At 40.1% G+C, this 141466-nt stretch overlaps 12 protein-coding genes across 42 annotated transcripts in view; 7 read left to right on the plus strand and 5 right to left on the minus strand.

The window, feature by feature from the left end:
* The window catches only part of ppp6r2b (protein phosphatase 6, regulatory subunit 2b), a 16577-nt gene extending 16376 nt beyond the window's left edge, over positions 1 to 201 (plus strand). For all 4 annotated transcript variants that reach the window (XM_035941972.2, XM_023296059.3, XM_023296076.3 and 1 more), the window contains one exon: positions 1 to 201. This exon is cut by the window's left edge and continues 3870 nt beyond it. The gene's annotated coding sequence lies outside the window, so the exon portion shown is untranslated.
* A 151-nt stretch (positions 202 to 352) lies between these two features.
* LOC111586395 (MOB kinase activator 2) lies at positions 353 to 5591 on the plus strand. Its single transcript, XM_023296094.3, has 5 exons — positions 353 to 1298; positions 2838 to 2977; positions 3107 to 3203; positions 4608 to 4732; positions 4815 to 5591. Exons 1-5 carry the CDS (start codon positions 1216 to 1218, stop codon positions 5051 to 5053), a joined length of 684 nt encoding a protein of 227 aa, XP_023151862.2. The 5' UTR covers positions 353 to 1215; the 3' UTR covers positions 5054 to 5591.
* A 14790-nt stretch (positions 5592 to 20381) lies between these two features.
* Positions 20382 to 29981, plus strand: adm2b (adrenomedullin 2b). Its single transcript, XM_023296105.3, has 2 exons — positions 20382 to 20848; positions 26953 to 29981. The coding sequence occupies exons 1-2, from the start codon at positions 20748 to 20750 to the stop codon at positions 27359 to 27361; spliced, it is 510 nt and encodes a 169-aa protein (XP_023151873.1). The 5' UTR covers positions 20382 to 20747; the 3' UTR covers positions 27362 to 29981.
* Positions 29982 to 32731: 2750 nt separating this feature from the next.
* On the plus strand, positions 32732 to 37358 carry miox (myo-inositol oxygenase). Its single transcript, XM_023275391.3, has 10 exons — positions 32732 to 32884; positions 32979 to 33059; positions 34166 to 34246; positions 34983 to 35145; positions 35236 to 35303; positions 35599 to 35708; positions 36145 to 36212; positions 36332 to 36381; positions 36589 to 36701; positions 36776 to 37358. Exons 1-10 carry the CDS (start codon positions 32867 to 32869, stop codon positions 36882 to 36884), a joined length of 861 nt encoding a protein of 286 aa, XP_023131159.1. The 5' UTR covers positions 32732 to 32866; the 3' UTR covers positions 36885 to 37358.
* On the minus strand, positions 37304 to 44792 carry lmf2a (lipase maturation factor 2a). The gene is made up of 14 exons (XM_023275390.3): positions 44595 to 44792; positions 43393 to 43646; positions 43288 to 43316; positions 42801 to 42994; positions 41956 to 42134; positions 41654 to 41798; positions 41225 to 41353; positions 41039 to 41144; positions 40851 to 40947; positions 40585 to 40767; positions 39557 to 39725; positions 39112 to 39223; positions 38418 to 38526; positions 37304 to 38289 (listed from the first exon to the last, which is right to left on the minus strand). The coding sequence occupies exons 1-14, from the start codon at positions 44686 to 44688 to the stop codon at positions 37873 to 37875; spliced, it is 2217 nt and encodes a 738-aa protein (XP_023131158.2). The 5' UTR covers positions 44689 to 44792; the 3' UTR covers positions 37304 to 37872.
* Positions 44793 to 45887: 1095 nt separating this feature from the next.
* c2cd5 (C2 calcium dependent domain containing 5) lies at positions 45888 to 69501 on the minus strand. 25 transcript variants are annotated; one of them, XM_035950545.2, is made up of 33 exons: positions 69168 to 69501; positions 68620 to 68727; positions 67989 to 68075; positions 67656 to 67827; positions 67477 to 67572; positions 67069 to 67224; positions 66734 to 66971; positions 63790 to 63950; positions 62308 to 62538; positions 61772 to 61860; positions 61438 to 61473; positions 59783 to 59891; positions 57914 to 57967; positions 56006 to 56120; positions 55743 to 55841; positions 55494 to 55605; positions 55307 to 55386; positions 54431 to 54617; positions 54194 to 54358; positions 52565 to 52609; positions 51931 to 52071; positions 51787 to 51850; positions 51600 to 51661; positions 51412 to 51510; positions 51222 to 51311; positions 51039 to 51117; positions 50481 to 50573; positions 50318 to 50386; positions 49975 to 50007; positions 49573 to 49644; positions 48166 to 48359; positions 47911 to 48057; positions 45888 to 47780 (listed from the first exon to the last, which is right to left on the minus strand). In XM_035950545.2, exons 2-33 carry the CDS (start codon positions 68707 to 68709, stop codon positions 47655 to 47657), a joined length of 3591 nt encoding a protein of 1196 aa, XP_035806438.2. In that variant the 5' UTR covers positions 68710 to 68727; positions 69168 to 69501; the 3' UTR covers positions 45888 to 47654. The 25 variants fall into 25 exon arrangements, with proteins under 25 accessions (XP_035806438.2, XP_035806435.2, XP_035806434.2 ...); XM_035950542.2 differs by having other exon boundaries at positions 49543 to 49644; XM_035950541.2 differs by having other exon boundaries at positions 49573 to 49674.
* Positions 69502 to 75181: 5680 nt separating this feature from the next.
* On the plus strand, positions 75182 to 77487 carry tnni1c (troponin I, skeletal, slow c). Its single transcript, XM_055007587.1, has 7 exons — positions 75182 to 75328; positions 75561 to 75599; positions 76277 to 76318; positions 76460 to 76591; positions 76670 to 76759; positions 76853 to 77038; positions 77137 to 77487. Exons 2-7 carry the CDS (start codon positions 75576 to 75578, stop codon positions 77221 to 77223), a joined length of 561 nt encoding a protein of 186 aa, XP_054863562.1. The 5' UTR covers positions 75182 to 75328; positions 75561 to 75575; the 3' UTR covers positions 77224 to 77487.
* Positions 77488 to 79278: 1791 nt separating this feature from the next.
* On the minus strand, positions 79279 to 103442 carry b4galnt3b (beta-1,4-N-acetyl-galactosaminyl transferase 3b). Its single transcript, XM_023275392.3, has 20 exons — positions 102925 to 103442; positions 97154 to 97209; positions 96974 to 97057; positions 94392 to 94487; positions 92792 to 92882; positions 92558 to 92658; positions 92395 to 92462; positions 89927 to 90005; positions 89709 to 89775; positions 89412 to 89543; positions 89177 to 89286; positions 88498 to 88598; positions 88169 to 88230; positions 86940 to 88071; positions 85995 to 86245; positions 84062 to 84215; positions 83901 to 83973; positions 83654 to 83807; positions 82019 to 82145; positions 79279 to 80584 (listed from the first exon to the last, which is right to left on the minus strand). Exons 1-20 carry the CDS (start codon positions 103058 to 103060, stop codon positions 80473 to 80475), a joined length of 3186 nt encoding a protein of 1061 aa, XP_023131160.2. The 5' UTR covers positions 103061 to 103442; the 3' UTR covers positions 79279 to 80472.
* Positions 103443 to 106156: 2714 nt separating this feature from the next.
* fkbp4 (FKBP prolyl isomerase 4) lies at positions 106157 to 112118 on the minus strand. The gene is made up of 11 exons (XM_023275383.3): positions 111676 to 112118; positions 111064 to 111208; positions 110829 to 110971; positions 110569 to 110689; positions 109431 to 109587; positions 108847 to 108937; positions 108656 to 108739; positions 108384 to 108569; positions 108044 to 108187; positions 107507 to 107602; positions 106157 to 107391 (listed from the first exon to the last, which is right to left on the minus strand). The coding sequence occupies exons 1-11, from the start codon at positions 111772 to 111774 to the stop codon at positions 107290 to 107292; spliced, it is 1368 nt and encodes a 455-aa protein (XP_023131151.2). The 5' UTR covers positions 111775 to 112118; the 3' UTR covers positions 106157 to 107289.
* Positions 112119 to 112438: 320 nt separating this feature from the next.
* On the plus strand, positions 112439 to 125017 carry ddx11 (DEAD/H (Asp-Glu-Ala-Asp/His) box helicase 11). 2 transcript variants are annotated; one of them, XM_023275378.3, is made up of 28 exons: positions 112439 to 112533; positions 112893 to 113035; positions 113135 to 113350; positions 113460 to 113546; positions 113669 to 113805; positions 113896 to 113953; positions 114071 to 114178; positions 115903 to 115990; positions 116129 to 116331; positions 116469 to 116543; positions 116828 to 116905; positions 116984 to 117030; positions 117403 to 117482; positions 117617 to 117658; positions 117743 to 117810; positions 117900 to 117938; positions 118043 to 118181; positions 118723 to 118857; positions 118941 to 119053; positions 119136 to 119208; positions 122031 to 122134; positions 122244 to 122393; positions 123262 to 123330; positions 123439 to 123539; positions 123633 to 123717; positions 123823 to 123898; positions 123996 to 124150; positions 124256 to 125017. In XM_023275378.3, the coding sequence occupies exons 2-28, from the start codon at positions 112907 to 112909 to the stop codon at positions 124286 to 124288; spliced, it is 2688 nt and encodes an 895-aa protein (XP_023131146.2). In that variant the 5' UTR covers positions 112439 to 112533; positions 112893 to 112906; the 3' UTR covers positions 124289 to 125017. The 2 variants fall into 2 exon arrangements, with proteins under 2 accessions (XP_023131146.2, XP_023131145.2); XM_023275377.3 differs by having other exon boundaries at positions 123996 to 125017.
* wash1 (WAS protein family homolog 1) lies at positions 123939 to 132617 on the minus strand. 2 transcript variants are annotated; one of them, XM_023275379.3, is made up of 11 exons: positions 132466 to 132617; positions 131797 to 131937; positions 130703 to 130814; positions 130445 to 130591; positions 128070 to 128206; positions 127835 to 127970; positions 127542 to 127737; positions 126334 to 126504; positions 126036 to 126194; positions 125472 to 125540; positions 123939 to 125385 (listed from the first exon to the last, which is right to left on the minus strand). In XM_023275379.3, the coding sequence occupies exons 1-11, from the start codon at positions 132471 to 132473 to the stop codon at positions 125243 to 125245; spliced, it is 1419 nt and encodes a 472-aa protein (XP_023131147.2). In that variant the 5' UTR covers positions 132474 to 132617; the 3' UTR covers positions 123939 to 125242. The 2 variants fall into 2 exon arrangements, with proteins under 2 accessions (XP_023131147.2, XP_054864423.1); XM_055008448.1 differs by having other exon boundaries at positions 125472 to 125543.
* A 1205-nt stretch (positions 132618 to 133822) lies between these two features.
* The window catches only part of iqsec3b (IQ motif and Sec7 domain ArfGEF 3b), a 37302-nt gene continuing 29658 nt past the window's right edge, over positions 133823 to 141466 (plus strand). For both annotated transcript variants that reach the window (XM_023275369.3, XM_023275370.3), the window contains exons 1-2: positions 133823 to 134597; positions 141413 to 141466. The exon at positions 141413 to 141466 is cut by the window's right edge and continues 21 nt beyond it. In XM_023275369.3, coding sequence (XP_023131137.2) covers positions 134074 to 134597; positions 141413 to 141466 — 578 coding nt within the window. In that variant the 5' untranslated portion in view covers positions 133823 to 134073. The remainder of the gene's footprint in view (positions 134598 to 141412) is intronic.

A 141466-nucleotide genomic window follows, 5' to 3' on the forward strand; every position in this document is an offset into this window, starting at 1 on the left:
ATTTGGGTACGTGTGTGCGGGAGTGCTGGGAAAGACAGCCGTTGTTGTTAAATGCCTTTTTTCTTTCGTGAAGCAGACTGATGCTGGTGGGTTTTTTTTGTTTGTTTGTTTTTTTCATTTAGAGAGTAATGTGTCTGTTACCTGTTGTCAATTTAGCTTGTACATTCAGATATGAACCTAATAAATATGTCAAAGAACAAGCGTGAGCCTGTGTTTGTCTCGCACTTACAGCCTGCTGTAAAACACACACACAATACAAACACAGGCCGAGAGGGAACAGGACTCGGTCTTTGGAGTGTGTTTACCTTAGGGGCAGGTGAACAAGTGGATTATGTTGCTTCCTGGTCCATAATGGATGTCTCCTACACATTGTGAGCCGTACGATCAATGCTACATCCTCACAATATCTCCCCCCTCTGCAATCATAAACCTGCCTGCACATAGATCTTACTTTGCTGCAGGCAGAGGTGAAATGAGTTCACGCAACAGTGGAGGAGAGGACCTGGAGACTTTTCTTTTGTGCTCATACACTTCTCATATTCTATATCATTGCTCTTTCATTTGTGGGCGTGCGGTTTCATTCCTCGGCTTCTATGGGTGTCATCGCATTCCTCTATAGTTCGAGCACAGATACTGAACACACCTGCTGTTGCTCCAGCCTCTTTGCTGCTCATCTATCTCCCTCTTTAGTATCTTTAGTAATTCTGTTTAAACTTCTATCCCGCAAAAACCGCCTTTAGTTTGTCACCAGCACCTGACTGCTCACTCTGCAGAGGGTTCATACATGTGAAGAGAGTGCGTATGCAGAAAGGGGAAGAAGGCGTGTTTTGTACTTTAATGGGTTGTGGAGAAACCTGCCTGTCTGCTTGGAGCTGAGAGAGGAGGAGCCTGTGGGGTGTGGGGACTCCAGACAAAGGAGACATAAACACACTGACACTGGATCACCAGAGCAAAAGCAGAGGGAGACGGCCGGAAAGCTTCACTTTTTAGTGCGGAGGAGACAATCTTTAACTCCTGGACTACTTTTGCTGTGTTTTGCCAAACTTTTTTGTGTGTTTGTTGGCCGTATGGATCTGAATGTGAGCTGAGAGATGTTTGCGTTGGGGTAGTTGTTGCCATATGTTGTTCTTAGTGTGTAGTAGAGTGTGGGTTAGTGTGTTTGGGATGGAAAAGTGGAGCTGGCAAGACCAACAGCTCTGCTCTTAGCTTTACGCCATGGGGGGTTGCCATAGTTACCCCTCGGCTACGGAGGCAGATGGGAAGACTCTTCAGCGTTCTGACATCAGCAGTGACAAACTGTAAGTTGTTTTCCTTCTTTCTTTTCTATCTGGAAGTACATTCATGCAGTCACCCTGTGTTTTCAAAGAACAAATGTTAAGAAAAACTACGTAATGGGGTGGAAGAAACATGACTACAAATCTGGCTGCACATGGTTTACCGAGGAATGTTCTCTAGATAAGAGTGTGTGTTACATATTTGTCTGATGGCATCAGTGAAGGTGGATTCCTCTAACAGCGGGAACACATGTTGAGAAGTAATTTGAACCAACACAAGGAATGGCACTGAGAAAATGTGTTTTAGCTCAGTTACTATGCAAATGTTTGCACTGGGATGAATCTTTTACAACCAGCTGGCTGCGCTGAGGAGGGCTGTTCATTTCATGCTCACGCCAGAGGTAAAGGTGAACAGATGGCCAAGAGCAGAGGAGCGGGTTCACAGAGGAGCGTGTTTACACACAAACACAACATCACAAGTAGCTCCGGGTTCATTGTGTTTGTGTGCTGACAACTGGTAGCCAAGAGGCAGTAATTGACTTAATACCATGGAGCTGCAGCAGAGCAGGATGTTAACAACACAAGTTCCTGTGAACGTTAGAAAGGTTTGGCATGGGATCGCTTTACTGTACCCCTGCGATGTTTACATTCTTTTCTGTCACTGTCCCACCCTCCCTGTCCACTTTGACCTTTACTTTGGACAAAGGCCTCCTGTTTAAACCACTAAACAAATTCTCCCTGCCCAGCCCTCACACACATTCACACCAGGGGGAGTGAAACCCCACAGAGAGCGCAGTGTGTTTTCCTTATCGCTGAAGCCAAGGTCACACTGAGTAAACCCTCAGCTGCTGTGCGTGTGAAGACATCTAAAAACTCAGCGTGGCAGCTGCATGATCCACCACGCTTAAATATTCCCTTTAATCCAAAGCACTGTCTTTTTGTCTGTCTTTCTGTCAAACAGAGTGGAGCACTCCTCCTCCTCCTCACAGCAGACTACCTCACCTCCGTGCTTTGAATAAAGTCAAATCATGCTGCTAAGTTTGACTTTCCAGTACACATCATTCATTCCCTGCACTCACTCTATAAAGTCGTCACAAGTTCCCATTTTACTGATTAGTAGGCTCTACCTGTGGCTTATCGGGAGGCAGCTGATGTAGGAAAGACAGGTTTTTCCTAAAGCCAGCAGGCCTCAGCACTCAGCTCGACATTATCTTCCACAACATTACTCCTGTCGGTTATTTGCTGTGTAGCACTGACCACTGCAGCAGTCAGCTTCATTAACACTAATCACTCTGGCTCTGAATTGACTGCCTTCATTACATTAACCGCTGCTGTATGGGTTGTTCAGGTCTGCAGTTACAGCAGTGCTTGTATGTTGGGATGCGTGTGTGTGCCAACAACAGAGGGCAACACAGATGAGTGAGTGTGAAACGTGTTATCGACTGACTGCAGCAGGGATAATTAATCCACTGACCTATCGGTTGTTTTAGACAGCGATATTTTCTGTCTCCCAGGCTTTCTCTTTCTCTGCCTGCTTCATTAACTCTGCCCTGTCCTCCCAAGGGGAATTAATAACAATAATCAGGAAGAGCGTCCGTATCTGCAGCAGCAGTATGTGTGCCAGCGGATCACACACACTGACATGTTTGCCCTCACAGCGCTGCCGCCTGGCGTCGACAAGGCAGAGTGGCTGGCCAGCAACAGTAAGTCTTAACAGATTTTGGTTTGCACCCCCCTTTTTTTTCCTGCTCCTCATCCTCTCCCACACACTGCAAAAACAATGAGCAGCAAAAGGTGCAAGATGCAACATCTGTTTTATTGATTTCTTTCAGCTGTGGCGTTTTTCAAGCACATAAACCTGTTCTCCAGCGCTCTGTCAGAGTTCTGCACACCCAGCACCTGCCCAACCGCCTGTGGACCAGGCAACACGTAAGTTACCCAGCATTATACTACAAATGATAAATGATTTTCCCCAAGTTACGGTGCTGCATGACTCAAAATGTTTTATCTGCCAGTGTCCATTTGGAGAGCATGCAGTATTTAAAACTGTATTTTAAAATGTTGCTCATGCAAATTATTGACAGAGCTGACTCATTGTTCCTGAATCCTCCTCATGACTGCACAAATAAAGTTCTGTTCACCTCCATCGTGGTGCTTCAACATTTAGTTTTTTCATGGTAATAATTTGCATGCCTTCTGCAGTAATGATGCTACATAACAACTGGAGCTGTAACAGTGAAAAACAGTGATGCTGAAGGGAAAAATTCTGAATTCTGTCTAAATTATCTCCTGGTCTGCCAGTTGGTGAACAGAAGTGAATAACTGTTGAATGGGTCTGGACTAAATGAAAACTAAAGCTGAGTTGATTCATAGTAGACTTTCGAAAACTGTGGTTTCACACAATCAAATTTCTCAGTTATTAGCTTTGAAACAATTCCTGTTAATTTCAAGTTGGATGTATTTCCCGTTAATGTGACTCTGTGTCAATTTGCACTCTTTCTGTCTCTCTTGTGGAGATTCAGGGAAATGAGGAATCTCTCAAAACAGCTCCCTGCAGTGTTTCAAAAATTGTGATGTTTACATTTTTTATGAGTCAGACCTCAAGTGCACACAGAAATCAGTCACCTGAATTGTTGCTAACTGCATTTGGATCAGCTCACCTGCTGACCCAATCGTACGGCTTATTTATCCAGCACAGTGGTTTGTTTACGTGTGAGGCTGACTCTCTGGAAATACAACAGGTTTAATGTAATGGCGGCGAAATTATCCCTTAAGCTGAGCTTTCAACTGCATCTGAATATGAATTCCAGTTGTCAGATGTCTCAAAAGTGATCATTATGTCATCTAAGTCCCTATAAGCAAATCTTGAGCAGTTACTTAACTAATGAGACCAGGCCCCAAGATTTATGAAAGAGAAGAGAGCCATAAATGCAATTTTTTTCCATATTTACTGGAACACAAAATGTAAATAAGCCATAAATCTAATAAAAACTGTTTAGTCAAAAAGCATTTTCCCTACTGGCTGAACTGCTGCTGTGCAGGTGCATAGTTTCATTACACACACCTGGGGTCAGTGCAACAACCCGATTGGCTGGATGTTTTCCAATTTTGCTGTGAAAGAGCAGATGATTGACTTTTTAGGGGGAGTGGTTTGGCATCAATCATCATATCTGAGGTTGTGGAATTCTTCCATAGATTTCAATCCAGGATTCTTTAAGTGGCGAGCTTCCCTTATAATATTCATCTTTTAAAACACATCTAACATACACTACGGTGTTTTTTCTATAACGCTGAATATCCACCGTTATGTATCTCGATCATTTCTGTTTTCAGGGTTTATTTCTGGACTGACGACCACGGCAGGAAGCTGAAATGCTCTGCTCCACTTTACTTTGACTATGCCATGTCATATATTCAGGATCTGCTGACTGATGAAGATGTGTTTCCCACGAAAGCAGGTAAAATCTACATCATACACGCTCCATTATTCCACATCACATTCCAGTTGCAATCCCTTATCACCCCCTTTTCTTTCCCCAGGTTCAGTATTTCCGACAGGTTTCGTCTTTCTGGTCCAGAAGGTGTTTTTGCTGCTGTTCAGGACTCTGGCTCACATTTATTGGTCTCACTACAGAGAGACACTCGCTATGGGCCTGCACCCTCACCTCAACACACTCTTCACACACCTCACACTCTTCTGCCGGCAACATGCGCTGCTGGAGCCAGAAGACACCGAGCCGCTGCAGGACCTCATCGCAGCTCTGGGACAGCAAGGCTGAACCTGAAGGGCAGAGACAGATATAAACACTCACGTTCTCAACACACTCTTATTTATTTGTTACAGGTTGGTTGGCTCTGGCCGCTCTGAGCCAAACTTAAACTAATTCACAATATGAAGAAGGCCTAGTTGTTAGCAAAGAAGAAAAAAATCTGGGTATCGGCCCGTTGCTGTATATAGTTGCTGTCAGTTATTTGTTTGAACTTAATACTGCATGTTTTTTTTTTTTTTTTTTTTTTAACATAATGGTGCATTGTTGTGTTTTGACAAGGTCAAGATCTTCAAGGTCACTCGTCTTCCTCACTGAAAGACGCTGTAACATAATAAACTGTGCAGTGGTTTCTCAAAAAAATTTAAAATAAAAAAAATCCAGTCAGACAAACCCAGTTGGTGCCATCATTGTATTCTGAACATTTGCAAAAACCCACGAGTTGATGCGAATACTGTATAATCTCATTTGTAAGGAGAAGTCTCTCTGCACCTTTATGTATGATTCTGTACTCTCTAATAAACATTTGTGACATTTTGACTGTTTGAAAGATTTAAGAAGTTTGATTACTCGCTTTTTCTAGAAAATATTAACCCTGTAAGACCCAAATATTGAAAAAAAATTAGCAAAAAATAAATAAAATAATTTATATATGTAGAAACCCAAATATAGAAAATAAAATGAACAAAAAATAAAACTGAAAAAAATTCATATAAACCCAAATATAGAAAAAAATGTAACTAAAAATATTTTTTTGCCCATTTTTTAATATTTTCAATATTTTTTCTAAATTATATATAACTACAAATTAGTTTAAAAAAAATATATATATATATATATATAAAAGATAGAAAATAATGAAAAAAATAAGCTGCAACAGTGGGTTTTACAGGGTTAAACAACAATAATTAGTGAAGTGAATTTGATCGTGAAGAAACTGTCCATGTTGTTTATCAGCACATCTCCAGGTTTTTGCTTTAACACAGCAGCACCACCTGCTGCCAGAACAAGAATCCAGCACGCATCACATTTTTACTTTCATCACATTTTTACCTGCACTGTCAATCTCTTTATCTGAAAATAACAGGACCACAGCATGTATTAGGAGGCTACAACATTATTCAGTATAGAAGTGAACACACTCCAGGACTCTTAAAGCAGGAAAGAAACTTACTGTAAACCAATGTTCCCTGTAATTTTTCCTGAGTGTGAGCAAACACACAAACTCCCTGAGCGTCCCTTGGACCACTGTGAGCAACATCAGACGTGTGCACTGTGGTCACACCAGCATCACATCCATTCAAGTTACATGGTTCATTAAAAGAATCAAATTACAGCATTTACATTTCTGTTAAAACACTTTGTCAACAGGAGCCAGTTGAAGGCTGCAGTGATTTTAGTGACACTACAATGTATAAGAGTGAAGTTATTGAATATTTGTCTCTCTTTACTGTTGCAGTGGTTTTGCAAATTGCAGACGGACCCTGTTCACTCCATAGACACCAATGTTATTCCTGTAGCTTGAAAGACGGCTACTTTTGATAAAACTGGGCTTGTAGCACATTGTCTGCCTTGCAACAATGGGAAAGAGGCACCGTTTATGTTTTGACAACCTATATCTAACGAGTTATTGATGCTGGAAGTCTGAATCTGTGAATATCTTTCCAACTTTACTGAACTTGGGGCCACTACCACCTAAGGAGTGATATATTTAATTTTGAAAAAAGCATTTAGCCATACTTAAAGCTTTAAGTGCTTTATTAACACGGAACTAAAAATTTTGTATTGTTTTATTATCACAGGTTCTGTCTGAAAAGAGGTGGCATCAGTTTAAACAGTGAAATCAAACTAATAAAATGTAATGACCAACCAGTGTGCAATACTGGATTCTGCAAAAACATAAACAACTTTTTTTAAATCTAAATCTTATCTTAACACAGTTAATGTATTAACTTATTTTTGTGTGTATGCATGTATTTATTGATTTATTTAGTACTGTTAACATATCAGAGTTCTGAGTGAATTTTTCTTAAGATAGGCAAAGGTCATTTATTGATTACATATAGGCTATTAAATGTTTATTAAAAACTAAAAAGCATTTTTAAAAAAACAACTTAGGCATTTATTGAGTCACTAAAATACTGTAGAGTACAGACCACATCAGCATGATTATAAGCATCCTCTGGTAAATGAACAACCAGATACTGATGTCTCTCACCATATGGACTTCAGGAGATGACTGGGGGATGATAAACTGTGACCTACTGGTTGGGTTCTCTCTGTTCTCATGTTTCTTACATGTTTGTCCCCTGACAGCCGGGTCATAATGTTTTTTGAGCAACACACCATACTATAACGTTTTTACAATGATGGTTCTACTATGGAACCAGTTTAACATGTTCAGGTGTTCTTTGTGTGAAAACTCAGAGATTTCAGGTATCAGAAGGTGGTTTTCAACTTTCTTTGTTAACTTTCTGCTTCAACTTTAAATTAAATTTCCTTCACTAACCCAGCCCTCTGGACTCCCAGGAAGCTGTGTTCCTATTGGCTGTCCAGGTGGCTGCTTGGTGTTATCAGGAACACCTGAGTAGCTCAGTGTCTTCCTGCTTTATTTAGCTGCAGACAAACATTTCCTCTGCTTCTCTTCACCACAGAACCGGGTTTGGTTCCTTGCTTTAGTTTGTTCTTTAGGCGTTGGCTTGCAGCTTCCAGCAGTAAAATCGTCTTTAATGTGTTTCTTGCTGTGTTTTAGGGCTTTGTACTGGATAGTTGTCTTGGTAAATGTGGTTCTTTAGCCACAGTTATCACATGGTGCTAAGGTGTGCAGTGATTAGTGGATTTGGTGCAGCTGAGTTGTGTCTTTATCTTGGCTGTAGTGAGTCTTTAGAGGTTTTTGGTCAGACACATTCTGTATTCTTGTTTGTGAACCAAGGTTGGTTGTCCAGAAGGTAAGAGTTCCTGTCCTGATTCTCTGTTCTCAGAGGTTCTCTGGTAGGCTGCAGGAGACTTTAGTGTTTGGTTTGTACTAGTTTGGTTTTTGTATGGTTTCATTTGGATGACTATCTTGAGGCTCCTCCTGTGGTTTAGTGAGGTTTTCTGGAACAGTTCTACAAAGCAACCTGCAGCAGAAGAGACTTTGAGAGTTTTTAGGAAGTTCTGGAGACCAGACTTTAGAGCAGCAGAAACATTTGTCAGCTGTTTGAGCAGGAGAAGGTGATCTTCAGAGTAGAAATGAGACGGAAACCTTCTTGACCCGTGTGGTGAGGTCCTGTACCAAGAGTTTGAGCAGGTTGTGAAGAGTCTGTAGTTCTTTGGTCTGAAAGCACAAGAAGAGTCGACTCATTAAAGGAGAAAACAGGAGATATTGTTGGTTCTTCTGTGGCTCTGCAGTTTCCTTAGACTGAATATCAAGTTTATATTTTAAATGATTTCCCATGTGAGCCCAAGAGGACTTCAATAAACTCCCTCCATCCCCTGGACAAAACATTTTTTTTTTTATTACCATGTTAAATCCTTTTTTAAAAAATGTTTTTGAGTTTTAATCATAGTTTTAGCATAGTTTTTTTTCTCTTTGCTTGTTTAGTTTTGTCATCTGTGTAAAAGGTGCTAAACAAATAAAGTTGAATTGATAAACTGAATAATTGACTAACTCATGATTGTGACAACAGAAGTATTTTCATTGTGATTTAAGGGTTTGTTTCATTTTTAAGATTGGGGTTAAAATCTTGACAGAAAAAAGATTAAAGAAATAAACTACATTAAAAAAGCAATTAAATCAAAGGAAAAAAGCATTTACTACAATAAAACTTTTCACAAGAAAATTAAACATTAAATACAATTAAATTATATTAAACAGACAAAATATTTAGATAATTAAACAGAAGATACAAAACATGTAGTTATGAAATTAAACAAAATTATTTAATAAATATTAAACATTAAAGACGAAATATTTTAGATAATTAAACATTTAAAAAATACAATTAAACAAGAATATTAAACATTTTAAAAATACAAAACATTTAATTAGATTATTAAACCTTTAAAAAGACAAAACATTTAATTAAAAAATTAAATGTTTAATAAGAAAATTAAATCTTAAAGACAATAAAACTTTCAATAGGAATTAAACAGAAAATACAATGAAGCATTTAAAAAGAAAACTAAACATTAAAAGGTGGTAAAATATTTAAAAAGAAAAACCTTAAAGGTTTAATCAAAAAATTAAACATTGGGAAAGAAAAGGAAATTTTTCAAACAAGCCGATAAAACATTTGAAAAAACAATAATTAAACATTAAAAAAGACAAAACATTTGGAAATCAAATCAGACATTAGTTTTGCTTTCTCACCTTTTATTATTTTCTAAACATTTAAGAAGAATCAAACAAGACAAAACATTTGAAAAGACACCAGTTAGATCAAATTAAACAGAAGAGACAATAAAACGATCAAAAAGAGCAAAAACAGATAAAAATCTTAAAGCGTTTTCTAGTCTGAAATGAAAACATCAAGTTGTTTCTTCAAGCATTTCCTCTTTTTATGTTCTTGGTTTGATTGTGGATAGATTTGCTAAGAACTCATTTCAGAAAACTGCTTTCCAGATAAAGTCTACTAGTAGTTGAAGGCATTGATCAAACTAATGTTACCTTCTGATCTCCACAAACTTTACTGTTCAGTGAAGAGAATCAAAGTTTGTTGAGGATTTCTAAAAAACCCACAGGTGAAGGTCTGAGAAGAACTCAGATGGATGGTCTAAATGTGAAATCAAGACTCATGGTCACAAGTTTTAAGGCTTCTGTTAACCAGAAAGTTCAAACTAACAGAGAAGTACTGAGAAATTTTTAAAATTTCAGTCCTCAGACTGTCTAAAAGTTCAAACTAACAGAGAACTACTCAAGAACTTCGAGGTTTTCAGTCCTCAGACTGTCTGAAGGTTCAAACTAACAGATAACTACTCAAGAACTTCGAGGTTTTCAGTCCTCAGACTGTCTGAAGGTCCAAACTAACAGAGAACTACTCAGGAACTTAGAAAATGTCAGCCCTCAAACTGTCTGAAAGTTCAATCTAACAGAGAACTACTGTGGGACTTAGAAAATTTCAGCCCTCAGACTGTGTGAAAGCTGAAGTCCTGAGGACTCGGGAGGTGTGGAGGCTTGGGAAGTCTTGGAACTGAGGGTTCAACCCTCCAGCACAAAGGCTGAAGTCCAGCCTCCTGAGAAAAACGGTCGAGTTGAGACTCGAGTTAAAAAAAAAAACTCAAAAATGACAAAAAATAGATGACAAATGCGCAAAAAAAAGATAAATTAGTATCTGAGCGAGTAGCTCAGGGGGATAAGAAGAGGACTACTAAGCGGAGGGTCGCAGGTTCAAGACCCGCCACTGGCCCTTTTCTTTGTTTGTCTTTGTCACGATTTTGATAAAATTTAAGAAGTGTCTGGTCTTGAACCAGCGACCTGCAGCTCCATAGGCAAATCCTTAACTCACTGAGCTACAGATCAGATGAAAAGAAATGATTTCGTCGTCCCTTTGGCATCGTAGTTCCTCAAGTGACCACATGGGCAGAGCCAAGGCGGAGTCTGGGTGGAGTCAGGGCGGGGAGGAGGCGGGGAGATGGGTGGCGGCCTCCCCCCTCTACTCCCCCACCTGCCCCCACCGCCCACCACACCTTCCCCCGCCTGACGAGTTCCTCGAGTCTCCACGAGTTCTTCGAGTCTCCTCGGGTTTTCCCGAGTTTCTGGAGTTTCCACGAGGTCAGAGGCAGAGCAAGTTGTCATGAAGAGGTGTTGAAGTCAGCGAGGATGGACTGACTTTTTACAGCGACTAGAAGGACGACGACTAGAAGAGCAGGTCTTTAACCACCATCCATAAAATCCATGGAGTCGACTCCAGAGAAATGAAGGGAGGTCAACTTTTATCAGCCTCCATCCAGATGTTCAACTTGATATCTTTACTTGGAGATTTTTAGCACCACAAACCTTTAGTATCACACTTTATTATCATTTATTAGGACTTTAATGGAATCCACCAGCAGATTTAGTTTTTGTTGACAAACTTTATTCTTGTCGTCGTGGGACTGCAGTATTTAAAACTGTTCCTTCTATTTGACCTCATGTTTATTAGTTTTAGTGGAGAAAGTTATTTTAATTGTCCATTAGTCTCCTAAAAACAAATAATAAATTGGATTAGTCAAGAGCTTTAAATTTCTTACTTTGTCATATTTTAAATATGACAAAAAAATATAAAAATAAAGTGTCTTCACACAATTTGACCTGTAATTGGCGTTATATAAATAAAATTGAATAAAAATTGTATGTATCTTGTAATGTTGGAGTAATTCAGCCATATATGCTGGAAAACCCATTTTCTTTGTCCATTAATCTGTTGTTTTCTCCAGTAATTCATTTCTTGTTTTGGTTTATACAATGTCAAACCCAAATATATTCAGTTTACTGTCATAAAAACCAAAAAGATTTACATTCATGATGCAGGAATCAGACAGTTTTTCACTTTTTATCTTAGTTTAGTCAGAAAGATAGTTGATAATGTGTGAATTGTTGCAGCTTGTGAGCCGTAGAAGGTTTTAATCTTTGGGGCCGAGTGTCAGAAAACATTAAGAAACCAACATCATCAAAACATTCAACAAAGATTTGAACATCATTAAAGGGAAATCCAACTTTTGCATGACAATGTCTAATTAAAGGACATTTATTTCCAACGTAAATGTGTGATATTCATCCTCTGGAGCTTTCTCTTCACATTGTCTTCCACCTGGACTGGTTTGGTCGGGAGCATGTGCAACAAACATTTGAAAAACTGCACTATAACATCAATGAATGACACTGAAGTTTAATCTCTACATAAATGAGACTGAGTCTGGATGTGCTGCTCTGTCATTAACTCCTAAGTTTAGGGAAAGTTCAAACAAAAGAGGACAGTTCAGATAAGACTTGACAATGAGCTTATTTGGAACAAACATCTCAGACTTTCTGAGCTTCAGCACCTCTAGCAAGATATTTTAACAACAAGCAACTCAAGAGATCCAAAAGTTGGAGAGAGTTAGCTTTAGCTGAGCCAAAGAACATGTGGGACGCTAACCTAGCAAACATTTCAGACTTTTCTCTGTGAATTCTGAGAAATAATTTCCTATTTAATGACAGCTACACATCTTAACTCAGTCTCATTAAAACAGACTCTAATTCAGTGTCATCCATCCATATTAAAGTGCAGTTACCCAAAATGTTTGTTGCATGAGCTCCAACAAAACCTGTCCAGGTAGAAGGCCACTTTGACAAACAGGAAGTGGACGATTCCAAGCAGATTTATGGAAGGGGGAACTGGACTGTACTAAGTGTGGTCGAGTATAGAGGGGTGTTTTGTGGGTTTTAAGGCTGATAATGATTATTAGTGAGACATTTGGAGTAGATATTCATTTGCAGTAAATGAAAGTATTTAAAATCTTGGAATTAAACTTAGAAGAACACAAACTCTAACAGAAAACTTTGTTGATACGTTTTTGTTTTGTTTACAGATGTTAAGTTAAAGGAGTTTTATTCGTGGCATATAACCAATCAAATCACTCCAGAAGACAGAACGACCACAGATAGATAAAGGTTCAGAGCCAAAGTAGCGCCATTTTAAAATGTATTTATTACCGTAAATCAGTAAAAAATAAAATACTGATAATCAGTAAATCAGTCAGCCCACAATTACTACAATTCTACAATGTATGTCTCTTTGCTTTGACTTGTTATTTGTACAATATACGATGTATATGATGGCGTTTTTTCATACCAAAGGCTATACTATGATGTTTTCTAAGAGACATACGATGCTACTCTGTTTGTTCTGGTCCTGGACCACTGCACTCCTCCTCTGTTGTTTTCTGGATTGTACTCAGCTGCATGCCTTCGTCCACCCGGCCTCCGTTGACTCGTCCCGCCTGCCGTCTCTGGAGCTGAAGCTGGATTGGAACAGACCAAAGTACAGTCCAATCACGATGCCAGCTGCCTCTCAAAAGGCTCCTTCATCTGGCAGGTGGCGGAACTTCTTCTGAGGGGAAGCTGAGCTGGCCCGGCAGAACTTTGGAGATGTGTTCCAGTGGTTGGTGGATGTGTAGGGAGATAGAGAGGGACCTTTGAATTGTTCAGAAAGGAAAACAGGGAACCCATTGGTAGTTTTAGTTTAGGATGCTACTGCGGTGTGTTTTTGGGTTTTAAGAGGTGAACAGGAAGAGTTTTTTTCCCGTATTGATTATCTTTTACTTTGTTCCTGGTTGGAATGCCCATCAATGTCAACATGAAGTTCACTTTTAGTTCTGTTGATTTATTTTTATTTTACTAACACCCATTTGTTTTTAACCCCCTCACATGTTGTGTTGTTGTAAACTTACTCTTTCAAATAAATACTCGTCTAACACTCTGGAAACCAGCGTTTGGACTGTTTTTGTGTTGCTCCTCACCTACTGACAGCTGTGGACTAAAGGCTATACTGTGACGTTTTTAGAGCGACATGCTATACTATAGGCTTTTTTAATTGACATATTATTGTGACTTTTTTTATTTTTTTGAGCAACATATAAAAATTCGAACAGTTTTAAAAGTTACTGTACTTTTACTTGTGCAATGAAACTATTATTCTATGGCATTTTTTAGATGACATATTATACTCTGATGTTTTCTTGAATTACATACTATTTTGACAATATACTGCACTATGACATTTTTTGAACCACATATCATACATGACAATTTTAGGCAACATCCTATCATTTTGCGCTTTTTGAACCACATAATAATCTATGTTTTGTTTTTTTTTCTTGCCAACATGCTGTACTATGAACTACAGGCCATACTATGTTATTCTTGAGTAAAGCATACTATACTTTGACATTTTCTGAACTACATCCTATACTATGGCATTATACAGAGTGCTTTGGTTACATCTTGATTTATAATCTAGATTTTTTTCTGTTTTGTTTTTTGACAGGATTACCACAGACCTGACCGTGAACACCGTCGACACCCACCTCAGGGAGACGCTGCCTAAGATCTCAAGGCTGCTTGGTCGTGGTCTTTCTGGCACGTACTCTTCCAGGATGAGCCGGGAAGTTAAACACTGATGGAATGACACCAGGTCTAAGCCGACAAACTTCCAATTCCTCCTCAACCCATAGTCTCTGGGAAACCTACATGGAGTAAGAAAAGTAGACAGAGAAGTAATTAAGTCTGTACACAACATATTAAAAAGAAATCATGCTAATATATTAAGTACAAAGAACCAAATTCGCCAATATACTGGAGACCAGAGCTATTTAATTTGATAAGTATAACCTTGTTTAGTAACATTTCAATTATTTGAGAGCAGTCCTAAAGAACTGCCTGTAATCCCAATCATAAAATGGGTTTGGAGGAAGAACATAGATGGTAATCTGGATATACATGAGTTAGGCTTTATAACTACTATTGGTAGTATTGGTGGTAGTAATAGTAATGTGACCACTACTACTAGTAGTAGTAGTACTACACTACTGCTGCTGATACTGGCACTGCTACTACAACTTGTAATACTATTACAAATGCTGATACTACTTCTATGACTCTAACAGCTGTTTATACTACTACTGCTGCTTGTACTTTTAGTATTACTACTACCGCTTGTACAACTATACTACAGCTACTATTAATCGTCTGGTATTTGCTTGTCAAGCTGCTAGCTCGCCTTAGCGTTTTGCTAGTGGCTAACTAGTTAGCTCTCATAGACTGGAAGCTCTCAACAAGATTTCATAATGAAAAAAGAGCCAAAAACTATTCTTACCTTACCATCTTCCGTTTTCACGCCTTCTACATCAACGGAATGCACTGAAACTTTGCCCCCACTAGCTTAGCCTCGCTGTAGCACGCAGCTCAAAGGGGCGTGTCCTATCTACTCATTCATATCTATGAGAACAACGGTGACTGCACATAAGGAAGCCTGACGTTGATTAGCTGCGTAAATACCATTATATACAGTCTATGGTAAATACGTATGTGAATCGCATCATTGGCTGCAGCAGCCAGTCACCGGTCACTCACTGACTCACATTGAAAAATAGCACAGAATGAATTGTTACGTGTTTATTTTATTTACAATTTAGGTTGGATTTTTTTTTTGTGCGCAGCGCGGATTTTCTGTGCGCGGAGACCGTGTCAGCAGTGCGCAATTGCGCACGCGTGCAGCTTAGAGGGAACAGTGCTGTAAACCCTTGTCATGATTCCATTTCAAATTCAGGCTTTCTTAGTGGAGACAAATGGAACGAAAACATTCCTGTCTTTAAAAAATCCTCTATATCTCCCTTTTGCTGCATCCATTAAAACTGTAATCTCTGCTGGGTTGGTGGAGGAATTAGAGAAAATGTCTCTTTTCAACCAGACGTACATGTCCTATTTGGGTAAATCTCACTTCATCGAAATGTCCTTCAGTAAAACCCACTTAATCCCTTCAGGTCACTCTGACCTCCCTCTGGATTTGTACAATTAATGAAAAAATCAGACAGAATACAGATGACCTACACTTTACAATGCTACCATTATTTCCCATCTGGAGCAAATATCCATAAATCCACTTAGAAATCATAGGAAATAACAGTCCTCATTACTGCATAAATTGCCCAAGAAACATTAGATTTCCTTCACTATCAAAGCAATCGGGTGAAAACTGGCTGTACATCCATGAATGTAATACAAACAGGAACTCCAAATGTCTAATTCAGCACAGTTTTAATGATGTTAAGTGTCAAACTTAAAGAAACTGATATTATCATTAACGTAGCCAAGAGAAAATTAAATAGAATTCTATTCAGTTTCAGAATGGACACTTCAGTCTTTGTGAATATACACAGTGTTAATGAATGAAAACATTTCCAAAGGCAGACATTTGAGAACCGCTGTAATCGAATGAAACTGAGACATAAATCAGGAGCTACGATGTTCCCAGAAGACAGTTTTGTATTCTCACACAGCTCTGTGGGCAATTTGACAAGAGATAAGCTGCTTTTGTCTGTTTTTTGCTGTCAGTCACAAAAAACAAAGATAAGTAAACTGATACTCGGACCATGATGTCATCCTCATTTGATTCTCAGTTTCACTGAGTAGATCAGGGTGCAAATACAAAAACAACTCGGTAAGCAGTAAAAGTTAAACAGGCTTTCTCTGTACACACAGCAAGTTTGACCATCCTCATTTCAGCACCAACATTGGTTCATCTAAACATTAGAGACAACAACAGATGTAGTTTGTAAGCCTTCAGTTGGCAAAGACATCTCCAAAATTACATGCAGACTTTGTTGAGCTTTTACTTGTTCATTTTGCAACTGAAATGTCCTTAAAATACAACTTCACTGTGATGAAGACAGAGATCACTGGAATAGTGTTTAGGCCATACAAGCAGCGTCTGAAATCCATATGTGCTTGAAGATTTGTCACTGGGTGCAATTAGAACTCATCACTGTAATATGTACTCTTAGGTTTGATGGTCATCTCTTGTTTACAAGGCCATTTTAACATCACAAGCACTCCACTAGTGGGTCTTTATGAGTCCTGTTTGAGGGACTGAGATATGATCGTAATTCTAAGAGCTCATTTACTGTACCAAAACAATCAGAACAAAAGGAAAAGATAGCCTAGTTTGCTGCTCCTGCTGCCTGGAATGAACCTCAAAAGGACATCAAACTGAAGGACAAAATTATTTAAAAAGACCTCAGCTACTAGAAAACTAAAATATATTGTAACTTGCCACTGCTTTGATTTACTCCACTGGTGCCTTCCATATTTGTTTAACTAAGTAAAGCCAATGTGATTGTGTTCTGCATTAACAAAATCACAAAAACACAACATGACATGAGCAGGTTCTTCTTGAAAATGAGATATGGAATTTACTATGAGAGGGACCAATCAGTGAGGGAGTGTGTTTCTGCAAAGGAGAACTTTTTAAACTCCACACCACCATATGTGGAATATGTGTTATAGTATGCCAGGACATGTTTAGACCTACTGGCTTCTCCTAGAAGTCTAAACAGAGTAAAATGGAATGCCACGATCAAAGAATTAAGGATTTCTATACTGTGTGGTAGTTTTTTCTTTCACTGTGAGCATGTAATTCCGTATTTCACCACACAGGGGCATCAAAAGCCACCAAACTGTAATGCAAAGATGTTAGAAAAAAATGATGCAGGCTATCATTATGAGCATTACCCAACCTAAAAGAGATAACAATAATACATAATTGAAACTGAAGTATCTAAATGGGAATGATTAATTCAAAATAGCATTAAGCAGTGAAACAGTATTGTTAATCATGTTTTGTTTTTAATAATTTTACAAAGATTTTTAGTAACTTTTAGGAACCAACACACTTCACAGAAACTCACTGCCTTCTTGTGTTGTTGTGATTTTATTCCCCTTTCTCTGTTTTTATTGGTTGTTGTCTGTTCTCCTGAAAATGCAAAAAACAGTTTGAATGGCTAAATATTTTACAATTTCCCTGCACATTATTTTAAAATTATTAATTAATAATCTCTTTCATCAATGCACCCAGTGAAGAAACATCCTGATTCTAATGCAATTAGTCTCTTTTATGTGCAACACAACAGGACTCATCAGATTTAATCCCATATTTTGATCTAGACAAGCTATAATTTTCCTTATTATCGTAGCACAAGAGTACAAAACCATCCCATAATGGAAAGATGGAAAGAGAGACAAAGCCAAAAAGGCAAAGCTGTGCATTGTGTGTGTGTGTATGTTGGGTTTTGTGTTGGATGTTAAGATTATACTTAGAGATCCTGAATGTGGCCAGACGTCTGATTTCCTCTCCGATTTCAGCCCGAGGTGTCCGGCAGACACAAAGACTGAAACCGAAATGTTCCAGTGAGAGCCAGAAGCATCTTTTTCTGCCTGCTGAGGGATCAGAAGAGGGGAGAGGATAAGTCTGAACAGTGTGGACATGCACACACTCTGCTTCACACACACACAGAGGTTTGTTCTTCGGACAGATAGGAGATGTGTTAATGCACATGTTGGACTGAGTTGAGGCTCACGGTGTTGGAAACTGAGCTTAGAAGGTATTACTTCAAACTGCTGAGTCACAGACAAGCACACACACACACACACACACACACACACACACACGGCACTTTAATTAAGACCTGAAGCCACCTCCACATACAGAGCATTCTTTTAATCAGTTTCAGAGTCTGAGCTTCTCATCTGTGTCCTGCAGCAGCACAGCTAAGAAAAGAAAAATTGTTCTTTTACAAGGAAGACGAGGAGAGCAGGATCACTGCGACCAATGCAGAGACTACCTCTCTGTGTCTTTTCCTTCCTTTCCTTACTTTGAACTTTTATTAACTAAGGCACACCATAACATTTGATGAACTGGATGACCTGTACTGTCATACAATTAAATGAATTTGCCTGCAAACACACATAAAATCTTTCTCCAAAAGTGTGTCACAAGATCCAGAGGTTGGATTACAGCTTGGGTTTCTGACTTCTTGGTTAGTGAAGAAAAGACCATTTACAACAGCCTGTCTGGCATGTTCCAAGCACACAGATTTTTTGCCTTCTGAGACAGGTAAAGAGACCTAAAGAGATATCTCAAAAGACAAAATCAAAGATAACTGAATTACCTTGACTTGTTAATCATGTCCCAGCTCTTCAGATTAACTCCTTGCAGATTGGAAACAAGCAGGTCGCAGTTCAATGTCGTCTCTTTGATCCACATCTTGAGAAACAGCAGCTGTACAAAAGGCAGATATACACACACCACATGAATACATAGAATACTGCTGTGTACAGGTCACTCTGGTATTATTATGTGCCCCAGTGATCCTCGATTTGTTTTTATTGAGATTGAATCACATTCAGTTGCAAAGATAAATGTCAGGTTTTGCAGTTAACTTTATAAATGTTACAAGAACCGTAAATCTGGACCGACAAAGTTTTTATTGTACGTACAGACAGATGAGAAACCCTTTACTCCGAACATTTTGCTGCCATGGTTTAGATCCATGTCTCCTTAGAAAGAAGAGTCACTGCTAATCAATACAAAGTAGGTCTGAGTGATCTCCTTTAACCTGTGATGAAGCATTTCTATCCTGATGGGAGAGTGACAGTATCTCCATCTATAGGGCACAAAGAATCACTGATGAGCATGAAAATGATGTGAATCATACAGTCTGTTATGGCCTTTTCAGTCAGTGTTTGTGGACCTCTTTGAACACCTATGGCAGATCTTTGACAATGCTCTCCACCACCATCATCAAGACATCAAATTAGGGAATATCTTTTAGAATAGTGGCATTTATCCCTCCAGTAGGGTTGCAGAGACTTGAAGAACGGATATCAAGCAGCACTGAGACAGATGAGCCATGTTTTCCTTTAGTTTTTCATCTGTCTGCCTGGTAGAACACTGGATTTGTCTGATGGGAACCGTAACTTCCATCTTTTATTAGTTTTACTATGAGCTAATTATTTATGGATGATGGTATCTGCTAGTTTCTGATCAGTTGTCCACACTTTAAGCTCTTTCTAACAACCCCAAGCTTTTGATTTAGACCTCTAGACCAAAATAGCACTATTGCAGTTCTTTTAATAGCTTTGTTAGTGGAGTCCAGCTGGAACTTTGTTTAGCGGCTTTTAAACTGCCAATATGCCACATGCATGGTGTCCATTTTAACCAGTGCAAACACAAGTCCGACTCCTCAGTTTACAACATTAAACACAAAATACATGAGAAACAACACAAATGCATATCAAATACTTACCCATAATCACTATTTTTCCAATTTCAGGTGTATTTATACACAATCAGGTCTAAATATGCAAAAAGTAGAACTATAATATGGCATTTTTTTAAAATGTATACATGCCTATGAATCTGAAATACTTTTTTAGTTTTTGGTTTTCTTTAAAGCATGTTCTACAGGCATATGTTGAATTCTGTAGAGGGGAATCCTCATGATCACTCGACATCACATTAAATTAAATCTAAGTAGGTTGTGTTAGTGTGAATAAAATATTCTCAGAGTATTGCAGAGGGTTTAACTGCTTTAATTCAGCAGGTCTTTTCTAAGTGGGTCAAGCTCACTCTAGCCACCAATAGGTTCACTGTGTAAAAGGAAACTAAATCCAATAAGAAAATCCACAAGGACACCTATGAGGTCATCACCTCCTCACGTGTTAAACAAAAAGCACCCAAGAGGACAAATATGGAATATGCACTTTACCTTTATAACCAAGATTACATTAGAAGGCTGCAGCTCTTGAGGTTTAATTAGGTTGTGGCGTTCATTGGAGGCTGGAGTGGGACAGACAATAAGCCTTCCTCCTCCCTCCTCCTCCTCCAATCAGGCTTTATAAATGACAGAGCTCCAGTTGCTCCCGATGTGTACCCCAATGAACTCCACAGTTTTCTCATCGGGTAACGGCAATGAGTAGAAGATGCGGCGAAGAACAGACATGATGCTGCTGAAGTCACTCATCCGTACGGGACAATCTACCTGCTAGAAATAACTTATAATCCTCCAACTTTACAGCAGTTCTCAACTTTTTTTTTTCACGCAGCGGTTATTCCCAGTTTTTCTACTTTCACTTCTTAGATTTTAATTCCGTGTTGATAATATTTTGACCTCTACCTCCTCCCGGACGGTGCGCCTCCGCTACGCCGCCATGTGCGTCCTCCTCCCGGCGTGGCTGTGCTTGCTGCTCGGCCTCCTGCCTCTGGAGGTCCAGTCCCGGGCTCTGGCTCTGCAGAGGACTCACAGACACAGGTACCACCCACTCACTGCACATCCACGCACTGATGCTGTTCCACTTGTCGTGTCGTTTGCAACGTGTTTAAGCCAGAATGTCAGCTTTGTTGTTCGCTGAGAATGTGAAGGGCATAAAAATAGAAGGAAAACAAACAGAGGCTTAATTGAGTCTGTGTAACAACAGTGTGAGTTCTAGTGACTTAATAAGTTAATAGTGACAGTAATAGCAAACTTAATCCCTCCCATTATAACATATTTATCATCATACAACAGGTGGTGCTATATTTTTGTCCCTGATATTTAAATCCAAAGGGATTTTGTCTTATTTCTGTTCATTTTCATTTAATATATATTAGGAAGCACTGTTAAAAGGTTAATAATAATAAATAAAGTTGCCTAAATCTGAACTATATGCCTACAAAACCTCCTTAAATTTCCATTTTCATGAAGGAAAAACTACACCATATCATAAAACCATTATTTATTTGAATAACAACATTTCACCGATCAGCTGATTCACTAAACAATAATAAACAATTCTGGTAATCAGTTAATCGTTTAAGTCCTCTATTTTGCAAGAGTGCACCGCATTTTTGGTTCCAGCTTCTGCAACTGCCAATTTTTTTCATATCTATGAATGTTTCTCACATTTTACACACTATATATTCAAAATTAGTCAGGACATAATAATTATATATATAATCATGACAGTGGTGAAAGGCAACAGCAGTTTGTCATTTATAAATGTGAGAAAAAGGTCCAGCAGCCGAATGAGGTAATTCCTCTCAGCAGCAGGAGGTGAGACAAAGGTGAGGGTGATTTAGTGGGATTTGGGACAAGGTGTGCATACCGAGGGGCCGCGCAGCAAACAAGCAGTCAGACAGGCCACAATAGCACACTCACTCATTCACAATACAGACAGCAGCCTGTAGGTTGTGAAAATGTGCAACTCGGACCTGAAAACATCTTGTGATGTGAGGAGGCACAGCAGCACGCTGTTTAAAATAACCGTCACATGCAGCCCCATGCATCACCACTTTACTTTCTGCTAGTCTCTATAATCTAGTCAGACAAAACTTGTTGCTCTGTGTTGTGTGTGAAGGAGAGAGAGAGAAAGAGAGAGAGAAAGAGAGAGAGAAGGGATCACTGAGTGAGTTATATAAGATGGATTTATCTATTATTCATAGTTTTTTTTTATAACAGTTTAATCCCACATTACTGTAAATACACTTATCCTATTGTTCAAGTGCTAAAAAGAACATGAGGTCAAGTTGGATATTAGTATAACAATAGTGGACGATAGACAAGAGCTTCTCTAATGTGCTGATTAAACCTTAAAACAGTAACATTTAACACAATATATTTCTCTGCATATATACGATTTTTGCATTATATCTTTTTTTCATGTAAATAATAAAAAAAACTCAATAAAGGTTCAGTGGTTGTCAGAGGAAAAAGAGGGAACATCTCAGTGTGATTCAACACTGATGGATGCAACGCAATACTGCCTGTGCACTTTACAAAACACTTGTAAAGAATGAAAAGAGGGTAGAAAGAAAAATTGAAGATCCTGCTGGAAATTAGAAAAGATGGAGAAAGGAAAAACAGGGAGAAACTGGTGGTGGAACAGCGGGGATCTGATCGGGACAAAAAGTTTTGTTTGTGCAAAGTACTTTGGAGGAGTTACGACAGGATGGTGTGTATGGTGTGTACGTGTGTGTGTGGCTGTGTGTATTTGTGTTCAGTTTTTCTGTGGACAACCTCATGCTGCGCTCTAACTTGGGAGGAATGTTGGAGAATCTCTTTTTGGTCTCAGACTCTCCACAGGTTCACATCCACAACTACACACACACACACACACACACACACACACCACAACACAGAGCTGGACCTCAGCTCATACTCCTACCATACAAAACTGATTACAATTATACAATCTGGGAACTTACGGGTTCTCTCTTGTGGCAGATGTAAATAAATCTTAGGATATATGGTGCCTCAGCTGCATAAAAACAGCAAGCTTCCTTGACTTGACCAGTACATGCATGTGGATGCCATGATAGAGATGCAGTGCTTCTGTCTGACTTGGAACACAGAAACCAGAGTGAACTTGTGTATGTACATAGTAACTGACAAACAGGAGACTTTGGTGTCTTGCAAGCACACAGTAAGAAACAGACCTATTGGCCAGATAAGGCTGACCTTAATGCTGATATAATTTTCAGGATATGACATTGTTTTCTCTGATAAGGTGCAAAAGAGTCAAATAACCGTTTCCTGCAATGGGCCACTTAGGTCATAATTCCAAAGCATCCACCAAACCAGTCAAATCCCCTATATTTGCGAATATATACTTGACAGTTAATGAAAAGTAATGGCAACTTTCTTTCTTTTTTTTAAGAATCCTAGATGGTTACTCACCACACACAGGTCTGTATCTAATACTAACGGCAAAATGAAGAAGGAAAAAGTGCATAAATACGTTATCACCCCTACACAACCAGCCACCATGAATCCCCGACTCTTACATCAGCTGGCAGCACCACCGGGCCTGTAGGCTCAATTCAACACCGCAAATTAAAAAGAGACATTTTCTAAATTCACCATGTCATAGCGCATTTCACAAATTCTGCACAGGCAAATATCTAGCACTAATCTAGCAACTGTACAGCCCTGCCCTACGGACCAAAAAACTACGAAAACAAAATCACACACAGAATGTTTTGTGCTATGTTGGATCAGGAGGACATTCTCACCCAGATACATTTAATGACGCCAGAAAAAATCCTCAGGCAGCGACAGTGAAAATCAATGATCTCACCACAAAGTCCATTAAATAGTTGTTCTTCAGCTCGTATCATTGTCAGTACAGCAAAGGTTCAGATTTTTAATCCTCTTTCCACTTTAAGGAAAACCTTGTGTCATCGGGCAGCTCCAATTTCTGAAGAAGCTTGTGTGATACAATCAGGCTGCTGTTTTCAAGGTGAAGAAGAGACTTAAAAGCTGCTATAATCCTTTCACCACTCAGAGTGATGAGCTCTACAAAGCGTTCCAGCATCTTACAGACGCTGGTTCTGTCACTTCACTACCTGCCTGCACCGAAGGGCACACAAAGTTGTAATCAAAGGTGGAAACATACTGGAGCATTTAGCAGGGGAAGGGATTTTTCTGTCATTAGTTAGTGGAAACAGAAGGAAAGAGAAGTGATTATCGAATATATATTCATCAAGTCAACACACAAGTCCATAGTTGTTGAAAACACTGTGAAGGAAGAACAGAAGCGGCACAAAGTTCGATTATAGATTTCTATGGTAGAACTGACACTGAGGTGAACTGTCACTGGCAGTCCAGGATGATATTTTCCACCAAACAGTCACATGACAGAGACATGACCAATCATGGAAGGACATTGGCTGATAGGACCTAAACAGGATGCAAACATGGGTGTCTGCATCATCGCTGACAAAAGTCTTAGTTTTTGCCTGTCCAGAGTTAAGTGCATTCCTGAAAACAGAAAACTAAAAAAGGGACCAGCGGCATTTCCAAGTCTTTGTCTTATAGGACTTAAAATGGCAGAACAGTGTGGACAAGAAGTAAATGTAGCAAAAAGAAAACATAGCTTTAAAAGGAGGAAACATGTCATTGTTTTGTTTACAACTTTTGTCACACAAGTGGTCAAAAAATCGAATAATAAGGCATTTATAAGTTTTGGGTTAAGACATTGACCATCAAGCATCATGTCTCACATCTGGCTGGGAACCTTTGGTGCATCACTTCCTCGTTTCCACAATCAGCATTGAATATATTCACTCAAAATGTCATAGCAATAGTTTAAAGTTAATGCATATGAAAGTCAGAATCTCATTTTAGTTTACTTAGCTACAACAGATTTTTAGGTGGTAAATTTTCAGAATATATTATCATGCAGTTTTGCAAAAGCTCTGTTGAAATGTCTTTGTCACAGACCTACACTCCAGTGCTGTGAGTTAATGCAGATGCAGCCTACCTGTATTGGTTGTGTTACAGACTGGCAAGCAGTTCAGTGGCCTACATTTCCTCTGACTTGGAGGCACCGTGGCGCCAAGTGCCTTTCCCTCCAGGGACAAATGTGTTTTAAACCTCACCGCAGGTGGCCTTTAACCATGTAGGTGTGTTAGTAAGTGTGTGGAAGTGTGTTTTTGAGTGTAGGAGAGACTTAAGGTAGACACCTGTAGGTGTGGGCATTCACGTGTGGAGCATGCTCTGAAACAACTGTACGCTGTATGTGTGCAGGTTTTTCCATTGGTAAACCCCGTTTGTCGCCTGGGCAGTCACATGTCACTTGCACGTGTGTGCCCACTAATGCTGCAACAAGCAACTTTATGCCAGTGTGTGTGTGTGTGTATGTGCCTCATTCACCATCAATTAAAACCGATTCAGAACTCACAGGCTTGAAGTCACTGGTATAACACACAATAGTGGGTGAGTGAATGAATGAATGTGTTGGCAGTGAGAGCTCAAGGTGTCCGGCCAGAAGAGTGATCAGAATACCAGTCAGGATTAGTTACAGGATAAGGATCATATGGTAATTTGGCCCACTTTTCACACCAAACAAACAAACATTATCTTGCTTCTTCCATCAATCTCCCTTTCTTCTTTGTTTCTCACCTCCTGAATAGACAACAATTGTGAATAGTGAGGTGTTTACGCACAGACAAATATGCACACACAGAAAGTGATTTTGTTTCATATTTTGCAGGGCAATGATTGTACATATGTGGTTGTTAAGGTGAATGAAAGAGGGCTTTTTTCATCGAAATACTACAGTCATTATTTAACTATCTAAAAGCAGAAATACTGAATATGTTGTACATCCAAGTGTTGCGTTTACTGTAACCTGCCTTATTCTAGTATCACTTTAGCAGAGTTAGGTTTAGTAGTGTTTAAGATTTTCTTCAATATCATAGAGAATATAGTTAAATACCTTTATAATGATTTTACCATCCAAAATACAGCAATATGAAGGGCAGCCAGCAGTGCCAGTAAGAGACTAAAACTATTCATCAAAACATTCCATTTATCTGTGCTTTCACTGCTATAGTCCTATATAAAATTGTGTTTAGTTGTTAGATACAGTGTACACGTAACTGTACCTCGAATTCCAGCGTCTTTATTCCATCACTTGTTTCTCTCATTAGCATAAAAACTCACATGCTAACTGATTACTATGTTCCCGTTGTGTGTTCTCCCCTGCTACTTTACATTATACATACTAAGTATTGCATAACTTCTGACCGGTCACATGTCCAAACAGGCCAGCTCTCTCTCTCTCTCTCTCTCTTGAATGTCTGAGAGTGTGCAGACAAATAAAAATGGAAAAAAATGGAAAAGGCATTGTGATGATGTGAGAAAAAAGTTGGCAAGACAGCAGGGAGGTGAGAAAGAAAGCTCTTAAAACACACTCAGGAGGAGTAGCAGTGCAGGAGCCTCTCACCACATCTACACTCTGTTCTGTGGTCGTCAGTCTCTTGCTCTCTCCTCTTTTTTCTTGCTCTTTTGCTCTTTGCCAACTCACATAGTGTTGTCTATTAACTCGGAATATTATTTTTTAACTGTGCTGATGATGGCAGCATTAGTTGGTCCTCCGCTCAGTTAACTTAAACCGCTTTGGTCCGGATGGGTGCAGAAAGAAGAATAATCTTTAGGGGTCAAAAGCTACAAGATATTTAGAACGTCTGTTTAAATATTCAATTATTGACTGAGATGCACCTAAAAGAAACATCTCATCACTCTGTGTTTTGCACGTGCAAGTGTTTAAAGAAGCACATAATAAATAAAGACTGTGCAGCTACATGAGTCGGCTGCAGACAGACGCCCACCTGTTCACTAGTCTTGTATCTTTCTTACTTTTTCCTTCAAGCTACTTTTTCTCAGTTTCATTTCTTGAAACAAAAAAGGCCGGACATTCCTGCTGCACAAGCCCGACTTCCCGTGAGGCATTCATCTTGTTGTAGTGATCCAGTTTCATACAGAAACTCTAGCAGGCGACACGCGCATGACTGACCAGCATCATATAGGAACAGACTGTGTGTCTGTGCTGCACTGATTCTGCATTGTGTCTAAATATGTTCCCTTTTTTTCAGGTTGAATTTACCCAGACCCTCTAAATACCCGAAGTCCTCTTACCCCGCCGTCTTGCCTACTGTGTCTGATGTCTCTGTTGCCGCTGACAACCACATCACCCAGGAAGACAGGCATATCATGTGGAGGGCCCTGCTGCACAAAGAGCCCCCGCCAAAGTCGTCTGACCCTCTGCTTGACCGAAGCCAGAATGTGCTACCGGAGGCGCCGGTCTGGCCGCGTGGGTCACGGGGTCGCCGCCATGCCAACAGCGGGGGTGGGCGTGGCCACGGCCACCTGATGAGGGTCGGCTGTGTCCTCGGCACCTGTCAGGTTCAGAACCTCAGCCACCGTCTCTACCAGCTGATCGGACAGAGCGGGAGGGAAGACTCGTCCCCCATTAACCCTCGCAGCCCTCACAGCTACGGCTGAGACGCCTCTATCGACAACCGCTGGCAGATCAAACAGGCCCTTTGCTGCATCAGTAACACAGTTAGGGCAGAAAATAAGCCTCTTGGGATGTTATTTTTGTAGTTTTGACTATAATTTTCATTGATAATAATGACATTCTACTCACCAGGTAAATTGCTGAAATCAAGATAAAACTCACAAGCTTTTAAATATTAAGATTTTAACCCCCCATGGGCTAAACTGGGGAAACCAAGCAGCAACCTGGAAGGCTGGGGTCACTTGACAGAAAAACAGTAGGTGATTTTTTAGCTCCTAAAGGGCCATTATCAGTAATGCAGCACAACAACTTTCCCTGGAAACATCTTACCCCAGCAGAGGGCTGTTAATCAACCTGTTGACTTTCTGTGTTCTCTTGCCTCTATGTAATTTGGACAAAGCAGCACCTTATCACTGATTCTCGAGAAAAAACAAATTAAACAGGAAGTAGTGATAAAGAGGAGCGCCAACGATTACATTTTCTACAGAACCCGTGAGCACACTGATGACGAAATGTTGCTTAAATGAGCAGAGAGAGACGAGGACAGAGGGAAATGAGGACATATTGTTGCCACACCATCGGATCAACCACCAGACTCTGGAACAAACAGCACGCAGCTACTGTTTAAGTTGTAACACGTCAAACTATGAACTGCAGTTGACAAAGCTGTGCATCTCACCTAGCTGCAATGTGTTGGTCACAAATGTGATTTGTTCAATGGACCTGCTCACCCAGTCAACATGGAACTATACAAATGCCCCAGTTTAGTTGTTTTACAAGCAAAATCACACTGACTTTGTCCTGAATTTTGAGTGGCTGTATCACCTGATATTTAATTTAGAACATGTAGAGATCTATTGAGTTAATGTTTTACTAAATTAATACGAAAAACTGGCTGAAGGTAAATGACTCACACTAATGGAAGTTATAAGTGGATGGTTAGTTATTACAGATAAAGATGCAGATTCAAAGAATTTTTTCAATAGATAAATCTTTCATAATTCTGTCATACCTTTCTGTGATGACAGAACATTCCCTGCAAACTGTTTAATGTGTAGATCTGCTACCGAGACTTCAAATAACACAGAAGACTGTCAGAATTTCCAGAGAAAAACCAGATAATAAAAGTGCACTACTCAACAGTGGTAAATAAGATAACAGATTTCTACTGAAACATGTTCATTATGTCTTAGATAGATGTGAGTCTGGTACAATAAACCCCACCAGTTACCTAGTATTACAGCTATGTGTCAGCTCTCATATAACCCTGATTATCTTGGCTAATACTGACCACTTATAGCCCAACCAGTCTTTAATGTTATTAACTAGAGGTAAACATGCCAGGAAAATAGCTAGATAGCTGCGAAAACAGTTCACCCAGCCCTGTAAAAACACGACACCCACTTTCCAGGCTGTTTTGGTCCCTCAATATTCTCAAGCTGTATTTACATGAACTCATTATCACCAATATTTCAGGTCTGCTCAGATTTGGTTTTACTGCCATCTAAAGATCTTGAGATAATCAGCCTAAATGTTTGGCTAGTTAGATGATGTGACTGAGAGGAAACATTGCGTTTGATCTCAACATTTATTCTGATGAGTACAGTGTTACTATAACCTATACATACACTGGTCAACGCTGTGTAAATAACTTGTACTAAATCTGAATTTCTGTATACTTTAACATTATTACCTCTAGTTTTCACAGCAGCATCATGTTACAGGTCATTACTGCCAGTTGACTGCAGTGAAACTAGAGTGCTGTGTCTTGGCATTCATACAGTAGCAATCATTTAGATACTATATTTGTGAATGGGGAACATTGTGAACCGGTGAAGCCTCTCAAACTGGCCTACCTGACTAATGTCTACTATCGTCATCAATGGTGATCCTGCTGATCTGAACTTACCTGAGCTCAGCGCTAATCCACCCCTGTCGCTCAAAAGCACATTCATTCCCTCTGCAAACAAGAAGCTTTACTTCAGTGCGGACAGAAACCAAGAATAACCTCCAATCAAACCCAATTAACCCTTCACCCAAAACCTCACAGAGCACACCAGCCAAAATAACCACTAACCCTAATCCATGATCTGTCTGCGCACTTCTTAGTAGCTACTGTAGCGTGTCCCGGGTAAGAACAGCTACAACGCAGAGAGCTTTTTACCTGCACACTGTACAATGCATCAATGTTGTATTTTTGCCACAGTCTTTTCTTTGAGCCTTAATCGGTTTAATCACTTGGATGGCCTTATAGTGTTTTGCCTTTCACAATTCAGCTTCACAGTAAATGTCAAAAGGTTTATTGAAAGCTTTCTGTTTGTCTAACTCCAGTTTCAATAGTTCTCATAGGTCAAATGTTAATAGGAATGCATGAAAGCACTTTATTGTTCTTTTACATTAAGTATGACTTGAAATTTTTAAACTGTGTTATTTAACTTTAAATTAATGAGTCCGTTTTACTGTAAATACCCACTTCACTAAATTTTCACATTGATGTCTGCGGCCCCTCAAGGTACAAGTGTCCTTTTGTAAACGATCTTTGCTGTTTTCTTTTAATCCTTTGGTTTTATAGTAGCAGCACTGTAATAAAAAATTACAATTTTATCTGTCAGCAGCACGCTGAGGTGCAAGTTTGACCTTTCTTTGTGACTTTACCACTGGTAAATGTGTCTCCCTCCATGTTATTAATAATTTTATTAACCACGGCTGCTACACAAACACACACACACACACACACACACACACACACACACACACACACACACACACACACACACACACACACACACACACACACACGAGATTAAAGGATAAACGAAGTGCACGCCAACACCACAGAATTTGTCAAGTCACCACCAGTCAGCTCATCATTACATTACATATTTGTGTTCTCCTTTGAGATTTTGTGATATTCAAAACTTCAGTACAAAACACTTTTTGCCCTTTCCTAAAAGGTAAGTACAACTTACTTATTTTTTTTTTACTGCTTGGTGGCAAATAGTAAGAAACATTTTGACCTTTTAACGATGGACACTACCCTGGAAACCAGACGATTGTGAGAACATGTCTCATTTGCTTTAACTGTTACCTTTAAAACAGATTTCTACCTAGAGTTACCTGTGTCGGGCCAATCAGAAGTTTTTCTAATAAGCTGTGGGTTTGATATAATGACCACTGACTGACTTTTGTACATCAGCACTACATCACATGTTTTTGTGCTCTGTTTGATTGTAGGCCTATCCAGTTGAGTTTCATCCATCCATCCATCCATCCATTATCTATACACCGCTTAATCCTCATTAGGGTCGCGGGGGGGGGGGGGGGGGGGGGGGGGCTGGAGCCTATCCCAGCTGACTCAGGTGAAGGCAGGGGACACCCTGGACAGGTCACCAGTCTGCCGCAGGGCTACATACAAAGACAAACAAGCACTCTCACATTCACACCTACGGGCAATTTAGAATAATCAATTAACCTCAGCATGTTTTTGGACTGTGGGAGGAAGCCGGAGTACCCGGAGAAAACCCACGCATGCACAGGGAGAACATGCAAACTCCATGCAGAAAGATCCCGGGAAAGCCGGGACGCGAACCAGGGATCTTCTCGCTGCAAGGCAAAAAGTGCTAACCACTACACCACTGTGCAGCCCCAGTTGAGTTTCATGTAAATCAAAAATAAACCGGGAGATTCCAGACTAATTTATATTTGTCTGATAATGCTAGGCTAGATGAAAGCAGGATAATTGATAAATAGTGAAGAAATTGTCTCCAGGTGAGAGACAGTCAACATTTTCTCCACTAAAAGATATGCATAGAACCCAACAAGGAGTAGAATTATTTTTAGAGTTTAAATGTTACACATGAAGGAACATTTGAAATAATCAGCAACACACATTATCAGGGTCGGGTTCTTAAAAGAGATAAATCAGAGCAGCAGCTAGTAACATATCCTGTCTTTGCTGTCCTTAGTATGGGTCAAAATCTCAAAATGCTAGATCCTACATTTTCCATTTAATTTGCTACAATGAAACAGTGACATTTCACACAGCTCCCTCTAGAGCCACAAATGTTTTTCACATTTGTATGGCAAAGATCTGCTGTCAAGTGTAGATACATTCAAGTTTCACTTTAATGCTATCAGATCTTGGGGTGGTTTCTAAGGTGACCAATCAGATTCCAGAGTTGGACCCCCCCCCCCAAAAAAAAAAACACACCCCTGCCCCAAATGAAAGTAAAACAAGTAGTGAGCCTGAGAGATTTTCAGACCCGTTGCTTGATTTATATACATCTAAAATCACGTCCAGCAGCTTTTAAAATAGCTCATGCTGCTACTTTTTTTCACATTTTTTGTTATTTATTTATTTACTATACAAAATTATTAACAGGGACAGACAAACCGACTTTAAATGCCCAGCTTGTTCAAATATTTGTGTTGTTTGTGTGTGTCCGTCTCTTGACATTGACCTCACTGAGAAGAGATGAGGGCTGTAAGTCAAAAGTTAAATCCAAAGATCACATCACATCATCTGATGAGCTCCACGTAATGGAGATAAATATGGATAATTTCTACTCATCTATTCACGCATTCAGTCCAAAGTGACTGAACGGACACCTGGTGACCTGCTGGGACCGCAGCCAATCAGGACGTCTGGTAGCCGGGAATCGACAACAAATTGTGACAGCCGCGTCAACTTTACCTCTTCTCCAACAAAACAGATTTCCTTCCAGTCTGTGTGTGCAAATTTGTACCAACTAACACAGAACCCGGACTTTTGACACAGAAAACACCAGTCAGGGCCTGTTGTATACATAATGGGTTCAATACGTGTAAATTACATCCAAAAAAAGTGGAGGCATTTTGTTTTATACGTCAAATATAGACCAGTACAGATCAGTGTAGTACAGTAGTACAGATCAGGTACAGGAATAGATAACGTGTATTCTATGGGGTGCCCAGGTAGACATAGACTGGGGCTATAGTCTCAGGTGCAGCAGACTGGGTTCGAATCCAGCTCATAGCCCTCTGCTCCAGGTCCTCCCCACTTTCTTCTCCCTACTTTCCTATCTGCCTCTCAACAAACCTACCGTATCTAATAAAGCCAAAAAAAACCCAGAGTAATAGAAATAGACTTTTAAATCGGTGTAAATGTGTGTATTTCTTCAATAATCCAAATACAATAAAAATAACTACTTAGTCATTCTACGTAAGTCAAATTCAGTAAACTGCTGATCACTGAAAAACTCTTCATGGGATGGATACACACACGCAAATAAAAACACACACACTAAAGGCCAACGTTCAACACAGAGTACTCCATTAGGCAAGGTTTGGTTAAACATTGTTGTGCACTTAATGTTGGCCTACAGTGCAGTCAGGTCAAAAGCATCACAGTTTCAACCAGGGGGGATATATATGTGCAGAGACGCAGGCAGTCAGCAGCAGAGGACCAACACACCACAACACAACAGCTGCTACGACTTCACCTGTCAGCCATGAAGATTGTCCACATAGTAAGTATCATTTCTACTCATTTGCACATTTCATTTGAAAGCAGATGTATCTTGCATGTTTGCAAAACCCCAAAATTGCTTTTTTTAAACGCAGGGTCCAGATCCATCTCTGGCATATCGGCCAAATTTGGAGATGAATGAAACCAAAGAGAAGGAGGACTCCAGAAATTTTGAGGTAATTCAAAGACTCCCTTCAGCTTTAAACATTTATGTAATCCTGCTGACTGATGTTATCTGTCCTAGGTATGGGGAATACCAAATTTATGGAGGAAAGCTCTGCCATTCTTCACAGACAGGTTTCTTTACAGACTCTTGCTCGAGTTTGCCGATGTGGTTTAGATTGTTGATATTCAAGAATGTTCTTAATATTCTGCTAAGCCTCTGCAGACAGAGAGTCATCTTTTCAGACAGTAATTTTGTGTATCCACATCTATATATGTTATCTCATCAGTATTTTTTGCGCTCATGCAGCCCCATATCATACTTCTGGCTTTACTGTCAGGATTATGCATTCACTGTGGTGGCGAGGTTTACACTAAATATGCCGGACCCCATCTGAGTTGGACAAATTTATCTTGATCTCATCTGACCAAAGAATGTGCTCCCATGTGACATCTGGTTAGTGGTAAAATGACACATTTTATACCCCTGGTGACTGCTGCAACTGTGTTTTAACTCATTTTTGTTTAGTCACAGATCTTCCTGATCTTCCTATATCCTTTTCCACAATTGTGAAGTCTCTGATTTTTCAAATACATTTTTTTCAATGTAAAGTCATGAGATAGAAATGCATACATACACAGTCCATAAGTCCAAAATTAAGAAAGTTCTGGTATTCACAGGTCATTTTATACCCGTGTTCACACAGTTAAGCTAATCGGAAATCCCAGATCCTTTAGTTTTGCTTTAACGATGACAGGTTTTCTAACATCTTTTGTCAGTTTACTTTTGTTGCGATGAATTTCCACTTTGGGGCCCATATTGTCAGTATAATCTTTGTGAAGTATTTTTGAAAGATGATACAGTTTTTAATTATTTGTCATTTAAGTGATATTGCACAGGAGTGCATTCACTTTTATTGTATACTGTTTGAAGCAAGCACTGTTCTGCATCTGTGTCTGATTCTCCTGATAAGATCAAAATCACACTAATAATAACAATCATATGTCAATATCTAAGTTGCAGTCTGTTTTCCAGAATGTCATGTCATAAAATATGTCATATGGTGTTATTCGTGGTCCTGGAACCAGTCCACCTGTGATCGTATTATGTGTTTTTCAGAATGGAAGTCTATTCGACCGTGTCTTCAACACATACACCCTGATGCACACCAACCAAACGCTGGAGTTTGTAAAGCGAAAGGTGAGCAAATCAGCAGCAAGAGCAGCAGGTGAAATTCTGCAAATTCTGACCTTGTTCATAAAGATAAGGGGACAAGATAGCATATGGATATATGCTTTCTGTCTCTGTGTCAAATATCAGCGGTGATATTTCATTTAAGGCATCTTTCTCAAAATCATACTGAATTTGCATATATTTGTTTAGCTCTGGATGACCGAGGAAACCTGTCAGACTGAGGAAACAAATGTTATCCATCCCTCTGAAATGAAAGCTGAGGGAAAAAAAGCCAATGGATGTCCTGTCTGAGCTCAACTTTGTTTGATTAACCGCATTGTCCTTCCTAAAGGAGGTTACCCAGGGACATTTTCCTATTCTATATTTGTGACCTGAAGAAGACCTGGCCATGGTCACCTCTTTGTCTCTTTTCAGGTCTTTGTGAGAGACTGGACACTGCTGTTAATATTTGAAGAGTGGGTGTCCTTTTAAAATAAAGTAACAAGTAGACCATGAGTGGTGACTGGTGAATTGCGCCACCGTTAATTTGATTACTCACACAAAACATACAGCCAATAGTCTTCAGGTGAGTGAACATTTTTGATTTCAGAAAAAAATAAAAACCTCATTGGTCTATTTTATTATGCAGAAAAAAATATTTCTACATTTTTTTAGGGGCACTTCACATACTTAGTGACTTTCCTGTCAAGCTTGAAATGTAAAACCTTCCCAGTCACACGGTGATTCTCTTACCTTTATGCAGCATGTTGAATGGACCAGCTACAACCACGCTAGGATGGGGATGATGGACGCCATCATGTCTCTAGATCAGCTGGTGGATGAGTCTGATCCTGATGTGGACTTTCCCAACTCCTTCCATGCCTTCCAGACAGCCGAAGGCATCCGCCAGGCACACCCAGACAAAGGTAGCATACAGAGGGAGGGACAGAAATACATGGAGACAGTGTAAAAGCACATACATGTATGCTGAGACTGATAACAATCTCTCTATCCAGACTGGTTCCAGCTGGTGGGTCTGATCCATGATGTTGGAAAGATCATGGCTCTTTGGGATGAACCCCAGGTAAGAGACAGGTTCAAAACAAAGCTCCATCATGAATAATCTCAGAGAGGAAAATAAGTCTGGTATCCTGTCTTGACATCCCAATTTTTTAGACTTGATTTATTGCACTTTTAAATACACTCGTTGCTATTTTTATGACTCCTCTTTGATATTTTGTACTCTCCTTTGACAATAAGAGGCATGTTTAACTACTATATATATATATATATATATATATATAAAAACACAATGTTCACAGCTAGATATAATTATATCGTACAGTAGTCTCAGGCAACTGTTCCTGTGTGTTCTGCAGTGGGCTGTAGTGGGTGACACCTTCCCTGTGGGCTGCAAATTTCAAAACTCCATTGTGTTCAGAGAGAACAGCTTCCAGGACAACCCAGATGATAAAAATCCCAGTTACAAGTTGGTATTCTCATGTTCAGTTATCACAGCTGTTTGTTAATTTGTTGACAACTTTAAACACACAACCCACTGCAGTAAGCCTTCCAGTCACCACGACTGCAGTCTTACCTTATGAATTTTACACAGAAACACAGCACGCGTTCTCAGTTTCCTTCATATCAGATAAATTACAGATAAGAAAAAACACTAATTAAAAATTGTATAGTTTTGTAGATTGTTTTCTGTGCTACAATGCAAAGAGGCATTTGAAATTTTCCATTGTCACAAATTATTAAGGTATCCCCTTAACGCTTGCAGAATTGAACAAATACAACGTTGTATGTTTGTTTGCCATTAAACGTATTCTGCTCCACTATCCTTGCTGATTCTGGCAACACTTACAGCCTTCCCACCTAATGTACAGGGAGTTTATCTTGTTTATTTTTCCTGTCTTTAGCACAGAATATGGAATCTATGAACCAAAATGTGGCCTTGACAATGTCTTCATGTCCTGGGGCCATGATGGTAACGGATATGCTTACATTCAGTCACAATAACACCTCTGCTGCATCCACTGCAACTTTTTTTAAAAATGTAAATATGTGGTGACATTACAGTGCCGTCATATGTTATACTGTTTTCAGAATATCTCTACCGAGTTATGAAGTTCAACAAGTGCTCCATCCCAGAGGAAGTAAGTCAATGAGAACATTAAATGGCTGCTAAATGTGTTTTTGTGCCATTTACTTCACCATTAGTACACAAACAGGAGGGAAAACTGTCAATTCTAAGGTCTTAATTGCTTAGAAGTAGGTAAAGTGCAGTAAAGCAGCACAGCAGCAAATATCTCTTCTCATCTGTACTTAGACACTGCCATAAATGTAGTTTTCTGTCTCTTCAGGGGCTGTACATGATTCGCTTCCATTCCTTCTACCCCTGGCATTCCCATGGAGACTACATGCACCTGTGCAATGACAAAGACCTGAAAATGCTGCCCTGGGTCAACGAGTTTAAGTGAGCATCTTTCTCTCTCATATACAGATTACCTATACTTCTATCCAAAATTTTAACCTCAACTCTTTCAACAGCAAATTTGACCTGTACACAAAAACCACCGAGATGCCTGACGTCGACAAGCTGAAGCCGTACTACCAGTCTCTGATTGACAAGTACTGTCCTGGAATACTGCAGTGGTGAAACAGAAAACAAAGTCAGCAGCAAACCATGTTGTCAGAAATCAGCCAATAATAATACTCATACGACATTATTTAAATAAAAAAGTTCAATAAGTAACTTAGGTGAAAATATGTATTATCAACAAAATGTACTGACAGTATCATAGGTAAAATTAATGAATCTGCAGAATAATGTTTCCCCCTCAGCATTTTACTGTTATTTATGATGTAAAGAGAAGTATAAAACTGCAATTAACGAAAACACCTAAATACCACACTTAAGTAAATGTACTTAGCTACATTCCATCACTGCATATTAATCCATATATTGAGTTTGAAACTGTCTAGATTATGGGTATCTGCAATCCTTATCACATGCTTTTTAAAAATGATGCTCACATATACCTCATAATTATTATTCATTGTATACAATAACAGATGTACAAACACATTTTTATTTTATTGTATTTTGATGTTATAAAACATTCTAAAAGAACTACAGTGTTCTGTGTGGTGTTTCATTTCCAATACTAACAAAAAGCAAAACACACATTTGTGGAAAAAAGTAAAAGTGCTTGTTTGTTTTGGGTCTGCAAGAGCTTACAGCAAGAGACAAGTAAACATACACACACAAAGAGAAATACAACACAATCAGGAGACACAGAGTGGCACAATAACATGAACGCTGCACATTAACTATCATGATGGGCACACCAGAGTTCACCTTATATTTCAAATTCTATGTTCTGATTCCATCCAACATGATTATTCTGACTGGATGTAAACCAATCAGGAAGGCTTTACTTATTGTTAAAACTGCTCCCACGTGATTAAGTGAAATACAGATGTGAACCTCAGTGCAGTAAAGTGAAGGTGAAAGAAGTCAAAAAAAAAGTATTTTTCATAAGTGGCTGATCCAGAAACACAAAACAACTTCTTTGGTCATTTTGGTAAAATTCTTTAAAGGCAGGCGGTGATAAGAGACTCTGTGGGGATTACCTGCATCTTTTTCAAAACTTTTCCTTTTCGGGGATATCCTCTTTTTCCATCTCATCTTCCTCCACTTCCTCCTCCTCCTCGTCACTAATAGCGTCTTTCTCCTCGCTTTCGTTTTCCTCCACCTCATCTTCACTGTTCACGCCATTGTGTTCCTCCTCCTCCTCCGCCTGCTGTTCATCTGATTTCTCACAGTTGTCAGATACGTTTTTTGTGTGATCGCTAACAATAGCATCGGCATCAGGAGCAAGCGAGTTCTTTTCTGTGCCTTTATTTCTGCTTCGCAATCCCCGGAACAGACAAAAGGTGGCGCTGCAGGCAATTAGGGTCCAGATTAGTGTTGGAGCCGGAACACCTCTGACCTGAGAGCGCGTCCACCTCACCACCTGGGCAACAGCGGTGTTGGACAGTCGCCGTGGGGGCGATTTGTCCTACAGACAAAGAATAATTTGATATTAGTTAAAAGTGGATTTAATAGATTAAGAAAAGAGAACATTTGCTACTCCACATTCTCATTCCAATATTAAAGTTCTCCATGAAATCTTGATTCTCGATTTACCTTGAGCCCATACTGGGTGAGCATGCTCTCCAGGAAAGTGCTGCCCAGGTGCACTATGGGATAGAATTCCTCATCATAGACCCTCCTCCACCAGCGCTGTGGGTAAGAGCTGCCAAGAAACCAACAAACAGTAAATACCCTGTTCATTGTGTGCATGTAAGGGTACTCAAAAACAGGTTGCAGGCAGTGCATAAGAATGCAATAAGTGCACCTAAGGCCCTGTTCACACCTGGCATTAACACGCATCTTGTCCTGTGTTGCTCACTGGCAAACGGACCTGTGATGTACAAGAACACAACCACCTCCCTGAACTACGACTGTCTTCCACATGCTGGATACAAGACTCGGCCAACAGTAAATAACATTGTTTTGAATACCAGGTTCCCTTTAATCAAATATATATTTTTTAGGTTTTTTTCTTTGCAAATGTAAATCATCAAATATTGGTGGTTACTAATATTCCATATTATCTCTGAAAACTCAATTCAGATCAATCCCTTGATTAGACAGGGAAAATTAAATGAACATAAAAAAGACCAGCATATGTGCCTAAATTCACGTATTTTAATGGCTGAAAATAAATCTTAAATAAATTAAGTTTAAATTTGGCAGTAATGTCTCACAGGACAAGAATAATCTGATTTCTTTGGTGCATGTAAAGACAAAGAGACAGAAGGAGAAACGGAGAACTGACCCGTCAGCTTTTGATTCAGTGAACCAGTATCTGTAGCGGTGAGCTCGGAGGTAGGCAGGAGGCTGCTGGTGAAATGGATACTGGGATACATCCGTCTGAATAAGCTCAATCACTGCAGGGCACAAAGCAAACTTCAAATCCAATCACTGCTTGCCTTTCCAAGCGTAATTTAACACTGGATCATCTCAGGTAAAGAACTCTTTCTGTTCCCAGTAGTTTAAAACTTTCAAGTATCAAGCATATTTGATAGGTTTCTTGACAATGTTCTTTTAGGGAGTAAAAATACTTCTTTTAGGGAGTGCTTCTTTCTACCAGTAGAAAGAAGCACAGCTGTGGTTTCCTTCTCCATTTGACTGAGCTGAAATGCCCATGAAGTCATAAGAACATTGCAGCTGCAGATCACTGGTAATGTTTTTTCTGCTCTAACTGTTCAAAGGCTGCTCACCGTCTCTTTTGCCCTGCAGCAGTTTGTACATCAGGCTGGTGAACCACGGAGCCTGAGTATGAGGCCCAAGAGCAGCAAACCACATTTGCCAGTCCAGCCTGGGTTGATGAGGCGTCACCACAGGAGGAGATGCACTTAGGTTCCCTGGCTTATACATAAACTCAATCTCCTAGAAGAAAAGACAAAATAACAGAGATATCAACAACTTACTACAGTGCGAGTCAGTTGATTAAGAAACCTGCATTGTAAGGATGTAACAATGGGTTGCAAGGCAGTTAAAAATCGCTACAAATGTGTGATGATTCAAATCGGCTGAGATGAAAAATTAATTGCAATGCTCTTTTTAAACAGCGGAGGGCGTAATCTACTTTTGAGTTAGAAGTTGTATGTCACTGTCAGGTATTCAGACGGAATGACAGAAGTGGTGGATTTTGAAATCAAGGATGCACTGACCAATTTCAAGTCAGAGGTGTGGAAGCATTTTGGCTTCCGTGTCCAAAAATGAAAAAGGGTGGGATTTTGTTTATTTGTATTATTTATTTAGTGATTTCTGATGTGGGATTTGTTTTGAAAATCCAGTTTTTATGTATTTTTAGTTGTTTAAGATAAAATATAATTTCAGTTGCACTTTTAAGAAGAGGACATATGCCTTGTATTGCACAGCTTACCCTACATCAGAGAAATAAAAAGGGATTCTCTTCATTTTGTTAAAGGTAAGAGAAAATATAATTTGCAGTTTTTATATATCTAAATATGTATATGTTTTTTAAATATGCATTCATTGCAAAGTTTGTGTTTTGTTCCACCCTACCTCAGAAATGTGTTTTTTCTCTGAGAAATAATTAAAGGACTCTTTTCCAGTCATAATTTGCCTGCAAGCTCATTCTGTTAAAAAAAAAAATTGTGAGAAAATCATGTCGTTAACCTAATATCAGAAATTGTATCGAATCGTGAGTTGAGTGTATCGGTACATCCCTAGTGCATTGTGTTATGCTTTGCTGTGTAAATTAGGACTCATTTGTCCTCACCGTCCACTCGACCCCATCATGGCTTCCCTCAATGACGACTTCTGGCCGCCCACCAACCCCGGTCATCCTTCTGAACAGACCATACGAATTCACCAGCTGGTAGCGATCCACTGACTCGTATGCCTGACGCACTCCTGGCCACAACCTGGCATGCGAGTCGTACTCTATATAGGTGAATGGAACCTGAAAGAGAGATAAAACCCTGGTTTGTAGACACGTTCTGTCAACTACACCCCAGCACAAAGTGTATTTCTAACTTTACTCACCAGACTGACAGCAAACATTGAAGCAGAAGCAGCAGCCAGCAGAGTCCACTGGACCGTACCCCAAAACCTCTTCAAGAAGCCGGAGACACATGCGCACCTAGAAATACAGTTTAAATGTACATTAATTTCTCTGAGGCAAGAAGTGCAACAGACCACATGAACTAGCTCACATTTACATATCTACATACCTGAACATTGATCTGACCATCTCCCAGGTGAGAGACAAGACACCTATCCAGACACTCGGAATAGTGACAGTCTTCAGAAACTGGTTAAAGTGGTGGTATGTGAAGGCTGCAAAAAACGTGTAAAAAAAAAAAAATGTAAAATGCTATTTATGCAGTTCATATGCACTTACAAGGACACATACACACCTGTCCGGGAAGAGATGCCATCCTTAGTTGCATTCGGCTGCAGGTCAAAGAGGATTATTGTTCCGTGGATCATGAGAGCCCAGACTGACAGTTCCAGCAGGTAACACAGCCTCGGCCACAACTTGGAGTCTGAGTGGACCAGAGAGACAGACATGAACAAACAGTGCAGCTTTGCATGTCTGCGGCTCTTTCCACATGATTTTTAAAAAAATATACATTTTAGATCACAAAATGTTTACTGACTGTAGGTGTCAGTGAGTGTGTAATATGCTGATATATGCTGAGGAGCACCACAGTTATGAGGTATGAAATAACACAATTTTCATGACAAATAACAATAAAGTGTATAAAACAATACTGGAACTATAGCTTTGACAACTGAATACAAAATATTAGATTTTTTGATAAGAAGTATTTTCTGTGTCATACTATTTTTCTGGTCACTGGTCTTATCCGCCTTGTGCAACCAGAAATATACATGTTGATCGTCCAGAAGTGACAGACAGAGGGTCAGTGTCAGCAGGTTGAAGAAGTTGTAGTTGCCAGACAAGATGATGAGAACCTGCAGCAGCACCTACTCAAAAGCAGAAAAAAATATTTAATTGGCAAAGCACTTTATATAGAAAAAAAATACACAATTACTTCCTAATTGCTGATTCCACAGGCTAGAATTTAGCGGTGCAACTTCCCATTAAAGAAATAAGGAGAACTTGTGATAAACTTCTACTCACCTGCAAGTAAAAAGCCCCAAGTCTCAGCCTACGAAGAGGACTGAAGAACAGAAAAGGCACAGCGATCTCTATAACAAAGGTTCCCACCACACTCAGTTTCTGCCACCACACTGGCAACTGGTGGGCAAACCAGGCCAGAGGAGTGGGGATACACTGAGTCTCATAGTGATATGTCAGGGCTGTTCAAACCACAGTAAAATAAGAAATGTAATCAGATGGTGGAAAGACAAGGAAACACACTGAACAGTTAACTGGTACGTTAATATTCAGGGTCGGCCAATTATCTGAGCCAATATATAGCATTTTTCCAATTATTGCTATATTTATTTCTTTAAACAGTTTCACGGTGAAATAAATTTGTGTAAAAATGCCTTGCTTTGGCTCTAAAGTAGCCGCCTTTCTTTTTCTGATGTCACTAGTCTCCCACAGCAGCTGATTGGTGACATGTCACAAATAATATCCTATCAAAGCTGCACAATAAAGTTAAAATTATTTTTTAATTGAATTTGTAAAACATAAAAACAAAGATATTTCAACCAAGTTCTGTATTGAAGTTAGTCTGGTCTAAATTTTGACACAAGATTTTCAGTTGTACTGTAAATGTGTACTGTTAATAGTCTTCTTGATTACTTTAAATCAGTATTGGCCAACAAAAAAAATCATATCAGTCGATCCCTAATTAGGATGTCATAGGCTAAAATGTGCAGAGTTCACTAATGTTCTGTCCTCCAAGACATACTACTGCATTTACATTGCTTTAAAACATATCTCAGTGTGCTTCCTTACAAACTGCAGTATCATCTTGAAGGTGAATGAATAACACAGATACAGATGCTCATACATACCTGTGAGGCCCCACCATGTGGGACAACGAGATGTGAGTTTCACCACTCCAGAGGCAAACATCAGCCTGAAGAGTAGCCAGCGAATCAACCAGAAGGTCACACGATCATGTTCTCTGACCCCTCGTGACCCCCTGATTAATGTCAGCGGAGCGACAAGGATACAAAGGAACCCTGTCTCTAGAAGCAGGTTGTCCCTAAACAGTGATAGGTAGAAAGTACAAAAGGTAGAAAAGGGAACAAGCAAGAGAGAAGAGAGGGGACAAGAGAACCAGACTTGTCACTTGTTTGGCGTGACATCTACAGTGTTGTTGCACAGCAGCAGAGATAAACATTACTGTGATGACACAAACAGTGGACTGAGAATAACATAAACCTCTCAGCAAACTGTCAGAATCACTTTGTGCTCCTTCAACCAGATGCTGTTTGTAGAAGTAGCATGTTAATGAAAAAAATAATTGGTTGCGATCATACTGATTCTAACACTCACCACTGGAAGTAGAGGAAAACCTGCCCCACCTGCAACAGGCAAAGATGTTTAGTGAGGATGAGCAACTGGAGATACTCCGACAGCAAAAAGCCATGACAAACTCACCTGGTACATGGAAATATACAAGGCCCAGAGGCAGAAAAACACAATGCTGTCTCTCAGACCCTCCACCAGCGTGGCGGCGAGGCTCAGTGCAGCCCCTACAAGACACAGCAGCTCCATGGCGGTGTGGGTGTCCAGGCCGAGCCGAGGCCCCAGCCACAGGAGGGTGGGAGAGGACAGCAGCTGATCCAGCAGAGGCTTCCCGCTGTATCGCAGCTGCCAGCGGGCAGGAAGCAGCCCCTCGTTGCCATAGAGACCTGGACACAAACAATGTAATCTACTGAAGGGATGGACATTGTTCTTCAAAAACATAATTGATATTTTGATATGCTGATAGTGAGCAGTGCAATCATCATCATAAATCCTCTCATATAAAGCACGTTGTTCTTACTTATCAGGATTAATATCTGCACAGCCTCATTTAAAGAAAAAACTGAACATAGATTGCAAATGTAATACATATTGCAAAGTAAGGAGGTGTCAAAACGTGATTAGTAACTTAATGTGATCTAGTGTATTGGAATTTGAATATACTCTGGAAATCTGGTTGTTATTGTCAAGATCTATTCATTCATTTTATTTTTATCTCATTTTTCAGGTGCATAATTTTATTATCATGTGTCATATTACCTATAACCTTAGTGTAATTGCCTGAATTACTTTTTATTGTTCTATTTTAGTCTTATTCTAGCTTACTTGTTTTATTTCAGTATGTATCGTACTCGTATCTTATTGCTTTATCTACTTTTAGGCATGCGTTTCCTATGTTATGTAATTTTTTTGAGCAATATCTGGTACAAGAATTTTCTTGAAATTAATTAAAAATGCACCGTGAAAAGCTATGCAGTAGAAAACCAAGTTACCACTACGGCTAAATAGTCGAAATCAATTTCCTTAAACACGTGCAACGTCTGGTGGACTTCAGCTGGGCTATAAAATAAATCACTCTCACAGAGTCAAAACAGAGGCTTTGCTATCTTTGCTACCACATGAAAGTCTTTACAACAGGTGGGTTCTCCCTCAGCAGATGCTAGCTCGTTAAATTAGCTTTTGGTCCAGGGAAGAGCGGAAACTTCCAGGCGGCTCCACACCACGTATGACAGCGTGAAAAGCAGAAGCAACACAGGAAAGACTGAGCAAGTTCCCGGCTAACAAGCTAACAGGCTCCGCAGAGTGAAGGGAGCTAACAGGCAGCGGAATCTCACCTGGTATCTGCACGTAAAGGGACACAAAAGCGGCCAAATAAATGACCGCCATGCACCAGAGGAACATGCGCCGAGGCAGAATGATTTCCCCCATCTTTGACTCGGCCCGAACTTCCACCGCTGACTTGCCGCTGCCTGTTCCTGTGGGAGCGGGGAGCGGGATTTAACGTAGCCGAGGGACACGTAGCGACGAGCGGTTGTTTATATGTTCACCTAAACGGCCTCAAGATGGCGCTGGAGCTCTTCTGACGGTTATGTTGCGTTCGCGTTGCGTCCGGATAACAAAGTGTTCGCATGTTTTATAACTGATCATACACGAGTCTGAAGGTAAATTTTACAGTAAAACCAAACCTGTAATTTGATACACAGTGTCGCTCTATAGCGACATTTATTTAACATTTTCAGTGTTTCTTTACTGATTTTTTTGGGTTGGAATATGCAATTTCCACGTTTCTGAATGCACCATGACAAATAATGTTAAATGTGCCAACAAATGACAATTAGAAGTGCACAAGAAAGTTATAAGCAGTAGAAATGCTGTTTTGCTGAACATGTAACTTTCACAATGCTATAGAAAGCATTGTAGATTGCTCATGACATTGTGTTTAGCTGTATACGTTGTGCATTCGATTCATTTAAAAATAACACAATAGAACACTATATTATTTAAATAGAAAATTACTTTTTTATGAATGATATATTGCTCATTCGGAAAAAAAGTCAGATATTCTGGTTTCAGCCTCTCAAATGAGATGAATTTTCTGCTTTTCTGTTGTCTGTCATTGTAAACTGAATATCACTACTTTTTGCCTGGTAGCAGAGGCAATTTGAAGGCAGTGATTAAGAGCTGAAAATTGATTTTCATTTCCTAATAAAGTCCTTCTCTGGTCACTGATTAAACCCTTCAGATCATCTCATGCTTCAAAATTAGTTTCTTCCATGAAAATAACCTCATAATGCCTTAAACTGGCCCAGATGCAGCTCTATGTCATTGCATCTTTTAGGATGTGCAGCGACAGGATGTAACAGAGTAATTCAGCCACACGTTTAAATTGGAAACCAATTCTTAAGAAAAATAGTAATAGAAAAAGTCCCACCCTGCAAAATGATAGGATTGGTTCCTTGAGTTTGTGACACACAAAACCCAAGATTTAGAAATCCATGCTTTGAGGACATAGCAAGACTTAACATTGTAAAGTTAGAGTGACACTTAACATTTCTAATCATTGCTGACTACTTATTGAGAAAATAGTTTGTATACAGGTATTTGTAAGGATGACAAAGAGATGCATCTCAGTATGACTTGAGTTTAATGTGCAAGACTTACCAGGCAAGCATACAGATTCATGGCATTAAAAAGTGGGTCTGCATGCTGCTAGTCAAAAAGCCAAAGCATCCAAGTATGTACATTCAAGTTTTAGACACAAATGGAGGAAACTGATCACAAACCGCTGATCACACATATTAGAGTACCACTAATTCTCTGACACAGTGACTCAAAACATCATGAATTCATTGCACAGGCAACGTGAGCAGTTGGATTCATAAATTTTACATTACAAAAATACCAAAATCTGTTTTTAGAGAACATTTACACAGTTTATTTTCAGGTGGCACAAACATGAGGATGCTTTTTTCCCAGCACTGGACTTGAATGTCAGAGGTGGACAGATCAGCAGGAAAACTCTCAGCATAGACATGAATGCCAAAAGCAACGGCAACGAAGCCCATGGCAAAAGTGAAATTTGACACGGATGGTGAGATTTGTCAAGAAGAAATTGCAATGCTAGAGCTGCAAGTGAAGCAAGAGTTGCTTCAATATGCAGAGCTCAAGGTTTAATCAAGTCAAAACGCTGTCAGTCATTCCTACATAATACTGCGTCCCCAATGCTACACCTCAAAGACCCACTTTAGATGAAATATGTTTCATTTATATTCATTTGACATTATACCCATCACCATTTACACACTCACTCCAGATTTTTAGATAAAAAACAAACACATTGTGCCACTTGATTTTGTCATTATAAGATAAAGCAATGAAAATCTATGAGTTTTTATTTATAAAACAGTCATTGGAATCGAAGGTCATAGCTGTTCTAAAGAGAACGTTCTCTCGCTACAAAAATATCTGCATATTACAGCTGTATTCTTGGCCAGTTTTTTATAGATTCATGTAACTTTAGTCACTCTCAGAAATAAAAACAAGACTGATCTGTGACGCCAATATTTGACACTTAACAATTTGGATTTTCAGCAGACTACTCTCTGTGAGCAATACTGACAGTAATAAGGAAGATTATACCTTAACAAATTTAATATGAAATTTAGACAGAAAAAAAAACTAGGGACACAAATTGACTATCTGGTAATTATATATATATATTTAAAAAAGATCCAAAATTTGCTTGAACTGTTTCGAATCTAGCCTCAAAATTTGATTGAAATCTGACTTTTCTGTTTTGAGGAAGAGCACCAGTCTTAACATTTACATACCTGCCTTGGCTAAAACAGAATCTGGTCACTCATTTCTGAAGCGATGAGCCGTTAATCTGCAGTAATTTGATGGCATTTAAATCATTCAGTTGTATACAAGCATGTCCCTTTTAACATAGCTGTTCAATAATATCTGTGGTTTGTGGATGGACAAATTGGTCATAGCTGCCTCAAGGGTCAATCGTGCCCATACACATAGGGATGGCAAATATATTGTAGCTGTGGGTAACCCCACGATGGACGGTTGTAATACAGAGGAAAAGTTAGATGCAAAAGGGTCCTTTGGCTGAAATACTCTCAGATCACCTCAATCTCAAAGAGCAACATGAGTATCTCATGCAGAAATGTTCTTCAAACACAGAAAAACATCAAGAGAAACATCCTGCACACCTATATGAATACAGATTGCATGTTTTTGAGTGCGAGTAATTGTTCTTACCTGCGTCCAAATCTTTGGATCTTTTACAGGGTTTTAAGGCAAACTTAAATCTTTCAGATTTGGACGGCTAGACTCGGAGAACGTTCACTCAGACTGCAGACAGAATGAGAGTCTGTGTTTCACTGTCATGTTGCCCCGTCGTTTGCGCTACAACAGGTCTGTCCGATGTTTGTCATCGAGGCTGTGGGCTCCTGGTCAGTTTCTCTGACGCAAATGACTGCATCACCGCTCACATTAATGAGACACTGAGCCTAGAGCAAGAACAAATGCACAAAATGAAACCAAAAGGACAATACTAGCTGTCAGGGCTGAATATCTACAAAGTACTTAACTGCAGTTTTGTGTATGAACGCCTGTGAATAAAAAATAAATAATAAGTACCTGGTTCTTGTTTGGATTCTCCATTAACACACACTCTTTCATGCTGTAGGACACTACTGCATTGCCACCCAGGGCTGCTACATGGGCTCGCACCATCGCAAACACCTCTGCTATGAATGAATGGAGGAAGCCACTAACACCGCCTTCCTGCAGAGGAAAACGCGCGATTTGTGCATTTAGGAAAGTCTACACTGTAAACAACATATTCATGGGGCCATAACACACAACAACTGTTGGTACTAATGTTGCTCATACCTCCCGCAATGATGTCGTCTCTCTGATGAAGAACATGTTGATGATCCCAAGGTATTTAATGATGCGTATCCCAGGGAGGAAGGAGAGCGGCGTCATCTTCACCACGGTTACTGAACTGCCCCCGAACGATCGACTGGAGCGCAGCGAGCGGGAACGGCCTTCAGGCAGCGGACTGCAGCGCTCCAAAGATGAGACTGCAGGTTCAGAGAGAGCAGGGAGAAGTGCAAGCGGGACACAAGAAAAAAAAGCAAAGCAAGTAAAGCAAGAGAGGGTAGGGGAAAAAAAGACAAAAAGGGAATGGAGATACCAGAAAACACTCAAAATGTTGGAAAAATAAAAAAAAACAGATATGAACTTTGAAGCAGTGAGCAATGTCAATGTGGAATGTCCATGCAAAAAAATGCAACCCTCTTAGCGTTTCCACAGCAGGAACGTAAGTTAACTTGTATGTTCGTAAATCAGTCGTCTGGTCTGTGTGTGTTAGATATACGTGTGAGCCGGCATGCAGTTTTGTGTGTTTATGGTGCCAAGACAATCACTTAGAAAGCGTGCACCGCCATGCATTTCATGCAGTTGAGGCAAACAGACAAATACACAATGTCTGCAGACAGACAGACAGACCTGGGCACAGCTGTTTACAAGTGTGAATACAGTGTTTACAGTGAAGTACATGAGAGAATATTTCTATCTGTTTGCGTCTGTGAGAAAGGCTTGAGACATGGAGACGGACAGAGACAGCTATGAGCCTAGCACATGTGCACAAGCCAGAGTGTGAAAGATGCTTTTATTCTCCTGCTGGTAATTTACCTGACGTGTCTTACACCCATCAAACCAGGAACCTTCAGAGCCAAACATTACTCTTACTGTGCAGAGGACTGAAAATCATACTACCTCTTGAAGAAAAAAGCATCGCCCCCAGCCCAAAGTCAAGCATTGAATGCTTTAGCGTCTGCACAGTATCCCCCTAAATCATGTCATGTTTTCTCAGCTTAAGTAGATTCGTTAATGCAAATGCAGAATGAAATAAAAGGAATTCCTCCAGTAGCCGTCATCAAACTGTTGCAACCCATCCAGATATATGTAAGTGCCTTTAAAAAATGCTTGTCACTGAATGCCAAAAAAGGAATAAAAAAATAAACCAACTTCCTCCTAATTTGCAATCATGGTCACCGCTGCTCCAGGCATTTAAAGCCAAGCTGCTAATTGTGGATCCCTCTGAGGGGCGGGGCCTCAACTTTCACACTCCAGCTAAAAAAAAAAAGGCAGTGCTTGATTTCTAATGCTCCGCCCCCCAGCGGCATGCATGGAGGGGTGTGTGCGTGTACGTGAGCGTGTGTGCTTTGTGAGACCGTGTTCTGTATTTGTGGGTATGATCACCAGAGTGTGCTAGAGACTGTGTCCTCCTACTTGTCTTAACTGATCCTCGTCTTATGGTGTGAGCTTTCAGCCTAAGCAGCTCTAGCCAGGTGCTGCATCTGTCTGCAAAGGAACCGTAATCAACGGAGGCAGCTGGAGAGAACACACACACACACAGACAGACACACGCACACACAGAGCCCACACCCGAAACACACACAAACGCAATGACAACAACGACAACAAGAAAAGAAAACAAAAGAAAAAAACAAAACAGACCACGTAAAACAAAACGAACAGAAGAAAAGAAAAGAACAAAACTGGATGAGGTTTGGGAGCGGTGCAGGATAACTCTGTCCGAGACAAAAGGATGAAAAGTCAAAACGGTAGTGTAGTAGTTTTGGTAGCAAGGAGGTGGGGGAAGAGGACATAGTGGACAAGAAGGGGGCTTACCTCTGGATGAGACGTTGGTACTCTCTGGGACACCTGTCATACACACACAAACATCATGGTCTATCTTTGCACTTGGCTGAAAACGAGGAGGCATCAACTCCTTGTTCTTGCCATGCAGCATGTGTTACTTAGCTGCAACCATCAGTCCAAATCTAAATGATCTGCACATCGAAATCCCCCAGCTATAGTCTGTTCTTGCCATGTTCATTTATTGTGAGTGTAGTAGTTTGGTAATCCCCACTGCTTCACAAGCACGACGTCTGATCTAGATAACGTCACACTGTCATCTAAAATCACAGCAAAACAAAACACACTGCCCTATAAAACACCGCTGTTTATTTACCTGGTAAATGAATCATAACCAGCTGATTTTGGCAGAGCTTTGCAGCTGGAGTCAATAAAGACACTGTACCTAAGGTGTTAGTGGAGGAGATGGGCAATGCTTGTTAGTGAAGCAGGGCAGAGGAGGTGGTCAGGGAGCAAATGCAAAAATGGTTAAAGAATACCTGAGACTTTGGAAGACGGCTGAGTGTTGGCAGATGACACGTCTGCACATAACTCAAGGGGAAACTGCAGCTGCTCCTCATTCTCACTGGAACCTGAAGACACAATCACTCAGTCATTCACTTCCCACTTTGCCTAATTTCAAACAAAACAATGTTTAAGGACAGTTGTTTTTTCAATGTAAGACACTGTTTAGAGTCATCTTAAAAGAACAGTCCTCTGTTTTGCTTCTTCACTACTACTCAAACTTTTAAAATGTCTCTGCATGTAGTTTCATAGTGTTCTGGATATTTGCTTGAAGTTATGATGCAAATACACATACTACTCATGTTCATGTGGCAATCTTTCTTTAAGAAGCTTTTAATACTTGAATAATGAGTAAGGTGTTGTCAAATAAATGTTTCCCTTCATCTAAGCAGAGCTGCAATTGATCCCATGGCCAGTCAGAAACTGAGCTAAGATGAAGTGCATGAACTCAAAATAAAGATACTCTGAACTCTGGGTGAGTAAACACACTTAAATTTTGATTGATTAAAAAAAAATCTTTTAACCAGGCAGACCTTTGTTGATGGGCTTCTCAGCTGGCTTCTCCTGAGCCTGGTCCTTGTCAAACGTCATGGCAACCGCTGTCACTGCGACCTGGGAGGGAGGCAAAAAAACAACAGCAGTGGATATGAGGAGAAATCTACATTATTCAACTACATTGAAAACGAGTGGAATTCAGCAAATCCGAAATGCCTCACTTGTATGAGTTCTTCTTCTGGCACTGCTACAGTGAAGTTGAGATGACAAAGACAGCAGGGGATCATAGAGCGCAACTTGAAGTAAAAACTCTGAAAAAGACATGATAAATTTTAGACTGTAAGACCCAGCAGTGTGACCATTACAAATCATAAGCACGGCACGACTAACAGATCAGTAAAGGTTTCGTACCTTCAGCAGATTCTCACATAGGTCAGTGAAGATCTTGTTTAAGCCCTGGTTAGTGAGATTGGCATTGCTCAACCTGAAGACCCTCACCGATGTAAACATCTGTAAGAGTAAAACATTGACATAGCATAAGCTAATATATTAATTCATATTAAACGGCAGCTTTAGTTATGTTCAAATTGCAGTTCTACCTGTATTCCTGAAGTCCAGTTATAAATCCCAGGCATGATTTCGGTGTTGCAGCTGTAGAAACCTAAAGGCACAAATGGAAGCAGGAATGATAAGACACAGAAATGATAACATCTGTCAGATCTTCGACCTTTGCAGGAGACAACTAAGCACATGCAATGTGCAAAGACGTCAGTGGAAGGCAAATACCTGTAGGGGGAGGTGCGTCAGTAAGGAGAGAGTGGATGTCCTCTACAGCATCAGTGTCATCAATCTATATAAAAGAGTGCAAATAGTTAGGGTTTTCTAGAAAAATAACTGCATGTAGTTGTATTGATGTGGAAAGAAACACACCTCCAGGACGAATGCATCCTTTTTGCCATGGGACAGATCCAATTCTGACAGTTCATCAGAACTTTCTGAGTGCGAGCGAAAGAGTCTGGATCGTTGCCTCGGCTCAGGGATCGGGGAACCCAACCCTTCCTCTGTCAGCTCCTGCAAACAAAAAAACGCAACATTTAAGCAGACGGCATGTTGAGGTGAGACCACCTCAGCAGCCCACATCTGCCTTGACTGTCTTGCTAGTAGAATCACTATGTTAGTAACACTCCACATGCTCACACTCGCCCAGTCAGCTTTACTTATACACAAACACACATGGTCGGTGTTAATTTATGAATCAAGAAAAATAAAGAGTGGCTGGAACACACACATACAAACACAGCATAAAAATAAACAGGTGAGAGTGCACTTTTGCAGGGTAGATGGTCATAATACAAATTCATGAACACAGATATGATGAGTCTACAGTCAGTGAGTTGCCTCGAGGTGACACTGGTGTGGGTTACACAATGTCCTGCTCCCAGAAGTCCCCAGTTAAGAGCTGTTACACAGTCACAGTAAAAGTGGTGTAGTATTACGATTAATAGAGTGAAAGATTTGTCATGCTTTGCTGTGTCTCACAGCTAAAAGTTGACATGCTCAGTACCATGTTTATGCCGCAGAACACCTCAGGGTCCAGGGCAAATAATTTCTTTAATGATCAGAGAGAGACAAGAGGGGTAAGTTTATCATGATTCACAAAGAACAGCCTATACAGTCCAGAGCACAAGTATTTGGACAGTTACACATTTTCTGACCCTCAGATTCTGTGCTTCGTAGAATCTGAAGTAAATGAATGAATAATGCTTTGAAGTTCCAAGTCAGCGAATGGCTGAAGTCTTCGACACACATTATATCAGACACCAGATGATTAGTGTCTCTCCTGGTGATGCCAAACTACAACCACCTTCAGCTCTACCTTGTTGTGGGATCATTGTCTATAATCGGATCTTCAGGCTGAATGCAGGTCCATTAGATTGACATCACGTGACTCCGTCAGTCAATCCTATTCACCCTGAAAGAACCTTTGCCTGCTTTGGCCATATGTTTAGGATCATTGTCTGGATGAATGATTAGATACCAATAAGTTTTGATGTATCAGAGAATGTTCCTGTTTACCTCCACATTCAACCCAGTGCTTGTTTCAACTGGTAGCCATACATGATCAAGCCATAACAAGAGCACTGCAGTGTTTTATAGATTCAGTGGTAGGTTGTGGATCATGAGCTGTTCCTTTTTCCTCATTTCTCTTTACATTGTTAATCGACTTCTGTTTAATGAGTCAATATAACTTACTGGTTTTTAATGTTTTTCTAAACTGCAACCAGGCTGTTCTGCTCTTGTGGTGACCTCACTGAGGTTCTGATCAGAAAGTCTCTTTATTATTGAGAAGGAAACATACAGGTCTAAATCCAGGAGAGCGTTCTTGATTTGCTGTGCAGTCATAAAGGTTTGCCTTTAACCAGTAGAGGTGCTCTTCTACTTTTTGTATCCACCTTTTAATTTTAAGAAAATCAAATACCTCTGTATATATATTTAAGCCTCCTTGAATGTTTTAACCAACATACAGAGCCTGAAGAAAAAAAAATCTGTAACTGCTCAGATACTGTCCAAAAACTGGTCTGGACAGTATATTATGAATGATTACATGATTGTAACACTGGAAAACAATGCCAAAATAATGGAATACACTTGACCATCAAATTCATCTGTCTATATCCAAACATGGCTGTATTTAATGGAGAAAATAAAACCAAATTAAATAGATGGAACACTGATTATAACACAGAGACGTGTCTTTGATATTAAGGGCCATAAACCACAAATATTATTCCTCTGAAGTGTCTTCCAAACACAAAAAAACATGTTTTGTGAAAATTTAGTTTCCTCTGTTGTTCTGTTCGTTGCATAGATGACCAAAGCCACAGATAAATGAATGACATAACATAACCTATGGGCAAGTGTCCAACACATCTGAACAACATAATTAAACTTTTTGGTGAAACAGGTTCCTGAAGCCTTGTACTTACAGTATTTATTTTTGTGCTGCGGTCAACTATGTCTATGCGTAGATGTGTGGGATAACAGGAGTCACAATGTCTTGAGTGACACCTTGGTGAAACAGTGTAGAAATCCTGTTTGTACTTGAAACCTTCCATAATAGTAGAGACGTTGCAGACCTCATCACAAAGCTCACCCTCCACAGAATCATATGATTAAGTGTTGTGTGTCTCACCGGAGGGTTTATTTGATAGAGCTCCTTGTTCTTGGCTATGGTGTCATTAATCCTTTTCTGGATGGTCAATATATGGTGTTCATTGCTCAGGTCACCCGGAGTCTTGCCCGCAATCTGGATACCTCCTGGTGCAGGTAGCGCTGTCAGGTACACTCCTGTAGCAGACTGAACACAAACACACATTTAAAAGGTCGCTCCGCTCAACTATATGGCTCATGGCTTAAAATGTTAACATACAGCTAGACCCAGGAGCATGTTCTCGCCAACGCTGATCTGTATGTGCAGGCCAAACAGAGCATTCATATTCCGCAGCTTCAGTTTATTCATCAGCTGCGTGTGCAGCTCGTATTCCATGAAAGGTAGCAGGTTGGAGATGGCCGTCGCATTCACTTCTCCCTGGGCCTTCTTCTTTAGGCGACACAGTCTAGAGAAGACAACAGGCATCTGCATTAAAAGGTGCCCTTAGTAGATTCATAGCAAACAGACAAAAGCTGTGTTTGTGTTGGTGCTCAAACAAACATGTCTCATCTATTTCTCTACTCATGAAAGACTTTCAACTTTTTTTGTATTTTTAGAAATATTTTAAATGTAGCATCAATTAGATTCATGTTTACACTGGCACAATACCACCACCTGTAGGTCAGTGTTGGGACAGTGCAGCACATCTTCCGCATGGCTGCGAGTATGGTAGGCCTCATGTGCATGCAAAAGATAAACAAAACAGAGGACCCGCCCATAGAAAACCAGCTCTACAGGGCCTCTAGAAGTCAAAACCTCCAGAGGGCAACCTTATCTCATTTTGATCTTTGGTGTAAGGGTAGATTTCACCCTTAAGGAGGTGTGTTTTTTAGTCTACATGCTTTGCTCTAGGGAACATTATCAGATAACATGGCTACAAAAGCCTGAATAGTTAAAACTTAGTAGTCCACACATTTTTAGATCTTTATTTTCACTGCATTAAATATCACATGTATGATAACACCTTGTAAATCTTGCTTGTGTTGCTTGGAATATACCTGGTTATTGTTATCATTTTTATAATGTTTAAAAGGCATAGGAGCTTTTTAAAATGATGACTAGTAACTCTGAGAAGACCTTTGTGACATGCTTTACCTGGCCTGGATGAGGCAACCCTTCCCTGTGACAGCTGCTTCTGATGGCAAGTCAATTGTTGTGAATAGCACATCAGGAACCTTGAAAAAGTAAAGGTAATTCTTACTTTTTTTTCACCAAGCTACATTTATACACTGTAAAACCAAATATGTATTCAACTTGAAGAACACTGACAAACACAATGTACCTTTTGCCTTCTGCAGTGGTAACAGTAGGTGAGCTGGGCAGGAAATGGCATGTTGAGCTCATCATATGGTATGTGACAGAAGCCACAGCTTGGTGGAGACGGGTCCTCAAACCTGGTAAAAAAAAAAAACCACAAACCATGTGGTATTAGTGACCATAACTCAGTCCAACTCCACATACAAAATAATTTACAATGAGACTGCCTAGTTTTTGAATCAAACAGATTCAAACTGATACACATAAACACAACCTGTGGTCTGTGCTTCCGATGTCTAGGCAGCCTTCGCGCATGTACCGAGGATTCAGGATGGCTGCTGTGCCTGATGCTGACAGAATACACACTTCTTCACTGTGTTGAGGAGAGGTGGGACAGAAAACAAAAAGCGGAGGGAAATGAGTCCATTACATGAAATTTAGTGTGTTTAAGACAAAAAGACACCAAACTGTTTCATACCAAAGACAGATGGTGAATAAAAGGGCAGAATTTCCCCACACAGGTATGTATTTACATACCAGATGCTTGTGCTCTCACTGTACCCTACAACAGCATGGCAACCAAGCGCTTTGGCATGAGATTTGATCTCCTGACGAATCTCCTCCCACCAGGCATCACGAGTTTCTGGCTCATCTGCAAAACACAAAATTCTGAATCAAACAGCTTCCACAAAATATTTCCAAACTGGCTGAATTATCTATCAAAACCTCACTGAGTACTGACATCTATCTACTAATTAACTAACACTAAACATAAAACAGAAAAAAAGTGCCCTCACAACTTAAAAGACAAAAACAAGAAACTAATCTCACATCTAATCTGACTGCATTGACTTACCAGAAAATAAACAGACGGCCAACAGTACAGTTTGTATTTTCTGATGACTTATGGGTTAAATGTTGTATCAAAGCAAGCCAAAACCAATTATCATTTCGTAAAACAAAGTGACACTGAAGATGGTGGACGAGATTTTGAGGATGATGATGAAGGCAACTTCCAAGGTTAGATTAGTTATGTGTGTTCTCGGTGGCATTCCTTAAATGCACGCTACCTAAAACCTTATTGTCTCTCTCTTCTCTTTGTCTCCTTTTGGTCAGCTGCACTATGAAAAAGGTAACAGGAAAGAAACAGAGCCACCAGCAGTTATATATGTTTTGGCTGTGGTGGTACAGAAAGAAAAATCTTGCTGGCTGGATAAGAGACACTTTGCCTGGGCTGTAATAAGTGTTTCTATTCTTGTGACAAAGATATCAAATTCAAAAAGATTGAGCCTTCATCATACTTAGGCTAAACCATGGGTGTGTTTCAATAGTCTGATGAGGCTTTGCTCCAAACACCTCTGTGATATTGGCATTGTTCAGAACAGTCTAATCATTACAAGCTGAGAGTTTAATCTCACTCATATAGTAGTTGTATATCTCTGAACAAAGAGGACAAGAAGGAAGCTACATTAGAGTATTGAGCTGCACCCCATGACTCCCTGGGAGGGCTACATGCTGACAGAGCCCCAGAAAAAGAGAGAAACTCAACAGCTAGGTGAGACAGGGGAGAGGAATGAATGAGGGGAGAAGTATGGGTGATCGAACTGAAGAGATGAAGAATAATGACTGATGGTCAGGCATCAGGCCCACGAGGTGGGTTCCTTTAAACCAGAAGCAGCATGTCATACAGGCACAGGCTCACCAACGTGCACGCTCATGACCATGTGCACGCTCATGGGCAGAGAAGGGCCATATTCATTCACCAGAGTCCATCAAATCTAGTCCAGTTTTTAGGTCAGGGAACTGCGAGGATTATCATACTTTCCTCCATTCCCCAAGCTCGCTGCTTTCCCTCCATCCCCATCACACATCCCAGATCCAGTTTTAATTTTCCTCAACTGCCACCCGCCCAATCAGTCTGGCTTCCATTCATCCATACATCCATCACACCTTCTCTCTCTCTCTCTCTCTCTCTCTCTCAGTATGAATACGGCCCAGTGAGTTAGGGATGCACATGCCCGGTCAGTGGCTCTTTGACACACAGTAAACCTCCTAAACCTCCTCTGGTCTAGACAGGTTTAACCACAAAGCCGAGTCAGGAAGCGTTAGAAACAGCGCTGGGACAACGTTACGGAAGAGCTGCAGCTCTTCTGTGCAGCAGGATGAGCTGGGTGGGGGGTAGCCAGGCCAGGCTGGATGGGGTGGGGTGGGGACACAGGGCATGCTCAACTCAGCTCAGCACACACTCACACAGATTAAAGAGAGGAGGATGGCAGCTCACCGAATCAGTCGAATCAACACTCTTATGCTATGCGGAATTATTGGTGGATATTTAAGGTAGCTGCTTGGTTAAATTTCTGTGTCTGTTAAAGGCTGAGAGGGACATTTAACTTCACTGAGCTGCCATCACTCCTGTGGGTGAGAGCAGTAAAAGGGGGGAAATACCTGCAGTGACACTATTCCAGTCTAGCAGTTTGTATGAGCGCGTGTTACCCAAGGCTGGGCCAGAACACACCGTTAGTACAGAAAAGAGAGAAAAAGAAAAGAAGAGACAGTCTAACAAACAAGCACAGCACAACAGCAGCACTCCACAGTCACTATGCAAAGACAGACAGCACTTCACAGTCACTGTGCAAAGATAAACTAAATTCAGGCCTACTAAAACAATCTCAAAGAAGAAGAAGAAGAAGAAGAAGACTGATGAGGTAAAGAGGAAAACAGAGATGAGTAAAAGCTTCAGGTTTAGCTAAAATTTTGAAAAGACTTAAAGAGAAGAGAAGCTATACAATACAAAAAGGAGCATGCAGTAGCAGTCTAGTTCGACTACACTCTCTATACTTAAGGTCCCCGGTGGAGTTTTCTTGCAAACATGAGTTTCTCACCAAAATGCAATGTGCATCCTCAAAAGTCTAACAAACTTTCCTCAAAGAACATTTGTGCAGCTGATGTTTAAACATTTTAAATCATTGCCTGCTACTGTCATCCATTGCTGATCAAATGAACAGCATTAAATAATCTGCAGACTATGAGCTGCATTAGCTGAAAATACAACCAAAACAGTACCACATTTGTAGAAACACTGCTCCCTGGTGCTACTTGCGGTCAAAAGCTCCACAGGGTACCTTAGATGTTGCTCTGTAGTTGAAAGGCATAGCAAGAGTGAACAGGGCTCTTATCAGATCGGTTACTAAGTTGAACCTTAAGTTTGGATCTGGAAAAGCTATGTCGTTTATCCTTGTTTGCACAATAGTACTGTGGGTTCAATCACTGCACTTCTACACTTTTTGAAGACAATTGGAAGAAAAGTGAAATCCTTCTTTCAGTAGCTTCTTTTGGTTCCCTTGTCTACTTCTGAAAAGAGCCCCATTTATCCTAACCCACCCACATTTACTAGCACTCCTCTTTCCCTCAATTCTCAGACATCCTTGATTCATACTTGTCAGTGAAAATTAAACTGAGCAACTGGCAAAATTTCTGGGTCTACAGAGTGGACTGAGCAAGTTCAACGCTGTGAACAGGAAGTGCTGACTTGAAGCACAAATGTCTGCCATTAAAATAAATCTCATTAGAGGGTATATATATATATATTTATATATATTTTTATATATATATATAAAAGAAGAACACATTGAGTTAAACACAGATATGAAGCCTTTCTGAAAAACCCAAAGGCAGCGTAAGACACCACAGAACCTCATCATAATGCCACCTGCAGCCAGGCAACACCACACAACAGAAGTAGCAGGCAACAGACTGGAGCCATGCACAATTATTGCACCTAAACCCCAGGGGGCAGCACCACAGCAAACAACAACACAGTGACCAGAACACACACGCACACACACCCCTTCACACACACACACACGCACACAGCCATCACATGATCAGCACAGCCTATTAAATACACAAAGAGAGTCAGTCAAACCACGAGGTGAAAGTTGCCCCTCTCCATAAAACTGTTTGACACAGGTGATGACAGCCTATCCTCGTGTTTATTTCCATCAAACTGCTGCATACAGGGCTGCAGCCTATCAGTGAGACCAGGAACAGCTTTCACCTGCTTTAGGACTCGTACATAACTCAAGTCTTTTATTTGATTTTGTCTAAACAATTAAACAGACTGGGACTAGGACCATACACAGGAAAACTGTGCAACACAAGAGGATCATGGGTAGCATTGACTAACAGCCAGGTGCAACAAGACCACACACTCTCGTGACACAGTAAGTCGATGGAAGAGCTCATTAATATAACTTCACAGGACAATGAACGAGCTGCATTAGAGCCTTGTGCGTTTGTGTGCGCTGAACTCACCAGGGTTGTGTATACGGTCCAGTAATTTAACAGAACGAGCGCTGACCACTCCACCGACATGAACCAGAAAACCAGGTGGGAAAGAGGTCAAGGTGAAGAACGGGAACTCCTGCAGTTAGAAAACAGCTGAGTCACTTTCAGCAAGGGAAAACACATTCTGGCTTATTCTAGTATTTTTGTAAATGATATCTTGTGACAGCACCATGATGTTTAAGCTGTAGTAGATGCACGATTCTCAAGACTCAACGTCTATAGTATTAGAGTTTTTGTTGATTATTTTAAATCTTCCTATGGTGTAAAACATATACAGATATGATTTTCAGATATTTTCTAAAAGACAGACCATTTTTCAAAAAAGCATGTAACAAAAACTATTACATGTTAAAACTGAGAAATCAAATCTTTTAACGTAAGCTAAAGGCCCAAGACTAAAAATGTTTTTAAAAATAGTCAAAGCCAAATATAAAATTTTAGATTTTGTTGTCTCTCTAGACAAATTGCAAAAATTCAGTGATTGAACACATTTGTTTTTGTTTTTTTTAAAAGTCCAAAACACTGCATTCTAACAGTTGTGTGCAGACCTAAATGACAGCAATGTTACAATTAGTGGAAACATGCAGCAAGGATCGAGTGTGATGAAGTCATGCAAGTTGTACCCCCAGAAATTCCCCACTTGCTCAATTCCAACTTACATTCACAGACACAACACTCAAAGGCATTTCAAATGGATCTGGAAGTGACTAAGAAAATCTATTTTAAATAAGACCTAGATTATTTTTTATCACAAATCTACTGATCCATTTAATCCTTTCAAAACTGCATGCATTCAATAGGTTTGGAGCTCAAACTGAAGGACACACACACACAGACAAGGTGGTTTGTGGCTGAGGATCAGTACTCTGGTGTACATGCTTCTCTCTGTCCACAGGACAGCTGGTCCTCTGCCTCCAGTTAAATCATGTGATGCAAATCCACGCATTCACTCACGAGAGGAGCTTCAAACACTTGGACTGCCTGTTGGCATCTTGGTATTCATTCTATGTTGAATTGAAGACCACCTTTACAGAAAAACTGAGGGATGTTGTGATTTCCAACCATGCAGGATCGGTATGTGATGAATGGCTTTAGTGGGCAGATATCAGGCAGAACTAATTTCTTTTTTTTTTTTTTTTGTCCAGTACTCCAAAAAAGGAAGTCTAATTTGACTGATAGCTCCTCCCACTCTGAGCCAGGAGGCAAGAATGAAGTGATGAGGTGAGTTTGCTCATTCCCATTGCTGACACAGGAAACCAAAATCAGACTCAGGAAAAGAAGTCAGAACAGAGGGAGGAGTTTAACATGAGTATCCAGAGGACACGCACACAGTCACACACACCCCTTCAGATCTGAAGGGAGCACAACTCCTAGCCTCCAGCCCTCTACTTAGCGCATCTGTGAATCCTTTAGGGTGCAGTGGGTGCCAAGTAAACACACGTCCATGGTCACATAAGGACCCACCGCCATGTTGCTCAACACAACACTACACCTTTGAGATCTACAAACAGCAGAGAAGGGTCGGGTTAGGAGTTGAGTCAGACTGGGTGGTGGCCATCAGCTTGGTCAGGGCGTTAGGGGGAAGGTGGAGAGTGAGAAAGTGTCACACTGATGGGACATACCCTGGCGTTTAACAATAACCCAGAGGAAGACGCTCCCTGAGTAGCACAAGTGGTCAAGAGGACAGAGAGAGCGAACATTACTTGGTCTTAAACAGACCCATCCCCATTAAAGACCTGGCCAGTGTAAATTAGAAATCTTTCACAAAGATGCAGCTGTGTGAAGCATTGTGTGACCCCACATGCAGACATCAGAGGCACTGACTGTATGTTAAAGCCTCTACAGTCATGTTTAGATCACTGCAATTTACAGCAGAGTTTAGGCCCAAATGTCTGCACACAGGGTGAACCACTGAATAAAAGTGTGAGTAAGTGTGAGTGTTGAGCGTCACCGTACCCTCTGCTCGAGAGCTGTCTGTGTGTGCTGTCTGAGCAGGGTCTTCAGCGGCCCTGCCTCCTTCCCAGCGCTGCCCCCACTGCCCATTCCTGATCACAGAGGAGAGCCCGGCTTCAGTTTTGTCACTTTAAACACACAGCACAATGGACTAGAAAGCCAATCAAATTGTCAGTTCATTATTACATAGAATTAAACATCACTATGATTAATCAAAAGAAGCAACCTGCACACAAAACCTGAGATTAAGAACAGCAATAAACCTGCTCTAACCTCATCCTTAGACTTGCTTACGCTAACCATTTATCTAATTGCAATGACAAGCACATCAAACCACATGCTGGGGTGGAAGAATCCAGAGTAGTCAGTAGCGTTGTGGACTTGTGCAGTTATACCACACATGCTGAGTTAATGTTAACACCAGTCAGGGCGATCTGGGTGTCAACAGTTCCGCTGCTGACCCAATACACAAGAGAGACGCCAACATTTCAATCGTATGTGATTCGGTTAGTTGGTGACACACTACAGTCCTACTATACCGGAGGCTGCCAGCAGCAGGTCCTCAGTGAAGGACACGCTCTTTCTCAGCAAGGCACAGTCTGAGTGGATGGAGGAGGGAGGGGGCGGGGTTGTCGCTCTGGGGGCAGAGCTCAAACCATGACCACAGCCCACTGAGCCAGAACCAGGGAGGGACAGAGTGTCTGTGGAGAGGGTGGGGGAGCTGGGGCAGAGGAAGATCCCAGGCCTGCATCTCACTGGCTTGGGCTCCACTATCCAGCAGAGACACAGATGGAGGGTGCACAGAGAAAAACAGATATATTGAGAATGGACAGGCAGAGAGCAATGAGGATAGTGGGCAGAAGCACAGTAAATAAGGAGGGGGAGATGAGCATGATGAGGAAAAAGTCAACACAAGCATAGAGAACTGAAGTATGCAAAGTAGGGAATGGGCCATTAGAATAGAATCACTGATACTGACCTTATTGAGTACATCAGATATCTATAATGACAACACTGATCTACATGAATTTAAAAAAATCTTATGTAAATTAATTTCCCAATTTCAGATTGACAACTCAGTTTTTAGTTTCACAGAATCCATTGCTTCTAGTTAACTTGGATAAGAGTGACACCAATGAGCTACTTCAAATGAGGTATATGTACTGCAATTTGGGTGAAAACAGACACCACTGTTACTTGATATATCAGATAATCTAAGCTATCTGTAATGAGGAAAAAATGGTGATTAAGTGCATGCCTAATGGCAAAGATTGGAAAGGTGCAGGCAAGCAAGTTAACACAAATGAAAATGTGGGTTAAGATAAGAACTTGAAGTACAAGGACTGAAGAGGCAAATAAAGAAAAAGACAGAGAAATAGAAGATGTCAGAGAAGAGGAAGCATGAAAAAGAAAGGCATTGGAGAGGAAAGAAAGGAGGAGGGATTTGGGTTGGGGAGCTGAATCTTAAACGGCTGGGGGAGCAGCTGTGGTAAGAAGGTTCTTCAGGCTATAAGGCATTCATTACTGGGCCGTGCTAGAATGTGCTCAGGTTGTCTCAGGGGCAGAGTTTGACCAAACTTACCGTTTCCTCAATGATTAACCATAATGGCTGCTAATGAAGAAGTGGCCTTACAACAACAACAGCCCTTATGAGACACAGTGCTTCTAAGACTACAACATCAGGGGACAGGGCTAACACAGGGATCTGGTGCATCTTCACAGTACAAAGCACGTGACTTATATAAACTGTGTTATTTGTTCCCCAATACTGTGAAACAAGAAGACACACCAGGCCACTGAGGACAGGTGAGGGACAGGGCATGGCTAAATCAATTTGTACAATACAATTTACAATAAAATAATGTTAAACTCAGTCATGAACAAATGTAAAATAAATGAATGAATAAATAAAGATTTAAAAAAAAAAAAAAAAAAACACACCACCATAGTAGCACCACAATGAGGTGTAGGAGTAGGGAGGGATGAGAGCGGGAAAGGGGGACGGGGCCAAGTATTCTTACCCGTCTTGGGCGTCAAACTGAGGTCTGTGTCTGATGATGAGGACTGGCGGCTGCATGGCTTGGAGGGAGAGAAGGGGGGAGGAGAGGAGGAGGAGGTGGGGAGGGCTCTGAAAGGGGTAGGCGGGCCGGAGGACGAGGGCAGATCCTCACCAAAAACCGGCCTGCCAGGAGAACATGACACACACACGTCAGTCACCACCTCACCCTCTTGACTGTCTATATGTGTGTGTGTGTGTGTGTGTGTGTGTGTGTGTGGGTGTGTGTGTGGGTGTGCGGGTGTGTGTGTGAAGAGGTGGCTTTTTTTAATGTGTGATTTTGTTTGCTTTGGGCGAGGTGTGTTTGAGGTGCTACAGATGGCTGGAGAAAGAAAAAGCAAGCATGGAGAGCAAAAAAAAAAAAAATTAAACACAAAGAAAAGCTCACATACACAGACAGATGAAACTAAAGAAAGCAACGTGAAAGAAAAACACAAAAAGGTCAGATTCAACAGAGGATGACAAGCTGAAGCATGTGTCCCAGTAGAGTGAAGCAAAGGTCGGGTGGCTGAAGAGAGATCACAGGCCCTTCATCAGAAAATGAGCCAACTGGGAACCTGACTGCCCGATAAGTAATGCTCGGAAAAAGACAAGCGGAGGGAATTGTGCCTAACATCTACATCTGGTCTTTTCTGACTTTGTCTACTTTCTGTTTTTCTCTCAATGTCTGTCTACACTGCAGCTATCCTGCTACTACCACACTATCAAAGTGTTCAGACTTCAAATAAAAAATATCCACTTTTCTACCATCCATTAAAACATCACCATAATCGCCTTCCTGTCTTTCTCCTGCACCTATGTCCTTCCCTGCCTCTGCGTACCAGTGAAGATGAGTGTGGGAACAGAGACAGAGAAGTTCTGGGACAGTCTCTGGGAGCTGCAGACCGAATGCACTGGACTGTTGTGGGTGGAGCGGCATCCGTGGGCAAGGGGAGACCTGGGCCAATCAGCACACACAGAGAGAAGGAGAGAAAGAGGAAGACGCAGAGCCGATTTGGACACAAGCAGTGAGAAACGTCCCAGTCCGAATGTAGGCAGAGAGAAATAAAGAGACGCACACAAGAACCAACACAACACAACATTGCAGTAGAGTGAAAAAGGAGACAAAAAAAGGAAAAGGACAGCAAAAAGAAGGCTTATTCGTCATCCTGCTTTTTGTCCTGTTATTCCATTTAAAAGTCACATGAAAGCAACAGGAAACTCATGCATAGCTCTCAGCTTAACATTCTCAGTTTCACTCAAACATACAGAGCAGGGATGCCAACAGAAAGAGATGACAAAGGCCCAAACAGGCTTACAAGTAAGTATTTAAAGACAAGCTAAAAATAGATCCATGTTCAAAGTCCCATTACAACTGAAGCAATAAGCAGTGACAGACATCAAACAGCAATGACTCTGATATTGGACTAATTGTTTATATTAATAATCAAGCAAAACTTGTCACGTCTACGATAGATGAGTGTTGCTAGTTTCTAATTATGATTCAGCCCTTAATTTTTTTCCTTGTTCATTTTTAACTGTTTCAATTGATATTATTAAGCCAAGCAAGTCCTTCCAAGATCAAAAAAAATTTTTTAAGGAGACCTAAATAAAACTGCAGCATAAAATGTTGACAGATAAACAACTGAAAACAGAATTACTAAACTATCGTCTAAGAGGAAAAACATAAACCAATAAAACAATCCATTTTATGAAGTATGTAACTAATATAATGGTTATTTACTTCAGACAGGGAATGAGACCATAAAAATAAATGACTAAATTTGATGACAAAGTCGTATTATTGTACTGAAATTGCTCTTTATACCGATTAGTGTTGATAATACTGAATGTTTTGGAAAAATAAGGAAAGCTATGACAAAAGTGACATTTTCATTAATGGAGTACCGAAATAGATTAACTAACTCAGGTACATGTTGTAAAATCCCTGAACATGGTAAGTTTCGTTCACGGAATAAACAGTCAAATAGAAAATGAGGTTAGAAAAATACATAATAATAACATAGGATAGTATGTTAAATGGTTCTAACAGTATTTCCACAATTGCATAAACAGGGCAAACTGCAGCCAAGTTCACATGTAGAAAAGGAAAGGAGAAAGAGAATCATGAAGGGGAGAAGGTAGATGCAGTCCAGTATAATAAGCAGACTCTCTATCTTTCCTTTCATCACATAGTTCCATAATTTAGTATCTAATCAGAGTACAATTCCTGACATTCCTGATTCTGCCCCTCAACAAAAATAGCTGTCTCATTAATTTTCCCATATTTCATGTAGATGATTTAACTCGTCACCAAAAGGTGTTTACATCCCTGATATACACAATCTCATACACACACACTGACACACACATATTCTAGACAAATGCAAATAAGAGGCACACATGCACTCAACTGTAGTTATGCTTACAGTAGCTGATAAAATCACAAACCAACCACTTGGGGTGAGGACAGCAGAACAAACTGAGAGGAACACACTGTTAGAGGCTGAGCAGAACACATGTGTGCGAGATACTCACTACAAGACGCAGCACTAGAACATGCAGAGGCAGAGCAGAAAGCCATGCAAGAGCGGTCTAAAAGAGCAGACAAGGGAGGAGGGGGTGTTGAGGATGGCTGTGTGTGTACTGTACATGTGTGTGTCTCAGGTTATGTCGTGTGCTGTTAGAGTCATGATGCAACACACGTGACACACAGACACACAAACTACAAAAGGGGAATCGTAGATACTGAGACACACACAGGGCTAACCGCCATTATGTGCACAAAGTTAATATACAGTACATTTCATCCACACGCTCTCCGTCTCTCATGCGCACATCGATCATCTTTTGTCACAAACTAGGTTTGCAGTGAAACTTGCACATAAAAAGAGGTAGTGTCCATGCTTGTGCTGCTGGTCCATACTCACTCCTTTCCGTCTTTAGAAGGGGAATTGCAGGCATTGGAAGCAGGGGCTGTGTTAGGGTGCACATGTGTGTTGGTGTTGGGAGCGCTTCCAGAGCTGACTTTGTCCAGTGTGCAGGCGGTACCTATGGCCCGCACCACCAGGCCCGACTCCCCCTCCAGGTCGAAACACTGCAAGTAGCCCACCACTGCATTCCCACCCATCTCCAGTACCTTAAGCCCTATTTTCCTCTGTAGCTCTCCTAAATAGAGGGTAACACACAGCCACATTAATAAGAGAGGGGGAGCACAGGGAATTCCTCTTCATCAAATAAAGAGGATTAGTGGGAATTCTCTTACCAGACATGAGAGAAATGAGCCTCTGACGAGCCTCATTGGAGGCTCGGGGAGTTCTAATGCGATCTATCCACTGGTACTCTGGATCTTCATTAACCACGAGCTCCTCCACAAACCCATGTACCATTGCTGCTCGGTAGCACCGTGGAATGGATGTGGCTACAAGACAAAAGTAAAAACCATCAGAGAGAAAGGACTAAAGGACAAAAGTTTCCTATAAAGTCAGTTTATAATTAATGCATCTCTTGACAATGCCAAGTTTTCTTTTCTTTCACTCATGATAAGACTAAATTAGACATCTTTCACGCACTCCTTTTTTTGTATCTGCACTATGTAGGGTTTATCTGCATTTTACGCTCACAAAATTGGGTCTCAAGAAGTACTGTGAACCAAAAGTCAAGTCTGACATACTGCAGAAAAACTTGACCCCACACGATGACTGTCTAAAGCGGTTCAAATCATTGAAGAGCTCCACTTTGACGAGGACATTGATCTCCCCTCGGATACCTAGTGACAAAGGAAAGACAATGCAATAAGGGACATAAACACAAAGCTATGATTATTGTGATCACATTCGTTGATTCCTCTACCATGGATGGTATCATAGATGGGAAACCAGCCAGAGATGACAGAAGCAGCCTCAGTGCAGAGAAGTGGGTCAATGTCAATGTAAACTTTCCCTATGGCATCATTAGCACTGTACGTGTCATGGTCCAATACTGTGATCTGCAACGGCTCATCCTGCAAGTCCTCATCATCAACCTACACAGCAGGAGACGAGGAACAAAAGACAGAAAGGAGGATAAAACTAACAGGTATTAGGAGAGGTTAGAAATACTGAAGCTTAATGCTAAAATAACTATATTGTGTAATACACTGAACGACTGCTCGTCGCGTTTAAAGGAAGCTCAAAGGCATTTTACCTCAAATTTGAACCATTCTGAGTTCCACTGAGGATTGAGAGATTTGTGACAGACATCTGTTTTGAAGGTTGTGTTTCCAAACTTGACCTGGGAAATAAAAGACACAAGGTACATATTCTAAATGCCTTATTTATCATTTATAATACGCAGTGTTTTATTCCTTATATTTTTTAAAGCACTACAGGTTGTTGGACAATTTTACCCAAAGTCCTCATGTGAAATTTTAAGCATTATTTAAGTAGCATTTTAATTTATTAAGTATTCCAGTATATGGTGGGCTTACCAACACAGAGTGTGAGTCTGTGAAGGTAAGTCCACCCAGAACATTTACAGAGGAAAACATTTTCTACAGCAGCTCAGAGAGTTGAGACGGGACAATATGGAAATACAGAAAATAACAGTGGTCAGTACATGGATGCTGATTAATAACAAAAGGTGATGGAATCCTGAAGTCTGGCAGACAATTAACAATAATAAATGGTAATTGAATCAAGGGAACTGGCAGACAACAAGTTTTAAGGGAGTTATCAGTGGCAGAGGTAGTGGAATAAAGAGTGATGCTACGGGTAAGGGGTGTCTGTATCAAAAGCATGTGGTATTTTCTTCATCAAGTTCAAGCATCTTCACTTACCTCTACAAAAGCATCAGTCAGGTCACTGGCTCTGTCCATCACAGGCAAATGGCGCCCTGCCACAATTTTGGCCTTTAGTTTCCCAGGCATGACTCAATTTGAGTTGATCTGCGAACACATTTTATTGAAACAGTGGATGCATGTGCTGTTATTAACGCAGCAGTCACCACCAACAGTGCAGACTGAGGAGCGGGCATATGTCGTTGACAGCATCAAGAGCCCCTTCCTCTATTTACAAGCTCACTAGCACATAAGCTAAGTCCCTTCAGCTAAACTAGAATGATCTACTTCACTTTGAACAGCTGATCAACTCGGCGTTTTCTATTTGAGCGCTGTTTAGAAACACGGCAGCAACTATGAGTTAGCTAGGTTATGTTAGCAAAACCAGGCTAGCACGAAAAGCCACTTAGGTTAACTGCATTGCAGTCAGAATCTCTTTAGCTCTAGTTACCTGATCGGCCATGTTTTTACAATAACACCGCAAAGCCAACACCTATTAAACAACAACACAGGCTCACAGCTCCTAGTGCAAACAGTATCATCCTTACCGAGTGCTACAATATGAAGAGACAGCTGTCAAAGCGGCCGCAGGCTCGTTTTACTCGGACATTACCGTTGACAGCCCACCGTTCGTCTGACCTCCGTGTCTCTCCCATAACACGACACGTTAGTTCCCAGTTCACCACGCAGGAAAGTGTCGTTCAACTCAGAAATATTCACTGGTTTATGACACTCCTAAACAGATACTGTAACGGATTTTAGTGTGTCGTTACGTTGCACTCGTTAGTTATTCCACGTCCCCGTTTAGCGCGTAAAGACAACGGCTAGCTTGGTGAGCTCAGAGCCCATGATGAATGAGTGCTCAGGCGTTAGCGTGTGCTGCCTTCAAGAACACCTCGTAAAGTCGTAATCTACCAAACGAACGTTGCATTGATGTTGCACAGGAAAGAAAAGAAGGCCAACCTGAAAAAAAATATCAACTACTTCTAATGAAAATATTAAATATGTATATTTACGTACATACAAAGTACAGAGAGTAGATTTTTTTATCCGTTTCGCTGCATTGTATGTGTCTGCGCAGTAGCTACAAAGCTAAAACCGCATTCCGTAAAAGCACCATTAAGAATGGTTTTGGGCATGCGCAACGTGAACAACCTGGTTTATGTGAGGAAGCGAATAATCCTGGTGTTAGAAATAAAGTCAGGCTGTCATCACATGACATGTTATGTTATGGTGTTTTTGTCAGTTTTGATATTGCTTATCTTTTGTCTCATATTACATACTTTATCTTAGTTTTTTACACCACTGCATAAATGGCAACTTCTAAATTGTAGCAGTGGTAGATGAATAAAACTACTTCATATGTTTTACTGTCAATAAATTCCACAAAAAAGACCAAAAAACAGATGTGATTCTGCTAAGTTCTGTCTGTGCAAAGTCGTACTCAAACCCCATGTTGAATGACACATTCCTTGATTATGGTTATAGGCAATGCAGTTTAATTTCAGCTGATCTCACATAAAATAGTCTCCTGGAAACAGTCCCCAGCTAATTCTCTATTTACTCAAGTTTGAATAAGGTTTGTTATAAAACAACAGTGCCCAGCCATTAGACTGATGCTTTATTCATCCTTTGCAGGAAATCACAGAACCAACATCTACCACTGAACATACAGACACAAAAACGATTCATGGAAGTAACTAAGACTTACTGAAGGCTTAAAGTGAGGTAACACAAATATTTGTAATGTGCGATAGGTAAAATGTAGAAAATCTATCACGTAAAAAAACATCCAGTGTGCAGAAAGACTTGCATATATCCAGTGTGCAAAAGTACTTGTATATCTAAAATGTCAATATAACAATATATGTATAAAATAGAAAAAATAAATTTTTAAACATATGGAACAGTCTCAAGATATATGCAGTTTAGAAATAAACATTTGGATCCGTATATTATGCAAGCGGTGTAAGCGGGATTTCTAATGGCTGACCTCAGTTGTGAGAGCATCTCTTACCTCTTACCATTTCTGGATAGTGTTGATTTTAGTCCTAATGACGGAGCTGGCCTTCCTGATCAGTTTATTAATCATGCTCTTTTCTGTTGTGTAAGCACCATCTACCTGGCACGCCACACCAAAGAACATGGCACTGGCCACTACAGTCGGATAGACAGTGCAAAAAAGAGGCTTGCAGGTGTTAAAAGACTTCAGCTTCTTAGAAAATGAAGACATCTTTGCCCTTTCTAATATAGTATACTGAGTCCTTGACTGAGAGCCTTTGTCTTTGTATGAGTGACAATATGTGTTTGTGTTGCTAGCATATGTATATTATGTGTATGACTTTTCAATTATTCCCCAAAACAAAACCGAAACCAATTTACTTGTTTAGTTTATAGTCATTCTACTTTACAGCGGATGTACTATTTCTGGATTTTTCTAGCAGGTGCTCACGGAGGCCTGCTTTTTATGACAGTACTGACCCTCGTGCCAAGTGGATTTGGCTGAATTAAATCACAGAAGTCACAGCTTGTCACCTCAGTGGGATACGTTGGTATTTTTGGTCAGTATGTACACTATCTACGAACTCAGTGGTACTGGGAAGACAGATTAGGTTACACATGTGTGACCATCAATATGTGTTTATCTGCTGGACTCTTCTTACCTAAACCTGTTTGTGGGCTTGCATGTTTCCTTAACCAGCTGAAATCCTCTCAACACTACCAGCACCTTGTTCATTACAATATTTCACAGCATTACACAAGAATAGAGAGACAACAAGGGAGGAGCTGATCCAAAAATAGATGCAGTCTTAAATCTTGTGCAGTTGAGAACAAAACTGAGCCTGACTCTAAAATTAAAACACAATGCACTTTGTTCACAAAGGCCCACAAAATATATCATCACTCTTACAGAAATGATTTATGTCAGAGGAGGCTGACGCCAGCAAGGTCAGAAATTTGCAACCTCTAAAGGATGTTATTTGGCATGGAGTTAAAAAAAGATAAAGTTGGGTAAGAGATGAAAATTGAACATTGAATTGAATGATTCAATGATTGATTATTTTTTGCACAAAGACATGCTTCTTTCATTTACGTGAAAAATCTGTGGTGATCTGTGGTTGTCATGAACACAGTTTGATCGGTCATTAAATATCTTATCCAAGATCACTTGCGCTAAAGAAATGATTTCACTCTCACTCTCTGCAACATAATTATCGCATTTAGCTAAATTACAAATACACACACTGTTTGACCTGCATGTGATTTAGTCCCACAGGGATGCACATAAAGACTATATATTTTTGTCTGTCTGAAAAGTGATGACAGGACAGACAGCACAACATGCTTTTGAGGTAATAAAACATAAATCTGTATATATCCTGTTAGAAATGGGGGAAATATTTGTCCTTGTTTCTTTGAGGGGGCTGAACCACCTGCCCCTTTGCTCCTTGATGCCCAAAGTGCCCTTTTGTCAAAGTTGTTTTTTCAATTTTATTTAATTTAGTTTTTTTTATTTGTAAGTGTGTGTGTGTGTGTGTGTGTGTGTGTGTGTGTGTGTGTGTGTGTGTGTGTGTGTGTGTGTGTGTGTAAAAGTATTCGAGGCCCAAAATAATAAATAAATTAAAAAAAATAAAATTAATAATAATTCAGATCTACCCTCGGTCGGTCACGTGATCCATGTAGACATCCCTCACTGCCCTGAGGTGTCCAGATGTTCCCTGTAGCTCAGCGCTAGCGCCGCTAGTCTAGAAACCGGAGAGCTGAGGGAGGACTTCAACTGATGGTCCGGCAGCGGTAGTCATTTGTGTACGGTGTATTTTTGCAAGATGACTGACGAAGTGAAGTGAGCATCCTGTGTGTGACTCTACATTCACCTCTAGTTAACCACACAGCTGCTGAGAGGATAAAGTATGCAGGCTTCTTTTTGTGTCTGTATGTTTCTGTTGTCATGAGCAAAGTGCATCAGAGAGATGTATTATTTTACTGTCAGTGAGTTGCAGTGTGTTTCCTGTGTTTCTAGAGGCAATGAGGCATAGGTTGTGTTATTTCACTAAAACTATGTAGCCTACATGCATGCTCACATAATTTTGGACTATTGCAGTATAAATACAATGACAATAATAATTAGAAGAATTTGAATTGTGATTTTCTCAACCTCTTATTTAAAGATATCAGTACTTGTTTATAATTTTCTTCTGTATAGACATATTAAATATCATATGCATAAATATAAAATATATAACTTTTATACCTTTACTGTCTTGTGCAAAATGGATAGTGGAACTGAATAAAATCACAAATATATTTAAATACATGATTTCTGTATCATTTAGTTTATTATTAGCACTATAAATAATAAAGGGCAGATTATGAATCAGCGCCATGGAGCAAATCCTTGGCTATACAGAATACGTCTTGAAAAGGTATGAAATTTAAAAACAGTGACAGCCACATCAGGGTTTGAACCACTGACCTTCTGATCAGCAATCCAGGGACTTAACCTTTGCACCACTGTTTCCATGTTACATCCTCAGTGAATATGGTTGCTACAATTCAGCCAGTTATATTGTAAGGCATGTTTCTGTGTGGTGTTTGAAATTTGTGCTCCATGTGCCCCCTTTTAACTTTGAGCACCTGCCCCTCCAAAGGTCTCTGCAAGGCTCTGAACTACAATCTAGCACATTTCTGTACGTGTCTGCTTCTCTTAAAGAACACAAAACACAACTGCAGCACATTCTGCCTGTTTAGAGGTTGCCGTTTAGAGCTGTATTTAATGGTAGATTGTATGCTTTCTCTATGGTCTTTCTGGGGTCCTTAGCCTGGTTTTTGGGTGCCTTTGGGTGGAGCTCCTGTTGCTTGGCAACATCATTAAATTTAATCTGGCCAGTCTACATTGAGTTTGATGATGTTGCCAAACACATCATTTATTTCTGTGGAGCTCACAAAGTCACACATGGTTTAACAGGACTAAACTAATAGGACACAGGAAATCTGAGTATATGTTGAACAGCTGATATCAACAGAAATCCAAGTGACATTAATGGCCTTGGTACCACCATGTTCCTTTGTTTCCTTGTATTTTGGCAAGGAAATCGTTTATTAGCTTTTATGACCATCACTAGCTTGCAGCCTTGCATTAGATGGCACTATGTGTGATACAACCATGATACTTATTTCAAGTACCAGCTCTGATTGTAATGGGGTTTAATGTGTTTGTGTGTGCTGCAGGCCAACATCCTCACAATGCATGCTGGGACTCCAACCTGTCTATGACCCTGAAAAATATAATGCAGGTATAAAGAATAAATGAATGTTGGAGGCTGACAAAGAAAACTGAGGCATTCATGAAAGAGCTGTCACAATCACTTCTTGTCTCTTGCTGGCTTAAATTTCACATTTAATATATAATTGTATTGTTATCCATATTTTATTTATGGATGATTTGAATGGTAATACATGTTGTCAAAAAGATAGAATTCTTTTACAAGTTATGTTCAACATATACAGCTAATGGGACAATGATATACTGAGCAAACACATCAGTTAAACAAATGTTTGCATGCCAAATAAGCAAACTGGTGGCAGCAGCTGGAGCCAGGAGATCCAGACACTCACTTTAGCAAAATGTTGCTTTAAAAAAAGAGCTAATTTCCCAGCAGCATTTTGAGAATAAGAGTACTGAGTGCTCTGTACTGTTCTTTTTTTTTTTTTTGCACTGTGGGCCTGTTACAGGTTAATCCGACCACATGTTTAATATAGGATGGGTGGGTGCACCACATCGTGTGGATGTCAGACATAGCACTAGGAAGGTTATTGAGTATGGAAACATGACATCTGCTGTCGAGCAGCAGAAACAGAAACACCAATCATGTTTGTGGTTGTTCGCTGACACACACAGTGTGCACATAAATGTATATTTAATAATTCTTGGGGATCATGTTTGTTTACCCTGAACAGTACAAGTATGGCCACAAATTCCTAATTCTGTAGCATGCACACCTACAATATGAGGAATAATATTTCATCAGTGTTTTTTTGTTTGTTTTGTAATTACATCAGATGACTTAAAGGTGGGATGGAAGGACAGCAGGCCATATACTTAATTTTAGTTGCAGACTGGGATCCTTTTGGTTTTTGGTGGAACCTTTTCCTTTCCAGCTGATGTCATAATAATAAAAATAAAAAAGACAGTGAAGAGTATTTGAGGTAACAAGTCTTTCTGGTAGTCCTGGTGACAGATCAATAATTTCTGACTAGGAGGTGGTCTTACGAGAACGGGTGTTAGAGTAGCTGGAAAAAAAGGAGACATCTCACTATGTTCTTATTTTAAGGTACCAAAAAAATCATTGTAGAAACATAGCATTATCTTCATTATTTTTGAAATATATAGTAAGGACCTAAGAGATCAAAAAAATGAGAATCTGTCTGACCTCAAAGAGGTCATCTTTCATTTTTAAAACAAAACAAAACAAAATACTTCCCAGAAGATCCAGTGTAGTGATTCATCTCTCAATAGATGATCTTTGGTCTACAAGGTTGAAATATAAAAGCCAGCTGCAGTTAAAAGCCAGTCTGATGCATCACTGTTGCAAAGTGATTGGTTTTAACTCTGTAGTCTCTCTATTTTTTTTTTTGTTAATCATTGGACTAATTCAAATTTTTTAAAACAGTTTTTTTTCTCTGCGGTGCAACAATGTCTGATGAGTAAGTTCAGTCTTCATGAAACATAAAAATGATTTACTCACCTATGGAGTATTTCATCTCAGAATATTAACAGCATCTTTTATTTATTTATGTTTATCTCTGATTTCTCTGCTCCAACAAATTCCACATGGCCGTCACAGTGATGTAAGTTACTGCCTGCATGTCTCATGACGCTTTCTAACCTAAAAAATGGACAAAACTATTATTACTATAGTTTAATATTTCTTTCTCCTTAGTACAAACCATCACCAATGCCCCCCAAGGCAGATGCCAAGGTAGTGATATCTCAACTGACAGTCTGTTGATGAATAACAGTCTTATTGTGGTAATCTGTCAAGTGGTAATGTGTTTCCCCGTTTGCATGATTGTGCCTTTTTACTCCACTAACAAAACAAATTATTTTAATGTCAATATTATTTGAAATTATGTTGGATGAGTGATTGTGTTCTCAACCTTGCATCATATTTTCTCATTATAACCCTTTCCTTTGAAATTTTACTCTTCACAAGGATCAGCACAATAAACGACAATTATTGCGATAACATATGGACTTTCTCATATAAAATCCAATATCAAAATCTTTCACAGAATAAATTTAGCCATTTGTTTGTTAAGAATATATTGCAGTTTAGTTTTCATTCAGATTTTACCAGGTATTGTGGCAAATAAGATTTAATATCTGTATGATGTTGTTTGATTCAGAGTCATATGCACGATACATTCAGTAACTTCTGGCATTTCCAGTTCATGGGACATTTTTTGATGGTATTTCAACAATATTGCGTGTATTTAAATTGGTAAAAAAAAAAAAAAAAAAGTCATGTGTCTATAAATACTGGACTTTGTAAGCTGCTGCAGTGTTTTTACAGTGAGGAATCAAGTTTCACACTAAGACTGAAGAATATGGTCTTTAAAGTCAGGTGTAATGTGTCACATTTTGTGTTATTTTTAGCCCAAATGCAAGATTTCAGCCTCACGCAAGCTATCACTGAAGGTAAAAACTTCATAAAAATATGTTTGACTTTTTATGCTATCTCATGAATAATGCATAACATTGGAAGGGAATAATCGACAGGAGCATTTTAAACCCTGAATAACAACCTCAGATACTTCTCAACACCTTTGACTTGTCCAGATCCTTCTGCTGGCTCGTGCAACAGAAGAGCTGGAGGCAGAGAAGGTGGCTATTGAAGAAGACAAGGTTCGTCACCTGGGAGAGAAGCTTCCACCGCTGCAGCTCAGTGGTTTAACCTTGGAGGACCTGCAGGTGAGAGACAGTAATCATACAGGACAGACTGATCATGTGTTTCAACATAATGTTGACATTTGTGGGAGGTTTCTGTAGGTACTCTGCAAGCAGATGCATGAAAAGATTGATGTGGTGGATGAGGAGCGGTACGACTTTGAGGCCAAAGTCTTCAAGAACTACAGAGACGTATGAACCAACAGATTTGACTTAAACACATTTAAAAGTTTTTTTCTTTTTCGCAAACAAAAAGTCACCAGAAAAACCTTTCACCACCTCTAGATCAATGAGTTGAAGCTAAAGGTGCAGGACCTTGGAGGGAAGTTTAAGAAACCGGCACTGAGAAAGGTGAGAGTATCAGCAGATGAGATGATGGAAGCTTTGTTTGGATCCAAGAGTAAGGCCTCCTCCATGGACCTGAGGGCCAACCTCAAGTCTGTAAAGAAAGAGGACATCAAACAAGAGAAGGTATGTTGTTTCACCCATACAAATAAAAAGCATTCAGTCAATTTAAGCTATAAAAAAACGTGACAATGCAAAATCCTAATGATAATTTGATACTTTAGGAGCTGAACATGGAGGTGGGTGACTGGCGTAAGAACGTGGAGGCCATGTCTGGAATGGAAGGCAGGAAGAAGATGTTTGATGCATAATGCTACAGAGCAAGATGTTACAAAAAAAAAACTGAAGGGGAAATGAAAAACCTAAAAATATAAGAGATTAACCATTACCATAAGGAATTACATGAAATGGTATTGGCTGTATTAAAATTGGCCTGTTTTAGTAGAAGTGTAGAGATCAATGTCTTATACCACCATGTAATTCATTTGTAAAATACCTATGTGAATAGACAATATATTACTGCTTGATAATACTATTATGTATAAAATGCAATAAAACTGTTAAATATTGCCTCACCTTTTGTGTGTTACTTTTAGATTCTGACAGTAGATCTGAAGCAAATATATAACGTACATAAATAAGTATAGTATCTCCTCTAATATTAGTCCACAGAACACATCTATGTCCAGCTGTTTTGAGCAGTTTGATTTGTTGGAAGTTATATATACAGGTATAATATTAAAAGTCATTTTTAAGTGCAACAGACTTGACATTGTCCTTTTACACAGTCAAGAACGTGTCATAGCTGTTTTTCATATCTCGGTGAAGTCATTGACTTATGGTTCTACTGGAGATATTTTCTGTCAGAGTCAGGGTATACTTAGCCTTCCGTCTTGACTGGAATGAATTCCTCTCCAGTAATAAAGGGTAAACATCAACACACACACAAGTAGCTGTCCTTGGACAGGGAGTGTCGGTAAGATGTAGGCTGAATGGCGGAGGTTGAGGGGATGGAATCAGCAACCTTCAAGGAATTTAAGGCTGCTGGAGAGCACCTGTGTCTAGCACCTGTCTGGATGCCAGCATACAGTCAGACTTTAATTCTTACGCTGAAGAGTGCTTTCATCACCACTGTAAAAGATCACAATGCACCACAGTTCTACAGCAAAGTTGCTTCATGTGAGTATAGAAATCATTTCCTTGAAGAGTCACAGGGTTCAGTTTTAGGACGATCCAAAGCACAGGAACAATTGGCAGAATCCAATCTGTATTTTGTTCTACTCGCTGAACTTGGAAAAGATTCAGAAGTACACTGCTTGTGTTTTCATTCAGTCAGAGATCGGGACTGTGTTTGGGATTTCTCAGACTAAGAAGCCCCGTCCTCCCCCATACTGAATTATAATACCACACCTTTTTTAAACACTGGTAAAGAACATCATCTGCATGGACCTCGATCTGAGCTGTTTTGCATAAGTTTGCAGTCAGGTGAAAAACTCACCATAATTGGAAAACCCTCAGCAGTGACACAGCTTCTTTGTGAATAGCTTTACAAAAGTTTCTTTCATGCAAGCCAGATCAAAGTTAATAATTAACTTAAAGCATAAAATGCAAATGACCTACATGTAGGCTTAAATCCAACAAGGGTAGTATGCAAACACGTGCACAGAAGACAGCAAGGTGGCGCAGTCTGTTGAAGCATGCAGCCATGATGGACTCCAAAAGCTTGTTTCAGTGGAATGATCCAGTCAAAATGCTTCAGTCTTCTTTGAATTCAGAAGTTTGTGTCGATTTACTATTGCTGTTAGTTATGGAAACCACTAAAAAGTACACCTTATTTAACTGAAATGAAGGCAAGAAAAACCTTTTTTGGGAGAAGTTTATTGCTCAGATTTGCCAAGGCAGTGTAACATAGAAAAACCTGTCCCTGAGAGAAGAAATGCCACAACTGTACAAAAAGACAAAGACTAATTTCCAGTATTAACAGAAAGATGAGGTATATCTAAAAGAACAAAGTAGATTTTATAAAGTAACCCAGAAGGAGTGGAAAAGGAGGAAAGGGGAAAACATACAACCAAAACCTAGTATTAGAAGATTCAATGCTCTGGAAGAAGAAAAATTATATAAACAATCACACCACTTTTAGCAGTGTTACAAACCAGAACTGTGTTTTGTCTTCTTTGTCCGAAATGACAAGTGAAACAGCTTGACTTGAATCAGTTTGTACTGAATAATCTAAGAAAGGCACCACAATTTTAATTAAAGTGGAATGTGAACAATCAGAAAATGCTGCCTAATTTTAAATAACAAAACAAGATAAAAACACACAATCATTTTTCAACAAAAAATAAGTGAGGCACTAAGAAAAAAAAGTTTTGTTTCTTTTAATAAAGAACAATTAAGAATAGCAGGGAGAGCAACAAAAAGAAAATTAGCTAGCTTTAAAAATAATTGCTAAAACGCAGTGTTGCATTTTAACAGATTTGCCTGACAGTCCGTCATGCTGAAAAACTAATCATGCATTTCAGCACAGGAAAAAAGCAGAAGTCCCTCCATTTACCTAAGTTTGACCTCCTTTCTTTGGTGAGTGGTAGTACAGGGAGGGCAAGCAGAATAAGGCAACATACTCTCACAATAATGCATCAGTTCATATTTCTGGCATAGGATCATTCTTTCTCTGCTTAAGGCAAAACACAATAGCTTACAAATCTGAATCATAGCCCTGTTTTGATATGCGATTAAAAATTATTATTTTCTTTCACTTTTTTTCCTGACTCATCTGTAAAAACACCCCTTAGTACCTGAATAACAGTTACAGCAGAGCAGAAAACACATTTATTATAGCTTCCAACAAACGGGAGGGCACTCAAAAGGTAAACTGAGGTACACATCTGTTTTGAGAAAAAAAATTAACACAAAGGCAAAAAAAAAAAGAAACAACTAAAAACATTTATTTAATAAATAGATTTTTTTCTGTAATTTACAACATGACAAATAAGGCTGTGTTTACCTTACACACAATCTACAATGACAACTACACGTATTTCTATTTTGTGACAAAGAAAAAAAAACATTGTTTTCCCCAGTTAAGACTCATGTGCAAGGCTTGTGATGTTTATGAAATAGGACATTTGTGTGTTTACGTCCAGAAGTGTTGACTGTCACTTAGGAGTCCAGTTGTGTCTTTGGATCAGGTCACTTCCTTACAGCCTTTAGTGCAGGTCATAGTCTCGGTCAGCAACATTGTGCACAGCAGTAACTTCATATATAAAGTCACACAGTCAGCGGCGTTCATTAGCCAGTACCCTCTTAGTAGTCAACAGCCTATCCAGTGAAATTAACTCTGACCTTATTAGTAGTATCTCCTTAGCAATGACCTTCACTGCAGCCAGCTGTCTCCTAAAGCCTGAGTGAACGAAGTCAGTGTCCAGTCCCATGTCACCCTCTCTGACGGTCAGCAGGTATTACTATTACATAGGAGGCATCGAGCTCTGGCCTTAAAGTGCTCTGGTTGCCATGGTGGTAACCGTGACAATGTCATGGTGCAGCAGCAGGTGACAAGGTCACCTGTGTCCTTCTGACATTCGCCGATTCCACATGCCTCGTTTGGAGTGATAGTGATGGGAAAAGTTCCTCAAGTAGATCCTTTCCACTTCCAGTCCTGCATGGAGGATCCTGGAGCAGAGAACAGAGGCTTTACTTAGCTTGGTCTCCAAAGTTTGTAAGTCACTATGTGAAAAATAAATGAATTCATAAAAGGCCAAATCCCAGAAAAAAACAGATAATAGTCGCTTTATGTTTTTGCGTCTTACATTTCAAATAATATAATTTAGGAGTGCTACTTCTTTTTCGTCTGTTCAACATTAAAATCATCTTAAACCTGCCGTAACTGATTTTTTTTGGCTTTTTGGGAGCAGCCCAAAACATTGATCATCTTTTTCGCCAATATGGCAAGTTTGTTGGCAAACAGTTGCTTATGTACAAACTCAGCAGTTATGGAGTAACATTAGCACTGATTCTCTCTCTCTGTTTGTTTCTGGCTACCTGGTGATATAACTCAACATGTCCTTCAGCTCAGTTTTGGTTTCTACCATGTCTTGCGACAAATATCTTTCTCTTTAAAATGTACAATGCTCCAATATATTCTTCAGCCAGTCACATTTTCTGAAAACAGCTACCTGCTGTAACCAAAACTGACACTGTGAGAGGTGTAAACAAGCTAAACAAGGAGCTAAACAATAAGTTGAAATTTATAGCAGACTAGAGCTTCAGATTCAAATGTCAATTCTGTGGAACTGTTTTGATTCTAGTATTTGTTGGATATTTTTTCAGTTTTGATGCCTTTGAAAGCACAATATAAAAATATCGGTTTAATTTCACCTTGTATTTTTTTTGCAGCATCCCCTAAATGCACAGTACAAGGAAAAGCAGGCTGATAAATCACGAGGCACCATTTATCTGTCTTCAAAGCATGCACTGCTTACAAGGAAATTTTAAAAAACATTCCAAGTCTTTCACTCTTTTGTGTATAATCAGTCTGTCATGTTCAGTGCCTTGCAGCAGTTACAGTATAACGTCTTTCCTTCTTTGTCTCCATTTGCTACAGTTCGTAATTATGGAGTCTTTGTAGAATTACTTTTGTCTTTTATAGTGAACATGCATGAGCTCGTTATGTGCATGAGACCATTATTCCTGTCAGTTTTCCTCAATACATCATATATTTGTTAGTAAAAATTAGCCATAAGTCTCATTCCAAATAGAACTGTGGATCATTCTCTTTTCTGACAGATGTTTCGCTTTCTGTTGAACTCATTGACTCATAGTGTTGCTGAAGTCTTTAATGTGACTGAAAATCAGCTTGAAGCTTCACTGATATATTCCTGTTCTTGCAACAAATGATCCATAATGACATTTTGCAAATTACTTGCATGAATAAGAAAAACATTACAAACAACAGCAGGGATCAGAAATGGAAGAAGAACTTTGTCCAGTAGTGTGAAAATCCTTTAAAGCTTCATGTGAAATCATAACTTCTTAATAAAGAAAATGGCCTAAAAACAACAAGTACATCTTTTAAGAGACATAAGAGACAGGAAGTGAGGAACACACCTGTCGAGGAGCTCCCAGTCCTCTCCTCCCCAGCGGTCTGTGAATTCCCTGGTATTCATTCCTCCCACTGTGTCCAGATCTGACTTATAGATCCCCAGCAAGCCAAAGCCATTGACCTCCCAATAACCTGCAATACAGACAGTACAGACACATATTCATGAATATTTGAAACTGCCACTTAAAAACACAGTTCGTCTGAAAATGAAAAAGTGTTTAAGGTTGTTTTTTTCTTTACATCTCATACGATGACCACTACTTTTGTGTATCACCGTGAGCAAAACATTCTATCAATTTACATTTTCCACATGTTACAGCTTGGCAATATAAGATGCCAGAATTCACTAAAAAAAACAACCAGTGGAAATTATGTGTCTGAGTGTGTGTTGCTGGAGGCGAAAGGCAGTGAATCCAACATGTCAATGCAAGAGCAATGCAAAAAAATGTATCTTAGGCTACATATATGCCATAGTCATTCCTGTATTCACAAATCTACTCTGACTGAATCTCTAAACTGACAAAGAAACTGTGGAGACGCAGGCTTTCTGAACAAAGTCAGTAGTAACACAGAAGTACAAGAAGGGGAGAGCTGATGCAGAAAAGTCAGAAAATGTACAATGATCTGCACAATATGTCACAAATGCAGGTACACAAAGACGGACAAGACAGTAAAGACTTCAAATGGCAGCTAATCTAGTTCCTAGTTAAACCTTGGATAAGTGGAGTACAACCAAAGGTGGAACTGATTTCATTTTGGTGCAGATCTGGTCTGGGTTGACAGATCAGATCATGGAACATATATAATATTAGAGCAGACTAGAGCTCTCAGAGAGCCCTACTACTTAGGGTCTGCTTCTCCCTGTGCTGTGTGTTTAGCAGGGTTCCTATACGCACCAGAATAACAGATTCAATAATTTCTCACTTTCAACATCTTCCTGGTCACATTAAAGAACTTTTTCAGTTTTTAAGTTACACATTGTGAATTGCTTATGCCCTCCTCCTTTTCTTCCTCTGTGGAGCAGTGTTTCTCTATCTTTCTTGTCCTGTGCACACATACTGTGCATGTACTTGCACGCATGCATGCAGCAGACGTGCTACACATTCCTGCCATCGCTTTCACACTATTTCCCTGATCAACAGGTGGCGATAAAACACCAAGACATGCATCAATGCGACAACAACGGTTGGAAAATATGTGACTGCAAGCTAGTACATATGAATGCTAAAAAAAGCTACTTTAAAAGAAAAAATCTTTGAGGCCCAGGTAGTTCAGCTGGTTGAGCAGGTGACCCATGAACAGGGGCTATAGTCCCAAACGCAGTGGCCTGGGTTAGATTCCAGCTCACCACCCTTTGCTGTAGGTCTTCGCCCTACTTTCCTGTCTATCGCTTGACTAAAAAGGCCAAAAAATAACCTAAAAAAAAATCTTTGCAAATACTTTAAGAATGAATCAGTGAACATATAAGTGACTGTATCACTGAATATGTGCATAACTTTCTTACAAAACAGCTACATAGGAGGGCAGGTTTTGACGGAATGAAAAAAATCCTCTGGCATCATCTACTGATTTTGAAGTTTTTTTTCAAATTCACAAAATTTTAGTCATTTATGTAATTCACTGCATGTACGTCTTCCTACCTCTGGCCTCTAACGGCGTCGTACCGCAGTCTAGTCTCAAGACAATAGGAGCAAAGGCCATGTATCCCTCCACACAGTGCTTCCTGATGGTATCAATGATTGAGGGAGGGAAGTGGATGTGGAGGTCACAGAGAAACACAATGCTGTGGTCGTCCTAAAGAGAAACAAGGAGGGAAAAGTTAAGATCATAACATTCAGTGTTACTATTAATGTATGTTTTGTTGCTGAGTCATATTGCAATACACACATTTATGAGGTCGACACCTGCTTGTAGACCAGCGGAGCGCTCAAAGTTCCCACTTAGCTTCACATACTGGTACCTGGTGAATTCCACAAGCGTAATTGCAGAATATTCATTTCATGTACACTTCAATACAAGCTTGTGTTTTGTGTGAAAGTGAAGCAAACCTGGGGAGTGAGGATTTCTGTAGAGCCTTCCTCACGTCCATGTCGGTGCTGTTGTAGTCGGTGATGATGAGGTTGAAGTTGGTGTCACCAGTTTCTCTAAAGAGACTCTCCATGTCAGTAATCAGCTGCTGCACCCACCGAGCCTGATTTTTCACTGAGGAAGACATGCAGGCAAATTATATTGTGCAGAAACAGAAAGAAACAGGGTAACTATACAGCATGTGCTCTCAAAATGAACCACAATCAGTTTTTTTTATTGTTTATTACATGCTTTGGGAGCTAATCACTCTCAAGTGGTACACAAATAATTACAGGACAATACTTTAAAGCAGTATTTCGAGTTATGTAGGTGACATAAACACAATGAAAAGAACAACATGTATTGTAGATCAACAAATCAGCCTGAAACTATTTACTTTCTTAAGTCCTGTAAAAAGGAGATTGTTGACATTAACAGGCTCACCATGCCCACATAGTTCACTTTGGTGTGAACTTTGTGTACCAGTATTTATGCGTCAGTTTCAAATTCATATTATTATTGTATTATTATTATTGCAGGTGATGCTGACCAGCAGGCCTAGGGCAGGTAGGCCGGTAGGGATTTCAGAGAAATTAACCTTGTTTCTGTGCATTTCAAAAACAGGCTGTCGAGATCTGAGTTTTTGCACAGCTTTGATCACTAAGTAATAGTACACAGAGCACACAACAAGTCCATTCTATCCTCGAGTAATAAAATAACGATAACTGACAACTGTATTTTTTGTGTTTTGTTTTTTTAAGAGGGAATGAAAGTCTTAATTTTGTGAAACTTAAAATGTTTTCCATGTGGTCCTACACTGTATTATCGTCACTGATGGTAAAATGTGTCTAAACACCTGAGTATTTTCTTCTTTTTTTACAAATAAAAAAAAATGTAAAAATTACAGGCAGTGGTTAAACAAAGCACAGGTACGCATGATTACAAAGTGTGTAACAGTATTGTGAAAAGCAACAGTTGAGAGGATAGGACCACAGTACTAGAGACTACAAGAAAAGAATATTGCTTTCATAAACCACAAAACAAAAATAGGACAGGCTATCACTTCTTGTTGTGAGGTACGTGTCCCATATTTTCAAGGGAGGATCGTATTTGTCCTATTGGAGTCACCTGAGTAACCTGATAGTAAATGTTTTTGTAGGTGAAGTTGTCACACGTGCCAGATTTAAACTTGTACTTTTGGACTTGAACAAAAATGAATTGCTTGTTTTATGGTGCCTTTTCTGGGCTGTGACATTTGACTTATGCATTCACACATTGTGGGGGTTTATCTGAGAGCAGGAGTCAAGGAAAAATATGCACGTCATCTCATGATTTGCAGTTAAGGTTATGCATTTGTTTTATATAGAAATTGACTTTATCCCAGTGTTTTTGCCTACAGTTCTAATTAATGTGATTTCATAAACCAATCTTGACTGATTTTTGATGATCTTATTCTATCTCTACTCTGCTGTATTTTGCTTCTCTGTGACTGATCAAGGAAATAGGCCTGTGTGAGTTTTTCATACTAATTTAGCTTAGCTTTTTTTCCTTATTTTTCTTCTGTGTTAAAATTGTAAAAATATGATTAATTCAGCTACTTATTGTATCTCTATCTTTGTAGCTGTAAGACAGGTTTGTGTTGCTGTGGCGTTGAGGGTGTGGCACTGATGATGGCAACTCCCAACCATTACTTAATCATCCAATAGATCTGAAAAACTATCCAACCAATTATGAAAATTGTTAGGTGGAGTATATTTGCTTGCCTTGTGTCTTTGTTCACTTTGTCACTCAAGCACAAGGCTTTGTTTGTGTGTTTCCAAGTTAAAGCAGAAAACCTGATTTGGCTGCAGGATGTGCTGAGAACCCTGTTGTTACTTGGTGAATACTAAATTTGAATCTTGGAGTAGACTCTACCTGGCACTATGAAGTGGACGGTGGCAACAGGATTCCACTGGAAGCCCACCGGGTTGCACAGCACCAGCTGAGGTTTCGACCGTTGGAAGCTGAAGCTGCGCCTGCTGCGGCGAATCAGAGCGTAGATGTAGCGCGACAGACGCAGCAACTGGCCATTCGCATCTTTCACCTCCAGCTCCAAAAGATAGCGGCTACCCTGGACCCCGTCCACACGCTTCACCACGTTAACCACTCGCACCAACGTAAACTGCCTGCAAGGTCAACCAGAGACAAAAAAAACATATGCGCTGTAAATGTGCTCTTTCCACATTAGTGTTTTTAGCTGCTTCGCTATATTAGTAGAAGATGCAACATGTTCAAAAAACATTGAAAAGCCATGAAAACACAGAGGATAATTAAGGAAAAAGTACAATCAGTGTGAAATCACACAATGTTGAATAAGTAAAAACTTCACCACCTTAAGTTAAAGGTATTTGATTATAGGTGTAATTAAAAATAGCACAACATAATATAATATCACTCAAAGAAGATACATAAAGATTATTAACAATAAAGTTTCAAAAGGATAAGTAGCAATTATGCACTAAAGCAAATCATGTCAGTATAAAATGTTTGTATACTATCATACTAATTACTCATGTTTGCTGTGAAATCAGTGGAGAGGAAGCCAATATTATCCATTTTACATACAGATGACTAGTTTCATACATAAAAATAAATACATAATTTACAGACTAGTAAAATGCAATAGATCCCCTTTGCAAAGGAGCCACATTAACATAGCAGTATGAACAGTAGTTGAGTAAATGGTGTTTCCACAGTTTTTAAATTTAAACCACCAAGTTTGTTTACAACTTATATTTAATAACATAAATTACATCCTGCAATTCAAGTGAAGCTAAAAGTTGCTATAAAGGCCTCTGGAAGTGATGCATCCACACTTACCCGTGGTGCTTTTCATTCAGCTGCTCCATAAAAGCTTCAACGATGGGTAAAGCATCACTAGAGTGGAGCAGGAGGTTTCCAGAGATGTTGCATCGCAGGTCGATCCAATCGGAACGCTGCGCCTGCAGATCCAGATGGCTGACCTGGAAGGTTTGGTTCCAGCTGACCTGAGTGTCGAACACCGGAGCAGGGGTTTGATCCTCATCATCAGCACCGTCAAATTCCTTTCCTGGTCCCCACAGAGAGTCTCCCTCATTCCGCCTGGTGCTTCTCTGGTTCTCAGCCCTGTCGTGAACCTCGTCCTCCTCCCCGACTTCTCCTTCCACGTCTGACCACTTTTTGCGCGTCTTCTCTCTAGGAATCGTCTTAACTCTTTGGATGCTGTTTTCTAAATCTTGCTGCAGAGGCATATTCATCTCTATCTCTCTATCCCTGAGGCTTTTTCTGCCATCTGCATTCCTTTGATTTGACATGACTAAAGGCCGTTTGATGTCTCTCTTCTGAGTGGTTAAATGCTTGGAGATGGCTGGCTGCAGCTCTTTCTCTCTGGTTACAAACTTTCGCTGCTTGGCCACTGTGGGCTTTTCAGGCAGAGGAGTGTCTCTGTGTTGCTCTGATGGGACAACTCGCCTTGCTTTAAGCTGCATTTCTTTAACTGGTATCAGTGGATTATTCTGTTCTGGTCTCACAGCCGATTTTACCTTTTGTCTCTGTGCTGCTCTCGATTTTACTTTTGCCTTTATCTGAAGTTTGTTTGTAATTGGGCGTTCTTGTTTTAACCGTGTCCAGGTTTGTTGCAGGTGATGTTCTGAAGTTTGCGTTGGCACTGACTGTGGAGGCACAGTTGGTTCTTTTGCCACTGGCTGAGTCACTTGGTCTCTTCTCTGCCTCTTCTTCATCTTCCCTATGTGCAGTCTTGTATCAGAAGAGTTCTCCACTGTGTTGTTTGTTTCTTGGATGTCCAAGGAGAAGAGTTTGCGCCGGCGTTTCTGAGCATAATCATCATAATCATCGCCATAGTCTGGGAAAAGGGCGTTGTCTATCTCGTCCAGCTTGATTTCCTTCTCTTGTTCATAGGCCTCATTGCCATACTCCTCATCTAAGACTGATTTCTTCCTCTGGAAGCCAAAATCTAGCAAACATTAGAAACAGAGACAAAAGGAGAGTGAATAGAACTGGTAATATAAGGAACTTGCTTTTGTTTGGAAAGAAGTATAAAACACCTCTACCTGCAGTTCCACTTTCCTGCACACCTGGACGGTCTAGTCTCATGTATCTAGAGAAACCAAACCTGGGGAAAAAGGTCAAGAAACAAAATTACGAAAAAATAAAGAAGTCATTTTACTTGGGAACATTCAAGTCACAAATTAATGCTTTCAGATGTAACTTAAAAATAAAAATAGATTTTCAGCAGACTGAGCACTATAACACTCTTTATTGGTGAATTACTTCTAATTCAACTTTGTTAATTGCGTATACATTTTCATTAGGTACACAACGTTACAGTTTTACTACATGTGGATTTATATTTGTCATGTTTCTTCAGCAGAGCTCTCACATCTTCATGTAGTAAGGACTCTCAGGGTAGAAGCAGCTCTTCTCTGTCTCCATGTGTGTGAGTCTTGTGTAGTCATTTGGATAGATGTAGGACATGTGGACCTGGGCAAATGAAACATGTCATGCTGTAAAGTATTTAACAGCTTGATGTTTGGTATGAATCATGATATCTTGTGTAATAAAAGCTGAGATAAAGAGTATAAACACATTCCATCTAGTTTGTTTAATCATTAAATTAGAGCCTCAGCAGTTCTACAAGGAATAAAGACTACTTCAGATTCTTTTAGTGACATCTTGAAGCCGTGTCGTCCATGAGGTTGCTAGGCAACCAGCACAGACTCAAGGAAGTCACTGCCAAATCTTTAAAAGTTAAGTATGACACATAGAGCCCACAGATCTTCACACTGCAATGTAACCCACTTTCCTTGTACTTCCTACTTTAAACAACGTCAAGCATTTCACTTCACCAGTGATGGGCCTGTCTGCTATCCACCGATCTGTTCGTTTTTGCTAAAAACAATAAAACTGCAGATTAAAAAGAAGCACGAGAATAACATTAAAGACGGAAAAAGCTCCCATATCACTTGATCTTTTGCATTTGGGACCTTTTTGTGTGAACAATAACAAATAATGTGATCAAGCACCAGCACAAAAGCGAAATAACCCATATAAACACGTACAAACTGCAGTCCTTGATAGCGAAGCAGTGGAAAGTCTTTGATTGTGTAGCTGGGATTGTACGAGCAGTCAGGCAGAACACCTTGCAGGAACTTGCTGTTTATGAGAGGAACTGTAAGACAAACACAATGCACAGATTTGAGGGGAGATTACTCTGTGCATTTAGAAAGAGGAAATCACTTGCACATTACTTGCATCCGGGATGATAGAACATATGGCAGAGAAACCGAGAGAGACCTTGGTAGAACGTGTCTCTCGGATCTTCACTTAGCATGTCTGCTGCATGGCTGTGCTTTGTGGGGGCGTGTTGGTGGCTTGCAGCTGTCTGTGGTATGTGGCCCACGTCACTCATTAACAAGGCAGACTCATCTGTGGGATCAAGTCACGTCGCGTTAGAATAAGAGAAGTGCTTTCTTACTATTGTAAAACAAAACCACTGAGTTTCAGTTTTGAGAATCCTTGCAGAGTAATAAAAGCAAACAGTCCTTGATTATGATGGAGATTTAACTGCGACTGATTTAATGGAGTACTTACTAACATAGAGGGAGATGTGCTTGGATTCAACAATCATAAACCTAGAGTCCTGGTCCAGGAGCTGCCACTGTGTGAAGACAAACAAATAACTGCTTGTCTCTTTCACTTTACTGCTCACTTTGAGTATAAAAATAAGCACAGACTTGGCCTAAGAGCTGGAACCAATGAAACACGGGGAGAAAACCGACAGAGGACATTTTCTGAATCTAACAACTTACTGCCACTTCCACATGGTCAGTCCCTTTGTTGTTTTGCTTGTGGATAACTTCAAAAAAGTACCTCCTCTGAGCAGACAGCCTGTCAGAAAGTAAAGGTTTATATTCAGTGCTATGTCACATGAAAACTCAACATTAACTTTCAGCTAAAGAAACAGCTCAAAGCTTTAATCTGTGTAGGTCATAACTCGACATTTAGCCCACAGCGGCTCGCGTGACCAGATAAAAATCAGTGTACCTGTGCATTTCCTCTACATGTTCATCTTGAGGCTGATCATGCAGATATTTCCCTATTCTCAGGAATATAGATGAGATTTGGAAACTCCACCAGCTTATCTTTCAATTGCAAAGATTTTTTTCCAAATTTTGACCCGTTTTAGTGTTGAAACTGCAACGGCGTGTACAAAAAAATGATATCTGATGACACAGTCCTGGACATGGACAAATTCAAACAACAGATGAAATAATAATAAACAAATAATAAAATATGGTATTTAAAACCAAAAAAATAAGGTTATCAGGATAAGAGATTTTTTTCTTGGTTTTAACTTGAAACTTAAAAACACAGGGAAGATCTGATTTCAACAGGCAGAGGGTGGAACAGTTTGCAAAACCTTCATTTGAGATCTTGGAACAGTGACAGTAAGGGTGTGACATGACCTGAGCCAGCTGGGAACAGTGTGTATGAATCATATCAGAAATATGAGAGAGTAGCCAAGTCATACAGTGAAATCTCAATCCTAAAAAGCAAATGAAAGAAGTTAAATACCTCTAACATACCTAGCTGGGTCAATATACAATTATGGGACTTTCTGTAACATAGTTGACATTTTTGCTGTTTTCAGACCTAAAATCAACATGACCGCCTATAACCAAACACCACATGGAATTTTTACTGAAAGATTCTTCTAAAATATTATATATACAAATGAGTAAAATTTAAATTGAAAGTAATTTATAAAGATATTGCAGTAAACCTGTTGACGTGATAAATCTACACTTGACTCACACACTACTTTATATTAAATAACTCAGAAAGCCTTGGAGTCTGGCCAGTCTTTTCTTCAGAAGGAAATGACATCATGTGGAGCAGGTCATGTGATCTGGAATTAACACACTTCCTTGAGAGGTGTTTTTGTAATGAGTAACTTAGTTGAAAGTGATTTCTTGGACACAGATACAATTTGTTATTTTCCACATAAAATTTGATGTATTGCCAAAAAAGAAATATCTGTCATGATTATCTCAACTTAATAAAAAGAAGACGAATAAGCCCATTTAATTACTGTTTAGCTAATTAGAAGGTGGTTGTCATTAAATTCAGATGGTTATGTAGTTGACATTTTAGTGATATCCAGTCATTTTGTAATGAGTAAATGATTGTTTCCATAATAAATAATTATGGAATTAGTAAAGACATAATCATAATGTATATAAAAAACATTACTTTTTTTAACTTTTAATAAAAATGTATACAAGATATATCCCATGGACTTCAAAAGTCCCTCAATTATATATTGACCCAGTTAATCCCTGAAATAGTTTCCTAATTTTGCATGTTTTTATCTACTTTTATGGTAATTTTATTGTTGTTGCTCATGCATTTATCCAACACCTGTATAAGTGTGGGTAATAATAAATAATAAAATAACAAACTGATTTAGATACATGTCTCCCTCTGATAGGTTTGTTCTCTTAAAGTCGTAAAAAAAAGCATTTGAAGTAAACATTTATGCTCTTGTGGTTTCAGGGTAAGACGTGCTGGAAAGTCACAGTGCTGATATCAGCATCTTGTGTTGTGGGTGTCAAGTCACCAAAATGGGTTCAGACTATGAAGACCACAACATTTCCTGTCCCATTGCAGTAAACCACACCCACACCGTGTGACAACGCTTTCCAGCATGCCAGCCATAATGCTATGTCATCATTGGAAACATTAGTGTCATTTTTTCCAGATAAAAGTTGTTCGTGCACCTAAACCAGCACATACATTTTCACAAAGGGCTGCTGCATTAGATGTGCTTGCATTTATGCACTGGTTTGATGTGTAGCCTGACAATTAGTGTTACTGTGTGTTGTTGTACATGTGTTCTTCTCAGTGATTTAAAGTGGAAGCTTGTTAGCTGGAATGAAGGTGTATCACATTCTGTTTATTGTTGTTCCAATCATAATTCAACGTGTTTTAATGAGAGTATGATGACAGCTATACGGTTGGTGGTTCATGGTGTTTGAAGGTGGCTGTTAAATCTGGTCAATCCACTCACACCTCTTGATAAAGCTCATTAGCTGAGATTAAGTGTGTTTTTAATGTGTGTGATTGTATTTAGCCATATGTTTTCAAAGTATAGAGAAAAGCACATCATTTCGGGACCTTTAACAACTGAATTTTGAGGTCAGCATGCAGTTTGGTTTGTTCATTTACCCACATAGGTGTTGATCTTACAGTAAATTCTAGTTTTTAATCCACTCACCTAACAGGTCTGGAGGTCTGACTGGCATATTTGTCGAACTCGCCCGGGGCTGTCCACTCTGTGCCAGTCTAGAAATGAAAAACCCAGCATGCAAACAGATATTGCAGAGTCAAATATGTGTAAACAACACTCTGATACTTGAGGGGATGACAAATATTCATACCTTTCCAACCCATGACAACAACTGCAAGTTGAGTGGAGAGTCGTCTGTGCTGAGCCACAATTCAGAGTTATCATCAGAGCTCAACGCAAACACAAACTCTCCTGAGACCGGGAGGAGAAAACAAGACAAAGGTTTAAGGGACTGAATGAGGAAGAGATACAGGGGAGTATAGTGTGACATATATGAACTCTGTGCAGTAACAGGCAGCACAAAGAGAAAAAGCACATAATGTACCATCAGTATATGGATGTAAGTAACCAAATATCCTTAGTCCATAGTTGGTCCACTGAGGAGAGACGGCCAGTTTCTGCACTGTCGTCCTGGACTGAAAGAGAAATAAAAGGGAAACAGAGAATCAGCCACAATGTTGACTCAAAGAGAAACTACATCTTGAGTCCCAGGACATGAGGATCTTGCATGTAGATGTAGAATGCACCTCTGAGTGAACATGAATGTGTATGTGTGAGTGTATTTGCCTACGCTTGTGTCAAAATGTGTAGAGGAATGTCTTCTTTGCCACATAAAAAACACCCAGCTGCACTTCAGTCAGCTGAATGGTTAGACCATATTTGTCAGCATAATCTTGGTGATGTTGTGGACTGATGCAAAACTAAATTAAAAATACCTGTGAAAAATCAGACACTCATTTAAATCAAAAAAATTAAAAAACATCTTCATTCAGATATCACTGATTTCAGCAAAGGTTTTGAGTATTTTCCTTTATTTCTAAATATTAACTCGAAAATTATAGTTTTTGCAGTAAGACATTACACGTATTGTATACTTTCCTGTTAAATTAAAAGGAAAATTAATAAATAAATTGTTAATGATTCTAAATAGGTTACTCACTGTGATCCTGTCCCCAGATTAATGTGGTTTAACTCTCCGAAATTCAAACCCCTCTAAAACTTTAAAATTGCATGTTCGCTTGCTTTATGTTATTTATTAGAGCCTGAAACTTTAAAAACTAAGAGAATCATCAGACAGTCAACTTGCTGATGGTCCATGAACTACTAATTCATCGTGCGTTGTCAGAAAACTTAACCAAAGCAAAGCCTGAAATCATGAAATCTCATCAAAATTGCTTTATTCTACAGACCTCATTTCAAAATTTACCAAAAATATGAAGAGTACGCAGTATCTAGATTCTGCAAGACAGCTAAAAATTCTGTGTTCCTTGGAAACACTGGGAAGCCATGTATGAATCAGCTGTGACCAACAGTTATCTAACAAAAATTCAGAGAACTTTCAGCTGAACTGGGATGAACTGCAGGAAGTGTTTACATAAAACACAGAGTAGTAAATTATGTGTAGTATGTAGGGACACCACTTTTCTAGCGTTAGTAACATCTGCAGGCACTTGGAAAAATGTTGAATCTAGGTGTTTTCAATTTTTAAAAGAAAAAAAATAACATTCTATGATGTATGACATTATAACTTTGCTATGCTTCACAAAAGACATTGCTGAGTTCCTTTTACTTTCTATAAAGATTGAAGACTTGATTGCTGTGAAAGCAAAAAACTCCTGTTTTGCATTCAAATGTATGGTGTTTAATGTTATGAGAGTGAAAAAAATGGTTTTGTTATCACACCTCTGACTGTTTTTAGTTGCAGATTTGTGAGGAAAAGATGTGAAAATGGCTGGTTGATGGATTAAGCATGCTATCATTTGCTAAACACAAAGCACAGCTGATGCCGATGGGAATGTCATTTGTTCCTCACTTTGGTCATGAACCAGCGACTTGATTTGGCAGAATAACTGAAAATGTAAATTATCAGTTAAACACAATTAATGAATAACCAAATAAACGGAGCAGATGAAAGTTTGACTCACATGGGGATACAGCGGGTAGTGCAGGTTCTTGCGCAGGTCAGCTGTAGAACTGCCACACCAGTCCTCAAAGACATGCAGATTGGCCTGGCCCTTATACTGCAGGAAGAGAGACGAGAGCGGGGACAATGTTGGGAACACAGCAGTGTTTGTGCTACACTCATTCAGCAGTGGGACAATCAACCATCTGGCCTCAGTACTTAGCAAACGAAGACCAACAAATACGCACTTCCTTGGATACCATTTGACAATACGGTGACAGAACTGCTCCTTTCAACTGCCACCTGATTCCTATAATCCACAGCTTTTCCTAGATGTAAACACGTCTTATTGAAAGAGGCGGTTCACCCAAATTCCAAACACATTTTGTTCCCATATGTTAAGCTGTATGGAGCTAAGCAGGTTTTAGGATCTGTCTGAAAGTAATAATAAAATCAAACCTATCTTCATGCATCCATAACAATGGAGCTTAGTGAGCAAATATGCTTTCATTGTAATCTGGAGAAGCTGACCCTTTAAGTAAAATATGTTTACTGTACACACAAGTAGAAGAATGGATTCCAGGAAGCGGGTGACAATGGCAGTCAAATTTCTCTTCCGCACTTCATGAAAATCAGGAGGAAACACTGGAACACGCGCTGCACGCGTAGATGACGAAGCAGTGGAGTCTCGGCAGGAGGCTAGATGTCCTGTAAACGCACACCTCTGTGACATCTGCCATGTTATCTGATCAGTGTGTGTGTGCGTTGATTGCAGCGCAGTGACAGAATACAGCAGGTCAGAGCCAAAACCAGTCCAGTAGTTCATCAGATTTCATTAGTGGTCAGACTAAGCACTCTGCTGTCATCAGCACAGTTAGTTAAATGTTAGCGTGATCCGAGCTCAGAGGTTCAGGCTGCATCTGTGGTGCTTGTAATCATTTAACAAGGCACTTTGGATCCATTTCCATGTTCAAGATTAAAGGCCACTTTACATTGAATCTGGGGCGCTCATTTGCTGTAAAGCTCAAATTTACTTTTATTCCAACTACGGCTTTGTTGCACTTTAAAAGAAAACTTTCAATCAGCAGCATAGTAAATCTGTTGTGACATTTATGGAGTTTTATACTGTAAACATGATCTGAGTCCTCAGCTGGACCTGCACATTACGTCATTGTTTTGGATGGAGGTTAAGCTGTTAAAAGTTGTGTTAACTACACATAAGACTGACCAACTATAACTTACTGCAGTATTTACAATAATTATTCATGTAAACTGTAGTTTTTACCACATTGTGACTTAACATGAAACACGATGTTTGGTTAAAGGAGCAGGAAATATGGATAAAATTTTCTATACTGCAAAAATATTATAGATTCACTTGCTAAAGCAGTGTTTGGGAATTTTAGCTATTCTTTGAATCCTGTGACTGCTTTTTGGACTGTGGGTTGGACAAACTGAACTCTGAGTTCAAACTTAAATGTTCAAAAGATCCAACATCTCACCAAAAACCATCTGATGACAGACTTATCTGATGTTATTGTACATGTTTAAGCAGTTAAACCTGCTGCTCACACTGATGCTTCATTATTCATAATCTAATAATAACATTGACAAAAAATTATCAGTTCGAAAGACCAAATCAATACTTTTACTCTAATACTTTACCTACATTTTGCTGTTAATAGTTAAGTACCTTTACTTGAGTAGAGGGTTTTACCTGTATTTTTCCATTGCTGTGTCAGTACTTTTGCTTAAGTGAAGGTTCTGAATACCTTTTCCACCACAAATAAATTATTTACCAGACTGCTGCTGCTCTCCAAAACAGCATCAGTGCACAGAGAAGTTTGTCAGAAAGAGCATCTTGACACTCTACAGGTTGAATTGTTTGGGAAAAATACGCAGCTCTACATATGATGTAAAAACGAACATGAAAATGACTCCAAATATTTAAGTAAATCTACTGCAGAAGGACTTGAAACTAAGAAAATCCTCATTTTGGAGTGGCCCAATCAGTTAAGACATTAATCCAACTGAAATACTGTGGAAAGACCTTGACAGCTGCTCACATGAGACATCCTGAAAATATGGCGAGCTGAAGCTGCTCTATATGGAGGAAGGGTCCAGAAACAACCTTTAATGTTGTACATGTCCGACTAGTACTTTCTGGAAACAGTAGCAATTATTGATGCCAGTTTGTGGATCAACAGGTTAGACAATTTATTTTAGAATGTAATGAACATCCAAAAACACCTCGGTGCCTCCGGCACAAACATGATCAGAGGGACTATTAATGCTAATAAAAAGCTCGGTTACACTGGCCTGCAAAGCCAGACACAGCAACAGCTCCCCCCAGACATGAAACACTAGGCGTAAGCAACTGGCCAAAGTACACTCCTGCTTAATATAGTGGAAATATGATGACCCTAATGCAAGGCAATGGAGTCTGCAGAGGCAGAGTCTGCTGCAGGAAAGACACTGTAAACACAGGCATAGGCACTGAGGTGGGAGGGAACTGGGCAGGCCCAGACAGGTTATTCAGAGTTCACAGTAGATGAGACAGAATATTTAGGTATGTGGGCACTGTACACATATATACACACACACCTCTGGTTTCCAGGTTTGTGGACTGTAGCTGGAGATCCAAGCAGCTAAATCTGCCGCAGCATCTGGTTGATGGTCCCGTCTCACCTAGAAAACACAGAAATCTCGGTGAACTCTCTCTGCACACAGCCTGGCAACACCATATTTTCTATTACCACTTCTTTTTCCATGCGCCACCCTTACCCTTTCATCCAACATGGCTCTCCTCCAGTTGCTGCCAGCAGCATCGGGACTCATACCTGAGGAAATGGATAAAACCAGTCAGAGCAGAGCGGGGCTGATGGGTAAATACGCAGCAGTCGCAGATGAACATGCAAAACTGTCACATGGTCTCCCCTACTAATCTGAAAGACATTTGTGATTTTCCCAGAACATGGAACAGGTTATTCTTGTACGGGGTACTTCCCCCAATGCCAAAAGTCACCCTCCAACTTTGGTACTAATCAATCTGAATCTCAAACACGCCTAACGCAACCACTGAAAGACAGCATTTCCTGCACACAGGTTACCATCACAACCAGCGTCATTAATCAAACTCACCATACGGTTCACCGTAGGTCACATGCTGCAAGTGAGCAGCAGATTTTCAGGTTTCTTATACAAGACGCTTTTTCATCCATTTCTTGGAGGCTTATGTTGCAGGAACAATGAAGCCCAGTGTCCCAACGGAATCCCACCCACTCCCCTGTTCCAATTCACTGCTGATGACCACCAAATGTAACTCATCTCAGTCACAGGCTTCAATGAGCTGCTATGGCATGGCACTCCTTTGCTGGCAAAAAACCCCCCAAAAAACTCCAGCGCTCAGCCAGAGCAGATGCAGTAATATTACCCCTTCTAACCTCTTCTGTCATCAAATTATAGGGTAGTGGGTATTTTAAAACCGGACCTCAGTGTTTGTGTTCTTTATGAGCTTGTGGCAGCAGTGAGTGAACTGGGGTTACAGCGCTTGTGAAGGTCTGTCATTATCACCAGGGTGGAGATCTCCAAGCACACACCCCTGAGACACGGGGGCCAATTTAGGCAACAGTAATTCTAGAGTGGTGGCTGAGAGACGCTAGTAAGGAGTATTTTTATCTCCATCTGCACTCATCCAGTCGTCCTACTTAGCCTATTCCGTTGTCTTTTCTCCACAATATTCACCACAGGACATAATAAGGCTTTTTTTTTTTGCTTCTTGTGTTCATTCAGTCATCCGTTCTAATTAAGAAAAACTGTCATTCAGGGCTTTGTTTGGTGACTCAGTTGATGAAATGATTCCTGCAGGCCTTTACTAGCTTCTGGCTTTCATACAGGGAGCAAAAATATATCTAATAAACAAAGAGACCGGAGGTTTTTCAAGTGGCTGTTTGATGATTCTGTCTGTTTTGCCGGGTTTGGACACTCTATCCCAGCTTCTAGGACATGGACAAACAAACTGCACTTGTAGAGTTAAGGGCTGAGTTTATGTAAAACATGCAGATCAGAAGGTAGTCAAATATGAAGTGTACATAATAAAACAAAAAGTCTAGTCGTATTTGCATAGTGAACACATATTTTGTTCTGTAGAGCTTTCAGTTTCAAGTAAAATCATGGATCCTAGATTAAAATGTCAAGTCACAGCTTTGGTTTCATTAGGTTTACATCAAAATAGAAGGAGCTGTGAGTGAATTATTTCTCTTTAAACAAAATCCAAATCATTTGCATGTTGAAGAAAAGCACCTTTATAACTATTAGAAAGCCAAATGGTTCCCAAGGATTTAGGAGTAAATTTCTCCTGGTAAATGATCAGGAGAAAAGTGCATGACCAGAAAATTAACCAGTGAAGCTGTTGAACTGACAAAACAAACACAGAAGCCCAATCAAAATTATGGAGAGAGGATAGTGTGGAGAAAAACTGGAACAGCTCATGATCCCAAAGCAAACCAACTTATCTGTCAAACAGTCTATTATGGTTTGGGTATGATATCAGTGAAGGAGCACACTGGGATTTATTGATGATTCAGATGCTGACAAAACCACTAGGTGAATGCACAAGTTTACAGGAGTATTCTGTCTGCACAGAATCAGTTAACCATATCACAACATAGCATTTATCAGGACAGTGATCTCAAGCATGCAGCCAAGGAACAAAAACACTCCTCATGATGCAAGATGATGGAACATTCTCAGCTGGGTAAGTCTATCACCTGATCTCGATGTGATTGGGTATGAAGTACACTTGCTGAAGATAATGAAGATAAGTTTAGAGAGACTCCAAAACAAGTAAGATCTAAGGGTGGCTACAGTGAACAGAGATTTCACCAAGGAAAGCTGAAATATTTTCTCCACAATATCAGTTATAAGGATTAAGTTTGACTTAATGTGTATCTGTCCACTTGTGTTTGAATCATTACACTATAATGTGTTAAAAGGTCCATATATGCACCATGTAGCTGTTTTATATCGACACAGTCCCAAACAGAAAAACTGAGATTTGGCACTTTAATTCAAATTTCATGTGCTGAGGCACATGAAGAACAAAGACACGTATAACTGTCCAAATACTGACACTCTGGACTAGTAAACAGCCATGAGGAAGTAACATATAGCAGACTGCAACATGTCAAAATGTTTACCCAAGCTGCACAAAATACCAAATAGGTGAGTAGCATTGGAGGGATACTGGTGAAAAGTTCTTGTCATTAACTCAACTACAACTGCTTCACCTTTACCAAAGGATTATTTTAAAATGTAGAAGTGCCTAGTACGGTAAATCACCACAGAAAAATCCCCTACCTACACAGGCAGCCATTTCTCCATTTGGACATTTATTAATTGCAGCACTTTAAATGTTATCTGTGTTAAGTGCCCGTGTGACCTCCATATGGGAAAAACAAGCCGTCCCTCAAAGACCCACATCTCTTTGAGTGCTCCTGTAGCAACCTGCGTTGCCAGTCTCAATCATTCACTTTGTTCTGTAGGTCGAAGGTGACGAGCGTATTACAAGAAGAATCTCTGACTGAGCCTACAGTTGAGTCTTATAAAGACACAGAGTCCTGTATTTCCTTTAATTCTCTTCGACGCTCCTTTTTTCCTGATGGTGAAATACTGGTATATGAGGCTTTTGTTTAGTTAGTGAGCAGGAAAATCAGCCGTTGTGCGTGATAAGATGCCAAGTATGTTTGTGAACAGATTACCAGCTGTAAAAGCTGTCTGACACTGATTCATGCAATGAACTTAGACCTTAGAAATATTCACTTAGCGTCATGGAAGGATGAAACTTCAGTGCAGGTGTGACCATGCAAATTACTGACGTTACCTACAACAAGAGCCACACAAGTGCAACAAAAAGCATTCAGCTGTGCCACTTGAAGTCACACTTTTGGCTTTATAAATTGTTTCAAATGTCTGCTTTTTGTAAATGTTCATCCTCTTCTTTGAATTACATTTAATGCCAGACATTTATTGTGAGAAATAGCTGCTGTTGCCTGGACTCACCTCAAGTTTTAAATAACAGAATCTGAATTAGCTTCATTGGCCAAATATGTAAGTAAGTAAGTAAGTAAAATTTATTTATATAGCACCTTTCACAGATACAAAATCACAAAGTGCTTTACAACAATAATAAAACAAGGATAAAAACAATAAGGATTAAGGTAAAAAATTGGTAGAACAGGGGAGCAACAGCTAAAATACAGTGCATCAAAAACAATAAATAAAACAGAGCAGGTACAGGTCAACCAAAAGCCTGTCAGAATAGGAATGTTTTTAGCTTCCTCATGAAAGCTTCACAGTAGTCGACCAATCTCAGCTGCAGAGGAAGAGCATTCCACAGTTTTGGTGCGAGAGCTTGGAAAGCACAGTCACCACGGGTTTTACACTTGGAACGAGGGACAACAAGTAATTTTTGTTGGCCTGACCTGAGAGTTCTACTCGGGCCGTACGGGTGATACAGATATATCGTGGTGATTGGTCACATAAAGCCTTAAAAGTTAGCACCAGTATTTTAAAATGTATGCGAAAATTGATGTGGACACCAACAATAAATGTGAAGCGCAAACAATTTCAACACATTTAAACAAGAGCGAAGGTGTTCAACTACTGTGTACGATAAATTCTGTCTAAATTGTGCCGATCCTGGTAATAGGAATTAATAGAGTTATCACCAATAAATACGGGGTAATGGAGTCTTTACAGATAAGAAGTAGGTGGATGATAATGCAAAACCTTAATTTCAATCAGAGCACTTTCAAATCAATGCAATAAGACTACATGCAATGAATGTTTAGTTACAGCACCTCAAAAACGCTTGTGTCTCCATACTGACTGAGCATAATTTATCATGCTGGCTTTAAATGGACATAAGATGCCTTTTGTCACCAGTACAACACCTGGAAGACAGCTGACAACCTACTTGTCACACTTCTATTACATATCAGAATTATTATTTTTATAGAATTATTATAATTACATGTCATTCTAATTATTTCTCTTTCCACCCAGCTCTAAGGCTACATGGAGTCCAGCCCAGGAGTATGTATACATACAGCCAAGCCTGTGATGTAGGTCTCAGGCACACGTTCACGCGCTCGGATTTTCTTTTAAGCGTGTGTGTGCATGATGCGTTGCCATCCTTCTGTTGTGGGTCCGACACAACAAGGCGACTGTTCTCACTGTTTTCATCTCGGCTCTTTGAGGTGACATCCCTGTGTTGAATGCGAGAGCAGCAAATGGTAAGCTGAACACGGTAAAGGGCAGGAAGTTTGGTTACCCAGTGTGAGACAGGACTTCCCCGTGAGCGTAAACCTGTCATCTGACCTTCTGACCTCCACCATCCCCCTCCTCTTACTGTCTCTCTCGTTTTAGAACACACACATGGAACTCCATCTCTCAAAATCAACCTGTTGCTCCACTTGCCGCTTCCTCTGCGAACGTCTACAACATCAATGACTGAAAGCAAAAGAGGATGTAAGGGGATGGATCCAGTTATTGCTCACATGGAGACTTTAATGAATTTAGATTGATCTAAACAGAAATTACACGGGATTTTACTTAATACTGAATGATCAGAAAACAGAAAATCTCTGCAAACTATAAAGTAATCATGTTAAATATTCCTGGAATTAATGCCACTTCAATAGTAATATTTTTTTGTACTATTCTGGTGCAATTTTAGCGACTTATGTGGATTACCAGGTTATAGTTTCATCTATTTAACATAAAGGAAAACTGCCTTTGACTTCAGCAAACAACCTGAACAGTTGCTAGGGTTGTGAAACACCTCTGTGGTCGTTTCTGAGGCTGCTGTTTACTGCAACATGTATCTGCATCCCTCTATTGGCTGTTTGAATAGGAGGTGGACAATATATTAGAAGTTGCAGGTCAACACCACTGTAAGAATGCAACTTTAAAAATACACCATGGAAATGAGAGAAAACAAAAAAAAACGTAAAGGGAAAAGACAAGTTTATTTCTTGCTTGTCCACATTCCCGTTTAATTAAAAAAAAATTCAATGTCACCTTTACAGTATTATTTTTTAGTACAAATTTAACAATATTTGTGTAACTGAAACACTTATTTGGGTTACCGATCTATGTGGCCATTTCTGGGGCTGCAGTTTACTGAAACACATATTTAACACAAGTGTTCCTCTATAGGAGGTAGACAATACACTAAAAGCTTTAAAATAATGTAGTTTAAGACCACTGAAAGAGCACAGCTTTAAAAATACACCACTGAGAGAAAACTGAAAAAAGTAAAGACCCCAGCAACTAGTGGGCATCTTATGTAAAGAAGTTATCTTTATATTCTGTGTGCTTTTGTAGTCATTTCATGCATGGTTTCTGGTGATGTTGCAGTACTAAGTTCGCAGCATCTTTATGCAAGTTTAGTTCTTGCTTCTCCACATCCTCATTTTTCTAAGAGATCAAGCCTCAGTGGTGTAAGTGTAAGTGACAAACACTTGTTGAGCAACAACGTGCCACAGACTCACCGATGTCACTGCTCCATGCTTTGGCTGCAACCATCTCATGGTAAACGGCCACAGCTCCGACCAGCAGAATCGCCCCAAACAGAAGATATCTGCCATTTCGCCGCAGTTTCTTCAAGGGGAAAAACGCCGCGATCATCTTGGCTCCCGGGGGAAACGTGCTCCCGAGTTACTCATCGGTCGGATCGCCCGCTTTGTCATCAGTAGGAGCCCGTCCACCCGCCGCCGCTCCCCCGGTGGGTTTGCGCACTACCGGCACCCTGGATGTCCCTGGTGCGCGGGTCCCCTGGCGGCTCTCATCCTGCGAAAATCAATCCCACCAGGACCTGCGCCACCCGGTACACCCGACACTGTGAGCTGTGGATCATGTAAAACTTTCAGCAGGTTTCCTGTTGCCTCTTATCTCCCGGTGCGCCCCGCTGCCGTGCTGACCTCTGCTCCGACTACTCCCGCATGAAAGCGCACACCGAGCTGCACAAAGAACACAGCGACGAGTGAAATCTCACACCAGCTCCAGCCTCCGCGCAACTTCCATGAAGACACGGCGAACATGGCAGACAGCGGTCGGAACAGGGACGATCTGCCTTCAAAGTTAAAGCACGAGAGTCACAGTGGCCAAAATGAACCAAAGAAAGTGAATATTTTGCATTTGTTGGGTTTACCTCTAAATTTTAACACTATAAGATCCCCCATCTTACTGTGTAAAGTGCCCTGACATGATTTTTGTGGTAAACATGCACTATATAAAAACAACTGAATTAAATCAAATTATTATGCTACATTTATTTAGAATAAGATATGATAAAACTTTATTAATCCCCAAATAAATTATTGTGCCAGATATTGCTCAGAAAAAAATGTCGAAACATAATAAATGCAGTGCGCAAAAAAAGTAGAAAAGCAATGAAAAACAAATACTAAAGTAAATTTTTTTTTCTAGAAGCCTATTGAAAAACAACAACAAATAAAAGCAATTCAAACAGCACATTATTACAGGCTTAGACAGTATTGATCTTTCAACGGATGTGGATTATGTCTTGCATTCAAAAGAGCCTTTTGCTAATCTTTTGGACACTGACCTGGACTGTACTACAAATGTCCATGTTTTCATGTGGTGGTTTATTTTGAAATCTACCGCCAGGCACACACTTTTGTTTGCATCTATATTGACAGCACTCTGTCTGAAATTAGAGGGAGGAGTAAACATGGGCAGCACCCCTCAGCCTTTACCTTGGGATTTACCTGCAGCAGGTATGTGTTACAAATATGTCCTTTAGTGGTTCTTTATCCTTCATACTGGAAGCCACACTTTAACCAGCTTTATATGAAACTGGTCATTTTCCCATTGAAGGTCCATTTTTTAGCACTTTATGAAGTGAGCAGCTGCATTACAACCTTTTTATTATTATTATTATTATTATTATTATTATTATTATTATTATTATTATTATTATTTAACATTAAGGGATCAATCCTTAATGTTAATTATTATTATTATTATTATTATTATTAATAATAATAATAATAATAATAATAATAATAATAATAATAATAATAATCACGAAAAATGTGGTTTCTATGTCTCACTTTTTGATATTTCTAATAACAAAACATCCAAATGAGTAGAAAGATTTAGCATTATGTAGTGTACGGCAACAGTTTTTGTACTACCTGTCAAAATCACTTTAAACCACTTAAATGACTTTAAGTCACTGTGCCTTGAAAGGTGTAAATACTGTTTGTTGACTTTTAATACAATTAGTTTTTCTGTAGATTTTAAAATTAGAAGTAATTTGTTTATAGTATAGTACAGAAATTTTTTGTAGAGTATATACTAACCTTTAATGTTAATAACCTGCCTGTTTTGCCTTTCTGTGTTTTTTGTTGTAAGTTGCTGAATACTTGAATAAATAAAGTATCTATCGATATCTATCTATCTATCTATCTATCTATCTATCTATCTATCTATCTATCTATCTATCTATCTATCTATCTATCTATCTATCTATCTATCTATCTATCTAAGAATTCTTAGTCAGGGTCTATAAGTTTCTAATCATTCTAACCTTTATCCAACATTTTATAAGACATGATGATCCAGATGGTTCAAAAAGATAGTTTAATTGAACTTAATACACCTATCTACATTTTCTGTATCAAAATTAAATAATATTTGATTTGTTTGAAGCTCAATTCAGCATTTAAACTTCATGTTGGTCAATAACCATGTTCAGATTGCCTCATATAAACCCACTGCTTTTGTCTATAGTCAAGCCAGCAAATAAAATTAAGAGACTATAATAACAAAAGCAAAAGCAATCAGACTCTCCCTGGTGACTGTTGTCCCCTCACCTGTCTGCGTTTACATAAATGAATGACCTCAGCGCAGCACATATACCACCAGGAAACACTCCCAGCAATACAATAAAATGAGTCAAATACTGAAGAGAAACAATAAACTGTTCTTCCACTTTGTTTTATCACTAACCTGCTGCAGGGAACAAAGGGCACTGGAGCATAACCACTCAAGAGAGAGCAGATCCGTAAGCTGACACCAGTGTTTCTGAGAGACCTGGAGGATCAGATCAGCTCCTGCTCATCCCCGAGTAAAGATGACTCTGATATGTAGAGACCTAGAGGCACAACGTTGCATTAAGCAAATATTTGATCAGATTAATATTTTTTGTTGTAGTATTCCTCCTGTAAAGATGGAGAGTAAACTTGAGTGCCGCCTCTTAAATAAACAAAAAAATGCTGTTTATAGTGCCATGTCATGCCAGTTGATGTTTTACAACTGCTGATTTTGCCTGATAAGACGCACAAAATAAAAAGAATTTTCCGCAAAGACTCACTTCAGTATTCTTGCTTAAATTCTTTTCCTTATCAAACCTATTGCTGGAGTTTTATGTTGATTAATGAAGGTCTCGACTAACCATTAAGGCTTCAAACCAAAAATCAAACATGTACATTTTTCTGTTTGTCATGAATAAACAACTAACACATTAAGGAGTATAAATATATCTCACTTAATTCATCCGATGACATGCTGCTCTTTGTATCCGTGTGCATTTTGCAGTTTCTCATTGTTCTTCATATAAGTGAGCAAACATTTTTATCCTCCCTGCCGTTGGTTCACGAGGCTGGCAGACAGACTGGACAGAAGGGGAAAAAAGTGCTACATGGCAACTGGAAAGTGTGAGGAACAGATACACAAATCAAGAATATCACACCCAACCAAGTTCTAGCTACTATTTATTATATCCTTCTGTCAGGAGTGACCAAGCAGTGACTTTTCCCAACAAAAGACAAACACAGCCCCATTTTACATTAGGATTTCCTGCTCCTCTCTGCAGATGCTGCTGCCTAAAGTGTACAGGGCGCACATCTTCCTCATGGCGTACAGTCTTAACCTGAATCTGACAAGCTGAATATGCACACTTTCATACAACTATTTTTTACAGTAAATTAAGACTAAGACTTAACTGTGTACTATTTGAGTGTGTCCAGGAAAAGTTAACTCATGTCCTTTCTACTGTAGCTGCTTTAAAATGCACATATTCCAGTTAAGTAATCAGATGTAATCATCATTTTGAGAACAATACAGAAATCACAAGCACAACACAAGGAAAAAAAAGTAGTCAATATTTCCCCAAAAAAAAAAAAGGTCAATATTTCCAAAGTAAAAGTGAACAGTCCTGTACCCTAGGGGTTGTAAGGGAGCTCCGTCTTTAGACTGAGAGAGAAGCTCTAAAAGTTCGACAGCTATTCCAGACTAACGTTGCATTACTCCACCTATCCACAGTGCTGCTACATACATACTTTGGGATACAGGCACTAACATTCAGAACACATCAGATCTATGCACACAGCCATCACAACTCCAGGAATTGATCAGTAGGCCCATGAAAGGAGGCTTGGATGGATAACAAAGACATGAGGGGGGTTCTGGGACAGAAGGTAGTGCAAGGTGAATGGTCTAGCCCTTGACGGGTGAAGTTCTGAAATTCTGCACCTAACGCTTGGGATGCACTTTTTTTTCCTACCCAAATTGCTGTGAAAACGTGCACAGTTTGAAGCTGTTGGCTGAAAGGGTTCGGTGGGGGAGGCAGCGTCGCGGCACACTATTCTTTTATTAAATCCACATCCCGCCGTGCCACTGGCTGGGGAAGCCTCGCCCGCACAGCTAGCTGCCACAGCAAAAAAGCCCGGACACAAGGAAAGCCGGCAAGACGTGCCCAAGGTCAGTGCTCTCGATGATACGCTCATTCACACACATTTCATATACACACAGTCACACCTTAAAACACAAATGGCCAAAGTTACAAAAGTCTGAAGTACAGATGAGCTGCATTTCAGTCGCATCTTCATCTACGCTTTCGCTTCACCGGAAACTTCCTTTTCTCCGTTCTCGATCTCCATCTCATCGTCGGCGTTCTCCTTTCTCTCACTCTTCCCCTTATCTGCTTCTTTCTGTTCAGGAGCAAGGACAATCCAAATCAGCACCTTTTCACTCAGACTCCTAGACAATCGAAAAATATGCACATCCCACCCTCTTGTGGCTGTTGTAGAAAAGACAATCCTTCACCTTTGAATCCCTCTCTGCAAATTTCTGGAACATGTTGGCATAGATGCGTTTATCCTTCTCGTGTTGTTCCTTAATACGTTTCTGACAAAGGACCACCTGGCAAGATATAATGAAGGAGACATCAGCATGTCTCATTATCAGCTATAACATAAACACAGCGGCATCCAAAAGACACATTGTACACTGAATATCTTTCTTTTCTTTTTATAGCACTTTGACCAGATTTATTCCTCATTATTCCATGACAAATTTGATATGAGCCACAGAATAATTACAAATGTGTTCAACTTAGGCTTTCACAGAAAAACATTCAAATCTTTTCCCCGAATTCTACTTGGACAATAATTAAACGTAGTACCCACTGTCGTAATAAACGAGCCCAGAGCAAATATGGTAATAAAAATCACTCAGTGAAACATTGAGCCATTGTGTTTCGGGCCAATGCAACACAGCCAGATCTCATGATCAGATTGTCATGATGGAAAAACAAAGGAAAAGGCAAAACCAGTTTGTAAGTTGCTGAACTTAGCGTTGTACCTGGCTCTTGGCAGCCTTGTTGGCAGGATACAACTGAAGTACTCGCTGGAAATCATCTCTTGCTCTGTCAAACTCCTTCATGCCAAACAGTGCCTCTCCCCTTCGGAATAAAGCCTTCTCATTGGATCCATCTAACTCCAGAGCCTATAACGATGAACAGACTACAATTAGGTGTTTTTACTATTTGATCACACCGACAAACAGCACTTAAAGTAAAACAAACCCATACAAAAGACACCTATACAATCTCACATCTAAAACCTGCTGAATATTGAACGGATCATTAACAAACTACTGTCAAATGTGTCAAGCTTAAACAAAAACATAAGATATATGATACCTTGTCACAGTTTTCCAGGGCTTGGTTTGGCTCCTGTAGTTTGAGGAAGCACATGGCCAAGTTCAGATGTGCAGCCAGTTGCAGTGCCTTTGCTTTATTTTCATCCTCTGGTGACAAACCAGACTCATGTTCCAGCCATGAGACGATCCTTCTGTACTGCACAGACGCCTGCTTGTATTTTCCTTCCTGAGGCATAGAAAATCATCATCACAAAACAAGTATCAGTTGGTCACAAAATTAAGACATAACTGCATGCTTCTTAAAAAACATACCTTAAAATACTGCGTTCCTTTCTCTTTTACAATGACGCTTTGCTCCAGTTTTTCTACTGTGTTCATTTCCCATGATTCCTTAGCCTAAAAATAGAGAAGGGGAAAAAAGACATAAATCAGTTCTTTGAGGAAAAAACACTGACATGTAATTGGACTAGTTAAGTTTGTTACACCCGCCAAGATCTGCTTACCTTCTCAAAAGCTGTCAGCTTGATCTTGTACTGCAGTGTTGCTCCACCGGGAATGTTATACTTTGCATTTCCCGCATTACCAAAGCCGTACCTAGAAATCAAAGACACACATCATGAAGGCCAGTTTTCTGCATCTAAAAGTCGCAAGGGTTCTCTTGATAGAAATTTTGTCATCTGTCCAAGTGTGTGAGGGTTCATGTGGTATTCTCTGTGGATGTCTACATGCGACCTAAATTTTGTTGATAACTTAAGACTATTGCAGTGTGCTGTATTGCATACTAGCATACAAAGACAATTCTATATCAATTTAAGTGTTTGATCGTGTCACAAGTTTGGATTCTTGTAGTCGATTGTGATGGCAAAATGTCATTGTTGCCGTCATATAGAAACAAGGCCCAAGAGGGGATTAATCACATATAGCAGTGCAGCTTTATTAAACTGAGGAAACATTCTGCAAAGAGTTGTATGGCAGATGTTGAAAAACACTATCAAACCGTTTAACAAAAAAAGCTTCATGACTCTTCTAGGACTTTATTACAAGAACATACTAAGCAGACAAGTTTATTTAGTGTATGTGATCATACTTAGACTTAATAATGAAGAGCGCCTCTTCTCCCTGCTCCATAGCCATGATGGCTTTCTCCACTCCAGCTGGCAAGCCGAGATTCTCTCCGTCTCCAACCTCAAACTTCAGTTCTCTCTCGTCAAACACACGCCCATCACAGGTACCCTCCAGAGTAACTGAAAGAGGTTGTAAAATGTTGCCGTTAGCTTATGTCACGAATCAGACTCTTGATTTTAAGCACAGATCTGATGATGTACAATTCACTGACAGCTCTAGGAAAGAAGCACCTGGAGACAAGAAAAGGTAAACTGTCACTTTTTAAGGATGCCTCAGAAGTTGACCTGTAATGGTGCAGAATGCAAAGTTGGTGTAGAGAAATTACATTAATCTCATGAACTGATATTGGCAGTGTAGATTTCTTAAAAAAACAAACCAAAACAGATTAGTCTGTTAGAAACTGCAGGTCTATATAGATAACACTGATTGTATGCAGCAGAATTGGGATTTTTGTGCATATACACAAGCAAGCATGATAGCAATTTCATGACATGAATATATGTGGCTGAGGGATCTACGTGCTGAAGTCAATTAAACTCAGCCTCTAATTAAAAAAAACAAAACAAACAATTGAAATTGCTCTATAGGTGTTGACCTTTAGTGTCAAATTTCAGCAAATATTTAAAATATGCGTTTATATATTTGCACACATTTCTACATTAATTCATCAACTGCTAAGGCCCAGCACATCTCCTTAATCTCAAATCAAATACATTTTTTAAAAGTTCACTCTTTGTGTATTTGCATGGCTCAATCCAGTCAATTATGTAAAACTGTAAAAACCTCTGAAAATACACCCTCAAATACTTAACAGTTATCATTTAACATGTTGGTTTAAACTTATTAAGGAAAGTAGACTACTGTGTGTTAAAGCAATGTCATTCACAATTTATACATTATTGCACAGAGACTCTGTTCAATGCCTTTTCCCGGCAAGCAGGGAAGATTAAAATTGCTCTTACCTAAAAACATAAAGAAAATATTGACTCAATTTTCCATGATGGAAACAAACAAAGCTTAATAATAAACATAGTAATTACTATAATTTTTAGATTTAATGTGAATGATTTCTGGCAATTTTGAACTTGTGGTATTTCTACCTTCAACAGAAGCTCCTTCGTTAGGCTTGGAATAGCCCTGCCCTTTGGTGATAATGCGTCGAATGATTCCTCCATCCTCGTCATCAGTCAGGTCCTCACCTCGAAATTCAAAGAGTTCCACCTATAGGTGATGCAGACATCTTAATAGCTTTACACACCAATAAAGGATAAACATAAATTGCACTTTAACCACATTCCCATGAATACGGTTCAAAGTGTGAAACGGACAACCAAAATAAACTGATGTTGCTGACATTTACCTCAAAAATAAGAGTGGCGTTGGGAGGTATCTTAGGTGGGCTGCCTGCAGATCCATAGGAATATTCTGGCTTACAGATAAGCTGGCACAACTCCCCCACTTTCATTGTGGCCACACCGATGTCCCATGCCTTAATTACTTGTCCTAAAAAAAACCAAAGAGATCTGATTAAAATCACACCGGCTGTGCATGAATGGCAGGTGAATGTCCATGTGTCCGTTTGACAGGAGACCAACCTTTGCCCAACTCAAAGGAAAACTTCTCTCCTCTGTCTCTGCTGGAGTCAAAGTGAGTCCCATCCAGAAGTGTGCCAACATAATGTACAAACACTTTGTCACCAGTCATGGGCAGCTCAGTGCCTGTGCCCTCCCTTTTGACGAGCTATGAAACAGACAAGAGAATTCATAGACAATCAGTATGCAAACAGAAACACAGCCTGCAGCGTTGTACTTTGCACCATACGAGACAGAGCTGCCAAATTATTCATTGTGAATGAACGTGAGCTGTAATGTCTCATTCAAAGCCCAATGTGTGTTTGTATCCGCGCTACTTTCCACATTAGCCTTGACAGTTCTTTCCACAGGGCTCCTGATCCTTCTAGAAATGTAGATGGATTAATAGCAAATTAACTATACATTATTCACACTGGCAATGTGTTAACTGTGAAACCACTCTCATTAAAATCGGATAAAAGACGTGGTGGTGTTGTCAGCACAGTAGTTAGCTTGCGTTAGCTGTTTTAATTGACACTACACGCGATAGCCTAGCTACCGTTAGCCTAGCGTAAACAAGCAGCGAGCTAACCACACAGCTAGCCGGATTTAGAGTACCACAACACTATCATTTACCTTCAAAACGCCCCCGTCTTTCTTTGGTGTGATGTCTTCTCCCTCCATTTGGATGGTGTGTTGTCCTTCACTTGTCTGCTCCTCTGCAGTCATCGTCATGAAGCAGATTACCCCCTCCTACTCTGACCTGCAGCACAACCCGAACTAACACGGACTAACAGTGCTGACGGCTAGCGCTAGCTACTCCTCAAAGCACGTCAAGTGCTGCAGGCAACAACCCGACCAACGTTAACAGCGGCTAGCTAGCAGATGTTAAGTTAGGGCTCTCCGCTAGCCTAACTTTCCTGTGACGGCTACTGCAATCAAAACACAGCTTCCAGCTAGCTGTGCAAAACCTCTGCTAGCGTTGTGCAGCAGTCACACTTGTGTGAAACAAAAATGCCTAGCCTCACTGAAGCTGCTTCTAGTCCACGTTGTCTGGCAGTGTGGCATCTGACAAGCGCTTAAAGAAGGGCAGAGAACTTTCCAGACAGTCTAGGAGGAACCAGTGGGATGAGCCCGCGTAGATGGCGTTACATCTACTGTATAAGCATGTACCGAGAAGGCGGTGCACACAAGAACAGCACAAATGCATATTTTATATCAACTGTAAGCCACTACATGAAAAACAAGACTGTAATTATTTCTGATATATTGTAATAACCATAAAATGTGGAGACAAAGGACAAAATTTGGCATTTAATTACATAGCTCCGTCCACATAAATGTTGCTGTATAATAAAACATGCGCTCCTTGTTGAATCTTGCTCCGTATTGGCCAGATGCTGTGGCCACTTCTGTTTGTTGGCGCGGTTGTTGAATAGCTAGGAGCAGGCTATAACAACTCCGACCAAAAAGTCTCTTTGTGGGATATATATAGTAAGTATATAGCAACGATATATGTGATGATTGTGACTGGCAAGAGGCAAAATGCTTCAGACAATACGGGGACTTGAACTGGCTGTAAATAAGCTAGCTAGCTGCGACTTTTACTGTCAACACGACCAAATAATTCAAATGTTAGCTGCCTGACACAAAATTAACGCGATTTGAAAAGATTTTCAACTAAATGACGGTTAATTTCTTGTATTAAATAGAGACACCTGATTGAGGATTTAGAAATTGTTGTTTTACGGGGGTCTTTGGTGGTAGACAAAACATCACTATCAGGAGTTAATACAGGCTAGTCTAAACACTCAATTGTGTATGTCTCATCCAACCTTTATGTTTTCTTTCAGGAGGGTTCACAAGGATGGAAAATGGCAGGGCCCAGTTTCCATTCCCTTACCAGCCTTACAACATCCAGGAGGAGTTTATGCAAGCCTTATACAGTTCCCTTGACCAAGGCAAAGTTGGCATCTTTGAAAGTCCTACTGGAACGGTGTGTATGTGAACCAGTGTATGAGAGAGAAATCCCTGCAGAAGTTGTCAGACTTTATCCATAACTTTGTTTTCGATACACATATTTATGTTAATCCAGGGCAAATCACTGAGTCTGATATGTGGGGCGCTGAGCTGGCTCACAGATTACGAGGAGAAGAAGAGGCAGGAGGCTGCTGCTCTGTTGCAGGAAGGAGAGACGACTCTTTCCACTCCTGCCGCTCAGTCGTCCACCACCGGCTCATCAGCAGAGCCAGACTGGATCACTGACTTTGTTCAAAAAAAGGCTGAGCGTGATTTGGTGTCAAAGTTGAAGGTGAGAGTGTCAGTGAGTGAATTTCAGATGTAACCATGCATTCAATCTCTGGCAATTTTGGCTTTTCGCTGGCTTAACTTTTGATTATTATTGAATGTTTTTGTGTCAGGAGGATGAATTGAAGAGAAAGAAGAGGGAGGAACGGTTAGAAATGATCAGAAACAATGTTCAACTGAAGTATGCACTTAAAAGAAAGGTAAGCCATCTTTCACAGCGGTATTTTACAGAATTCAGGCCTGTGAATTCACTCAAAAATTCCAATTACAGTAAGAAACTGAATACTACTGAATAAAAGAATTTGTGTATGTGTGTCTGCAGAGCTGTGAAGAGGATGAGGCATTCAAGTTGCTTCAGCTCAGTAAAGAGGAAAAGGTTGAGGCACAAGGAGATCAAGAAGATGAGGAGCTTATCATTGCAGAATATGAGAGTGATGATGAGGCAAAGAGCAAAAGCAGGTGGGAATGGTCTGAGTATCAGCTGTATAAACTGTAATTATCAGAGTAAGAATCTGAAATGAAAGGATGTGTCTTTGCTCTCGTGCTCAGATTCTTTGGAGCTGAGGATGATGAAGATGATGACCTTGTCGAAGAGCATGTTACCAAGGTGGGTGCGTGACAAAGAAATTTTACAATACAGCTGCAACAATTCATGTCTCACTGATATAAAACGTGAGTATCATGCATTACCCTGATTTGAAAATGTTTACATGCCTGTTTTTAGATTTACTACTGCAGTCGTACTCACTCCCAGCTGGCCCAGTTTGTCCATGAGGTTCAAAAGAGCCCCTTCAGTAAGGACATCAGTCTGGTCACACTGGGCTCACGACAGGTATGTGTCACACACACATACACACACATATCTGCACAAAGACAACCGGTAAGGTTGATAGGAGTATATTTGGTTAAATCCACAGTAGATATTTACATGATGAATGAGCTGAGATTTTTTTTTGCATAATTGTGTTCATCCTGTTTACTTATTTGTTTAAGAAAACGTGATATGCTATGAGTTTGTAAAAGAGGATCTCCATGTTCCAGTGTCTCTTGTTTTGCATTGTGTAACCCAGAATACTTTGTGAACTTTCTGGCAACTTCCTTGCAAGACCGTCTCTCATTTCTCAGAGTACTTAATAGCTTGACCTTTCTTCATCATGAACTGACATTTGAAATCCCTCTGGCATTGATTAAACCCCTAAAAACGCATTTTGATCGTACTATTTACGTATTTAGAAGTTACTTCCATTTATATAACCCTTTCATGCCTAAAAATGGCTTAGATTTAATTCTACACCTTTGTTTCCTTCATTGTGGGGACATTATGAATATGCAAATTGTTCCCCGCCTCTATATCCACCCACATCTCAACTACTGGTCTGCATCTTGACCATACTTGCTCACCTTAGACTCTGCTTAAACACTGTAAAACTACTCTGTGCTCTATGGTGGCAAGTTGTAACACTGTAATATTTCAACCACACATGTTCAAGCTGTAATTATGTAGAAAAACGGTGATACAGAACGCCCAATCCGGCAAGCTGATTTTTTTCCTTATGCATGCAATGTATGAAACCTTGACTAGTGTTGACTGCATGTGTGGATTATCATGTCTCCTAGTATACAAAAATACACCATGTAGACAAATATTTAACAGTGATAAATGCAGATTAAGTACTTTACCAAAACTCAAATATTTTTCTTTGAATGCTTACTAGTTATCAGAAAATAATATTGCAAGATAAATCAGAATCAGAAAAGCCTTTCTTGCCAAGTGAGTACACACAAGGAATTTGACTTGATGTACAGAGAGCAGTGCCTAGCAACAACAGACAGTAAAAGAATAAATAAAGAATTCTAAATAAAAATGCGACAAGTATAAGAAGTATAAAAAGTACTGTTTAAAAGTAAGTGTAAACAAAGTATTGTGTAAAACAAAAAAAAGACACAAATTTGCTCCAACCAAGGTAATAAATTAGAATATTATTTAAATTCCAATATTGCACATAAAAGTAAATGTTTGGAAAGTAAAGTCTGGTACTTCAACAAATGCACATCTTTAATTTTGAAAATGCTTCTGGATTTTGACAGGACAGACTCTCAAGTAGCAATTAAAGTCAGCGCCAGAAATCAACCAAGTAAATCCTGTATATGACAGAAGCTGAAAATACTGCTACCAATAGCTGCATAACAAATTTGTAGTTTGTTCTTTGCCACAGGCACCTAGACGGGTTCAAAACAATCTAACCATGTAGGAATAGGTAATTTCTGTTAAACCAAAGTGCAACTTCCTCAAGGTATGCATAGCTTTCTTACTTGTTTTTTTTTTTCAAGTATAATCACAAAAATGCAATTACACGGCTTCAGATTTTAAATAGAATTATGAAATACAGCGTGTCAGAGAGAGTAGCTTAGATCTACATTTCAACACTTCCCACACAGAAATATATTTGACATTGTGCTGGAACTAGTACTTGTATCCAATCAGGAAAACATAATTGCTAACCAGGCACTCTGACACCGTTTGTCCTGTTTTCATAAAAATTCTGTACTTGGCAGAATCTGTGCATCAACGAAGAGGTGCGACGCCTGGGCAGCATCCAGCGCATTAATGACCGCTGTTTGGAGATGCAGAAAAACAAGCACGGTGAGAGCCACAGAATCACTGATCAAACAGAAGTTAATTTTAATGTCAGGCACTAAAAGTGACCGAAGGTGTTATTCTGTTGTTGTTGTTTTGTTTTTTTCTGAGCTAACCGCTTTTATCTGTTCTTCTGTTTTGCAGAAAAGCAGCACCATGACGAGGGTGTAAAACGTAAAAGAGGCCCAGCAAAGAGTGTGTGTCCTTATAATAAAGCTTCAGCGCTGCATCAGATGAGGGATGAAGTTCTGGGGACTGTCCACGACATAGAGCAGCTGCTGAAGCTGGGCAAGGAAACGCATTCATGCCCTTATTATGCCTCACGCCTCGCTGTTCCCCCCGCTCAGGTAGCCCAGCCCTGCGTGTCATTACTTTAATCTGTTGCTGTCATCTCTGTTGAGAAGAAATGCCTTGCTTTTATTAGTTTTTAATTTATTCATTAATTCCTTTCAGAGGATTTAAAATTCATTGTGTGTGGTTGTAGTTGGTGGTGTTGCCCTATCAGATGGTGCTTCATGAAGCTACAAGAAAGGCAGCAGGGGTCCAGCTCAAGGGACAGGTACAATTACATGTCTTTTTTCATCACTGTTGATGCTATTATAGATTGTCTGCCTTAGCAATTTAAAGTGTTTGAGGCTAGAAATACCCCAGTAATTATAAAAACACAATCTTTCATCAGTAGGGTAACCTCTGGTGCATAGGGACACAGTAATAGTATTTCTGAACACGTCAGGATGATTGAGGGGTACTTGGGACTATACAGGTTGCATGATAACTACTCCACTCAGCAGTTTTAACATGCATTTTTAAAAAATGTGTGTTTTGTTTTTTGTTTTTTTACAGGTGGTAATCATAGACGAAGCCCACAACCTTAGCGACACTCTCTCCTGTATACACAGTGCAGAGCTCACTGGAGCACAGGTAAACGGTTGCGAACACAATAAGCACAAAATTGAGGTTATTTGTAATTTCACTTGTTCCTATTTAAATTTTCTGCAGCTTTGCCGTGCCCAGTCCCAGCTCACTCAGTATGCTGACCGCTATAAGTGAGTCTGACAGTCTATTTATTGACTTATTCACATATTTAATACAGGTTTTACCTTCTTTCTAGGGGTCGACTGATATGTGTCTTTTTCAGATATGATACCAATGCCAGTTTTTAGGAACTGACAAGACTAATTGTCATTTGCAGCAAAAACAAATAAAAATTGCAACTCTAACAAAAAACTCAGTTTAAATGCCTTTGTTTGTTTCTATTGTACATATATTTCATTTAAAGAGGCTTTTCAATGTTTATCCAGAATGCCCAAAGCCAATTTTTAAATGAATGAATGAATGTTTTGTGGAAAATCAGTTTTTAAAAAAAGTAATTGCTATTGCTAAATATCTAATTGCTATTTATGTGTTGCCCACATCAGGAGCAGACTGAAAGCCAAAAATCTGATGTACATCAAACAAATTCTGTTTGTGATTGAGGGTCTTGTTCGGGCCTTGGGAGGTGAGTGTCTACAACTGTTTTTTACTGAATGATTATTGTCAGTCTGCAACAAAGTTAGCAAGGAAAATGGCTGAACGGTGTAGTCAGCTGTTATATCATCACTGATCTTTTTTTGTTTGCTGTTTTCCCTGCAGGTAAGGTGGGGCAGAACCCACAGAGTCAGACAACACAAACAGGTTTGTCAATTGTAAACACACCAACGCACACTAATACACGTTAAAGTAATAACTGCTAATTTGAAGCTGTTGTTTTCCTTTCAGGAACAGAGATGCTTACCATTAACAACTTCCTCTTCAAGGCTCAGATTGACAATATCAACCTATTCAAGGTAGCCTGTTTTATAATGCTGTTAAAAATCAAAGTCATGACAACAAAATACACACTCTTATATTTCTGTCAATGTCATTCTTACTTTAGTTACAAAGATACTTTGAGAAGAGCATGGTCAGCAGGAAGGTAAGTGTTTAATCTGTATGTACAATTTGCGCCGTATAGATAGAAACTACATTTCTGATGAACTGTTAAATTAAACCAATACCACCCACGTCTCCTCTGTGCAGCTGGGTGGCTTTGTGGAGAAGTATGCAGGCTCAGGTGTGATTTTACACACCCAGAGCAGCTCCAACAAGGAGAACCGACGCACAGAGGGCTTAAATCGCTACCTTCAGAACCTGCAGAGCAACCAGAGCTCTGCACCAGGTCAGATGTTGCTTCTTCCACCCAGAAAATGCAAATTACATCCTCATTGTTGACAAAAACTGAATCGTATTCAGCACCAGGAATGGCTCACCGTGCTCAATTTCAGCAGCAGTTACTAAAACATAGTCACAAAAGTATAAGATGTGTTGGAGATTATTTTCAGCTTTGGAGTAAGTACAGTTGGAAACAATACAAGCTAGAAATGAAAATATCACTTCCCACATTTCCTTCTTGAAACGATCATAAAGCATGCATGTTTTTATAAAGCAACAAAGCTAGTGGGTTGCTTAAATGAAAACAATAAGCAGGACCTAAATGTCTAGCTGCGCTGACAGATCTTTTTTTAATTTGTACTTGACATGTATGCACAGACATTATTGTTTATTTATCAGCATATTTCTGGCTCCCACATCCAGCCGTGTCTCCACTGTAGCATGATGCAAGACATGACACAGCAGACAGCGTTTTATATCTCTACTTGTAGTGATTTGTTTTTCTGTCGTCTATAATTCATGTGCTATCCCTTCAACGTTTTGTGCAGTTCCTGCAGCAGGCCAGCAGGGGTCTGCAGAGTCAGAGAAAGTGCTGTCTGCATCTCCCATGATGCAGGTGGAGGGCTTCTTCATGGCTCTCACCAACAGCAATACCGATGGCAGAGTGGTGGTGCACAGACAAGGTATCATTTTAAAACAAAAGGCACAAATAAAGGACAATAACGAAGTGCTACAGTGTAAAATAAATCTTTTGTTTCTCATCCAGGCACTTTGTCCGAGAGCAGCGTCAAGTTCCTTCTGTTGAATCCAGCAGTCCACTTTGCTCAGGTGTTGAAGGAGTGCAGAGCCGTCATCATTGCAGGAGGAACCATGCAGCCTGTGAGTAACTCTGAAGCCACTAAAAATAAACCGAGCCGCCGCTGTGTACGTTTTTTTTCACTCTAAAGGATGTTATATGTAGGTTTCAGACTTCAAACAAGAGCTACTCTTTGCTGCCGGAGTGGGAGAGGAGCGCATCACTGAGTTTTCCTGTGGTGAGTGGCCCATTTTATAACACTACGGTACTTTGTGGAGTTTCTTCTTTTGTGTTTTTTATAATGCATTCTGTCTTATTGATGTATTTATCAATATTTCTGTTTGGGGTGGTATTTGATAAATATAAAATTCTTGAGTCAAGTGATACCAGCTTTTTAGTGTGAGTTCTCATTTTCCACTGGGTTATGCAGACTGATTAGGTATGTCCTGAGCACACACCTGCTTTAAGTGAAGTAAGAACTGACTAAGAAGAGATGGTGAAGGAATCTAAACCATGAATTATTTGTCCATCTGTTGCATAGACACTTTATCTTATAAAACACGTACTATTTCTGTACTCGGGACTCACAGAATTTGTTTCATAAATAATATTGCAGAGTCTTAACTTTAGTATTTAACTTCATTAGATAAATGTTATAATGCTGTAAAATAATACTGCAGGGTCTTAATCTTAATATTTGAACTTTTTTATACTCAGAGAGAAATTAGTATGACATTTGTAGAATAAATGATACTGTAGAACCTTAACCTTAGTATTTAACCATAATCATATAAATGTATAAAATAAATGTTACTGTAGGGTCCAAAAATTTGAAACTTCTTCAGTAAATTTGCTCATTTATTCATCTTATTTCTCTGTTGGAAAGTTCAATGTCATTTTAATTGTACGGACATTTGAGCATCACTCAAATAATCTTAGTTCACTATTTCAACACATAAACAAGACAGTCTTATCTGTGTTGTATACTGCATGTAGGTTATATACTGAAAGAGTAATACTCTATTGCAGGGGTCACCAAACTTTTTAAACCTGAGAGCAACTTCAAGGGTACTGAGTAGTACGAAGGGCACCTTGTTTGATACAAACTGCCTCAATAGTAAACTTGTGCCATCATCTTTAAACAATAATAATGAAAATAATATGTAAAAAGACTGATCACATTTATGTTAATTATTCCTTACAATAATTATTAACAACGATTTCCACAACAATGATGGTAGGAAACACACACACACACACACACACACACACACACACACACACACACACACACATACATATATAGAAATCTGTTCCAATATTTAAAAGTCAGAGGTATCCCATCTCTGAAACTTTGGTAAATATCTTTCTTGGCAGTTTTGTATGAATCAGCATATTTGCAGCATTTTGTTCAAAATCACACCAGTTACATTTCTGTGCAAATTATCACTTGTAACATTTTTAGGAAATCATTAACTGTCATCAAATCATGCTTCATTTGTACAAACTACCACCTTTGTAACATTTTTGAACAATTCATGAACTCTGTCCCATGTTTGTACAAATTATCAGTTATGTAAGAAAAAAATCAACTCTTTCACATTTTGAAATGAATCCTCTCACATTAGTACTAATCACCAGCATTTTTCACCAACATTGCAACATTTTTAACAGATCATGACAACAAATCATTACATGTTTTCAACTAATTATTTTTCACATTTTTGTGTAATGGCACGGTGTTTTGAATGACAACATGTGTTACCTCTTTCTTTGTCTGTAAACGTGTGTTAGTGGGAAGCCTGGCATTGCAGAGCTTATCATGTCTTACCTTTACCTTGCAGCTCACAGTTCAGATGGTTCAGTTTCCCAGTGATGTCCGTTAAAAATGCAAGGGCAAGAATCCACTCAGTGTCCTCAAGCAGCAAGGTGTCTTCCCCTTTGCACTGCATGAACTCTTTGCTTTTGGCCAACAGTGACAAAAAAACGCTGCAAAACTGGTCTCCTGCTGATCCATGGGGTTTCTGTGTGTAGTAACAGGTCACCATGTTCAGCTAACAGCTCCTCCAGCAGCACCTTCAATGTCCTGGTTGTTTGGCTTTGGAGTCATTTATGATCTTCAGACAGGAGTCATCACATGATCAAATCCGGCCACTTTTGTACATACATATGTCCTGCTGGTGAATGATGCAGTGGTAATGTAGAAATGTTGGGAAGTCTGGATCACCTCTGTATCGTACAGTGAAGCCTGCATGGCGACCCGTCATGGAGGAGCCCCCTCCGTCGTCACAAGCTTTTCTAATGGTACACTGTCCTCCACGAAGAAACTTTTCGCCGCGTAATAGATGTCAAAGCTGTCTTTAAGTCTCGGGCTTTTCCTGTCCGTAGTCCGCATACAGTCTATGTGCTACCAGGTGGCTAGTTAGCATGGAAGCTTTGTAGCGGCTAAAGTAGCGTCTCTCCACATTGTTCCGCTTTGCCGACGCAATAGTCGCCCCGCAAATAGGACACATTTATCTTTCACTGTAGTCAAAAAGAACTCTTCCTCCCAGTCTTCGTCAAAATAGTGTTTTCTCTTTCACTTGTCTGTCATGTTTTGGGGTAAAAACCACATCTACCTTCCCAAAGTGTCTGCGCCCGGAAGCTTCAGCAAAGAATGACGTGGTGGTTTGACATGCGCAGTGAACTTTGACTCGGACACGGTCAAAGTTCATTTACACCGAAGACATTTTTTTTTTTTTAAATTATAATAAATATTGTAATTTAAAATCTGCATTAATGTAAGTATTTTTGATTTAAAAAGAACAGCAACTATAATTCTTTATAAGGAATTTCATTGTGACTAGTGTTATTTTTAGAACAGGTGTGGTGGGCAACTCACATGGTCTCTGCGGGCAACCAGGTGCCCGCGGGCACCGTGTTGACTACCTCTGCTCTATTGTATGTGGCACATTGTTTGGGCCTAATAATTTCATTTGATCATATAACATGATTTTGTTTGCACTGCTGTATTTAAGGCAATATTTTAATCCAGTCATTTTGCCTGGTAACCTTCTACAGGACATGTAATTCCTCCCGGGAACATTCTTCCCCTCGTCTTATGCAGCGGCCCATCTGGTCAAGAGCTGGATTTTACTTTCCAAAACAGAGACTCTCCTCGCATGGTAACAGACAGTGTCCTTTCAGAAGGTTCTTGCTGTAATTGCATTAACTGTCACTGTTCTTGTTGTTGGCAGAAGATTTGCTGCAAATGTATTTCTGTTTTGTCCACAGATGGATGAGACCGGGCGCATTCTCTCCAACGTTTGCAACGTGGTCCCTGGTGGGGTTGTGTGTTTTTTCCCCTCTTATGAATATTCGAGGCGGATAATTTCTCACTGGGAGGCCAGTGGTGCTCTTGCTCGATTGGCTAATAAGAAGAAGGTATGTCAACTATATACAGTCATGGAAAAAATGATTGGACCACCCTTGTTTTCTTCAATTTCTTGTTCATTTTAATGCCTGGTACAACTAAAGGTACATTTGTTTAGACAAATATAATGATAAGAACAAAAGTAGCTCATAAGAGTTTCATTTAAAAGCTGATATCTGGCCCTTTTCCATGGTTTTCTTGATAATAACCAAAATCACTCCAGTTCTTCCATCAATAGCTATGGCATTGTACTGCCATAAACAGCTTTTAGGATTCCATGTATTCTTTTCTATCTGTTTTAGTCACATGATACACAGAGGAGCTAGTACTTGATTGCATAACCATTGTTTCTGATGGGCTTGTTTTTTCTTGGTGTAATGAACGGCTGTCTTGGAGATCTTCAGTTTTTTCGCTACCTGTCTCTCATTCATGCCAATTTCCAGCAATGCCAAGATGTCTGCCTTTGTGGCTTCACATAATTCGTTTGTTTTAGGCATTATGTGAGAGCTGACAGCTTCTGAGTTGTGCTATGACTTGAATATAAGCAGGAAACCACTCCAGGCCTTTACATGTGCAGTGCTGCTTATGACATGAAATGGCCTCTTATATATCCTGAGAATACAATTAAGCTTAAGCATGTCAAATAGGACATTAAGTATTATGGAATCAGCTCTATTTTTGTCATGTTCATTATATTCTTCAGGCAATATACCTTTAGTGGTACCAGGCATCAAAATGAACACGAAATTGAAGAAAACAAGGGTGGTCTAATAATTTTTTCTGACTGTTTTGCTAGAATGCAAAACCACAGCTCTTACGGAAGTCAATCATGGAGTAGTGTTTGAGGAAATCTCAAATCTATCCCAAACACTTCCTCAGATCTTCCAGGAGCCAAAGAAGGCCAACCAGGTGGAGCAGGTGCTGAGTGAGTTTACCCGATGTATCCAGGTAAAACTGACACTGCAGACACACAGGACCTCATAAGCGAACTTTGACAATGTAGTTACTATGACATTCTTTCATCACTTCGAGTGAGTGGTTGTCTCTTTATTTTAGAGGTGTGCTCAGGATGGAGGAGGACTCACTGGAGCGTTATTGTTCTCTGTAGTTGGGGGAAAGATGAGTGAAGGAATAAATTTCTCTGATGAGTTGGGCAGGTTTGTATAATTCAAGAGCACAGCTAGTTGTATGCCAATTGTATTGTAGCACTAAATGCTACGTTTTGTGTGTATTTGTACATGTAATAACAGGTGTGTAGTGATGGTGGGAATGCCATATCCTAACATCAAATCCCCAGAACTGCAGGAAAAGATGTCATATTTGGACAGACACCTGGTCAGTCTCTTTACTATTTCATAAACATGAGAAGACTAAAAATGTGAAATCAGATGAAAAGGTGAGATGTAGCTCATTGTCAAATGTAAACTTTTTCTGTTTCAGCCTCACAGTCAAGGAAGGAGCCCTGGACAAGCACTAATAGAAAACCTCTGCATGAAGGCTGTCAATCAGTCAATAGGTAATGACAGAAGATACAATAAAAATAATTATTCTGAAGCTGTAAGATAATAGACAGTAATCTTTAATAATATTCATTTGATTTTCTCTGGCTACAGGAAGAGCTATTCGTCACCGTGGAGACTATTCCTCCATCGTGTTGTGCGACAGACGTTACTCTCGGCCTGGTACGCTCTCTAAACTCCCCACATGGATCAAAGACCGCACTAGCACACACACGACTTTTGGTCCTGCTTTTGGTGCCTTGCGGAAGGTGAGAAACAAAAGCTATTATGTACAGTATGTGCACTCAAAACACTGCATCATGACAAACACTTGAAATTTATTTGGATTTCGTCTGTAAATTACTCTTTCCTAGTTCTTCGTGGAAAAGAAGCAGAAGCAGCTGTAGTTTCCCTCCCAAAGGGAACAACTGACGTTTCCCCAAGTGCTCAACATTAAACTTTAAAGTCCCATGAGGCCCAGGTTGGGAAGAATTTGGAGAAAGTTGAAGTGCAACAGCAGGGAAATTGAATGTGCTCTAATAAAAATACTGACAGAGATGTTAAAAGTTCACAACCGCAGCCTTTTCATAGCTGCATTATGTTTAAATTCTGGAACATTTTTGCGCCCTTGTGATTGCTGCTGGTTCAACCATCAACCGGGAAGTTGGTTTTATATTTGCTTTAATTCACATTCCACCTTTTAGATGCTCTCTGCATCTTGTTCTCTGTTTCGTCCTGATAACATATCTGTTGAGCTGAAGAAATATCTGATAGCAAAGACTGAAGAGGCATTGTTTTCCTCAGTTTGTCAGTCTGGATGATGGAAAAGAAAATAGCTTCTCATCTATTTTTAAACGCAGTATGTTGAAATGCATTACTGAAAGAGCTACTACACAGATATCAGGCACAGCACTGGTGTAGGCATACATGTGACCGACTTACTCTTGGAGTTTTAAATATTTCAAGAATTCACTGGCGAGTGTCGTGATTAAAAGCTTGCTTGCTAATCAGTTCCATCATTTCAATGAGTGTTCCGATGATCCGTTGTATCTAATGATAAGCTTGTTTAATTTTATGAAATCATTTTTACTAAAGAATGAATATGATCAATAAATGGTTTTATTATTTGAGTGTAAGTGATGTGATGTGATGTTTAGCTGTCTAGACAAACTACTGCGCTTATTTTTAGTTGCATTATGAGGTCATCTATTGCTCATTTCACACTGATGGATTTAATTTATACACTTTTTTCACTTTTTCTGATATTTTAGGTGATCAGAACAAAGTCTTTGTACACAAAATTATCAAAAGCTATCAAAAGCCTTCAGTATCCCAACAGCTACCGTACACTGTTCATAATGTTATGCTTCCCAGTCGTCATCATCTGTTGCTGACTGTGGGGCGGGAAGTGGAGGGATGACGTCTGACATCCTGGCAAATGCGCCACCGGTGCCAGAGGGAGCGTCACTCGACTCCCCACCTGCTGGACCCTTACCAGATATACCTGCACAGAGAACAAAGGATATGATGCAAATGTAGTCACGGATATTAGTATTCTTAATCTCGTTTGACATAACAGGGATTTCTCACCTTTTCTTCGCATGGCGAGTTTATTGAAGAGATCAGACATGAAGTCTCCACCACTAGATGCCACACCGACTGCTGAGAAACAAAGACGGGGTTACTAAATTGTAATTGGAACAGTGAACCGTTTCAGTAATTCCCAAGCACGTCACAGAGGAGAGTGTATTACAAGACCTTATCTAGTTATTCGTTCAAAGCAGCTCTCTTCAAAAAGGAAATGTTAGGTCACAACCGGGTCAGCCGACCAGAAGTGAAGGAAAAGATATGCTGTCTAATATTAGGTCAGACAAATTAAAATACAAATGCAGCCAAGTCAACCTTTTAATGAGGCCGGCATAAAACTAAGGTCACAAAGCCATGGACTGTGATGATAAGTGTGTTACATGAACACAAACCCTTTCATCCTAACACACAGAGTGACACACTCTATAAATGCATGGTGGAATGCTAACTAGGCGCTGGTCACGCTCTGCTTTGATTGCACGACTCTCTCGTCATTGTTAAAGCTGCATCGTGTAGCTGTTAATAAAACATGGGCAGAACCACAACCCCACTTCAACAATCTGACACCTTGCTCTTGCTCCTTTTGCTTCTTCTTCTCCATCTTTCGCTCCTTGACGTTGCGTAACTTGGCTTTGCCGATGCCACCGGCGTTGCGGATAGACTCCAGCAGGTTGGCACGGCCGTCTGACGGCTGGACCACCTCGCTGGGAGCGCCAGACACGGGGCCTGCAGTTAGAGGAGACAATCAGTCAGTGTCAATTAGGGCAATCTAATTTCAGTGAGAAAATTGGGAACAGGTTTACACCACTTTTAACACACTGTCAAGTTCACTTATATTCCTCTTAAGTCAGTTAATGTGACAAACCTGAACTCTGCACCCGTGAAGAGTTTGTGGTGGTTTCTGCGGGAGGCGGGGGTGGAGGAGGTGGAGGAGGGGGAGCTCCTGCGGGAGTGGGAGGAGGGAGGGCAGGCTCGGGGGGAGGAGGGGGAGGTGGAGGAGGAGGAGGTGGTGGAGCAGTAGGCTGGATCTGAGTCCCTGAAACGAAGACATAAAAAAGTCTCCATCACAAACTACAGTAGAGCACATTATAGGAAATTATGTGTACAGGGGGTCCTCGACTTACGTCAGAGTTCCATTCCTACAGTGTGATGTAAGTTGATTTTAGCCATAAGGTGTAACTCCAGCAAAAATGTAAACAAAGCCGTTAGGTGCATCACGTTATGATCAGTTCTTCAGAAAAGTCATGAATACCAACGACTTTCATGCATGTATAAATGATTTTACAAGAAGATAACAGAAAATTGTAACGGACTGATATTGTTGTTGATCTTTATTGTTCAGTTTGAGATTTAACTAATGTCAGTGAACGTACCATGTTTAGTTAGCTCACCTCTGATTGGCTGAGAGTCAGCAGTAGTGTGTGTGTTGCTCTGTGCAGTGTCAGTGTGTGTGTCGAGTGAGAGAGAGCCGGGAACGGTGGCTAATTCTGGAGCAAAGTTATCGGGTTTTTGTAGTTATGTTGGCATTGGCTACGGCCCACAGTAGCCTGTGTAAAAGTTCAATAAACGACCGGAGATTAAGATGAAGTCTCACTCATTCATAACAGAGGGTCACTACAATATGTTGCACTGTTTTTACAACTTGACTGATGTTCGTCAGTGTTTCGCCCTGTTCTGAGCAGTTTATTATATCTCATTTCACTTCCATGGAGATGCTATCAGAAGAGTCTGACTTAAGCTTGGGAGTCATAATGAAGGGCAAAAAGTTTGCAAATGCAGCACAATCCAAAGTGGTGTACACCCGGAGAATGTAAACAAATCCATCTTATTGCGCTGTGTGACGACGTACTCGTCCGCTCTGCTACTCAACTAGTTCCACTTAACCAGTTCCGATGTAATGCCAAAACGCCGTAGGTCGAGGACGTTGTAAACCGAGGACCCCCTGTATAGGTTTTATTTATATGGCATCTGTCAAAGTAGGTATCACTAAGTGGCTCAACATATAGAGAGACAGTCTAAAAGCAGTAATTCAAATAGAGAATCTAAACAGGTGTTCAAGGTGTGGATATGTACCTGATGTGTTGCTCTCCTCAGAGAAGGATGGCAGCTCGGGGATGTTGTGCGTTGGTCCCGACGGGGCGAATCCAGGCCCGAGGTCTGCACTGTAGGACAGATCGTCTGCGATACCTGGCAGGTCAGGCAGGTAGGATGGTACATCTATCTCGGGCACCTGACCCAGGTCTGGCACATAGAAATAATTCTCTGCTGTCTGTTAGAGAGAAAAAAATATCAAGATAACTCATTAAATGTATGACGGCCAATCCTGCATGTAAAATACGTCAAATTAACTCTAAGTTGAGAGGTACCTGTCTCTCCAGTTGCTCTCTCTTTGTAATGGACAGCGGAGCGTCAAATGGTTTCTCTTCTTTTTCTGTCTCGAGTGTCGTGTGTGTTTTTGTCACTGCTCCCGCCAGAGGATCAAGGAACACATACTTCTTATATCTTTAAAAACAACACACAAATTAAAAGATATGCGGAAAGATTTAAATCTAATCAGTGCTTACAGTGGGCATCTGTGTGTTTGCGTGTGTGTGCACTCACAGATTCTCTGTGGTATTGAAGAGCAACAGAGAGCTGACAGATGAGATGTTACGTGGCAGACTGCCCAATCCCTCTTCTGTCTCATCCTCAGACCTCTTCTTATTGCTCACACACACTGGGAAATACATTAGCTTCTCCTGAAAGGAAGAAACCCAGACAGAGAGTGAGAGGGAGATCGGTAAAATGTCAACTAAATCTTGAATAAGGCAAATCAAAAATGCCACCAAAGTGCTCTTGCACACAGATGCATATGTGCACCGCAATACTGCAATAATAATATATGGTTGGGGACACTGCTTCTGGGGGGATATTGAATAATGCATTTCTGCAGCAGAAAAAATTGCCAGCAGTGTTTTCATTTTTCTTACCCTTTCACAAACACACACACACACACACACAAACAAACAACACACTTGCAAGACCAAGCACACACAGCAGAAAATACTAGTTTCCCTAAAGTTTCCTAAGATAGTGAAGCAAAAACTGTGGTGTTTGCTATAAATAATGCAGGAGCTTGTGCTGAGCCGGGCACATCAAAGCCACTTGGGGAAAAAAACAATATCACACATTTACATCAACGTCTATTTTCACTGTCCAGTGACACTTGTACACACCACTTCTGATATCCTTCTTAATGCATGAATAGCATGTGACAAATTCAACTGTGAATTTGACTCATGTGGAGTCAGATCTGCATCTATGGACATGACTGATTGACTATGAAAGGAAAGGACGTGTCTGTTCAGGCCTTAAGTGCAGATTTGAAACACTGCAGTACATTCAACTAGCGAAAAAGCTTGCCCAGGCCTGGAAGTTTACCTAGCAAAGCAGAAAATATGGCAGCACTAAGGAGATTATAAAAAACATGTAAAACAATCATTTTAATTAATGTTAGGAGTATACTATATCCAGTTAAAAAAATAAATATTCCACAAAGTTTTGAATTTGTCAACTAAGGCTATTTTAACAGTTGAATAATCTAGTGATTACTGAAATTATGGACTGTTTGAATTATGAATTGCAAAATTACTCAATGGCTTTAAAGCATTATATTTAGCTTAAAGTTATTTTTAGGCATGTGCAAACTACCAATAAAGACAGTAAAGTTGCTTATATATGTGTGTTTATTTGGATTGCTGCTAGAACACTGTTATTTTGATGCCAAGCTTTATTATAATAATAACTTTATTTATTAGCACCTTTAAGAGCATTCACAAAGTGCTTTTACAGATAGAACATTAAAAAAAAGACAAAAAGTACAGAATGGATAGCTAATTAAACGCTGGTTAAAAGGATGACACCACACAAGGGGGTTAAGAGAAGCTGAAGAGAAAATAAAAGATAGAAATAGACTAAGATCAGGAGGTTAGAAAGAGGGACTACAAGCAGCAAAATTTTAAAAGGGCAGAGTGATAAAAGAGAAATAAAAGAGAATTTTACTTGAAGGTGAGTCTATAAAAGTGGGTTTTAAGAAGTGATTTCAAAGAAGTTACTGATTGGGTGAGAATCCTGAGGTCATTTTAGTTGAGACAGGGCATATATTTCATCAACAGTGAAGCATCCTAGCGATATCAGATGCTCCCATTACCTCAGCTGGCTCCTTTCCAGTGTGAGGGAGGAGCATTTCCAGCTCCTTCTGGATATCTGAGCTCTCCACCTGGTCCCTAAAGGCAAACCTTGACAACTTGCAAAGAAAGCTAATATACTGCAGGCTACTTGAACCAGCAGTTCCGTTCTTCCGGTCATTACTCAAAGCTCCGGGTCAGAGTTTGGACGTAGATGGAGTGCTTTATCTTCAGGCTCAGCTAATACCCACGGACGCCACAGTGACAGTTGACAATGGAAACTGTGAATATGCTCTGGCAGAAAGAGGTGGTGGTTCCCATTAATACAGACGGGGGAGACTGGAGATTATGGAATAAATTATCAAGGTATCACATTGCTCATCCTCCCCAGGAAAGCATATGCCAGAGTGCTGGAAAGTGGTAGATTGTGGATCAGCTCTTAACTGCATAAATATTGATGGGATCATGGAAGTTTGCCCAAACAGTCAGCATAAATATAAGAAGTCGAGACCTGAGGCCAAAGCCCTGATGTCCTTAGAAGCTCAGAAGCTGTAGGACAACTCCCAGTTTTCAGGATATAAAGCATGCAAATTAGATTAATTTCATCTATATTTATCCTGGTTGTGTACCTGCAATTTCAGCAGTATGAGCTGTTCCTCAAGTTTATATAACCTCTCAAGTTATCGCAAGACATCATCTGTAGAAAACTTTGTGACACAGTGGCTTTTAACAAGTCACATTTTTTATCATTGCTCAGTCAGAGAAACTGCATGTCAAAAATACTTTTTCTGCATTATGTTTATATCTCACCTGCAAGGCCTTCTCATCAAAAGGTCGAAGCTTATTCTGTATCCTGTGTCTCGGGCGGGACTGTGAAGAGGGGTCTGTGGCCCCAGTGAAGATAGAGGAGTAGTCCTGAAGTCGATCAGGGGCTGGATACTTGGCACTGGAGAAAACCTATACACATAAAACAAAAAAAGATGCAATTTTCCACTTATCCTAACCATTTTGTTGTGTAAGACTCAAAATATGTAAAGCTTCCCTCCAAAGTGAAAGGTGCTGTGTTACCTTAGTGGCCTTCTTACTGCCTTTAATCTTGTCAACACGGGCCTGAGCGAGTCTGATGCGGTCAGTGATGCTCTTCAGCTGGTGGCGGTTCTTCTCTACGCTCTCAGACACCCTGGAAGGAACACCAACATGAATGTGAGTACATGCACATCCACACATAGAGAAAAATATGCTTGACATTGTGATAGTTCGTCTTTCTGTGAAATATATTGCGATATTAGCAAACAACCTATTCCGCTTTTACTTCTTTATATGCATACACTGTGCAGGGTGCCGGATCCACAGAATGAATGGACATAGTAATTGGAGAGTCTTGCATTTAATAAAGATGATGTACTACACAGCTGTTCTGGCTGTTGCATTCCATTCACCATGTATCATCAATCATTTAATTACAAACAGATCTTGTCTATTGCCAAGACAAATCTGTCATATTTGTCACTGCAGCTACAGGATATACTTCTCCCATGGTCAGGGTGCCAGACAGGACCATCTGTTCAGACACAGGTGTTATTTGTTAACTGCGCAATCCATTAAATATGACAAAGATTTTTTGGGACCAGCACGGCATATTTGCAACAGATGCTGTGATACCAGCTCCCAATCCATTTGGTGGATGATTAAAACCTTTTTAATTGTTGTTTTGTGGTTAGAAAGCTTTTGCTAAGTGGCCTTACTTGGCTTATTCTGTGCTGCAGAATAGTCAGACTATGTGAGACTGTATTCGACTAAGCTAAGCAAACACCACTGGTGAGCACTTCACTAAGTTATGACAAAAAAATCTTTGACTTTTGCTTTAAAATTTGTGTTATTTTGGACATTTGATAATCTGAAAATGTATTAAATGAAAATAGCTTTGCTCCAGACCTAAGTGTGCCATGCTTTTCATTTGTACAAACTGGTGACATAAAGACACGTTCCAACCATTGGAAGTTACCTCAGTCCTAGATGATTTATTTTACAATCTGAAGCCATATGTTACAAAAAAAATCCTGTGAAGCAAATCCTCTTGTTTGTCATCTGCACAGGAAATGACAAACTCTATGCTTAAGTGTTGAAGAAGCTGCCACTGTGAATGTGTGTGTGGAGCTTACCTTCTGAAAATGTCCGTAGATATGCTCTCCAAGTACAGCAACGCATCTGTAATCTGTTGCACAGCCTCCTCTCTCCTCAGGTCCGGCTGGATGAGAGGCACTGAGTACACCTGGCCCTCCAGGCAGTGCTTCTCTGCCATCCTGCAAAACAGAAACACAGCAAAGTTGAATCAAGGCTGTTTGCTGCAAATATAGGCTCTGATCATGATTTTTAAGGTTAATGTGGTCTTCTTTATGGGTCAGTCTGCATGACAATGTAATCTCAATTCAATCTGGAAATCAAACTCTGATGGATCTGCACTGAGGGAAACGGTAGCATTTTAATATTTCGCTAAATTTAGTCGACATACTGATGTTTGAACACTGTCTATTACACACGCCACTCTTCTCATCTGACTCTCACATGACGGTGCTGAAACATACAATTACTGTAATGTGTATTCTTATTTTCTGTTTCATTTAATGTAAATCAGCTCTGATTGCATCCTTAAAACCGAAAGCTCACAGATAGTATACCTGAACTCTAGCTGTGTACTAACAAATATATTCCAAATGAATTATCAATGCAATGAAATAAATGAACGTTCAAATGAAAGCCTGTCAGCGCTACAGAAAGAAAACCCGTGACTGTACCAGTTTAGTGGCATATTATACTGGAAACAGTCTTACCTGACCATGAGTGTGGTTTACTTGTTCACGGTCACAAAAACGTTGTTTAGTAGAAGCTCTGGGTTAGCTTCACGGTTACTTGTTTAGCAAAACAACGGCTCCACACTTCCGCATCCGCGTAGCACGTGACCACAGCGAAATTACAGTGTTGCGTTCAGGTCGTCTCAAAAATATCTAACCTTCGCTTGAACGCACGTAAACTAGCTCGGCTTCAATAACGTAAGGGATTTGTTAACACCACAGCTACACAAGACGTATTAAAACACCTTTTATCATGGCAACACTAATTGATTTTTGAAATACCTAAACAATAGGATATAAAAACCATAACTTATCTTATTTCATGTGACTTTTTATGTGTCATTAAATGCAGCTTCAAGGAAACTTAACTTTCGGTTCTGAGCGACCCTATCTTCGTTTTTATGTTTTTTTGTTTGTTTTCAGAATTAATACTGCTTTTGCTGCATGTACACCACATTAGACCTAGTCCAGATATAAAACCATTACATACTAAGTGACTGAATGAGGCTAAAGAGTCTATAAAATATAGTCTGTGATTTATGGAATATTTATTCTGTTTGTTAAAATGCAAACGAGAGAGATATTTCTCTGTGTTCTTGCACGTATACCACATTGGACCTATAGTTCAGACAAAAACAGCTTGTCAAACCTGGTCTAGGTTAGGTCATAGAGGCAAGGAAGTCTTTGAAATACAGTCTCTGATTTGTGATAACTTTATTGTTTTTGCAAAACAGAGAGATTTCACAGCTTTTTGAATTTAGACACCACGGAGAAGGTTCATAACTAAAACTACAAGATATAATCTCAATTTTTGCATTTTTATAAACAAGGTTTCACATGTCAAAAGATGTGTTTTACAGAGTCTTTAACCTCTCTGGTATAACCTAGTCCAGATTTGACCAGCCTGTAAAGAGTGGTTTTTGATCCGGTTCTGGTCTGATGTGATGTACATCAGAATGGGAAGGGATGCCCAGTCAGTAACTGTAGATTTCCTTACCTGCTTCGTATAGGCTATTATTGCCAATATTATTAATGTTGTTCACATTACAGAGGCCTAAATACTATTTATGTACACATTTTCCGATTTTTTTTTAAACGTGTTTTTACATTTTATGTCGTAAACCAGCCTCATGAAATGGTTCAGATGCTGCTGACCAACAAGCTTTAACAACTAAGCAACGACTCCTTGTACCTGTAGGGTGCGTACTTGCTCTGGACTTTTCTTGTATCTGTGCGTAATGACGCATCCGGCCTCCAGCACCTCCCCTCCCCTCCTCCCTCTCGTCACATCTGGATCTGGCTCCTCTCATCAGCACCACTCAGCGCAGTGGCAGAGAGAGCGAGGGAGAGAGAGGGGGAGAGAGAGAGAGAGAGAGAGAGAGAGAGAGAGAGAAACGACCCGAGAAGTGAGATCAGCTCGGTCGGCGCAGCCTCATCCACAACCGAGCAGAATCAAGGAGAGGAGAGCGGAAGGACATTCCACCTTCTCATCCGTACGCACGGAGATTTTGCGCCTCCTCCGTCCTCCATCCGTCTGTCCAGCTTCTTCCCTCCCGCCTCTCTCTCTTCCCTCCTCTTGCCTTGGGTATGATGAGCTCCAGCCTTCTTGAAAACCCGGTGCAGGCGATTCTGTACCTGCGGGAGCTCACCACCATCGTCCAGAACCAGCAGAGTCTCATCCAGACTCAGCGCGCCCGGATAGAGGAGCTGGACCGGCGGGTGGACGAGCTGATCGGCGAGAACAGGCACCTGCGGGACGTCAGGGTACAGCAGCAGCATCCCTACCATCACCACTACCATCATCATCACCCCGACCCCAGCTGCCTTCATCATCACCACCACCCTCAGGACCCCCAGTTCAAGACCAGTGGAGGGTCTCTGCCAGAACATGCAGCTGCACCAGCACAGGTCGAGGCGGCTCCGGCTGTCCAGCCCTCGCCTCAACAACCTATGGACCCAGGGGACATGCAGCTGGTCCCGGCGGACCCGTCCACTATTTCCCCGGTTGAAAGTGAGTCAGAAAACGGTGGAAGTTGCCAAAGCTGCCGCTCTCTGGTTCCGATGACCCCGACAACCCTCTGTCGATCCCTGGCCCTGGCTAGGAAATCCGAGTGAGTATAGAGAATACAGCCTATCCAGGTTGTGTGCATGTGTGTGTCTGTCCTAAAATAGTCCACTGAGTAATACTTCATATTCAGAAGTAACCTTTTGTGGCTCCGATTTTTTTTTTTTTTTTTTTTTTTTTTACAGAACTTACAATCAAAATAAATTTCCTGCCTTGGATAGGAGCGTCTTTTAAATCCTTCATATAATATTTGTGCAGATCCGTCTTAAACTGTGTAATTAGGTGCATGCACATGTGCGTGCGTGTGTCCTGCAGATTGAGAGGCGTTTAATTAATGAAGAAAGCGCTTGCAAATTCCCAATTTTCAGCTGTGTGTGTCGGCTGAGGACTGTGCCAGAAGAGGAAGAGGTGGATTATTTAAATGAGAAACTGGATCATAATCACTGGATCATTACATAACAAACAGCTGTTGGCCAGTGTGCGTGCGTGCGTGCGTGCGTGTGTGTCAGTCAGCAGCGGTCAGTGTCAGTCTGAGACAGGAGTAGTCTCACGTGTGATGATGAGACACCTCGAGTCGCTGTCCGCGGTGCTGCTGCTTTCTCTATTAATTACAGCACGGGATCTGGGAACTCTCACGGGATCTCTAGGCCTCTGATGTTCCCGTGTTAGATGAGACACACGTGCAATACTCACACAGACACACACTCACACTCAGGCACACACATTGATGCACACTACCCCCTCCTGCTTGGCACCAGATCTTCATAGTACATCAGCAGCACCTAATGAGAGAAAAGCCATGTTTCTCTCTCTTTCCCTGTGTGTGCGTGTGTGTGTGTGTGTGTGTGTGTGTGTGTGTGTGTGTGTGTGTGTGTGTGTGTGTGTGTGTGTGCTGTGCTCATAAGTTGTAGGCTATCCCAGCAGGAGCTCTGATTGGTCTCTCTGGGACTCCACCTCCAATGAAGGGAGCAGTACAGAATAAGGAGGAGTTGAGAGGAGCAGCAGTGTATAAAAGGAAACATATATTTTAAAAAAAGGAGCTGTTGACATTAATCTATAGCAAATGGTTTACCAGCCACACCTTACATTTCCAGTTCAGCTTTAGAGAGCCTGTTGCACCCCCCTACAGCTCTGCCTGGACCATGAGTCCTGCCCTGTAAAGAACTTACCCGGCCTGCTGCAACTTTGATAGAAATCAGTGTTATGCCACTGATTCTTAATTTTAATTAGTTTCACTGGTGAGGGAGGAATTACAAGAAATTAATCTTTATTATAAAAACTGGGGTGTGGAATTAGCTGAGGCGTCCACCAGTTGAGCAGGCAGCAGAGTGGTTTGTCCTGAACCTTACACACCCACTTGCTCAATAAATTTAAGTCTCTCTGGATAAGACAAGTAGTTTAGCACCCAATGTCTGCTTTGGCTTTGGGCGAGCCAAGCAGGTGACGGACACGAGAGGTTTTTCACCTCCCTGTCATTGCCTGCTGCATCCTGTCTGCAGCTGACGACAGATCAGATCTGCCCTCTGCTATTTCTGTGTCAGTTTGTCTCAGCATGTTTCTCTTACACCCTGTATATGTATGTTTTCACGCATATGTCAGCTCGGTGAGAGTGTTGCGTGTGTTTCTATTCACACATCTTACTGCATCTATTTATTTGAAGGTTGTTTAACTCTCTATAGGCCTTAGATTTTTCTTGTCCTGCAGATAAATGACATGTGCACCAGCGTGCAGCTCAGGGTTTGCTGCTGTGAGTGCGCCTGTGTGCTTTGCATTGTTGTTAGTGTTGCCAGTGCACATGGATATGTCTACTGGGGGGTTGGGGAGGGGGACAAAGAGACAGGACTCTCTCCTCCACTCATTCTCTGTCTCTCTCTCCAGCTGAGCTTTCTATCTGCCCCACTTAGCCTGTGGAGCGAACAGTAATCAGCCATTCTCAGGAGAGAGAAAGGCAGAGCGATAGAAAGAGAAAGAGTGCACGCTCAGTCGTTGTCTTTGATGGAGCCCTCGGAGGTGTCTAGAGGAAGGAGCTCGGGGCTGACATCGGAGTGGACCAGCGAAAGAGAGGGGAGATGGGGAAAAAGAGAATAAAAGAGGAGGAGGGGGGGACGATGTTCAGAACACAGAGTAAGACAGGTACCAACAGAGACCACAACACAGAGATGAGAGATGAAAACAGGGTGCATCTGAGGTAGCTGTCTCCTCAGCCTATGCATCATGCTGATAAATGAATAATATGGGCAGCAGAGACTGTAGCATCCTGTGGCACGCTGGAAGGTGCATATAATGTAATGTTAATGTTTCTGAGACCAAATGGAACTGATGTTGTTGCATGTCTACCTTCCTCCCTCTTTTCCTTACACTCTCTGCTGAATATTGGCTGATGAAAAGCATTGCTTTTAAAGTACTCTTACAAAACAGGAAAGAGGAGAGGGATGGAGTAGAGAAGCAATGAGGCACTGAGAGAGAGGGACAGAGAGAGAGAGAGAACATGGGCCAACAGCAGGAGACATGTACTGTTAAAATATTCACCTGTTCTCTTTGTAAGTGTTGTTGGAGGCGAATGGCCGATATGCGTGCGCCTTGTAGACAGATGGACCTGCTGAGTGTGTGTGTTTCTGTGTGAATGTGTGTGTTCAGCTTGGCCTCTTCTTCACTGTATGACCAAAGAAAGCTGAGCAGGGCTGAGCTGTTTTGTGTTTGCATGACAAAATAACCCAGCTCTCATGCTGATGGTGAATAGTGGTGGTCGTCGAGTGTTTTTACATTTTGACCCCAAGTTTATTGTGCTATCAGTCAGCCCTTACTTCTATTTAAACCCGTATTATTTAACAAAAAACAAACAACAACATTTAAGCATTTTTGTATTGACCAGAATGTCCATTTGCTTTCTCACTGAGTTAGGTGAGAAGACTGATATTATTCTTGTGTCTGTCTGCGAGAGACAGAAAACTGCAGTAAACAGCCAGTTAGTTTAGCCTGGAGAAAAAGAGAGAAAAGTGAAGAACAGCTCTGCCAACTCTGTCCAGAGGTGATATATCCACCTGCCAGCATTTTTACAGCTAAAAAATTCAAACATTATATCACTTTGTTTAATCTGTGCAAAAACTTGAGTGTAAGAATTAAAGTTATAATTTTGGGATGATGTATTGTTGTAGTATTTCTTGGCCAAGTTCATTAATTTACGGGACTCTCCACTGGTTGCCTAGCAACTGTTCTGGGACAAGAAATAGTCTTGACAGGCTCCCCCCGTCCCCCTCTCCACCACACACACCCAATACTAACTTGTACTTTTCAGCACTTTGTTCCTGTCATTATTGCCAAACTAAGCTGACCGGCTGCTGGCTGTACTTCATATACTGTGCTGGCACAAAGCTTCTGGTTGGGCTCTTAAGAAGAAAATGAGTTTATTTCCCAAAACATCAAACTATCCATTTAAAGAGGCTCTCCTTCAATTTCTGATGATGTAACTGTCTTAGAGATCTGGCTTACTCTTTGACTGGCTGTTTTACCTCGTGGTTTTAAGATGCTTCTGTACATTTGATGTCTGACAATGATTGACTGTCAGATTGATGTCTTTTTATAAAGTATGTTTATATGTAAGATTCCATGACTGGAATCTTACCTAATTATATTTTCTTGATCACATGTAAACCAAACATGCATTAGACAAAATCTAGTTTGGCCTTTTGACTCCCGAAACATATAACGCATTGATGGTGAACACCTCAGCACATTTCTGCAACACAGTTTTATGGATTTTTAAATCAATTGTATCTTGGAAACTCCACCCTAAAGAAGAGATGAGATTTAAGAGATGCATCACCTTTGAAATCGGCTTTCAATAATGAATAGACTTTTTAAAAAATGACAAACAGTCACAAGGCCAGCCGTCATGCTGTGCCAGTCCATCACAGTCAACCATGCACATGCACACACACACACACTGACAGCCCAGTTAACCTACCATGCATGTTGTCGGAGCCTAAATGCATTTAAGTTAATGTGTAATGGTTAAAGTGCGCTAGCTTCAGTTTTGGGAACTGAGGGTGTGGTTAAGCCGTCAGCTCTCAGGCATAGAGAGGGGAGTCACACAGTTTTTTGACCTCTGCATTGACCTCTGTTTCCTTACTTTTTGGATTGCCTTGGAATATTTTCTGGATTATAGAAAAGGAAGAATTATTTTGTACACTGTATTATTGTTGTTCGAACATTTGACTAAACAGTACAATTTGCACGAGAGGCTCAGTGTACTTTTTATGGAATGTGGTACATGAAGAGGAATGTTCAGAGCATCAAGCTGTCGGCTTCTTTAATTGGAACCTACACGTTTTTGGACTATGAAAACATTTGGGAAAACTCACATGGAACATGACAACTGCACAGAATTTCCCCAGTTCACCACTGGGTTCAAACCTAGAACCTTCTTGCTGTGACACAGCCATCCTAACCACTGCGCCATGCTGCCACCCATGTCTTATACATAAGAAAGTATGGCTATAGATCAAGGTAGGTAATATCAAAGTATTATGTCTAGAATAGCATTACTCTGCAGGTATTCAGTAGGGGGAAACCTGGAAATCATTGTTGTCTCATTGTTTCGCTTCATCTATCGGTGTATTCCACAAATAACATATTTTGGCAAGCACGCTTAAAAAGAATTTGTTTTGGATGCATGCCAAATGTCTAATTGATGCTATTAGTTTGACTGATTGCAGGTAGTGACCTTGATTTCTTTTTAACCTGCTTCCCCTGATGTTTGTGGGCTGTTTGAAAAACAGCACAACAAACCACTGTGCTGAAAAATAATACACTGAGATATAACTGAATTATTTTGGAGATTTCTCAAGGCATAAGCTGTTAAGGGTTCAGTGTTTAGACTTTATATACATATATTGACAGAAATAGTTTGTTTTCATTAGTGTTCATCTGAACTTTCAAACCACTGTGCTAAAAAATGATAAACTAAGATATAACTCAACTATTTTTGGATATTTCTAAAGGAATAAGCTGTTAAGGGTTCAGTGTGTAGACTTTATTTAGGCATCTGTTGACAGAAATTGTATGTCTTCATTAGTGTTCATCTGCACATAAGAATGTTGTGTTTTCGTTACCTTGCAATGTGGCCTTATATTCAGAGATGGAATAGGTCCTCCATGTTGCACTGACATGTTCATACAGTGGCAAAGAAACACAGACTGTATATGAAAGATATAGAATAGCTACTGGAACATCACCCATTACTTGTCGACTGCAGTTTGAAGCCTGAAGTTTAGAATTTGGTCATCTTGGTCTTTTGAAACTAGACATAATGAAAGAGGGTTTGATTTGGCTGAGAAGTTGAGGGCGCTATGCACACCCATACAGTGGAAATTTGTCAATCACAAGGTGCCCTGAAAAATACTCCTGCCTTGTCGTCTGTTAAAGGAGACTTGAAACTAGTGAGTGAAACCTTAAACTCAGTAGGAAAATGTTTACAAATCAAGTGAAATATAGGGCCCTTTTCTCTTTTCCACTTCTACACTTCTCAATCAGGCTCTTCGTGCAGCTCAAGGAGTTATTCCTTGCTATTTCCTCATTGACGTCACTTTTCACACCCAAAAGCTACATCCATCTTTTTCATACAGTCTGTGCCCAGAATGGACAGACCAAACACTGGCTCTAGACAACCAGTGTTCAGAATTTTAGTGGCCACCGTAAACTCTCCTACGCACTTGGAAGGAGGGTGAGCCGATTTCTCAAGAAAATCAGTCCAGATATGTTGATGCGTCGGCTCCATAAAGGCAGCGCCAAACACTTCAGTGTGTCCTTCTGTGTTAGTGGCGGAGTAGGTGTCACAGCAGATGAAGGAGTATTATTCATAGAAACCGAGTGTTACGAATGTTGACCTGAGATATTTAAAAGAAAACAATGTCCCTTTAAGTCTGTGGAAGTTGCCGTGAAAAGATGGCTTTTTATAGCTCGGACTGTCATTCTTTGCCTTGCACTGACTCTGACTGCCTGTCACTGCTGGTCTGTGTCACGAGCAATATGCTGCGCCCAGGTCAGAAGACTTGCTGTAGCGTAGCCAAGAAATTCACTGCGAACCGAATGTTTTCAGCTCAGTGCCGAATGACCTGACCTATGCTCACACGACACCTCCCAGAAATTTAGCTTCGAGCGTCATCCACGGCTGTGAGACACAGACGCTCATGCTAATTTTTATGCGTCTTGCATGGAGGGCGTCCAGCATCCAGAAGGCGAAAGGGTTGAACTATAGAGCAGTTTCCACGTGACGTGTCTTGGCGATGCTTTTTGGTTCACTTCGCTCAAATTGCTCCAGATAAGAGCACCAGCAAAATGTCTAAAATATGAATGTCAATGTAAAATGTATGAGAGGGAGAAATGAGAGGGGCAAACTTCAGAAGAGAAAGCAGGAAGCAGAGCTGGAATTACCATCTGTCCAGATTGGGTTTGGGGAATTCTGCTAAATCACCACTGATCTGATGAATTGGAGGGAGAGGTGGGGGTGTGTTGGGGAGGTGGGGGTGCCCATAAGCAAGCACATCCGGATGAGCAAACATATAAATACCCGCACTCGTTCCAAGTTTTCTCAGCCTTGAATTGACCTACATAGGGTATTTACTCCGGGATCAGTGCCAAATTGTATATTACAATAGACAATAATCCAGAGTCTAAGAAGAGCCTCTTCAGGGATCTTTTGGGATGTTAGGAAGCAACATAAGGAGGAACATGGAAACAAGGAAAACAGCTAGCTACAGCCAATAATAACCAAATGATCGGCTGTCCTTCCAAATCTGTCCACTACACCGCTTGGTTTCTCCTTTTTGCTGACCTCTTCTGTTCTCGTCTGTCCTTTTGCAGGAGTGAGACCGTGCTGCATCAGTTTTGCTGCCCCGCCCCTGAACATCCAGAAAC

Source organism: Amphiprion ocellaris, chromosome 3 (assembly GCF_022539595.1).
Source record: "Amphiprion ocellaris isolate individual 3 ecotype Okinawa chromosome 3, ASM2253959v1, whole genome shotgun sequence".
NCBI classification, from domain to species: domain Eukaryota; kingdom Metazoa; phylum Chordata; class Actinopteri; family Pomacentridae; genus Amphiprion; species Amphiprion ocellaris.

Coding starts and splice junctions, on each gene's coding strand:
- LOC111586395 (XM_023296094.3), top strand. CDS start 1,216: ATGGGGGGTTGCCATAGTTACCCCTCGGCTACGGAGGCAGATGGGAAG. Junction 2,978..3,106: donor AGAGTGGCTGGCCAGCAACA/GTAAGTCTTAAC, acceptor GATTTCTTTCAG/CTGTGGCGTTTTTCAAGCAC. Junction 4,733..4,814: donor TGTGTTTCCCACGAAAGCAG/GTAAAATCTACA, acceptor TTCTTTCCCCAG/GTTCAGTATTTCCGACAGGT.
- tnni1c (XM_055007587.1), top strand. CDS start 75,576: ATGCCCCCCAAGGCAGATGCCAAG. Junction 75,600..76,276: donor CCCCCAAGGCAGATGCCAAG/GTAGTGATATCT, acceptor TGTTATTTTTAG/CCCAAATGCAAGATTTCAGC. Junction 76,760..76,852: donor TCTTCAAGAACTACAGAGAC/GTATGAACCAAC, acceptor CACCACCTCTAG/ATCAATGAGTTGAAGCTAAA.
- wash1 (XM_055008448.1), bottom strand. Junction 126,505..127,541: donor TGAGGAGAGCAACACATCAG/GTACATATCCAC, acceptor TCTTCGTTTCAG/GGACTCAGATCCAGCCTACT. Junction 126,195..126,333: donor TTCACGGGTGCAGAGTTCAG/GTTTGTCACATT, acceptor CTCTAACTGCAG/GCCCCGTGTCTGGCGCTCCC.
- ddx11 (XM_023275377.3), top strand. CDS start 112,907: ATGGAAAATGGCAGGGCCCAGTTTCCATTCCCTTACCAGCCTTACAAC. Junction 117,483..117,616: donor TCTTGTTCGGGCCTTGGGAG/GTGAGTGTCTAC, acceptor TTTTCCCTGCAG/GTAAGGTGGGGCAGAACCCA. Junction 117,939..118,042: donor AGAGCATGGTCAGCAGGAAG/GTAAGTGTTTAA, acceptor TCCTCTGTGCAG/CTGGGTGGCTTTGTGGAGAA.
- lmf2a (XM_023275390.3), bottom strand. CDS start 44,688: ATGGGGGAAATCATTCTGCCTCGGCGCATGTTCCTCTGGTGCATGGCG. Junction 42,995..43,287: donor GTTTTCCTCTACTTCCAGTG/GTGAGTGTTAGA, acceptor ATCACTGTTTAG/GGACAACCTGCTTCTAGAGA. Junction 41,799..41,955: donor TTGGGGCTTTTTACTTGCAG/GTGAGTAGAAGT, acceptor GCTTTTGAGTAG/GTGCTGCTGCAGGTTCTCAT.
- miox (XM_023275391.3), top strand. Junction 34,247..34,982: donor TGGAGTTTGTAAAGCGAAAG/GTGAGCAAATCA, acceptor ACCTTTATGCAG/CATGTTGAATGGACCAGCTA. Junction 35,146..35,235: donor CCAGGCACACCCAGACAAAG/GTAGCATACAGA, acceptor CTCTCTATCCAG/ACTGGTTCCAGCTGGTGGGT.
- c2cd5 (XM_035950540.2), bottom strand. CDS start 68,709: ATGCCTGGGAAACTAAAGGCCAAAATTGTGGCAGGGCGCCATTTGCCT. Junction 55,387..55,493: donor ACCACTGCAGAAGGCAAAAG/GTACATTGTGTT, acceptor TACTTTTTCAAG/GTTCCTGATGTGCTATTCAC. Junction 50,574..51,038: donor TGAGAAGCCCATCAACAAAG/GTCTGCCTGGTT, acceptor TTGTGTCTTCAG/GTTCCAGTGAGAATGAGGAG.
- fkbp4 (XM_023275383.3), bottom strand. CDS start 111,774: ATGACGATGACTGCAGAGGAGCAGACAAGTGAAGGACAACACACCATC. Junction 109,588..110,568: donor CGAAGGAGCTTCTGTTGAAG/GTAGAAATACCA, acceptor AACCTCTTTCAG/TTACTCTGGAGGGTACCTGT. Junction 108,188..108,383: donor CCCTGGAAAACTGTGACAAG/GTATCATATATC, acceptor TCATCGTTATAG/GCTCTGGAGTTAGATGGATC.
- b4galnt3b (XM_023275392.3), bottom strand. CDS start 103,060: ATGATCGCGGCGTTTTTCCCCTTGAAGAAACTGCGGCGAAATGGCAGA. Junction 97,210..102,924: donor AGCATGGAGCAGTGACATCG/GTGAGTCTGTGG, acceptor CCATTTCCTCAG/GTATGAGTCCCGATGCTGCT. Junction 89,776..89,926: donor CTGACCATGTGGAAGTGGCA/GTAAGTTGTTAG, acceptor GTCTTCACACAG/TGGCAGCTCCTGGACCAGGA.
- adm2b (XM_023296105.3), top strand. CDS start 20,748: ATGTGCGTCCTCCTCCCGGCGTGGCTGTGCTTGCTGCTCGGCCTCCTG. Junction 20,849..26,952: donor CAGAGGACTCACAGACACAG/GTACCACCCACT, acceptor CCTTTTTTTCAG/GTTGAATTTACCCAGACCCT.